At 36.4% G+C, this 144,179-nt stretch overlaps 10 protein-coding genes and 3 long non-coding RNA genes across 27 annotated transcripts; 7 read left to right on the forward strand and 6 right to left on the reverse strand.

Annotated features, from left to right (window-relative positions):
- Positions 1-301: 301 nt before the first annotated feature.
- On the reverse strand, positions 302-1,659 carry LOC122307794. The gene is made up of 5 exons (XR_006241815.1): positions 1,349-1,659; positions 1,179-1,263; positions 1,005-1,082; positions 855-922; positions 302-753 (listed from the first exon to the last, which is right to left on the reverse strand). It is a non-coding gene; the product is annotated as an uncharacterized LOC122307794 (long non-coding RNA).
- A 5,372-nt stretch (positions 1,660-7,031) lies between these two features.
- On the forward strand, positions 7,032-10,689 carry LOC122282038. The gene is made up of 3 exons (XM_043094212.1): positions 7,032-9,598; positions 9,715-9,802; positions 9,892-10,689. Exons 1-3 carry the CDS (start codon positions 7,032-7,034, stop codon positions 10,687-10,689), a joined length of 3,453 nt encoding a protein of 1,150 aa, XP_042950146.1.
- Positions 10,690-22,815: 12,126 nt separating this feature from the next.
- Positions 22,816-34,569, forward strand: LOC122307787 (epoxide hydrolase 3-like). Its single transcript, XM_043120882.1, has 4 exons — positions 22,816-23,753; positions 33,450-33,539; positions 33,838-33,905; positions 34,250-34,569. The coding sequence occupies exons 1-4, from the start codon at positions 23,112-23,114 to the stop codon at positions 34,395-34,397; spliced, it is 948 nt and encodes a 315-aa protein (XP_042976816.1). The 5' UTR covers positions 22,816-23,111; the 3' UTR covers positions 34,398-34,569.
- LOC122307750 (sugar transporter ERD6-like 6) lies at positions 34,109-40,379 on the reverse strand. 2 transcript variants are annotated; one of them, XR_006241810.1, is made up of 19 exons: positions 39,955-40,379; positions 39,748-39,810; positions 39,581-39,670; positions 39,401-39,460; positions 39,236-39,301; positions 39,088-39,153; positions 38,928-39,003; positions 38,501-38,565; positions 38,297-38,389; positions 38,137-38,217; positions 37,945-38,029; positions 37,258-37,304; positions 37,086-37,148; positions 36,926-36,985; positions 36,722-36,787; positions 36,578-36,637; positions 35,201-35,315; positions 34,811-35,108; positions 34,109-34,426 (listed from the first exon to the last, which is right to left on the reverse strand). XR_006241810.1 is itself a non-coding variant. In XM_043120833.1 (18 exons), the coding sequence occupies exons 1-18, from the start codon at positions 40,144-40,146 to the stop codon at positions 34,996-34,998; spliced, it is 1,461 nt and encodes a 486-aa protein (XP_042976767.1). In that variant the 5' UTR covers positions 40,147-40,379; the 3' UTR covers positions 34,627-34,995. The 2 variants fall into 2 exon arrangements, 1 of the variants encoding a protein (XP_042976767.1); XM_043120833.1 differs by lacking the exon at positions 34,109-34,426 and having other exon boundaries at positions 34,627-35,108.
- Positions 40,380-40,736: 357 nt separating this feature from the next.
- On the forward strand, positions 40,737-43,362 carry LOC122307761 (DNA-3-methyladenine glycosylase 1-like). Of its 2 annotated transcripts, none has more exons than XR_006241811.1 (2): positions 40,737-42,379; positions 42,918-43,362. XR_006241811.1 is itself a non-coding variant. In XM_043120847.1 (2 exons), exon 1 carries the CDS (start codon positions 40,913-40,915, stop codon positions 41,966-41,968), a length of 1,056 nt encoding a protein of 351 aa, XP_042976781.1. In that variant the 5' UTR covers positions 40,737-40,912; the 3' UTR covers positions 41,969-42,008; positions 42,918-43,362. The 2 variants fall into 2 exon arrangements, 1 of the variants encoding a protein (XP_042976781.1); XM_043120847.1 differs by having other exon boundaries at positions 40,737-42,008.
- Positions 43,363-59,595: 16,233 nt separating this feature from the next.
- Positions 59,596-61,769, reverse strand: LOC122307800. The gene is made up of 2 exons (XR_006241821.1): positions 60,517-61,769; positions 59,596-59,819 (listed from the first exon to the last, which is right to left on the reverse strand). It is a non-coding gene; the product is annotated as an uncharacterized LOC122307800 (long non-coding RNA).
- A 7,899-nt stretch (positions 61,770-69,668) lies between these two features.
- Positions 69,669-76,233, reverse strand: LOC122307814. Of its 3 annotated transcripts, none has more exons than XR_006241831.1 (4): positions 75,939-76,233; positions 75,080-75,189; positions 74,369-74,988; positions 69,669-72,317 (listed from the first exon to the last, which is right to left on the reverse strand). XR_006241831.1 is itself a non-coding variant. In XM_043120915.1 (3 exons), exons 1-3 carry the CDS (start codon positions 76,172-76,174, stop codon positions 74,432-74,434), a joined length of 903 nt encoding a protein of 300 aa, XP_042976849.1. In that variant the 5' UTR covers positions 76,175-76,233; the 3' UTR covers positions 74,205-74,431. The 3 variants fall into 3 exon arrangements, 1 of the variants encoding a protein (XP_042976849.1); XR_006241830.1 differs by lacking the exon at positions 69,669-72,317 and adding an exon at positions 73,685-73,747; XM_043120915.1 differs by lacking the exon at positions 69,669-72,317 and having other exon boundaries at positions 74,205-74,988.
- Positions 69,761-71,051, forward strand: LOC122307806 (zinc-finger homeodomain protein 6-like). The gene has a single exon (XM_043120904.1). It carries the CDS (start codon positions 69,761-69,763, stop codon positions 70,835-70,837), a length of 1,077 nt encoding a protein of 358 aa, XP_042976838.1. The 3' UTR covers positions 70,838-71,051.
- Positions 75,136-75,641, forward strand: LOC122307826. Its single transcript, XR_006241833.1, has 2 exons — positions 75,136-75,278; positions 75,354-75,641. It is a non-coding gene; the product is annotated as an uncharacterized LOC122307826 (long non-coding RNA).
- A 1,075-nt stretch (positions 76,234-77,308) lies between the features above and the next one.
- LOC122307831 (ATPase family AAA domain-containing protein 3) lies at positions 77,309-83,891 on the reverse strand. Its single transcript, XM_043120941.1, has 8 exons — positions 83,380-83,891; positions 82,829-82,924; positions 82,245-82,355; positions 81,835-82,144; positions 80,116-80,206; positions 78,943-79,276; positions 78,671-78,819; positions 77,309-78,240 (listed from the first exon to the last, which is right to left on the reverse strand). The coding sequence occupies exons 1-8, from the start codon at positions 83,653-83,655 to the stop codon at positions 77,727-77,729; spliced, it is 1,881 nt and encodes a 626-aa protein (XP_042976875.1). The 5' UTR covers positions 83,656-83,891; the 3' UTR covers positions 77,309-77,726.
- Positions 83,892-93,888: 9,997 nt separating this feature from the next.
- On the reverse strand, positions 93,889-94,660 carry LOC122301601 (protein RADIALIS-like 5). The gene has a single exon (XM_043113011.1). The coding sequence runs from the start codon at positions 94,401-94,403 to the stop codon at positions 94,164-94,166; it is 240 nt and encodes a 79-aa protein (XP_042968945.1). The 5' UTR covers positions 94,404-94,660; the 3' UTR covers positions 93,889-94,163.
- Positions 94,661-100,475: 5,815 nt separating this feature from the next.
- Positions 100,476-107,508, forward strand: LOC122307841 (U-box domain-containing protein 5-like). Of its 11 annotated transcripts, none has more exons than XM_043120970.1 (9): positions 100,476-100,928; positions 101,011-101,053; positions 101,543-101,648; positions 101,713-101,828; positions 102,465-102,543; positions 103,525-103,710; positions 104,359-104,466; positions 104,994-106,177; positions 106,553-107,508. In XM_043120970.1, the coding sequence occupies exons 5-9, from the start codon at positions 102,487-102,489 to the stop codon at positions 107,301-107,303; spliced, it is 2,286 nt and encodes a 761-aa protein (XP_042976904.1). In that variant the 5' UTR covers positions 100,476-100,928; positions 101,011-101,053; positions 101,543-101,648; positions 101,713-101,828; positions 102,465-102,486; the 3' UTR covers positions 107,304-107,508. The 11 variants fall into 11 exon arrangements, with proteins under 11 accessions (XP_042976904.1, XP_042976926.1, XP_042976889.1 ...); XM_043120992.1 differs by having other exon boundaries at positions 101,745-101,828; XM_043120955.1 differs by lacking the exon at positions 101,713-101,828 and having other exon boundaries at positions 100,479-100,928.
- Positions 107,509-126,199: 18,691 nt separating this feature from the next.
- On the forward strand, positions 126,200-129,520 carry LOC122307906 (disease resistance protein At4g27190-like). Its single transcript, XM_043121029.1, has 2 exons — positions 126,200-128,262; positions 128,588-129,520. Exons 1-2 carry the CDS (start codon positions 126,471-126,473, stop codon positions 129,226-129,228), a joined length of 2,433 nt encoding a protein of 810 aa, XP_042976963.1. The 5' UTR covers positions 126,200-126,470; the 3' UTR covers positions 129,229-129,520.
- The last annotated feature ends 14,659 nt before the right edge of the window (positions 129,521-144,179 follow it).

Raw genomic sequence — 144,179 nt, forward strand, 5'->3', positions numbered from 1 at the left:
GCGTTTCTCATATATAAAATGGAGCATCAGGCCACCAAGTCATACATGCCCTCATACCCCATTTTTTTACCATATTAGAGAAAAATAAAGTAGAAGTGGAACATTATACCCCATAATAGACCATCATGTATTAGTTTTCTCCCCTCCCTGTAACACGACATTCCATTAATTGCAGTAGAGAGTAAGATTTAACAGACATTTACAAATTTACTCTTGACAATAGCTTTCTCAATATTTGAATACTGTAATAAAAATTTATTCTTTTTTAGTAATACCTACTATTTCACAAAAGACATGCGTGAAATTTAAACTTGTACCTATCATTACTTATTGAAAATAATCCCACGTGAAAAGAAGACATGACATGTAGATATAACAAATTAACAGCACCTAGGAACAAACCTCTCGCAATTAAAAAAAAGTGGAGTTACCAAAAATAAAAATTAAGCAATCCTATAAAACGCATTATATTTAACCTCAGTAGTATTCAAACCCAATTCCTCAAGTGGAAAAATAAACTAGTGGAGCTATAAGGGTACTTTAATAATGGAAGTTCAAAACAGATGATGAATATGCCAACGTGCCACTTCCTGCTGACAATGATCTTCTGAGGACCAGGAAATCTCAAACCGATCACAGCAGCCCCTATCTCAAAGAAACCACCCAAAGCCTTCGGACAACTATATGACTCCAAATCGCAAATGTAACAATTGCTATTTCAAATCCAACATAGACATGAAAAAGATCTACCACCTGTTAGCACCACAACTTCACATAAGCATAACCTTTCTCACAATAATAAAGTCACAGCAATACAATTCAAAGTGGGGAAGAAAATCTAAATCTTATTATACCTAGTTTCGTGCCATGAGTGTCAAAAATAGAGGATGACACAATGCTGCTCAAATGTGGAATTAATTCCCTGTAATCCGACAAAATGTTAATTAGAACCTGCTCATGCAAGGGAGAGGAATCTGAAAATTTAAGGAGAGGAGTGAACCTACCAACGTGAACTTGAAGATGACACCACCCAATTCTCCAAAAGAAAATCACAGCAGTGAAAGATAGAGAGAAATTTAAATCTGTTGGAGGGAAAATTAAACTTGAATGTTAGATGAAGATCAAAGAGATTGAAGAAAAATGACAAAGGTGGAATCGGGATGAGAAGGAACCCCTACCTTCGTACGATGATGTCTCCAATGATGGCTTCAAGTGCCACCCGTTCCCTTGACTTATGAACAAAGCACCCAAAATCACTGAGATCTGGAACGGTGCGAGGGGGAAACTACATGAAATAAGGTACGAAATTGCAAGAGAGAGAAAGAGACAAATAGGGAAAACTTCTTACCAGCATGTGGAGTGGAAGACGAAACCGCAATCTGAAAGCTTTCCAAATTTGCAGCACCTAAAGATCACGGGAAATGAAGGGCGTGAGAGAGGGGAGAGAGTTTGCCAAGAACGGAAAGGATCGGAGAGTTAGAAATCGTTTGGAGAAGAAAAATGAAGGGAGTAGGGATGAAGTGACCAATGTTCGAATATCTCGACAACTTCAACTATTCGAATTCACAATTCAGATACTGGATTTGATCTGAGACAAAGCAGTTGAGACTTGAGAGAGAGAGAGAGAGAGAGAGAGAGAGAGAGAGAGAGAGAGAGAGAGAGAATCAGATTGTTTTTATTTAGTTTACCTAATCATGGCCAAAATCGGCGTCCATGACCGTGTGAAAATGGTGTTGCCTTTACCGTAGATTATAGTGAGGACTCCCGCATCGAATTCTTGTCATCACCGCCATCTTGCACCACTCTCCTTGTCGCCAGCGTTCTCCTTGCCGCGACTTCCTACTCCAATACACCGCTCTTCCACCATCACACAATCTTAGCTAGGACCCGCACTATAGGCCCACTGCCGCTTTCCTCATGCAAAAAGAAAAATCACATTTTGCCCATGGTGTCGCGGTTCACGGGGATGTCACACGGCTTCTACTATGCATGGGCAGAGAGCACAAATGTGCTCTATTTTTGGATAGCAAAACAGCAGTGCAAACGTTGTTCTTACCCGCAGGTGGTTCCCATGCGGTCGCAGTTGCTGTTGTCACCTTGGTCTCCCATACGGGGAAAGAAACAGAAAAGCCCTCAAGATCAGAAATGGCGTGTAGATAGAAACTGCCCAACTCATCGAAATGGAAAAAAGAGAGAAACGAAAAAGATGATTTTTTTTTCAAATGAAAAAAGAAAAGAAATTTTTTTCTGAAAGAATTAGTTGTGTTTGGCCATCAAGATTTCTCTTTTCAAATATAAAATTTTCATCTCATCATTACAATTTTTTCAAATCTTCATATAAAATATAATAAATAATTCAACTTTTTTAAATTTTAAAATAATAATAATATTAAAATATAATATTTTAATATTTAATGTTAAAATTTAAAATTTTTATTTAAAAAATGTTAGCGACTAAGCAGAACTAAATGAAGAAAGGAGAGAGAACCGAAAAAGGACGACATCAAAATGAAGAAAGGAGAAGCAATACGAAAGAGCTACATGTGACGCGCACGGAGGGGGGGCCAACCAATGAACTGCCTTATGCGTGAAGTAGGATTAGGGGTGAGTTCGGTCCGGTCCGGAGAGGTTTTGTGGACCGGACCGGACCTATTCGGTCCAGGGTTTTCCAACCCTGGACCGGACCGAACTCCATCAGAACCGGTCCGGTCCGGTCCTATTCGGTCCGGTCCGGTCCGGTCGGTCCATTCGTTCCAAGGTTGACTTTTTTTTTTTTTTTTTTAATCTAATGACATTTTTTTTAATATTTATGTAATTATATTGTAATATATTTAATATATATACATATAGTATTATATATATATATTAGTAATATGCTAATACTATTAGTCTATTACTAATAATACTATAACTAATAAATATATGTAATAATAACTATACTATAACTAATAACTATATGTAATAATAGTAATAGTGATAACTATATATTTATATAATATGCTAATATTTAATGACATTTTTTTTAATATTTATGTAATTATATTGTAATATATTTAATATATATACATATAGTATACTATTATATATATTAGTAATATGCTAATACTATTATATAAATAATATATATAAATAATATTTATTTTTTTTTTATTTCTATTCGGTCCGGTCCGGTCCGGTCCGGGGTGAAGAACTCCCGGACCGGGACCGGACCGAATCTTTTCGGTCCCTTAAAAATGGGACCGGACCGGACCGGACCCAATTCGGTCCGGTCCGGTCCGGTCCAAACAGTGCCGGTCCGGTCGGTTTTGCCGGTCCGGACCGGCCGATGCTCACCCGTAAGTAGGATACGATGTGGGGCAAATGTTTTCTCGATTAATGCGGTATGGATATATGTCCGCTTTTATATAATTAAATAGATAAGTATTAAACATGTGTATTTATAAAACTCCATAAAATACTCAATAAACACATATCCATTCCTCCCTCAAGTAAATGCCACCAGTGCATATAACATTAAGAAGGATAATCACGAGACGTCCGTCTTCTCCAACTTCTCATAAAGAAAATATTTTTAAAGAGTACCACTACAACAAAACTACCCTTTACCAACTATTTTTTGTTCGATATAAAAGAAATTGACGCAAGTAGTCGTTTTTTACAACGACCCAAAAGTCGCTGCAGACACTTTATTCCCAAACCAACCGAGTTGTTTAAGATGTATGTTGCGTCGGAATATTGTTTTTCTTATGACGACTTTGTGCGTTGCTGATTAACACAAGCTTTGCCACGCAAGAGATTTTCGTCGGGTTATAGCATAAGAGCGCCAAGCAAGAAAAAGTGGTTATTTTCCCCAACTTTGGACGCGCGAGGACCCTCTGCACTTCCACCCCTTTCCCCAACAGACTCCGGCCACAGCAGTTGCATGCAAGCAAATCCGTTCCCAGTAAGGACGCACGGCGCCAACTCCGTCGTCCTTGCAACCGCCCCATTTTCCGAGTCCCAAACATTTGGCCTTCACTCGCGGGAACCCTAGTGGTCAGACGATCTTCTCTCCGATCGAAATCTCCACAATCGGTGCCCTCCATTTCCACCTTCCCGTACAAATTGAAGCAGCGTCCCTCCATTTCGAGAAATTTCTAAGATTTTGGGCAGAATAGCTAATCAAACCGAGGCTCCAGGTAATCTATTGTTGCCTTTGCATTTTTCTTCCCCCCCTTAATGAGTTTGTTGCATAACGCCAGAGTTAGGGGATCCTTTTTTCTTGCTTGTACTTTGATCCCGATTTCCCAGAATTTTTAGTGCCGCTTGTTCCTCTGTTTTGCATTCATTGTTGTTGTTCTGTCTCTGCTGTTTGAGCTACGAGAATCAGAGTGTATTAGATTATTTTTTGCCGTAATGCACCACATGATGCATGCAAAGCTGGCACGCAACTCTAATAAATAAACGAGTCCAAAAGGTTTTCCAGTTTCCCCTCTAGAAAGAGCTCAATATTCATCTCCGGCCTCTTTTGAGTTCTTTTCAGATCATCGATCTCCCTAGCTCTGTCCTAGCTAGCAACCATGACTTTGAGACATTCATCTTTAACTATCTATATAATACAGCATATCATTGATATAATACAGCATATCACTGCATGTATAATACAGGGTTCTTGGGAATGCTTTTACTGATATATGTGGAAGTAGTACGTACCACACGTAATATATTCAATTAATAAGTAGTACGTACATCGATGATCTATACTTTAATAAGCACTAGTCTAGCTAGCTTGTACGAGATCATACATATTGGTAAAAAGTGACATGATTTTTCTAATAGATACACAAAAATTAACGTTGTCATGTCCCGGGCCACTTTATGATCATGATCATACGCTTCATGTACACTCCTGCATGCACATGCATCGAAAGCCAATATTATGTCTTTCCTAGCTAAATATTACTATAAAATATTTTAAGTTCTTTTTATATAAAATACTTGAGCACTATATATATATATATAAACCTATGGCTATATATGAAACAATATATATAATTCAAGTATATAATATATATATATATATATATGTTACTTGAGATTTTTCTCTGCATGAAGAATTTGATCTAGTGCCTAGCTAATTGGGAGCCATATATAAATTATGACTAGTCTCGATCGGTTTCGCAGCTGATCATTGCATTCAAGTATTTAAAGCACATGTCCACCATGAATTTCAGTTGTTAATATATATAGTTTGAAACTTGAGGTACTTAAATTTCTAAGGTTGATTAAGGTCAGTCGATAATCAAAACATGATATTCTATATATACCCTATATATATATATAGGCAGTATGTAGTACTGACCGAATAGTTTTTCAATGACCTACTTATAATTAATTGCAGTATGCGTATACGTTTAATTTAATTACGAATAAATCCAGTTAATTTGACCAAATCGGCCTGTAGGTGCAGAGACTACTGATTAAATTGACCAAAACTTTTGCAATATAAGTGAAGATCATTGAAACACATGCTTCTAGCCAAGCTACCTGGGAGAATTGTTTGATCAATGAACATGACCTTCACTGCATATTGATCAAAAAGTTTGGGCTACCATGGGGAAGTTAAACAACTAAATTGTTCATTAAATCCAAGTCCTGTGGCCACTTTATTGCAGCTTGTGGGCTTCCATAATACCGCTTATATTTATTACTTCAGTTAATTAGGTTGGGAATGCCAGTATAATGAATGTCGAAATCCATACCATTAGAGGGTTGTGCAAATTTACTGCACAATGTCCTTTTGCTTTAGAAGCTTCAAGCAAAAAAAAGCACTAAGAAATAATTATTTTTGCCCTACTGTGATCATTCCTTTTTAAGTGTTTTCTTAAAGATTATATGCAAGGGGCATGTTCATTAGATGTCCCCAACACGAAATTATTTGGAAACCATTGTAAAATTGAGAGAATGAGAGCACAAAATATATCTTTATGTGCTTAAAGTATAACATAAAAAAACTCACACTGCATGTATAAGGAATATCAGTTTTTTAGCATCTATTCATTTGTAATCCATGCTAAATTTAACTTAGACAGATTCACATATTGTCTTGGGTTTTTTAATGTATAGCATTGTCATAGTTTCTTCAATGATATTGCGATCCTTCATCCATGATCAAGAGAAAACCTGTATTTATAGTTCTTAATATTTTCTAACTTTGTGTTGATGAAGAGTTCAATACAATTCTGATATTCCTTATGCAATAGGCGTAATACCAAAAACCTTAGCCTTACTAGCTTTCAAAATACTGAAAGTCGTTGGACAGGTAATATACGTTACAGTATTGAAACTGTATCATTTACTCCAGTTGAAAACTAAATGGGAGACTCATCATGAATATAAAATACACTCTTTTGACTCTTTCTTTGTGAAAATTAACTAAAAATTGGTAGTATTGTCACTCCTTACTGTCGATATTACGGTTCAACCATTAATATTTTCTGTTTTGTTCTTTTATTCTTTGCCCATTTCTTCTAGCTACGATACATGCATGATCCCGATTTTGTTGGCACAAGTTTATTTGCATGATCTAATTGTTTATTGGAAGATATTTCAGGTTCATCAATCGTGATCAATCCTTACCTTATAATATGACGTCCATAGCATGATCAAATATATTATGTGGTAAGTCTGCTGTGAATTGTTCCATCAGCTGTTTACATGCTGTAATGATTTGTCTATTTATTTATAAATATGCCATGTTTCCAACAGTTCAATGTTGTTTAATTATTATGTGAATCAGAATTATATTTAGCATATTTGTTTATTGATAAATGCTTAGAAACACATGGCTGATGGTTTTTACTTTGCAATTACAATTACTGCATGCATGCTTCATTATGACATGATTGGTAACTACCTAGCACACTTGTACAATATATTATTTGCCTTTAATTTTTCAGTCATTTGGTACTCATTGCATGGTGTGATTCTTCTCTCTATTTCGTGCGTTGAAATCTTTAGATAAACTAATTATGTCGTATAACCCGTTTTAGATGGATAGGAGTTGGATGAACTTGCCCGATAGACTTCGAAGTCCTGCATATGCCGAAGGGGTGAACCACTTCCTCACACTAGCACGAAGCCATGCTATGGGAAGTGACCGAATCCGGTGTCCTTGTCGGCTATGCTCTAATAATTTATTCTTGCCTTTCAGAGAGGTGGAGACTCACCTGTTCATTAAAGGGTTCAACCCTACTTACACCCAATGGATATTTCATGGGGAGGAGGAAACTCGCCCTTTGATTGATGTCGATTCCGATCCCGATCTCACTGATGAGGATGAATACATCGATGACATGGACCATATGTTAGATGACGTATGGGCAGGGACATTCCATAATGTCCCTCAAGGTAGCCAAGGTGACGCTATTCCAACAACTTCACACCCTGCCGTACCAGAAACTTCATGTAAACCTTCTTTTGATCAGCTACTAGAGGATGCCCGACGTCCACTTTTTACGGGGTGTACAAAATTTAGCAAACTCTCATTCGTTGTCAAGTTGCTACACATCAAAACCCTTGGTGGTTGGTCAATTAAGTCATTTGACCAGTTGCTTAACTTGTTGCGGGCTGCCTTTCCTGATGCTGCATGCCCATCGTCATATGAAGAAGCACGGTCATTGGAGAGAGGGTTGGGGTTCAAGTACCACAAAATTCACGCATGCCCAAACGACTGTATATTATTCTGGAAGGAAAATGCTGATAAGAATGAATGTCCCGTTTGTAAGGCTTCAAGGTGGATGTCAACTACACATGGGACACGAGTTATTCCTCAAAAGGTGTTGCGTCATTTCCCGTTGGTTCCAAGACTGCAGCGGTTATATATGTCTACAAAGATATCCACTGATATGCGATGGCATAAAGACCAACGAGTCACAACTGATACCATTATGAGGCATCCAGCAGACTCTGAGTCTTGGAAGACATTTGATAAAGACCATAGTTGGTTTGCTGGGGACGCTCGCAATGTGAGGCTCGGTTTGGCCAGTGACGGTTTCAACCCCTTCAACAATTTAGCAAAACCGTATAGCATTTGGCCAGTTATCCTCGTGCTGTATAACTTGCCTCCTTGGTCATGCATGAAAGACCAATTCTTCATGACATCCCTACTTATTCCTGGTCCTAAATCACCAGGTAATGACATTGACGTTTACTTGCAGCCATTGGTTGATGAATTGGTTGAACTTTGGGAGCATGGGGTGCCTACATATGATGCCTCCACTAAAGGGACGTTTACGTTGCATGCTGCTTTGATGTGGACAATCAATGATTTCCCTGCCTACGGTAATCTCTCTGGGTGGTCAACTAAAGGAAAATTGGCATGTCCTTCTTGTAATGCCAATACAGAATCAAATTGGTTGAAGTTTGGGAGGAAACAGTGTTATATGGGACACCGTCGATTCTTACCGCCAGACCACATATGGAGATCGAAGAAAGGGTTGTTTAATGGTAAAGAAGATCACCGTATTCCACCAAGGGTGTTATCTGGATCAGACATTGTCAGTCAACTACATATGGTTGGGGATGTGCAATTTGGTAAATCCCGTAGAAAGAGAAAACGCACTTCGGAAGAGTTGAATTGGACAAAGATTAGCATATTCTTCAAGTTACCTTATTGGTCAACTCTTTTGATTCGGCACAATTTGGATGTTATGCATATTGAAAAGAACATTTGTGATAACATCTTTGGTACTTTATTGAACATTCCTGGCAAAACCAAAGATAACATCAATGCACGACGTGACCTGGAGATTTTGGGTATGCGGAAGGAATTACATTTGAGGCATGCAGGTGAGAAGTTTACGCTGCCACCTGCAATGTACACACTCCACGGAGATGAAAGGAATAAATTTGGTGAATGGTTGGCAGAGGTTAAGTTCCCTGATGGGTTTGCTTCCAATATTGCCCGTTGTGTTTCCGTACGTGATTGCAAAATATCAGGGTTTAAAAGCCATGATTGTCATGTTTTCTTGCAACGCCTACTTCCTATCGCAGTTGGGGGGTTCTTACGACCTGACATTGCCTTGGCTTTGACTGAGCTCAGCAGTTTCTTCAAAAAGTTGTGTTCCCGAACTTTTGATATAACTCACCTATCCCAGCTTCAAAGTGATATTGTCATCATCCTATGTAAGTTGGAGATGATATTCCCTCCATCCTTTTTTGACGTAATGATCCACCTAGCTATTCATTTACCCCGTGAGGCTATACTTGGGGGTCCAGTACAATATAGATGGATGTATCCATTTGAGAGGTATCTCGGCAAATTCAAGCGGTATGTCAAGAATAAAGCACGACCAGAAGGTTCAATAGCTGAAGCATATATTCACCTTGAATGCCTAACTTTTTGCTCAATGTACCTTCAAGACGTTGAGACAAAGTTCACTCGAGTTGATCGCAACATTGATGGCGGAGGAGAGGACACCATAGATGGTTTCTCAATTTTCAATCAACATGTTCGTCCCTTGGGCGTAGCATCTAATGTGAAATTAGATGATAAACTCCTTAGCTCAGCTCGATGGTACATTCTTAACAACTGCGTAGAGATTCAACCCTACATAGAGTATGCATCCTTCATATATTTCAAACAGTTACTTATGTTTTCCAATCACAGATTTGGGTAATTTTGTGTTATGTCCCCATGGTTTTTACATACATGGCCTTGGGTTTTGTGTGCAGTGAGCACTACGAGAAGTGTAAGTTGCATACGCCAAATTCTTGTGATCGCATGCACAAGAATGAGTTTCCAACTTGGTTCAAGAAACGTGTAAGTCCAAAATCCATTAAATACTTAGATATTTCCCCCACTAATACCGAACTCCTAACATGCTGAGGCGGTTCACCTTATCCTGGCAGGTTCAAGACCAACGTATAGTCAACCCGCAAGATGTTTCCGCAGATCTATATGCATTAGCTTGCGGTCCTGACCTTTGGGTTGCAACATATTCTGCTTGCATTATAAATGGGAAAAGGTTCCATTCAAAACAACATGAACCATGGCGATGGACACAAAATTCTGGTGTTGTTGTAAAGGGGGAAAATTTGCCTAATAATCTAGACTTCTATGGTGTTATAAATGAAGTCCTGGAGTTACGCTATATGGGAGGGCGTCACGTTTACTTGTTTAGTTGTGATTGGTTTGACGTTAGTGATCAAAGACGGGGGGTCCGAGTGGACGTCCATATGACTAGTGTCAACATGTCACGCACTTGGTATAAAGACGAGCCATTTGTGTTGGCATGCCAAGCTTCCCAATGTTATTATGTAAAAGATTTATGGTTGAAAGGGAATTGGTATGTTGTTGAGAAGTTCACAAATAGGAATGTTTACGACATTCCACCAATACCGAGGGCATTGGGTGATAATGATGTCGAATCAAGTGACGATGATGCCTATCAAGATGATGTTCCATCATATGAGTATGCTCCTATGCATTGTGATGATGATCCAGTCATAACTCCACTAAGTAGGACTGATATAGAACCTATAAGTATTGATGCCCCAGAAGCTATGCATTTGGGCCGTGACGATCAGAATACCAGAGATCTCATTAACAATGAGGCCTTTGCTTACGCTTCAGAAGATGGTTATGGCGATGGGGAATATTCAGACGAGGAATATTTCTCGACAGATGAAGAGTCAATGTCGAATTAGACCACTAAATGTGCTTTGTATATAAGGTAAACGAATTCATATTATTTGACTACTGGACTTCAATGGCCATAACCTTTACTACTAATATGTCATCATCCTACTTATTAGTGATAGCTATTCCACCAATAAATGCATTATCCTGTACTGTGCGATTTATTGATGGCTGTAGTGTAATGAAAATATTCTTGTGCAGGGCGCTTTAATATCTACTTGGGGCAACTTGGGTAGTAAGTGGCCAAATGGCCGTTATTTATTGCTTGCTTGTGTTGTTGGAGTCTTTGTGTTGATTCTAGCCAAACATCATAACACATGTACTAACCATGGTTATGGATGTGTGCTATTACTGCAGGTGATAAAATGAACTAAGCTGTAACACGACAGCCTGCTGTTGTAGCTAAATGTTAGCTGGTCAAAGTCGACTACTAAGTCTATGCTATAGTGCATGTGATGTACTACTAATAAACTAACCATGTGCAACTTGAATGAGATGCGTCTGAAGAGTAAAAATCGTATTTTTTACTGCATCCATAATTATGTCCAAAATTATGTAATGCATGAAGTTATAAGTAGAGAGAAAATGTGGACATTGTGTAGCAACCATTAGTAATGTGGAGATGCAGTAGGAGCATGGAGAAAATGCAAACTGAAGCTCATTTTTATAACTTATTGCTTGGTATCTTAATATTAGAATAAAATGCAGTCCATATAGACAACATGCACAATTACAATTGCTCATATTAATGATACTTCTAGTGCCATACACATAACTGAACTGCATGAGTATTTTACATGGGCAGTGCATTACAATTGAGTTATCCCAATAGAGCTAGCCTGGGTATTCACCGTCGATATATTGGAAGATTTTCTTGATAAATTAACTTGTAATGAGATGATCACTTAATGCATGGTATAAATATAGTGGAACTTGCCCGTTATTTTTAGCTCCATATAAGGACCAGAATCGAGTTGACAGAGTCTGCAGGTGAAATCTTGTCCAATAATGAAAAAGAATCCAAAGCAAGAATAAACTAATTCGTTGAAATGGCTGTGTTGCACTTTCCAATTGGCAGATGACCATAGACAATTGGAAAGTGAGGTAAGTAATATAGATATAATTACTATATTGTATGCAAGGGGAGACAAGCATAGATTAAAATAATTGGACTCATTTGGGCCAATATAAGGGAGTTCTTAAATAATTACTAAAATGTGCTTCAATTGACGAAAGTTGGTGATAAGGAAAAACCTGGGTATTCAAAGGTAACATGCTGATAACAGGCACCCAGACAGAGAAGCTGCACTAAAGGTTCTGGTTAATTGATATATCCAAATTGCAAGCTTTCTTCCCAGTATTAGATATGCATAATATATTATGGTGTCAGTTGTGGGCAGTATTATAAAACTGTAAACTTTGAAATTCAGATCAACACTAAGAATTAATTAATGCTACTGCAAATTAATACATGATGTATTATAACACAATACATCAGAATCAAGAGACGTTTCTAAGTAAATAATTTGATTTACTTAAAAGCTAATTTCAGGTAAATGGTAACTTAAATTATTTAGTGTAAACTTAATAAAAACCTAATGTGAAAACAGCTGGATTTAATATCAGTGGGGTGGGGGGAAAGTTTTGGCGCTGGATTTTATTGGGCGGGAGACTGTTTACTGAAAGTTGGAAAAGCAGGGGTAAATTTGGAAGTTGCCCCATTTAAACTATTGCATATCAGCTGAATGAAGTACACGGTTGGTGCTGATCATACATATTTCGAAGCTGAAGAACTTGCCACTCTAGTTTTCTCAGTTGAATTCAGCTACTGCTCTTGGCTTCCATATTTTTGAGGAAAGTTTGGGCCTTCTTGCTGCAAAACTGCCAACACCCACTTGGTAAGAGGTGCTAAATTTCAGACTTGCTGTTAAAAGATTCAAGGTAAGTGAGGAAGGTATTTCTTGTTCTGTGTATTCATTTATAGCTTTTCTTGAAGACACAAAGGCTGGTTTGTTCTTCTATAGGCATGCTTCTATCCTTTCATTTTCTGGACAACATGAATAAATGTTGTTCATGATTTCCTTACTGGTTTCCCGTTGTATTTCTTCTTTTTCTTGTTCTTTGCGATTCATGCTGAAATTTTCTAATAGGAGGGAAGTTGGAGATTGAGAGGGTTGTCGTGATTTCTGTTGGGTGGGCTGATTTGACAGTGTGTATATGATGTGGACACTATATATATTCTTCAGAGTTATGTGGTATAACTCTATAGAGAGTTCTCCATTACATGGAGAGTGAAATGCTTGAGTACATAGTCCAACAACAGAAAAAAAAAAAAATGGTGATATAAAAGGTTAAGCTTAACCAAACTTGTTACGATCCAGGTTAGGCATGGCTTGGAAGAATGCAATGCACGGTCATTTAACAACACTTTTGTTCCTATTCTTACCCTTGGTACTAGCATAAAAGGCCAGGCTTTGAACTCCATACATATTAACAGATTTTTTGATTAAATCATAGTCAAGTATGCTTACTAGTGAATTGAAATGCTGATAATTGAAGTATTCTGATATCTTGATCCATATCAGAAGCTAGTGTTGATGCCTGAATCATATTGGGCAGGTCATGCTGCATGCCCAGTAACCATCCGATCACTTCAAGAAGACAGATTCATTTTGGCAACCCTTGGATTACCTACCAGGTAAGTTGCTACCTAACCAACAACAGCATTGGTCCAGTACAAAATATTCAAGGAGGTAATCTACTTTCCTTATGTTAGGTTGAGATTATTCAGCTGCATGGTAAGTGAGGAAGTGCAGATGTAGGACCATATATTGCATGCCTAACTTCAAACTTTGAAATAACATGCTGTAAATTTGCCTATAGAGGGAAGTTGTTAAGACTATAAGGCCAACTTGATAATAGTAACTTATTCTGCTGCATAGGTTGATATGGGTTATTACGGAATAAATGAGCTATCATAAACAGCCGTAAGTTGTTACTTGAGTTGTCTTAAGAAATAGTATTAAGACAGGGAAGCACTGGTTAGGACTTCTTGTAAATGGAACTTAAGAATCTAAACTCTATTGATATTGCTCTACTATTATACCTGTAGGTTGATTGCAAGCTGCATGGTGTTGCTTTGGCAGTGTTTTAGATCTTGTCAAATAGTGGTACATGTTCTGTGTAGAGCAATTTAAATAACATGTTCTGTGTAGAGCAATTTTAATGACATGAGTAGGAAATCTAGCCAAAAATGAGCAAAACATAAGATTTGGGTAAAGTGCAGTTTTTCCCACTTAATATAAATATAGACTTGCATGCAGTTTTCTTGTACTCTGTAATATTATAACACAGTAAACTTTCTGTGTTAGGGAGAATGTTTGACAGAATTTGACCTGGAATTAATTTATATTTATTGCATGATCTATTTTGATACATGAACTGACTCAATCACCTAAAGGGGGAGGTTCAGTAATATAACCCTTTAGGCTGTAGGAGATTTACTTCATTGATTGACAATCAATGATTTTCAGATCAAGTTGGATAAGTAGATGGAACAAAGTGGGAGAGCAAGGGGTAGAGGAGTTCGACAATTTAAAAGACGAGGTAGACCTTTTTCAAGAGGCCGACCACGACCTCCACTTATTTGCCGATGGAGTCAGCGAGAGGGTCAAGGCGAGAGCTCTGATGAGTCAACACAGCCACAATTACATGAAAGAATTCATGCAAACGACAACCCAATACCAACAGCGGACACTAATAGAGGGTGTATTTGATGAGTCAACACAACCACCCTCCAAAGAAGGAAATACTGTCAATGCTGATCCAATATCGACTCATGACACTAATAGGGACAATATATGGCGATGGAGTCAGCGAGAGGGTCAAGGCGAGAGCTATGATGAGTCAACACAGCCACCATCCGTATTCAGAAATACTGTCAATGGCAATCCAATACCAACAGTGGACACTAATAGAGACCCTATTTGGCGATGGATAATGCGAGAGGTTAATGGGGAAATGCATGATGAGTCAACACAGCCACCCTCCATAGAAAGATATCCTGTCTACGCCAATCCAATACCTACAGCAGACACTAATAGAGACAATATTTGGCGATGGAGTCAGCGAGAGGGTCAAGGAGAGGACTATGATGAGTCAACACAGCCACCGATACATGAAATTAATAACCCCAGAACCAATCCGATAACAGGAGCCATTTCTACTAGAGACAATATTGGTAAGGCATTAGTTGTGTTATTCATGTACCTTTAGAATCAAGTGACCTGCAATACAATATATTACAACCTGTTGTTTTGGGTAATTTTATATTGTTGTCAGTAAATAATTGCTGCATTATTTTCACATTTTAATGACAGAGGACGAAGCTGCAGTTCCCGTAACAAACGTTGGACAACAGAAATGTGGACGTGGGCCCGCTAAGTGTACCGAGTTCGATAAATTAAGGAGGCACGGGAAAATACCTTTGAGAATAAATGATGGGGAGACAGCACCTTGCTGTGAGAATGCCTCATTCTTTACAACACGAGTAACGTGGATTTTAAAACATCATGCGGACATGAGCTTTGCAAGATGGACGGACGTACCCAAGTCCGTTAAGGATGAGTTGATTGACAGGGTCAGGGTAAGACAATATACACAGCTGTAGGTGCCTTGGTATAAGGAAGGCCACTTAACTATGGGTTAGATGACCATAGTTTATTTTTTGTGTAGGGTGACTTTGAATTAGATTGGGAACTTAAGAACCATCGGTTGGCAGTTTGGAAGCAGCTGCGTAAGAGATTTAACGCATTCCACCATGAGCTTCACAAGAAGTATTTGGCATATGCGAGCCATGAGGAGGCATTGGCTGGTGGGACAAGCTTGGTCGAGCCCTTGGTATGGGTTAAGCTATGTGGCCGATGGGGAAGTGATCACTTTAAGGTATGTTAAAGCTGTTGCTTATTGGGCTACCATTTTGTATATACAATATAGAAAAGTCTTGACAAAGGTCCATATAGTTGGCAGAAAAATAACCTGTTTACTTGCATGATGGCAGAAAATCTCAAACATAAATAAGGAGAATCGTATGAAGCTGAAGATTAATCACACTGCAGGGCGGAAATCGTTTGTGAGGATCCTAGAGGAAAAGGTATAGGGCTTGGGTTGGTTTGCTTCTAATTTATTCAAGCTGATTATGGTAATCTTAAGCTGCAAATCACAATTTCATGTGGAAAATTTTTAAACACACAGCCTTCTGTTACGATCAGTGATTGGAGGTAGTAATTGTAAGTTGCTGCAGTAATTGTAAACCAACAGATTTTTGCATGTTAAAAAATTCTGTTTTAAAATCTAACTGGATTATGTGGTCAAAGATTTGCCATACTTATGTGCAATTTCCAGAGACAGCCATATAATGATGAGATTAGATTTATCAAAAATAGGACAAATGTGAGATTAGCATATTTGTGTATTACGGTTGCATGCAAAAATATAAGGCCATATACAAGCTAGGTTAGGGGTTATGTACCTCCAGGTATGCGCAATGTGGGGGGGAGAGATCAAAGGGGTTGTTGTCAGATGCATGTACGGTGATAAAATAAAGCACTGTTTTCCACAAGAGTTGATGCTATGTTATATTAGCTGTGCAACCAGTTATGGTATTGTTATGAATTTTCATGGACAAATGGTTGCAGGTGATAGTTAAAAACATCTTCGAAGACGTTAGACTTGCCACTAGATTATTAACTTGCAATGGATATATGCATTACATTTGAATCATAGGGTAAGACAAAGTGTTGTAAAATTGATGAAAAATCCAAAGCACATCTAGTCCTGGGGAAAATGATATTGTAACTGTGGCTGTACACTAATATATTCACTGCAGAATTTGTTATGTACTATATGTCGACTCACCTTTGGGTTTTATGGTTGTTGAACCATGTAACAAAATTGGATGTTTTATTAACAAATAGCGATCCGAAGGAGCAAACTTAGTGGACTTCTACAAAGCAGTCCGTTGGTCAAAGAAGAATGATAGATTTGTCACAGATGCCAGTGAAGATATTTATGTAAGCCATCTCAAATCTTTCAGCCCAGATAGACTAAAAGGCATAGTTAAAATAATGGTGAAAATCTGTACCATGGTTTCATAACAGAAACATGATGAGTAACTGATTTTACACTATGTGCAGAAGGAGATGGCTGGAAAGATGGATGACTTAGCCCCTGAGAATCGCACTGATGAGGCAGCTAAGGCTGTCTTTAGGGAGGTACTTGGGCATAGGCCAGGATATGCACGAGGCCTCGGAGAGATGGTGATACCAGAGTCTACAAGAGAAAAGGACGTGTTACAAGCTAAAGAGTATGCCCTGTTAGTGGAAAAACATAAGAAAGATGCAGAGGACTACAAGAGTCAACTAGACTGTGTGAGGGAAGAAATGCGAGTGGTTGTGGAGCGTCAAACTGAAACTGATGCTCTGTTGAGGAGTTTCATGGCTTCATTTCAGTCGCGCGAGGGAGATACACTTTGGGGGAGGCAGTAACCCCCGAGCTGCATGAAAAAACCTTTTAGCAATTTTTTGACAGATTTTGGGTGCATTTTTTGTGGGTTATTATAGTGCATGCCTACTGCATGCTTTTTGGGAAAGGAGGAGAGGGTGGCTGGGGGAATACATATAAATATATAACTATATATATGTAGCAAACTGCTGTCTATCTATGCCTTGGGTTCGAACTGGAGTATATTTTTGGAAGCCAAAATGTAGTGGGATGGCTGGGGGAGGTTCAAATATTTCTCTAGCTGGCCATATATGACATGGTTAATGAACAGAGCAGATGTCAGTTTTAAGCTAGTAAGTTAGGATATTAGGGGAGAAGTTCAATGGTTTACATACTCAAAGCTGAATTAGTAAAAAATTCAAAATGTAAGTATATATATTTTTCATAGGAACTCGTGAATTCACCCAATCACACTCTCTCTATTATTACACTCACATTGATAGGGATGTTGGTATGCAGGTACAGCATAGAGGGCAGTGATGGAATTGGTTGCCTTTGGGCTGTGGCAACTGGACAGCAATATGGGGGGACGACATCTCCAACAAATCCCAAAACGAAATGTTCAAGTGTTTTGAAAATGGTTGCAGATGTCTGGAAATATGTTACATTTCCTTGAAAGGTGGGGAAAATTACAAAAGTTAATGTTTGTGTTGGGATGACTGTGTTGTAGTGATGATTATGAGTTGGTTTGTTGATTCATGCTATTGAAAAAGTTTCATCAATATATTATGATAAATAAAGAGAGCATAGGATACTCATAAAAAAAAATAGAGAGAGCATAGGTTTTAGATGTGCTTTGATGGGCTTGTGTACAGAATTTTTCTCAAATTTGGAAAAACTTTGGCTGTCATTTTGGTTATGCATTGTAGTTTAAGAAAAAGTTGAGAATGCCAAAGAGATCAACATGTTATATTAATTTAGTCATAACCATGCCATTCCCGTTTAGCAATCCTTTATTGCATTCATATATGCTTAGTCCAATAGTGTAGAAGACTGATGCATGTTGGCTTCTACAGATATGGGGCAGCACTTGAATCATCGACAAATTTTAATACCAAATTAATATACGGGGTGGTCTACACAGATTAGAGATAGAGGTTGGAGGAAGTAATGGGATTATTACTTCAAAAAGTGATAGCAAAATGGCCCTAAACTATGGTGTTCATTCATTTTCTCATCTTGTAGGTTGAAACTGAGTGGTTTATAGTATATGATACCCTTATAAATGATTTGAATTATAAGGCTACTAAAGATCATAAAGACCTCAGATTTCTAGCAACTTATGACTGCAAGTAATAGTTGGATGAGTATTGTCTATTCATGTAAAGGTGTTAAGTTAAAAGGAACACAACATACACCATAGATGCCAATAGAGGAACATTTGTATCATAGCTGGGTTTAGTGAGATCTTGGAATGACAGCTAATTAGGTTGGGGTTTATTATTGCAGTGGCTGGATAGGAAGTCGAAATCCAGGTAATATATTCAGGGTTTGACAAGAAGTTTATTGTGATTTCATGACCAACTTCAGTAACTAGAAATAGGACAGTTAATTAGGTTGATATATAATGCTCAGATTTGATCATTATACAAATAATTGATCTCGAGAGAACTTACACTGGGTTAATTGACATTGCTAGTATTATAAGGGGATCATAATAGCGACGTATAACTGCTGTAGTTATATATGGGAAGTGAGTGACAGAAGCGACTGCAACTAGGCAGGTACATGAATATGTAAGCAATCATGTTAATTATGTCGAAAAAGTGATTTTTGCATACCATTAACAATTAAGTTAACTATATCTTTACACTGCATTTATACCTCCATTGATGTTAAATGGGTTATGGAATGCAGGTGGTTGGAGGTAATGTGAAATAATTACAGTATTAATGGGCGGCCAGCTAGGGAATTTTTGCGGTACTGCTATATATGACCAACTTAAGCAGTTCTTACCACTCCACCCACAAATGTGTAGGGCTATGCTGCAGTGCTCCATGACAGTTCAGAGGGCATGGACCAGAAGGTTAATTGAGTACCATTCAATTACAATATATCTATTGTAAGAAATCAGTCTCTCCTCTCTTTCTATGTGTGAATTATCCGAATGCACCAGTGTATATAAATGGATTTGTGAAAGTGTTTAAATACATGTGGTACTTTGTGGGGATTGGACTAGTTAGTAGGGGCTGGGCAGTTGGAAGGAAGTAAGAAAAATGTTCTGGAAACACAGGCCATTTATGTATTCCACCAAAATGGCACTTTATTTAGAGCTTGATGATCAATGAAGCTGTGGATTTTGGATGGCAATATTTTGTTTGGGTTGCAAGATGTGTTGAATTGAGAAAGTTCATTAGTTTCTTCAATTGCTCAATTGTTATGCAAGGGGTTACAGATTTCATATATGACACTAGACAATTCAAGAAATTCCAGTTTTTAGACTATTTATTGCATGAGCTACAAGACCCACATAGCAATTTCTTAGTGAATGACTTAACAGGGGGGTTTAGGTGGTCTATTGTAGCAATTAGCATGGAATCTATATATCTGCTTGTTTATTAATGAAAAAAACAGATGAATAAATATAATTTTATATATATGGATATATAAAATTATATATATATATATATATGGATATATAAAATATATAAGATTGTTGTGATCTTCATTTGACTAAGCACTTTTTCCAGTAACAGTTATTGACTTCTATTGGCAATGATAAATTTGGTAACCTGTGAATTCTCTCAACCCTTATGGAGAACACACATTTCAGATGTTTATTTTATATTTATGATAATATTGGTATATATATATGATCTACTTAGTATGTTACCAAATTAATGACTAATATTATCTTGTAAAATGCTCTACTGACAATATTATGATCTATGCATTAATTAAAGTAGCAGCTTACAAAAGCGTGTAAATGCCTGTTAATATGCAATATTGTAGTCTGTGGGGAGAAATGTAGTACACAAAAATAGGGGCAAAACAACGTCCAATAGTTTTAAAATATGGTTTCCGTCGTATTCACGTATCTTGTAAAATAAATCGATGCAACAAAAACTAATACCTGCTGGAAAATCCTCTAATATCTAGTAAAATAAATTGATTGCAACAGCTGGGACGAAAAAGATCTTTTAAGTAGGACACATTGCAACTAATTCCGTTAAGGTCGCTGGCACTACAGTCTACTGCTTAATGCAGCGGCAATATATGGACGCTAGCTGGGTAATAGACAGCGGGGCAAAATAGCCAACTTGATGCGTCAGAGCTCTTTCCGTTGAGAAGGAAGGCATGGCAGCGATTTTCCAAGGACGCAAACTGTTGGGTTCTGCCGGCGACTTAAGAACAATATCCCGTTAGTTTTCAACCTTGTTGAGAAAGGACAGCATCAGCGAAAAACAGAGTATTTGTGGTGGATGGGCTGCCGACGTAACGTTAGAAGTTACAGCGATTTAAATTTCAGTCGAGGATGCACCCCATAAATTGCAGCGGCATCGTAGCGGTACTGCAACGTTGTAAATCGACCCAAACACTTAGCTGCAGCGATTACAATCGGAAATCTCCACAGCAGTTGCATCGGCTTTTCTCTGTTTTTTCCATCAGTAAAAAACGATGGAAAACATCTGCTTTGCCAACGATTCATGACATTAGCTGAGTTCCAGCAGTTGCAACGATTATATGGCGTCCAACATGCGACGAAGCCACGATTGTTGGTACAGTCCATCAGCTGCGAAATATGGGGTGATTTCCGAAGGATTCAAGAGCTGCAACAGGGCGTATCCTTTGTAGTGTACCGATTTGGGACGGTCGGGCTGGTGAAGAGGGATTAACAGCCGCGAATCAGATTTTGACACGTTACATTTTTCACACTAAGCAAAATGAAATGCATCACACTAAATTATTGTTCTCCATAGCAACATTCGTACCCGCACGCCTCACATTCGACTCCCTGTGTGCTGGATCACCTCTTCTCTGCTGCCGTCGCCCATCTCCGCTATCGACCAACTCCGTCCCCCATTTTATTTGCCGTCGTTTGCTGGGTTTCTTGATGGTATGTTTTTTATCTCTTCAAACTTGCTCCTTCTGGATCACCCCTCACATTCGTTTGCTCCTGTTGTGATGTTGCCATTACAGTGTCTAAAAGCTTGCTCTGTTTTTTTGAAAGCAATTTGGCAAATAATTTTTTGAATGATAATGTATCTTAAAATCTGAAGATAAAGTTTGGGGTGATTGAGTAAAAATAGAAGGTGTTCGCATAAAACTTCTCAGATCTCACTTGTAATCAAACAAAACTTCCAGGAGTTTCTTTAATAACCCACCGATGGTTAAGGGAAAACCAAGACAACCAATTGTCAGGATTGGATACAGAAAAAATATATAAATAAAAGAGAGGAAAAAATACCTGGGGGCCCACACATTTTGTTTTATTTGAAAGAATCTATTTTTTGTCTTTGTCTCAACAGACCATACTCAGAATTTGAAAGAATTAGTTTTTGGGTGATAGACTTTCAGTATACTTTCATATTTGGGTTTTAGCTTTCCCCCCCACTCTGTTTAAGATAAGACCGAGACATGAGTCATACTCCACTTTCAGTTGTGCTTTGCAATTTCAACTTTTTCAAAAGGACTTTAGAAATCTGTAGGAAAAATAAGAGAATGAATTAGCAGCCTCGTGCGACGACGGAGAGAGGATGCGAAGTGGGCCGCGTGGCTCGTGAGACGACGGAGAGAGGAATCGATTTGGGTGGCAGGGAGGGGGAGTGGCTGATTTCGCAAATCTGGGTTTTGGGGGAGAGGGAGAGAATGAGAGGGGATGGATCCTTTGCGTGCGTGTGGTGGAGGCATAGGATATGAATGATGAGGAGGCTACGTGTAAGTTAACTGTTGGAGGGCTGTTTATTGCAGATTAATAGATGGACCGTTTTGAAAATTTTCTCATTTTTAAAATATGTAAAGAATTTTTATTTTTATTTGTTTTTAGTACTGAAAACTCATTTCTTTTATTTATTGACGTTGCTATGTCCACAAAATTTTTATTGAAAATTTTTACCGATCTGTTCATCTCTCTCTTTTTTTTTTTAGCCATTTTTTAAACTATTTAGATATTTTTTAAAAATAAAAAAATCACATATTAATTTAAAAATATTAATTTCATTATTAAATAAAAATAAATTAAAAAAATTCGATAAAGACTTTCGGTACAAATAATTTGTGGCACTGGCATTTTTGTTTTGTTTATTTATTACATTGTAGATGGAGAGCTTGGAACTTGGCACATACTAGAAAAAGTAAAATGATAGACGGAGACATGTGCTGAATCTACTGACATATATTGATAAGGAAAGTAAAATATATATATATATATATATAAATAATATCCTCCAACTCCAATAATTAATGCCTTTAGGCGGCCAGTTACCATGTGGACGTGCTCACGTCCAGCTCATGTGGTCCATTAATTCCATAATTGATTTTGGTTTGGTATAAATGCTCGTAGAGATCGAATGCATGGGTCGATCTGCTCAGTTTTTGACCTTATAGCATCCCAGAATGAATCCAAGGAAAACAAAATAAATTAATGAAAATGAAAATTATACCTACCAATTAATTTTTTTCATTTTATAAAAAAAATGATTTTTTTTTTTTTACTCGTAGAGATCCAATGCATGGGGTCGATCTGCTCAGTTCCTTACCTTTGTTTTTTCATTTATTTATTTATTTTTTTTCCCTTTTGTGTTTCACTTCCTGTACTCTTCTTACTTAAATGACATCTTTCTTAGATTCGTTGATTGCTCAACCAAATAAGACAGATTGAGAACTGAGGAAGCTGAAAGCAAGACAAGGAAAGAGAAGCTAGACATCAATGGTGAATCTTGTTGAAGCACTGAGGCCACTGGTGCATGGATTAATGAAGATGGCAGGGGTTAAACCCTACACGTTGGAGATTGAGCCAGGAACTGTCATGAACTTCTGGGTTCCATTGGAGACCCTCAAGACTCCCAAAAAATGCCAAAATCCGGCTAAACCTAGCAAGCCCGTGGTGGTGCTGATACACGGTTTCGCCGCCGAGGGCATCGTGACTTGGCTATTCCAGGTGGGAGCTCTCACTAAGAAATACTCCGTTTACGTGCCGGACCTTCTCTTCTTTGGCCGCTCTATCACCGATAAAACCGACCGTTCCCCAGATTTTCAAGCCGAGTGCTTGGCTACAGGGCTGCATAAGCTCGGCGTGGAGAGATGCACCTTGGTTGGGTTCAGTTATGGTGGGATGGTGGCGTTCAAAATGGCTGAACGGCACCCTGACCTGGTTCAGGCCGTGGTGGCGTCCGGCTCGGTCGTGGCAATGACCGATACCATTAATGAAACAATGCTGAAAGGCATAGGGTTTTCTTCTTCGTCGGAGTTCCTGTTGCCTACCTCTGTCAAAGGTACGAAAGCGCTTTTCTCTGTTGGTGCTCACAAAAAGCTGTGGTTTCCGGATCGGCTTCACAAAGACTTCCTTGAGGTTTGCGCCGACATTCATGCTATATCACTTTTCCTTCGTAGCATTGGCAATCGCCAAATCTAAAATTGAGCTAAAATCTCACAATTTAGTTATAATATCAATTTAGGTAAAATAACAATATTATATTATATATTTTAATAATATTTGATTAATTTTTTTTTATATTTTATAAATACACTCATATATTAATTAATAATTTTATTAAAATATAAAATGTGGTAATTTATTTTAATGTGATAAAGAGAAAGAGAGAAGTTGATGAAAAATATAAAATAATTAGATAGAAGTTGAATAGTAACTCTCGAGCACTAGCAATGACTTATTTATCTTCATCTTTATTCTCAAATTTGAATAAACTTCCCTTAAAATCATGTATATTGGCAAATCTATATCTATAATTTTAAATAACTATGAATAGTCATTATTTATCTTTGAAGATATCTTTTTCTTTCTTCAAACATTATTTTTATTATTTTTTCTTGTCTAAATTATAAATTTGTATGAAATTAGACCACACATAAAGTATGTGTGGATTTTTCTATGTTGATGAATATATATATATATATAGTAGATTGAATTTATTGGACTTGGATATTGAATTTAACTTAAATTTATTGGACTATCCAGATTTTAGAAAAAAAAAATATAATAATATTTTTTTATTATTTGATAAAAAAATACATAATTTAATATAGAAATTTTTCTTCATATTCAAAATTAATCTTTAAAAGATGTGATTTTAAAGATAAAGATGCATAAATTATTGCTAGTATCCTAACAATGAAGATCCCTCTTAATTTACTGTAGTTCAAATATTGAATTTTAGACTTTTGACTAGCCTAATGTAAAAGCTTTTAATTCTCACATCTAACTAAAACTTGAACTCACACTGACATTTGGTTGAGCAATTACTAATGCTCTTACAGTTTCCATTGCAGTATCTTCATCGTATGGCAATTAATGACGTGTGGTTTTGTGTGCCTGAATTAATGGAACTTGACGAAACAGTTGGGTTCGATTATTTAAATGTATATATAAAATTGAAGAAAATACTTTTATATAATGTGTTTAATGTATATATAATTGAAAAATAAATAAATTAAAAGCCATGAATATGTTTAGCCTAGAATCTATTTATTTTTATAAAATATGTATTAAAAAATAGGTTTACATTAGGGTATGAGCATTTTTTTTTTAAATTTTTGTTTCTTAATATTTCCAAATGAATTATGATCGTACGAAGTGTTTTTCTTTTGATCGTTACTAAATACAGTACTTGAATTTGACTTGGTTAGTGTTATGCATATACGCAGTACTTTACTTTCTCTTTAACTAACTATGGGTATACTTATTTACGTTTCGAAAAGTTGTAAAAATAATAAAAAATGATAGTCATGCAATATTTTTACAATTTTTCATACAACTATATATATTTTAAATCAAGAGTATTTTGTAAAATAACTTATAAAATAATATCGTTTTATATAAATATCCTTGTTTCAAAATGTAGTTATATAGAGGATTATAAAAATGATTATACGTGTATTATTACTAAAAAAAAAAAAAATTGAGAGAATAATTTCATTAAAAAAGTAAATTGTTTTCATGGAAAAAAGCAGGTCACTATCGCCCGTCTTCTTATTTTTGGATTCCACATGAAATATTGGATTGTATATTATTTTTTTATATAAGATGGTGACGGGTTTCAAATCTAAATTTTTCATTTGAAAAACGGACCATATACCATCAAGCTCTTAGCATTGGATTGCATATTTCAATCTGCATTGGCCGAATCTATTAACGAGAAAGTCCCCCTCCCTTTTTTTGTTTACAGTTTCAGTTATTTTCTTCCAAACCCAAAGGTAAATGGTCTTACAGCTTCTAAATTGATGCGTGAATTCTATTTTAATTTATAACACTTTTTCTTAATCTTCATTTTATTTGAGATGTAAATAGTACGTTCTCTATTAATGATTTTATTTGTGTTAAATTCCAAGGACATATATAGCTAGGCTTAAAAACTAAATTAGTTTGGATAGTTAGATGAGATGAGATAGTTTTAGATAAAAATTGAAATTTGAATTAAATATTATTATAATATTATTTTTTAATATTATTATTATTTTGATATTCGAAAAGGTTGAATTGTTAATTATATTTTATTTAAAAATTTAGAAAAGTTGTAATGATGAGATAAGATGAAACCGTTTCTGTAGTCAAACGAGGCCGGTACCTATGTAGTTTGACTTTGAAAGACAATTAATATATGTTTTTTTATAAGACTGTTTGAGCAGTTTAGATTGATAAACTATTTAATCTCATCTCATCATTACAATTTTCTCAAATTCTCAAACAAAATATAATAAACATTTCAACTTTTTCAAATCCTAAAACAATAATAATATTAAAAATAATATTGTAACAATATTTTATTCAACTTTCATTTATAATTATCTCATCTCATCTCACTACCCAAACAACCATCTCCCCAACAACAATAGTGCTAGGGACAACCGTCCCATATATATAACCATGCCGCGGCCTCGCGATTGATGTGGTCGATAATATTATTAAAAAAAAAAAAACCCAGAAACATAGACTTTTCCTTCTTCAAAAGTATTACTTCAAAGATATGACTTGAATACAAGTGATAAGAACATCATCACCGAACAGCAATTGCCAAAAGGCAGACTGGAAACCAAAAGAAGAAAACAAAGAAACATACCAAATCAAATTAGTCTTTTTTTTTTTTCCTTTTGTGGAAACCAAATCAAACACATCAAAAACTGCAAAGAGGGAGTTTATTTAGAATCAATGTCGACAATTTTGGAGCCGCGGTTAAGAAAAACTAGAGAAAAAAAATTGACAAGTCGACCAAAGAGAATCAAACCCAAAATGGAATAAAAGCCCAACAAAATAGAAGCACCCAAATCAAAAGCTTTAAAAGTCTAAAATGGAGTTAGTCGAAGTCGAAATAGCACATAAACTAAATGCAACAAGCCTTTGACCATACAAGAAATCGAAACATTTCAAATCATAAGGAACCCATAATGGAACTGCAACGTACATACATGCATTTGATTTTAGAACCAGCTTTTCCGAACCCAATCCAAATAGCAATTCATGCAAAACTGATTAAGACAATTTTGAAATACAAAAAGAAAAGGAAGAACACGAGAGAAAACAGAGAAGACAGAGATCGAAGGAGAGGGATGAGAGAAAACAGAGAAAAAATGAAGGAGATGGATGAAAGAATAGGGAGGGATTTTGAACAAAATCATTTTCTTTCTATGCCACGTAGGCCCCGAAGCCGTGATGGGGATATAACGCGGTTACGTATAGACTTTTCTCCCAACAAATACTGTTAAGGACGTGTCTCATTTTCTCTACAACCGTTCACCTGCCTGATATCAAGAGGCTCCGGTGTAATCTGTCTGGAAAAAACTTCGAATGCTTAAGTCAGTAAAGTGAAATCAAACGATTCAGAATTCAAAAGAAAGTTCCATGGATGTGGCAGTTTCTTGCCTTGGCTGTCGTTCAACTGGTATGATCCAAATCTGCTATTAGCTACCACTAGGTAAGGCCCTTCCCATCGGGGTCCCATTTTTCCTTCGCTTTGGATAGTCACTCCACTCTTCTTCAAGACCAGATCCCCTACCTTAAATGTTTTGGGCCTCACTCTCTTGTTGAAGTACTGCTTAGTTTTTACTTTTTCTCGCAACAATCTGGCTTCTGCTATCTCTCTTTCCTTCTCTAGTAAGTCGAGGTATTCCTCAATCTTTTTATCATTTTGGGCGATTGAGAAGTAGCTCATTCTGTAGCTTGGGAGCCCTACTCCGACTGAGGGGACCGCGTCGCACCCATACGCCAGTTTGAGTGGAGATTCCCTTGTTGAAGTTTTGACTGATGTCTTATATGCCCAAATTACCCCTGACGACTCGTTCACCTAATCTTCCTTCTTCTTCGTGACTCTCTTCTTAAGGATTGACCTTGTTTGTTGCTTCCCCTTGTACATTCACTTAGGGGTGGCCCAGTGAGGAGTTTTTTGTCTTGATCTTCAACTCAACACACCACTCTTTGTAATGGTCAGAGTCAAGCTAGTGTCCATTGTCTGTCACTATGCTTTGTGAAATTTTGAATCTACAAATAATGTTTTTCCACAAGAACTTTGTCACGATCTTGCTTGTCACAGTTGCCAACAGTTCTGCCTCTGGCCACTTCGTAAAGTAATCTATGGCAATTGTCATGAATTTTACTCTGCCTTTCCCTTATGGGAAAGGTCCCACCAGATCTACACCCCACTGGGCAAAAGGCCACTATACTGTCATAGATGTTAGCTCCTTTGGAGGGGCATGCGGTACTTGTGCATGCGTTTGGCATTTGACGCACTTCTTGGTAAATTCTCGAACATCCCTTAAAGCGTTGGGCCAATAGTATCCTACCCTGACTGCTTTCCTGGCCAGGGTCCTTCCACCGAAATGATTTCCACATATTCCTTCGAGTATCTCTGCTAAGACATATTGCGTCTCTTGTGTGGAAATGCATCTAGCAATGGGGCCAAGAAACCCCTTTTATAAAGGGCCCTGTCGATGAGTAGGAACCTTGTCGCTTCCTTCTTGCCTCTTCCTTTGCTTTTGATAGCTTTCCTTTGTCTAAGTACTCAACCACCCCACTTGCCCATTCTGGGATGTTGGAGCCCAGGGTGCTTATTTCTGTGCCAATGGCTGGAATCTCAATAACCTTTCTTTCAACTCGCCACGGGAGAGCCGCTTCTTCCATTCTCGATATTGTCCATGCTAATTTGTCCACGACTTCGTTGTTCGCCCTTGGTACCTAAGTTATAGTGAAATACGTGAAAAAGGTCGGGCACCTCCCAAAGTTGTGCTACATATTTTTTCAACTTCTCGTCTTTGGTAGCGTAAAGGCCCAACACTTGATTTACCACTACTTATGAGTTCGACTTGGTCTCTATCTAGGTTGCCCCTATCCTGGCGGCTATAAAAAGTCCTACTATGAGTGCTTCGTACTTAGCTTCGTTGTTTGTCACTTTGAACGCTAGTGTTGCCATGTAGTATCATTCTTGGCCATCAGGACTCAGCAAATGTATTTCCAAGCCTCTGCCTACCTGGCAGGATAAGCCATCTATGAAAAGTTTACACGACTTTTTCAATGAGGCTGTCGTGTCCTCTTGGGGGAAACCTGAGAACTCCGCCACAAAATATGCTAGTGCTTGTCGCTTAACTGCCTTTCTTGGCTCATACTCTAGATCAAACTCGCTCAGTTTGATCAACCATCCTATCAATCTTCCTGTGCTGTCTGGTTTTTTCAGGGTTTTTGCTAACTGAGCTTTCGTGAGCACTCTTGTTGCGTGGGCTTGGAAGTATAGGCGGAGCTTTCTAGCCACTGTTACTAAGGCAAAGGCCAACACCTCAATCTGAGAATATATTGTTTCTGCTCCTCTGAGAGCTCGACTTACGTAGTACACAGGATGTTGGCTCCTCTTTTATTAGGACGGCAGATACAGCATGCGAGGAGACCGCTAAATATGCATAAAGCACATCACCTTTCTCTGGCCACTTTAGAAGGGGCAGACTGGCCAAGTGTTACTTCAATTTCTCGAACACCTCATCACACTCTTCATTCCAGTGATGCATTTTTTGCATGAAAAAAATGGAGACATTTGTCCATTGACCTAGCTATAAATCTTCCCAGGGCGGTTACTTTGCCCACCAACCGCTAAGTTTTGTTTAGATTTCTCGGCGGTTTCATGTTGAGTATGGCGTCTATCTTTTTTGAGGAGGCCTCAATTCCTCTTTCAGACACAATAAAACCTAAAAACTTCCCTGACTAAACTCCGAATGCACACTTTGCAAGGTTCAACCTCATTTTGTAGTGGCGTAAGATCTCAAACGTCGTTCGCAGGTCATCAAGGTGCAGGGCAGGCTCCCTACTTTTTATCAATAGGTCATCCACGTAAACCTCCATAGACTTCACACTCTGTTCTTTAAACATTCAATTGACCAACCTCTGGTAGGTTGTCCCTACAGTCTTCAATCCGAAGGGCATGACCTGATAGCAATATAGTTATCGGTCCGTTATGAATGAATTTTTTTCCTCATCTATTGTGTGCATCTGTATTTGGTTGTAACCTGAGTATGCATCCATGAAGTTCAGCATACGGTATCATGCCATTGCATCCATGATAACATCAATGCGTGGTAATGGAAAGTTGTCATTTAGACAATCTTTATTCAAATATGTGAAGTATACACACATCCTCTACTTTCCATTCGCCTTTTTTATCAAGATCACGTTGGATAGCCATTTTGGATAATGGTTTTCCCTGATGAAACCAGCTGCAAGCAACCTTTCTACCTCATCGTCAATGACAGCGTACTTATTTGTACTGAACGACCTTCTTTTCTGGCGCACTGCCTTGTGCACAGGGTCCACGCTCAAGTAGTGTTCAATGACATCGTTATCTATGCAAAGCATTTCTTCGTGGCTACACGCAAAGACATCCATGTATTCTATCAATAGCTGCTTCAGGGCTTCTCTGTTTGCCGGTGGGACTTGCGTCCCAATGTGTGTAGTAGTTCCAGGGCAGTCTGCATATAATGTCACGAGCTCCAATGGTTCGTTAACTTTGGCATGTTGTTGACTCTTGTCTCCCCTAACCTCCACATCTTTTTCTAAAGTCACCACTAGAGGTGGTGTAAGGGGTGGTGTTGGTGCCTCGTTTTGCTCTCTTACGACACAAACTTCGCTTCGATCATTTCCTAACTCTTACACATAGCATGCCTGTGTTAGAGCCTACTCACCCCATGATTCCCCCACTCTTCTATCGGTTGGAAATTTCATCTTGAGGTGGTATGTGGACGTCACTGCCCTGAGATAGTTGAATGTTGGTCTCCCCAATATGGCATTATAAGAAGAGGGAATTTTCACCATCAAGAAATAGGTCATGATGGTCACAGTTCGTGTTATAGTTTCGGTAATCACCGTTTGTGTTCCAGTTTCAGCAATCACCGGAACGGTGATAGCTTCAATGGGCTGGATCGTGTCCCCAGAGAAACCCTTCAATGGTGTTGGGGAGAGCCTTATCTTACTAGCATCGATGCCCATTTTGGTGGACACTTCCCAAAATAGTATATCTGCTGAGCTTCCATTATTAATTAGTACCCGCCTGGTCGTATAGTTGGCTATCACAAGGGTGATTACCAAAGCATCATCGTGCGGGTACAGCACTCTTTCTTGATCCGCCTAATCGAAAGATATTATCATTTGATCACTGATAAGTTTTTATTGCTTGGGAGTTCTGTCTGCTACATATACCTCTTCATATCTTGCTTTTTGTGCATACACCTTTTGACTAGACGCCGCCCCCAACAAAACCTCCTGCTATGGTCCTTATTTCTCCTATGGTCATCCTGTTCCTGTAGCCTCTTGGGGGCGTTCTATCTTCATCGTTTTGGTGCCACCAACTAGGTGCCTTTGTTCTAGACTACTGCTCCTCTTGGCATCACACCTAGATTCTTGGTGCCTTCTGGGCTTTGACCGTTCCGCCACCATTCATTCCAATTCACCTATTCCTACCAGTTCAGTTGCTCTCTTCTTCATGGTCGTGCAGTCTTCAGTCTAATGTGAATCTGTCTAGTGGTCTTTACAGTAGCGACTGCCTATCTTGAGCGGGCGGCGTTCTTCCCTGTCATTCTCTTCCTCTCACACGTTCAAATTATTATGTATCAGTTTAGGATTGTGATCTGACTGCCTTTCTTGTGCTCTTTCCTGCTGACTTGCTCTGGCCTTTTTGTCAACATGCCTGCTTCTCCGTTTGATCTTTTTATCCTCCTTACCGGAATCTGCCAAAGCTTGCAGCATATCTTCGACGTTAACAAAATCATCCACCCTGTCTATGAACTCCCTGAGAGTGGAATGATTCTTTCGGGTCAATTCCGCCATAAAGGGATTGCATTGCCATATTCCTCTCAGGAGGGCGGCAAGGGTAATCTTTTCATCCTGGTCATCCGTTATTAACCGCTCTTTGTTAAAGCGGATAAGGTAATTTTTCAGGTTCTCATCCTCTTTCTGTTTGACTGTTAGCAGGTAGGCAGTTGGACGTCGACGCCTTCTGCTAGGCATAAACTAGGTTAGTAACTGTTTTGCCAATTCTTCAAAACTGTCTATCAACTTTGGCATGAGGGTTTCGAACCATCCTCTCACTGTCCCCTTTAGGGTCAAAGGGAAGGCCCAACATGCAATCTCGCCCGAAAAACCGTGGAGAGTGATGTGGGCCTTGAAATTCTCCAAATGATATATTGGGTCTTTGGATCTATCATACATGTCTATCTAGGGGATCTTAAATTTTGGTGGGAGCTGCATGGCCATAATTCATTCACTATACGGCAAATCTATTTGGTGTAACAGGCATTCCACCAAGGAAGATCCCCCCATCTTCTTCGTCATCTCCTCGTACTTTCTTGCCAATTCTTTTAATTCATCATGCATCGTTTCCTTCTCTGTTCGCCCCATGTTTGCCTCGGTATTGCAGTGTGCCTTTCCCTTACCTTTCTCATTGTGAGCGGGTACAATAGTATAATCAGATTCAGCATTCTTCAGCCGTAGGTTGTCATTTTCCTTCTACAGCCTCTCCTCAATTGCTGCTAATTGTGCCTCCATGGATGTTGGCAATGTATCTACCGCTCGGCTTGCTATGGAATGTATTATAGTTGGCATGTGAGAACCACGCTGGATGATGTGAAAATCTCACAGACAGCACCAATGTTAAGGATGTGTCCCACTTTCCCTCTGTAACTGTTCACCTGCATGATGTCAAGAGGCTCTGGCATGATCTGTTTGGGAAAAACTCATATACTTAAATCAGTAAAGTGTAATCAAACGATTCAGAATTCAAAAGAGTATTTCATCCCTTACTATCAAGGGTTATCTGGTATATATAGACTCATACGTAATGCTTATCTTGTTCAAAGTTTGTTGATGTGGATCGTCACCTGGTAACCGAATTGATCATGTATTTACATAAAATCTCTATCTTTCAATAAAGGGTGGCGTGATGTTTGTGTAATTTTGCTGAACCTTAGACTCTTTAATTCCTTTTGATCAGCAAAGAGCCTCTCTTAATAGACTTCTTTTATATTGAATTTTTAAAATGGAATGAGTCATCGGTTAAAATAGGCCCTCCAAATACCTAACTAATGTAGTAAGACGGGCAACTATCGGCCCAAGCAGGGTGACGCCCGGAGTGTTTTTTCGTACCTAACCATGATGCGTGTCCATGCAGCGCAAGTCAGTAACCAACCCATTGGAAGATCAAACTCAATTATCAATGTACGTTAAAAAATAATTAAAATAACCCTTAATTAAACTTTTAGGCAACCCAAAAGTAATAATTTTGATGTGACCTTTGAGTTTGAAAACAAGGATCGATTGAAGGTTAGAGGACTAGATATTCACTACTAATATCTTTTAAAATTTTTATGACATTAAATTAATGTGTATAATTATTATTCAATCTTAATTAATTTGATTTTTTAATTAATTTTAGTTCGATTACTGATCTAAGGCAGGCACTCATGATCTTTTGTCTCCAAGCAAAATAAATAGAAATAACATTTTTGTATGGAAGTTATTAGCATTTTTCATAATTATTGTGGATGGTTCCTGGAGAAATTATAGGTGATGTTCAACAACAGAAAGGAGAGAGGTGAACTGCTTGAAGCTTTACTCATCGGCAACAAGGATGCCACGGTTCCCCATTTCCCGCAGGTACATATTATTCTTTTATTACTCACTCCAGATGTTTATTATTCTTAATACTACGTACGTACAGTCATGAATTATGTAAGTATCTTATAATAATTTTAAAAAAATAAAATTTAAAATTTAAAATTTAATTTTCTTCTCAAATAGGTTTTAGATTTATTTACTTTTTTAAAATAATTGTGCAACACTTGCACACTCACACCTGAAGTATCATTTCTCTTATTCTATTCTCTTCTTAATTATTTCCAGAAAGGATAAGCTTGCTTTTGTTTTACCACTTATTTTATTTATGTTTTTGCAGATGATACATCTCTTATGGGGTGAAAATGATCGGATTTTCAATGTGGAGATTGCCCAAAACATGAAAGAGTATGTCTGATCTATGAATGATATATTCAGATGAATTGAAACTCATCATCCTTTCAACATTTTTTGACATGACATTCAATGATTGAAAAATTATCTGCCAATCATTTGATGCCACAATTGAGGATAATGGTTAAAAAAATATTAATTAATAGCATCATGTATACATACTAAATTACCATTAGTTCTAAAAGCTTAAACTAATAAAAAGAAATGTAAATTTAAGTATTTATATGATTTTTTAAAGTAGACTTAATTATTTATATGATTTCTTAACAATACAGAAGTTTAGTAGTACATATGTTAAAAGAAGTAATTTTAACGTCCTTTGGACAATGTGATCACAGGCAACTGGGAGAAAATGCATCATTTCAGGTCATAAAGAAGGCAGGTCACTTGGTTCACCTGGAGAGACCTTGTGTTTACAATAGGTATCTGAATCGGTTCCTTGCTTCCTTCCATGCAGACAAAACAAGAGAGAATCCCCAGAAATGATTCTGTCTGGCATTATGGGCTCATAATATCTGTACTACTCATGATGAGGCACTATTCAATGTTATGTAGAATGAAGAACTATAGTCTATCCTCTAATAGGTGTGTCTAAGACTGTTTCATGGAATTGAAGTCCACTCTATTTATATCAACTTATCTTTTCTTTTTTATATCATTTAAAATTTAAATATATTTTTATTGTAATTGCAAGAAATATAACTAAAGAGAAACAAACAATAAAAAATTATTGCATACATGTATATCCAGATGTAGACAACCAATATAGCATGAATGTATTTTGCACATAAGTTTAGAGAGCATTTTTCAAACCATTGCTGGCCATTTTACAAACAAATGCAAAATGAATAAACCATTGTGATTGCTCCAACACAAAGCAAATATGATGGAAGACTCACCGCCTAAGTTATACACAGGGAGGTTATGGAGCTGCTAGGGAGGCATCCGAGCAACTCAAATTCTTGCAGTTTTCCAAAAGAATAAAATAAGGAATATCCATGCAACCCAACCTACTTGCAAGGACTCCGGCGTTATATTCACTTCAAAGCCAGATTACGATGAATATATGCATGACGAAGTAAATTCATCTAAATGACTGCTGAATCTCTTCCAGAGCTCTGCCTTTAGTTTCTGGAACCCAAAGTGACACAAAGATAACAGTAAAAGCAGCAACCACGGTATAAATTGTGAAGGTAGCTGTTGGAATAAAGGAACTATGTCAGTTAGACCACGACAGATGCGTGCAAATGCAGCAAATACACCCACACACAGAGAGCCAGACGGTATACCTCCACTGTTCCAACTCAACAGTAAGTTTGCAGTCATTGTAATCACAAATGATGTCAGCCAATTTCCCAACGTTGCTATGCTGCCAGCAAGGCCTTTGATATTCACAGGAAGTATCTGAAATGTGCAATTTGCATATGCCAAAGAAAAATCAAAATAAAGCTTTATACTATTGAAGATTCATGAATAGAGAAACCAGCTTCCTCGTTTGGATTCAGAGGGGAGATGAGATGGTTTTAGATAAAAGATAAAATTTAAACAAAATATTATTATTATTGTTTTAAGATTTGAAAAAGTTGAATTGGGATTTGAAAAAGTTGAATTGTTTATTATATTTTGATTGGAAATTTGAGAAAGTTGTAATGATGAGATGAGATCACTTCCCAATCCAAACATTAATCAAGAAACTTTTTCAATGTATGTCTCAACCACTAACTCTTCGACACGTATTTGAATCTTTTTAGTTCCTTCTCATACGAAAGCGCAGAAAAATTGAAATATTGTAGGGGAATAATCCATACATTAATTAGGGAGAATCTAACCAGGCCTAAAATACAAGGATCTCCCTCGTACTTCTGAAACTACATGGATGTCCAAGATAGATTGGTAATTAAAAAGGGACATGACTTCATTCACAGTTGTCCACCCTCTCTATATCACTGACTACAAAAATTCTTCAAATAGACAAACATCATCTAGACTCACCATCCCTAAAACCTAGTACAAACATGAAGCTTTTGCAATTGCAGAATTATAACCCATCCTGGAATTACATTATTCCAGGTACCTGACTCTGACAAGAAAGGTAAATGAAATTTCTGAGAACTCTAGGGAGATTTTGAATCATCGACCTTTAAGAGGGTGCTGTAATGTTCTTTTTCGGTATCTTACCTAACCAAACAAAGCCAAACCCATACCCTTAATTTATTAGCCAATGAATAATGATCAAAAAACATAAAATCTACATCAAACTTGCATCCATGGTTAAGTATCTGACTGCCAACACATACAGAACATTCCTAATCAAGCTAAAGCTAAAACGATGGTCCCAGTATGATCCCCAAGGCTCATTGTCCCCCTCCATTTCCAGCTTTCTTTACCTCTATATAAAGCAATAATCATGGGTTAAGAAAAATTTTGAGCTCTACACTGAGTAGGTGGTATTCCTTAACAATTTAATGGTGTTGTGAAGTGCTACACTTCAAAATTTTTAACCACACTGTTGAACTGTACTTATTCATTTTTTTTTTTTCCCCTTGAGTAGATCAGACATGACTATTAGGTATCACCAGCTCAAGTGAAAATGTAACCAACTGAAAGAGACCAGACATGAAAAGAAAATTTTCTCGACATAATATAATAGAGTTGCTGAGGCATACCTCAGACATTATCAGCCAAGGAATAGGTCCAAGTCCCAGAGAGAATGATATCACAAAAGCCTGGATGGAAAAAAGTTCGTCAGACGATATCCTTCAAAACAATATGGTACAAACCATGCATAAAATGTACATTATATACCATACCACAAGGCCAACGAGTGACAGTATAGCAAACATGCTATAGAATTTAGAATCTTCTGGTACAACATCCTGGTATTAATTGAGAACGAGAGGGAAAAGACAGCATTAAGGCACTATTTGAACATGATGGGAATTAACATGCTTGATTCATAAGCTCTGGATTGGAATGTAAAGATTTTACTTATATCAGTTGGAAAGATTATCTACCTCCAGATAAAATGCAATTGCAACGACGAGGAGGCTAAGGGTCATTCCAGACGATGACACCTGTGCAATTGATTTCAAATTTAGTTCAATGTGTCTTCGAGGTGTATACACAATAAAATATATATATATACACACACATATATACGTGGTTCCTACATACAATAAGCAGAAGCCTGCGGCCAGCTCTGTCCACTAACCAAGTAGTAACCCCAGTAGCCATAACCTATTGAAAATAACAGTCCATTTTAAAAACTCCGTTCATATCGTTTTTTGTGATGTTTGGAAATCTGCAGGAAGCAGAGTAAATTCGTCTATATTGGGTCATGATTTACCTGAATAACTCCAACTCCAAAAGTTGCAACATTACTCGCCGAGATCCCTGTTTATATTCATGGCAGCTAATTAAGCCATGAATATATAGAATGTATTTCTTTCCTTATTGTACTAGATGGAAACAATGTGCATGACTTTCTTTCCTTAATCTAGAATGTATTTAGGTGTTCTTTTGTATACTTTCTGTGCACACGGGCTATGCCTATTTCATTCATATGAATAAAATTTAATTCTTATAAAAAAAAATTAAGCCATCACAATGAAATAAAAGAATGCAGACCACATACAATATTCTAACCATGACTATAATAAGGAAAACCCCCAGAAAAAATTCCCACCATTGATCTACTAAGAATGCATCCAGTTTGGTTGAGTGTGCAGCGTGGAAAGAAATTTCGTTATGTAAACTTGAGACCTTAACACAGGTAACTAAATGTCCATGTCACAGAAGGAAGTATGAAGAAAATTATAACCACCCTCTAATAAATGAGAAATTTATTTTCGTTCCTCACATAGAAAATGCTTATTGGAGAGTACAACATTAGATCTATCTCAGAAATATATCATACCAAAAGAAATGTCCTATGATGTAAAAGAAAAAACATCCTTCTCATGAAGATAGGAATCAATCAGATTAATTAATCATACAGAAACAGCTGAAATCCCAAAATAGATGTTGGCCTAACCGGCTTTTTCAAAGATGTTACTTGAATAGAATAAAACACCATTGATACCACTGAGTTGCTGGAGCACAAGTAATCCGATTCCTATCTGCAGCATATGGTAGAAACCTATCAGAAGAGCATTCTAAAGTTTCAAGGGTATAGAAAACCACATTAAAAAAATTGAATTAAAAATTTCAGATCCAACCAGTCTACCGTTAGAGGAAACCAGTATCTCTTTCTCTTGAGATCTGCAAACCGGATCGTAGCTCTTTTGCCTGTTGATGCTACAGATCTCTGTTGAAATTACACAATCAATAAATGACGAATATGTTAAGAAGAGAGTCAAGAACTTGACTGGTGTAAAAATTAATACCTTGATTTCGTTCACTTCAACTGAAATGTCGGTATCAAAACCTCGTAAAACTTGCAATGAGGTTTCAAAATCTTCTGTCATCCCCATTTTGGCCTAATATCCCCACCCCAAAGGAAAAAGGGAAAGAAGATGTACAGGAGAAAATCAGCAAAGCTAAGAAGATATCAAAATCCAAATGCTACAAAAATTTCACATGATTCTTACCAACCATCGGGGAGATTCTGGCACGAAAAACAAGCCAGGTATCAATATTGTACATGGCAAAATTCCTGCAATGATTTGTATATAATCCCTTACATAAATCCATGCATTGATCAAGGTAGTATAACAAAGGTAATTTCTGATAGGTAGTATAACATTAGTAATTCATGTCAGAGATGATAGAGGCTGTAAAATTTGAGCCAGAAACTTTGTCATGTATGAGCTTCTGATGAGACACTAGTGCTTTAAGAGTTTGATAGTGATTTGCCTATTTAAAAGGTAACCTTTTTGCACATGATAATAATAAACTTTCACAGCATTTTTAGTTTCTCAAAAGGTTAGAAAGAATTTCATTGGACAAAATCAAATAACATTCAATATTTCTATGAAACCGAGGAAAAGCCAAATATAAGGTATCCCAAGGGCTTACCTAAAATTGCAAGCACTCTCCAGTTGACAAACAGTCCAAAAAGATAAGACAGCATTAGTCCAATTGTCACTGAGAGCTATAAAGAGCGGAGTCAATTTACTTATTTATAGAGAAAAGTGCTAACAATTACCAAGTGAAGAAGCAAGAATATACAACCAACCTGATTAACAGACCCAAGGGATCCCCTCATATTTTGAGGTGCAATCTCAGCTATATATACCGGTACCTAAACTTAAAGCATAAAAAATTAACGCCCATTGATGGCTCAAGGCTTTGGAGAAACGAGATACTTTATGATTCGATTTTACCGTGTAAGATATAATCCCGACACCAAATCCTTCCAACAACCTTCCCATGTACAAAAACGAGGCATCCTACAAAAGCAAGAAAAAGAAAACAACTAAGGACACTTTGAAAAGCTTGCAAAGAAAGCCATAACAAAGAAAAGCAGCCAATTAACAGGGGCCCCTCACTCTGGCAAATGATATTGCAAGCCATCCAATTATATTAGGAATCGCAGCAATCATAAGTGACTGCAATTAAGCACAAAAAAAGCAGCACTCAGGTTTTCATATTTGGTACAATTTCGAATCAGTTAAACAAGTGCTGAAAATAGTTAAAAGAAAGATAAAAGTCAATGAAACCCAGAATACCCCTTTACGCCCAATGTATTCTGCGATTTGACCACTAGCAATTGCCCCAACCATGGCACCGACATTTGCTAAAGAACCAAATATAGAGTACTGTTTCCAAAAAACAAATTATGTTACTCATCAGCACAAAATAAATTAAACTAGAAAAGTTATATGGCAAGTCACACCTCCGAGACTGAAAGTCCCAGGTCCTCGATTATTTCAGCTTGCGTTGGGGAAGAATACCCACACTGTATTGTTACAATATTTTCACAAAAAAACGAAAATTGCAAAAAAAAAAAAAAAAAAAAAAAAAAAACAGATGTGAATGAGCAATTAGTCATGTAAAGGGAAACGATGATTGAGATCAATTTAACAAGGAATGGTGAAGTTACGGTGAAGCCGAATTGGATGGGGCCGAGGGCAACGATGAGGACGCAGAGCATGACGGAGATGGAACCGTCGCGAATGATCTGGGCCGAGGAGCCCATGATGCTGGACTGCCTCGACCCCATTCTGTACCAGCTCCCTGTTTGGAGGAATGGCTTCCTGAGGTCCTCGGGCTCGGATTCTTCTCTGAAACTCATTGCTTCGTCCTCTACACTTTCGGCGAGTGCCCGACAAAGACCTGAACTCTATAGCCTCGTTGAAATGCCCCCAAAGAAACGACAAAACAGATCAGTGAGATCACAAATGCCGAAAACCTCGTGTTCTGGAATTATTGTGTTTTGTTGGGAACGTGTGTATAGTTGACGATGATGGAATGATGAACGGTGGATTACGAGAGGAAGGGCCGTGTGCCAGAAAGTGAAGACAAAGAGTGTAGACGTGTCCCTCTTGGACATACTGTTACACAGATTAAAAATGGTAGGTTTGGTGCGAGACTTGTCCACATTTCTCTCCGTTTACTGCTGCAGCCATGGCAACGGGGAGGGATTTTACCATGCCAGCGACACAGGAATTAATCCCCATGAATTTCCAACAACCTAACTTTCTTCTCAACTCTCTTACCATTAACCTCCATTAAAACAATTCATGTCAATAAACTTAGCTTGCTCTTTGTTCAAGTTAAATTGGCTCGCCTTTATAATAGTGGAAAGTCTCCCAACTTGCTTGCACCTTTTTGGTTTATTATATGCCTTTTAAGTACCTGCTTGTCGCGCACTCCACACATGCAGTCCAAGACTAGGCGGATTCGTTCTCTTCTCCTATTCGGCTATTCCAGTAAACGTTCATTGTTTAAACAATAGAAAAATGGTATGGTTCGACGGCGTCAAAACTGGCTGCTGTTGATGGGGCTATTGCTATATATATTTTATCTGAATCATCTGCTTGTGATCTCGCCACACAGCTATGAAACTTCGGGGGAGAGAACTTAGAAACCTCACCGCCGCAGGGAGTCGGACCCAGATTCGGCTTGCTATAACCCGAACTAGCGATCAGCCTCTCTCTGTCGCAATGGGTAAGCAAAAGCGAAGCAAAATCCTTTCAAGTTCTTTTCAGCTTCACCAATCTCAAACTTCCCCTGAACCCACCTCCGTTGACATTTCCGAAAGCATTTCATCCTCCTCTAAAATCCCATTTCGACCCAGAAAAGTGAGAAAACTATCGTCCAATGCCAGAAAACCCCCGCAGCCTCCGGTCCTCGATTCGGACTCCTCCAAACCCAGCAAAACAAACCCATCTCAGCTCCCTATCCTCTTGCCCAAAACCGTAAAGACCGTGAAGCCATTGTCGTTTGAAGGCGAAATTGATGCTGCTCTTAACCATTTGCGCAAAGCCGATCCACTCCTTATGATCCCAATCGATTCGTATCAGCCTCCGGCTTTTGATTCTCCCGGACCTCCATTCTTGACCCTGGCCAAAAGCATTCTATACCAGCAACTCGCGACCAACGCCGCCAAATCAATCTACAACCGCTTCGTCTCGCTTTGTGGTGGCGAGGCTGAGGTTGTCCCCGAAACCATCCTCAGTCTCAACCCTAATCAGCTCCGAGAAGTCGGAATCTCCGGGCGGAAAGCGAGCTACCTTCACGACTTAGCGGACAAGTTCAAGAGTGGGATTTTATCGGACTCCTCGATTCTCGAAATGGACGACGAGTCCCTGCTAACGAAGCTCACCTTGGTTAAGGGAATAGGGGCTTGGTCAGTGCACATGTTCATGATATTCTCGCTGCAGAGGCCGGATGTTCTACCGGTCGGCGATCTCGGCGTGAGGAAAGGTGTGCAACTTTTGTATGGGCTAAAGGAATTGCCCCGGCCTCTGGACATGGAGCAGATTTGTGAGAAGTGGAAGCCTTATAGGTCTGTTGGCTCGTGGTATATGTGGAGGTGTATGGAAGCCAAAGGAGCAAAAGCTACGTCTAAGGTGGCAGCAACGGCAGTGGTAGATGCTACTCCACCGGAGTAGCAGCAATAAATCCAAAAGACCGCATTTGCTGTGGCCATAGGTTAGGATTTTGAGAGCTCAAGAAAATTAAAGGATCTTATCAGTAGCTCTTGTGCATTGCAATAATTGATTTCATACACTTCTTGTCTGTTATGTTCTATTAATGAATGGAAGTTAGTGAAAAAAATAATGTGCAAGTTTGTGAGGTGAGGCTTCCTAGTGCTGTTAGGTTCCAATTGTATCCTTAAACTAGGCTTTTTTGTTGTTAATTCTAGAGGGGTTGGCGTCATGTGAATTACCCCATGGATTCACCTCTTGCTATCTCTGATGACATGGCTGTGTGTGGTGAAGTCTGCATTTTTCAGTGTTTGGGTTTTGACCTTTCTGCAGGAATAGAACTCAGCGAAGGGCATCATAAACCTGCGTAACTAGGTATTGTTCTGGTACACTAAGCTCAGTGTAGAGTCAGTTCTGGATTACTCGCTCAGTAATGCACGTACATCAAACTCTTTGCTCTGCTTCCTCTAAATCGTATTGGATCTAATGCAAATTTTATTTGGTCTGCCAAAATTTTAGTTAGTCATTAATTTATATTCATCTATTACTATAAACCTCCAACCCAATATCACACAACTTAGTGCTGTATATATTGGGAACGGAACCAATCCTGTAAATGCATGAGCTATGTAAGCATTTGCTGAGTTATTGTGAAGCGATGAACCTTTGTACTAGACAGTTAGTCAAAGATGTATAGCTCAGCTAATTAGCTGGCAGTTAGTCAGCAGGCTGAGTTAGAGTGAGTTGGACTTTCCTGCCTTTTCTCTCTTTCAGTTTCTTTGTATATAAACAGAGCATGTATTTTGAAGTGTGTGTGTACCTTCTTTTTCTTTCAATTTGTTACCAGTTAGTAAATTCAATTCTTCGATGCAATGCTGTTTCATATTCTTATCTGATTACTGTTTCATTGAAGAATTCATCTAAGGGAAGTCAAGTAGAGTGGGTAAAGCACAGGAGGGGACTCGTATGAGCTGCAAAACCAGATACACATTCTCGAGTTGCAGTATCTCTTTCATCTGTCAAACTTGCCGTTTCTTCCTTTGTAACCAATTCTAGTTTCACACTTGGGCATTATATAGACTTGGTCATCCTTCTAATTGTAGATAGCATCTTTCATGAATTTCTACCTGGTATGACAGGATCTAAAACTACTCATCCTTGTACTGAATGTTCTTTTGCTTTTGCTAAGCAAAAGAGATTGTCTTTTTTTTTTTTTTTTTTTTTTGCCCTAATAATAATGATTCTCAATACCTCTCCCTCTGGTGGAAGTGGGATTAGTGTTAGATTGCTCATGTACTTTATATATTGAATTGGGCTTTATAGATAAAGAGAAATGATTGTTGGCCCTTTAGAAAGTATTAAATTTGGTCAGAAATTGTGGTGGCTCAAAGTTCAAACTTCAGGGAATCTGGGGACAGTGTGCGTCAAAGTGGTCGTGGCCAGTGGCCACCCACATTAACATAAACTTGTTTCGGCCCAAATCGGCCCAAGATAACCAACTTGCTTTCTTTTTTCTATTTCTTCCATTTTTTTTCCCCTGAGCAATTATTCACACGCACAACTCGTATATTATATGCTGTTAAACATCAAGCATGTAGGTTGAGATGAAATAAAAAAGAAACACAGAGAGAGAGAGAGAAGATATTGCAAACTAACCCCACAAAATGCGTAGATAATTGATTAGTTGCCTGACAAAATGGGTTGATTAGAAAGAAAGAAAGGAAAACAAAATGCAAGGCTGGTTGGATGCAAGTTGGTGGTGTTAAGGAGAGAGTGAACGAACATATTGAACCTGGCCCATCTCTCGATCATATGAACCACTAAAAAATTTTATAGTCTAATAACAATATAAGCGATGCATGAGGTTTACTGAATGTGTTAATGGGTTGTATTCGTGTCGTATCAAAATATATATATTACGATATATAGATCATTTTTAATCTGACCTGTTAAGTTTATTGTGTCAAAATTTCAAATTCTAATACGACCAATTAACGTAACAGGTCACGTTGTATCAATCCGTTTTGACCCATTAGTGAATATTACGAACAAGATAAAATATGACCCATTTTAAACTGTTTATATAAATGGTTTGAATGAATCTAAAATTAACCCGTTTGATCTAATTAAATTTAGTATAATTTTATATAAATATTAAAATTATAATATCTATAAAAAATTATAAAATTAATTACAAATCTAAAATTACAATCCAAACAATAAAAATATCAAAATTGAAATTCAAACAATTTTATTTTTAAGTATAAAGGTATAATTGTAATTTTAACTTTTTTAACGTGTTATAACAAGTTGATTCGTTATCAATTTATTAAATAATAGTGGCTTAATAAGTTAATCCGTTTTGACCTAAACTAGACTAAACTTTAATTTACTATTATTATATCGTATTCGTATTTAATTAATAAATTGTATAACATATTGTCATTTTTAAATATACACATAGATCGTTTGCGACCCTTATTGGTGAGAGACAGAGTAAAAGATTAGCAGTTGAGGAGTCGTATGGATGACACTTAAAATTCTTTATTTGAGACGTAAGCATTTATACAAAATAAAGCCATAAAATCAATTATTTTATAAAAATGAACTTAAAATCCTTTATTTAAAAAGACATTTTGTATCATTATTTTTAGGAGGAGAGAGAGGAGAGGGACAAGGACAAACGTTTAAAGCCCAGTGGGCAACGTACACATTTGACATATTTATGGCCATTTCAACTTTTCACTCAACAATGAATGTCCTTCCTTTTTTTTTTTTTTTTTTTTTGATGGAGAATGTCCTTCCTATTGATTACAGAGGAAAAGGGTGATTTGATAATCTTTATACAGCATCTTACCTAAAATATTCATGAGAGAATTAGCACCCGCACAACACATTTAGCCACACAGAAAACGTGCTATGAATATGATTTAGTTTCAACGTAATTAAGGACGACATGACATGATATGACATGAGGAACTACTCGACAAACTGTTTTTCCATAAGAGTAATAAATCTATTATCTCGTTACGTAAAGAATCCAATTTCATTCTTAGGCTATAATTAATGATATAAACGTGATGCTAGCTGCCTTGCAACCCATACAATAATATTGACTGATCGACGCTCTTCCAAAGGTTCTATTTTTATTTATAATTATGATAACTAGTTTCGCATGATATTTTATTTTTGTTTATTTGGGAAAAAAAATTATAATAATAATAATATTAAAAATTAATATTTTAATAATATTTTATTTAATTTTTAACTTTTACCACTTCTCATTTTACTATACAAACCTCTAATGATCAACGTGAATAAGAAATGCCGCCATTGTAAAGAGTTCGAAAGCCACAATTGGGAAGAGACGACCAAAAAAACTGGAAAGTGATGCTGGGAGTCTAAATTCAAAATTGGGTGGCCTTTTTGCGTCCTCTCTAGATTCGTAGTTGAGTTGCATACAGCATCCACATATAGTGCAGACTCCACCAATGCCATGAAACGCACACGCGTGCACTTTCTGATGTGACCGACAACTCTCGATCAGCCCTTTATCAAGTTTTAGATTTCCTTTGTCTTTATTCTGGTGGAAAGAGAAAAGCCCATGGAATCCTTACATATGTTATTCCCCACCACTAATGTTCTTAATTGGTTGTCTTTGTAGGGTAGGGAGTAGGGAACCTCCAACCCTTCGTGTTTCCTCTTTATACGATACAAAATGACTAATCTTGTCACCTTCTAAACATCTTCAAATAGGATGATATTCATGGACGTTGATCTTCAAATATATATATATAATTCTCCCATCATTCCTATTGGCAGGTGAATCTCATGTGTCAATTCAGCGTCGACATTGCATATCTGCAAGTCTCCAAATGTCACACACGTTGCTTTATTAGCTTCTTTTATGATCTTAGATCTTCAAGATTATCTGAGCGCCCATTATATATATAACACTGTTGTTTATGAGCGAGCTTCAGATGTTGGTATCATCTTTCATATATAGTTCTTGGACACGATAGACACTTTTATCAGTTTTGACCATCTAATTTTTCTATCTTACGACTGTTTTTTTAGAACCGGAGTCAATTTACTCTTTTATTCACTTTTATCCATTCCAAAGAAAATGAGGTTCTCACGTGATCATCTTATTAATTAGATAATCTGCAACAATGTAACCACTCTTGACACTACAAGAATAAAGCCTTTTTCCAGCAATTAAAAGTTTGATGGAAATAAAATTGCTGCAAAAAATCTTTATTTGCAGCAATTTAAAGATTGATGCAAAGTTTTTTACATCAAAATTCGAAATTAGTCTTTTACAGCAATGTTTCACTTTTTACGACAGTTGTAGTTTGCTGCAATATTCAAAATATTTTTTTCGGCTCATTTTTTACTTGTAGCAACAAAATAATCGCTGCAATAAAAAGAAATACTTTTGCAGCTATGTAAATTTCGATGTAAAAAAAAAACGTTTTCTTATACAGCCTTTTTCCCACTTTTTTCTCTCCCCTCTCTCTTCCCCCCCCCCCCCCCCCCCCCCCCCCGCGGTGAGTCCATGACTTTCTTCTTCGTCGATCTGCAGAAATTTCCCTCTCTCGCTTCTCGATCTCCCTCATCTTCTGCTGATCGATCTCGCAAGCATCTCCTCTCTGTATTAAACGCCGCCGTCGACCCACCGATGCCGTCCACCTCCTCAGTCGCTGGTCCCTCTCACGCGGCTTCTCTCTGTCCCAGGTAATCTCCCTCTCTCTTCACTCACAAACCCACAAATCTTTGCCTTCCTCCACGGCGCAGCTCCACCGCCACCCCCATGCTCCACCTCCACACCTCCAGCTACGACAGTTGCAGAGCCTCGATCCAAGCTCTCTGTCTCTATCCCCGTCGATCTACTCTCCCAACGACGGATCTTGCTCAAGTCGTGTGTACATGGCCCTGCGCTGCCTTCCTCCACGGCGCTGCTCCACCGCCTCCCCTTCAATGCCGCCCACAAACCCAGAAACCCATTTTTGCCCACAAACCCAGAAATTCATTTATTCTTAGTCGTTGAGAAAGGACAGAGTTCGCCGAACGAAATATAACTTGTGGTTGACGGGCTACCGATGTGCAGTAGACCTTATAGCGAAATAAATTTAAAAAGTCATTGAGAAACCTGATATATTGCAGCGGCTTCCCATCAGTATTGCAACATTACTAATCGACCCAAGAATGGAACTGCAGCGATTACAAATGGTACTCCTCCACGGCAGTTGCAGCGGACATGCTCTATTTTTCGCATCAGTAGAAAACGATGGAAAATCTCTATTTTTCCAACGATTCACGTCCATAGCTGAGTTCCCTTAGTTGCAACGAAACTAAGGCGTCCAACGTGCGACCAACCCAAAATAGTTGGTACAGTCCAACTGCTGCGTTTTATAGGATGAATTCCGAAGGATGCTATTGCTGAAACAGGGCAGTTTTGTTGTAGTGTGACATTGCTGTGCAGCCAACTGCTACAGGAAAAATAAGTTGGTCTATAACCTTCTAAACCACTAAATCAATCATCTTAGTAACTACCATTTTCTTTACATTTTAGTGAAGAAAGTGAGACTAAAATATTTTATGAAAGTCCTCAGTCACCGTGAGAGTACTAAGAGTTCTCTTATTAGTATTTATAGAGTAGGGTACAATATTACAAGGTGCATATTGTCGTTGGAGAAAATAATATATACAAGGAAATTCCTATAGCTAAGATATACATATCGAGTCATAAAGGAAAGTGCTAGGCCTTGCATGTGATGGAGTTTCCATTTGGATGTTTGAGTTGATCTTCTGCCGGTGATTTTGTCATTGCCATTGGGTGTATAGCAGGGGAGGATTCATTTGGTAAGTGCTATGATTTTGTAAATTTATCTATTGGTGTTTGAATACTGTTAATATGTCCCCGCAAACTAGGCCAAGGTATGAGGCTAGAGATCAGGAAGTGCAAGCGACCAAATGGTTTTGTAAGAAGATCGACAAGTTGCAAAGATGCTGGGACATGTCGGGTATGAAATAGTTCAAGACCTCTACGTTCACGTACATAGTGTTAGTCAATCTTGATATGTTTGCTGCAAGCATAAAAAACAAGGTTAATTGTCATGTAAAAGGCACTAAGATTATTGCAAAGTAGTAGCGGGGAGTTTGGTAGCTTGATGCCCAAGTCACGAAGAAGAAAAGAGATCCAAGTGAGCTCAACAATAGTTTGAGCCAAGGTTCTGCGCTTAGCATCAAAGCTCGAGCGAGAGACAACATCTTGCTTTTTTTGGATCAGGAAATGTAGCTGCTATCAAGAAATAAATAGTATCCTATGGTGGATCATCAAGTAAGAGAGCATCTTGCCCAATTTGAACCTAAAAAGACATAAAGATCAAGTATAGAATTGAAATTGAAATGAAGACCAAATTCAACAGTACCTTTCACATATCTAAGAATAAGTTTGACCATTTTAAAGTGAGCATACATAGGAGAGTGCATAAATTGGAAAACAAAGTTAACACTATAGGATAGGTCGGGTTAGGTGAGAGTAAGGTATTGAAGAGTACCAACTAGACCGCAATAATGAGAGGTGTCTTAGAGGTAAGGCCTTTAGTTTTGGTCATCAGGGGAGTGCCCATGGGCTTATAGTCGGTCAGTTGGGAAAATTTTAAAATGTCAAGAGCATATGTGGTTTGAAACAAGCTAAGGCCATCAGGGTCAAGGTGATTGAATTCCTAGAAAATAATGAAGGAAGCCAAGACCTTTTATGGCATATTAACTTTGAAGAGTCAAAATAAACTCATGAAGAAAATCAATAGAGGAACCAGTGAGTAAAATATCATCAATGCACAATAGTAACATGAGACAACTACAAGATAAATGATAAATAAATATGAATCAACAGTACTACAAATAAAGCCATAAGTAAGAAGAAATATGTTGAACTTATCAAGATACGCATATGGCACTTATTTTAAACCATAAAGAGCTTTATTTAACTTACAAACATGAGAAGAGTGAGTGAGGTGGATAAAACTTAGAGGCTATTCCATGTAGACGAATTTGTGGAGATCACCATAGAGGAAAGTATTTTTTACATCCAAGTAGCGAATGTCCCATCAGTTGATCAAGTCAAGAATGATAACAATCAAGATGGTGCTCACTTTGATAACCATGAAAAAATTTTCATCATATAGTTAATACCATCTATTTGGCGAAAGCCTTTAGCAACTAAATGAGCCTTCAAATGATCAAAGCTATCACTTGTGTATACCTAAAATTTCCCTTTCTCTATTTCTATGCCTCTAGTTTTCATATTGGTGTCAAGGTCTTCAACTTTGGATGCCCTCCATTAACAAGGTCGTGAAGCTCTTCAGCGGGCTTGATAAGAACAGGGATGAGAAGATATTGTACGATGAGCTCAAAGATTCTCAATGTCTAAGGTCAACAACAATGGTGACGGCTTCATTGACCTCGACGAGTTCGTGGAGTTCCACTTCAGGTGATCATAGTCAGGCTACATGCAAGATTTTGGTCTAAAGCACCTATTCAAGTTGAAATGCTAAAATCCGATCAGAATGGACAAATACAAATCAAAATGACTAGAATTTTATTTAGAACGGAACATGCAACTAACCCCTGTTAGTTACTATTCCAACACAGCAAATACTAGTCATTCTAGTTGAAACGGAGTGGAGGTGAAAACATTGTTGGGGGAGGAAAAATGGTGAATAATACCTTTTTGTTTTACATGGGAAGTAAAGTTAGTGTTGGCAAATTCACCATCCCCATTAGTTTGAAAATTTTTTATTTTTTTTATTGAATTGACATTCAACATATTTTTCAAAAAGTAAAAAAGCTGAGGAAAAATAAGATTTTTTATCGAAGCAGAATAAACCACATGTATTTAGAAAAGCATAAACTAAACATGCATAATAATGAAAATTTCCAATAGAGATAAAGAGGAAAGACCCCATAAGTCACAATAAACCTTATCAAAGATAGCATGAGGTAAACTAGAAGAGGGTAAAAACGAAAGTTTGCTAATTTTCCCTAACTGATAACTTTCACAAACAGAATAAGTTTTATTAGAATCAGTAACCTGAATAAATCCTTTGGATTTGAGGACTTCGAGAGCAAAGGCTTGAGGATGTCCCAAACGACAAATGATAGTGCCACACTTCTTCAGAGACAATCCGAAAATAAGTGGAGAAGTGAGCTTCATAAGGAGGGGATAAGGTATAAAGATTGGTCTCCCATTTCTTAACAAAAAAATCAACACCATAAAATTCACAGTTATAGAAATAATCACTAATACATTGCCCAATAGATAAAATATTTTTTGCCAGGGCAGGTACTAAAAGCTCATCACATAATTTAACTCTAGTGGTGCCATTATCAATATATGTGTCACCAACATATGTAATAGCATGAGAACTACCATAGCCTATAATGATAGCATCATGTCCAAAATATTGATGAAGATTTTTTAGCATACTTAGGTTACTTGTCACATGGGCAGATGCTCTAGTGTCTGTGGTCCATTCATATCATGAGTAAAATTCTCAAGCATTAGAGCAACTCGTGCTTGACGAATATCATCAAGTTGATACGCATGATTAAATCTATTCTAATGCTTAAGTGCCACATGACCTCTCTTGCCACAAATCTGACAAGTATCAGCATGTGATGGATCATTGGCCTTCGTTGTGGAATTAGGCCGATCAGTAGGCTCACAGGTATTAAAGGTCCTTGGTTGTTTAGTCCTAGCTGAATGGCCAGTAGGGTGAAACCTGTGCCCTCTTGAGACTGTGGCTGGGAGCGATTGTTGCCACAGTCGTCCTTAGACTCCAAAGCCGAATTTCTGTGTCCATAAATAGAAAAAGATGAGTTAGAAGAGGAATCATAAAGGGAGGTTTGAATTTCAAACCCTTAGAGGAGAGGGATGAGCTCGGCATAGGACAATATGGGTGGCTTGAGCATCAACGTGGTGAAGGGGTTGTATTTGGCATTGAGGTTGTTCATCAACGAAAACACCTTCATCTTGTCTTGCACAGGGCGTCCGATGGAAGCCAAACTATCACAAAGCCCCTTAAACGTTCATAAATGATTAGCTAGTGGTGTGGTGAGTTGCTTTCTCAAGTATGTCAGCTACTGGGTGAGATGAAACTCCCACTCTTGAGAGTCGAGGGCGTATGCTGCCTTGAGTGCAGCCCAAACTTGGTGGGCTGAATCTAATCCTACGACAAGCCCATGGGCTTCTTTTGAAAGAGTCCCAATGATCAATCCTCATGGCAATCGATCCGATTTACGCCACTGGAGAAAGGTTGTGGAGGGTTTAGATTTACCAAAACCAAAGGCACCATAGATGGTGGTGTCAAATTCTAAAGGTGCCAAGGATTCACTCAAGAGGTGTCCCACAAGATCTTGGCTCTCCGCTAAGGCCAATATTTGCTCGCGATAAAGTGGGTAATTGTTGTTATTGAGATGCAAGGTAACGTACCAATGTTTAGGGCTATGGTGTTTATGAAAGGAAGACTCTATTATCTCACACGGGCTTGGTAACATGAGAAAGTGAGACTAAAATATTTGATGAAAGTCCTCCATGATCGTGAGAGTACTTAGAGTCCTCTTATTAGTATTTATAGATGGGGGTATAATATTACAAGGTGTAGATTGCCGTTGGAGAACATAGTCTATACAAGGAAATTCCCATAGCTAAACTATACACATCGGGTCATAAAGGAAAGTGCTAGCCGTTGCATGCGATGGAGTTTCCATTTGTATGCTTTGAGTGGATCTTCTACGGTGATTTTGTTATAGCCGTTGGGTGTAGAGCAAGGGATGCTTTCAGTTTGTGCTTGATTTTGTGAATTTATCCGTTGGTGTTTGAACACTGTTAGTATTTTGAAGTATTCATTTATTTTTGTTTATCGTTTTTTTGACCGAGGTTTCCGTAGTGATGGTATGATATTTTGGTTGAGACCATCCGCCCACCGATTTTCATTATACACGCATATGAATAGCTTATTAAATGGTAAAAAGAAAAACTTTGGTTCAGTTTAGTAGTAAGATAAAAATTTTAAATTTTAAGATAAAATATTAAATTATTATATTTTAATATTATTATTATTTTAAAAATTAAAAACATTAAAAAAATAAATTATTTATTATATTTTATATAAAAATTTAAAAAAAATTATAAAAATAAAATAAAAATTTTCAATTTAAGATAAAAATTTTTGTCAAACCGAACCTAAAACTTCCAAACTCCTCCAAGAATCCCATACCATCTTCCAATCGTTCCCCACGTAGAAATGAGTCATCATGTCCTATGTTTTATCCTGATCAGCCCAATCGCTAGCTAGCTACAAGCTAGAATGAGTCTAGATCATGTCATTCGCTTTTGGACTCAAACACCATTGGATATGACGCGACAGACGCGTCCTGGAAATTCGAATCCCTAGACACTTGGTCTACAAAATCTTCGTGCCTATCCGAAGGTCGAATCCCAAGACACTTCACTAACGAAGACACCTGTGAGAGCATTTTCATTATCTTGTTCAAATTTACCTTTAAAATTTAGTTAATATTACGCTTCTTTATATTTATTTATTTTATCTAAATTTAATCACATATTAAATTAACTATTTATTCTTTTTATAATAATAAAATATTATTAAATTAATATTTTTTTAAAAAATAATTCTACCAACTTAATATTATTAATAATTATATTATAATTAAATTAATATTAAAAAAATCATATTTTCAAAAATCAATTAATTCTCAAAATTATATCAAAATCATTTTTATATTATAAATAAATTAATAAATTATATTATAATAATGATAAAGTAATATTTTAATCTTTAGTGAATGAATAGAATCTTCTATATTTAGTTAATTACTGTAACATAAATATAAAATATTTTAAATTTATCTAATTCAATATAGGTATTTTTTATACAAACAATTTAAATTTTGGCTAATATTTTCATTTGGGCAAGCCAATGAAATGCTCTAAGCACATCGGCCTCTCAGCAGCTCACACGCTTGGACTACAAATCATCTTTGACCTGGCCATTTACACACTAAGACGTTGCAATTGCTCTGATCTTCTATCGAAACTACCCGGGCAATTAATATCTTTCACGCTTGACATCCTATCTTAGATGGGTTAGATCTCTACCACTAGGGGGCTCCACAAACCTCAGCTTTCAGTTCTCACAGGTGATCTTAAAGACATCTAAATTCTAAGGTACTGTTGGATGATTTTGATTTTTGAGGGATATTAGCAATTATTGTTCATCAATAGTAGCCATCCATGCATCATTCCTCTTGATCTCATGCAGGAGATCCTGACAAAGAATCCAAACATCATCTAACTAGCTATCCTCTCATTTGCACAGAGGAAAAAGAAAAGAAAAGAACTCGTCCAATGATTAAAATTTCTTAAACTTGGTAGATGCCTTACTTTGGGGGTAACAACGACAAGCTATAAAAACCTTACCCTGGCCAAATCTCTCAACCATTGCGTAGATCTTTAGTAAGCATTGCAATAGGCTGAGGCCTTGATCAGATTAGTACTTTTTTCTCTCTTTTCTAACTTGATCAGGACTGCTATTCTTACAGTACTAGACCGCGCTCCCTTATATTTTATTTTTCCTACTTAAATATATACATAAAAAAATTTAAAGATGTGACACTCGACGTGCTGCCTCTTAACTTTTTTTTCTTAACTCTCTCTAGGGTTGATTATAAGAGATCCTCTTTGTTATAGAATATTTGATTTCAGCTATAGATATTGTTCTAAAAGTGAGCCCGGACTTTGAAGTCATAAAATATCAACTTATACCAAATGAGCTATTATCTTGATGGTACCTGTTATGATCCAAAATCATTATATAGTTCAAAAGTCAGATTTTACTATTATAAATAATTTTAATTTATATCATGATTCGAATTTTTAATCTTGAAGTCATAAAATACTAACTTATAGCAAATGAGTTATTAGCTTGGTGGTGCCTCTTAACTTCTTGGACCATGTTATACATTCCTTTCGAATTTTTTTTTAAAAAAATTAAGATTCCTTGTGATAGAAAACGAACGGCGCAAAATAATCAAGAAGAAATATCAAGCGCTAGCTTTATGTTCTACAGCAGTGAAAACATGCACCAGACGGGCATCTATCTTTTAACTTGTGCTGGTTGTTACCAAAAAAGTGGGGAAAAAAATGCCTTGTAGATGAAGACATAAATATAGGGTCCCAGTCACATGAGAGCACCAGTTCGATTTGTCCTTATGCTGATCAGCATTTTATTTTTTATTTTTTATTCAACAGTCATTGTCTATATAATTTTGAAACCTACTCCATTGTTCTGGCTTTGGGGGTAGAAAACTTGCTCAAAATGCCACAACTCTCCCTGTTCAAACTGGACAAAGCCTTTTTCATTATAGCTATATTAACAGTAGAATATTTATTAATGGACTTGCATTTAACGAAAAAATCATTCAATATAAATGGTAAAAAGTAAACAAATTAATGAGATTTGTTCCTTTATTTAAATTTTACACCCATCTAATTAATTATTTTAAATTGAATATTTATAAGCCAAACTCTCAATTATTTAGAAGTCTTAGGTCAAAATGAAAGATAGCTATGCTAGAGAAAGCTAGGCACGCTCTCACACCAGGACCAGTGAAGGAGTACACAACTACTCCATATATGAAAGGTCCCTAGCTTGACTTCTTATGCGCATGCACTACAGAAGGATCACCAGTCATAGTCAGTAATGGCTGCAAAGGACTGTGGATCAGGAGGAAGGAAAAAGAAATATATGAAAAGAAGCTGATGATATTCATGAAGATCAAAGCCGCATGCAGTGTTCTTTGGCTGGGCTTTCGCCACGTCTCAAAGAATCCCTGGTGCATGCATTGGTTGAGAAAGTTGTCAATCTCATATATGTTAGTTTAATTTAACATTGATCTTTGTTCCTATAATTTAATGGTTTAATTAATTACTCGGAAATTGTTGCCTAAAACACACAAATTAAAGATAGCATAGGGTACTGTTTACTTAAGATAATATATATTAATAATTCATTTGGAAAGATCAGTTCAGGAGATTTGTATAATATTTATATACTTAGAACTGATCAGTCGATGATCGATCGTAGTTATTCTTTTAATAAACAAGTAATAATTAATGCATGCATGCCTTTGTAGACATCTTGTTTCCTTATTTGCTATATATACAATTAAATTAATAAACTCTTCAATGTCAGAAGAGAGAGAGGCAAAACGTGCATGCAACTACTGCAACACATGCTTAATTATTTATATTCTTAGATACATGCTTGAGTAGTCTAATTTTTTGGTAAGATGTTAGTTATTTTAATTATGCAAAATTAACTTGTGATGGGTGTTGTACCACATAGTCATGAAATGATCAACATTACTCCTCCTTTTTAGATTAGAGCAAACAGAAGAAGAATTTTACTTGATTCCTGCTAAGAACTTAATAAATTAAGAAGATCAGATACCTTTTAGTACAATTCTTGACGTTTCTTTACACAGATGAGTTGAGATGAGATGAGATGAGATAGCTTGTGAAAACAATTAAACTGTTTCCCAACTTCTTAGAATTTTTCGTGCACTGTTTAATATTATGTTTTTATTTTGGTTAACCACGAATATCATTAAATTATTAAAGGGTTCAATATTGTTATGCACAATGGTATGACCTATTACTAAACATAGCTTCAACGTATTGTTCATAAAAAGGACACCACCGTTAAAACCAACGTTTTGATGCCAAACAGAATTAGAATTATTATTCATTTTTTAAGACGAATTTTTTTCATCTGAAAAATGTTATTTCTACTTTTGAGAATTCTTTACTACGAAAATTACTTTTTTAGGATGATACCTCTTTTTCTTAACAAAATTATTTTTGCTGCAATTTGGTAATAGAAGTGGGAAAGAAAAGTTCTTAACTGTTATCAAGATTGAAACAATACCTCAGTTCAAATAATTAATTATTTGAAGTATAAAGTCCACAAACCTCAATAATTTTAATTTGAGTAATGTTAAAAAGACTTTTTCCACATTTTTATATTAAGGAATATATAGCATTTTTTTATTTTTATTTTTGTAAAATAGTCATAGTACTCTTCAATTTTTTCTTTTCAAATATTTTTCATTTTATCTATCAACTTATTGAATCAGCATGTGAAATCATTATATTTTTAATTATTTATATTTTGTAATACATCACATGTGGCCAAACTCCTAGCAAACCTCTTCAATAAATAAGCCAAACATGTAAATATTTATTCAAATAAGATAGAGCACAGAATCAGAATTTAAACACATGAACACTTAGTTCTGATATTAGATAAAATACTATTTTTTGTAAAATTTAAAGGCGGCGATTTAGGGTTGTTTGGGAACACAATTGTTCTAATACATTTTTAAACTTATTCGCTACTATTTATAAAATATTTCACTATTATTAATTATATTTTGAGATATTGCTTGAGCCCTTAATCATTTAAGTTGCCTTTAGATGTTAAGTTGAGCTGAGTTGAGTTCTTTATGAATAGTATTGAATTGAGTAGGTAAAGTGAGTTATGTGGGGCTATCTAAAGTGAGTTTAGAAGTTTTTGGATGTTAAGATGAGTTTAGTACTATTTATAAAAAATTAAAAAATATTGTAAATTTCACGTATAAGGAAGTTTTGATTTGAAATGAGTTTAATAATTTAAGAGTTGGATATTTAAATGTTAGATTCAGTTTAAAATTAGATTATATTAATTTGATCTCAATTAAATCTTATAATCAAGGAAAAGTCTTGTTACAAGCAGATTGCGTACCCTCCTGCGCACCAATGCTGACATGTCAAATAAAGCGGTGCGTTTCATTTCATTTTTCGAGTTGCTGCTGAGCGTCGTCCGAAGGGAAGCGAATATCATCTTGCGTCTGGAGCGGGAAATAAAAAGTCAGACGTGCATTCTCTCCAACTCAAAATCATCGCCATCGACAGCTCCTCCCCCATCTATAATCAGTAACCCCTCCCCCCATCTGAGGCAGAAAGCCCAGTAGATAAAGATTTGGCAAGGAGCGAGCGTGCATCTCAAGTCAGCTTCCTGAAGGTAAATTTCTTGACTTGTGATTTTCTTTTTCATTTTTTGGTTCTTTGGTTTTGATAATCTCCAATGGGTTTTTCTTATTTTGAAAATTTTACCGTGTTTCTCTGGGTCGATCATTTTCTTCTGATAGGATTTATCCTGGATTTCAATGCTATGTATTTTTCCACAAGTCGGTCTCTTCTGATAGGATGTGGTGTCATTCCTAGCAACGAAAGGAAGAATTTTTGGTTAAATTGAAGGGAAAGTCGAAAAAAGTTGAAATTTGGACGGCAAAAAGTTCTCGTATTTTTCCTTTTGATCTATAAATTTTGCACCGATTGTTGGTTTGTAGAAAGAGGGAAATAAGAAGACATTGGTGCAGGCAGATCCATTTGGATACCGAATTTTGGATGAGACCGGCCTCCGTTTGGCGACGCTCCAGTCTTACATTTGTTGATTGGATTTAACCTTACAAAACAAGGAACTGATTCATACAAAAAATGGAATCGTCATATTCATAAATAGAAAAGAGAGATAATAAAAGAAAAGAAATTTTTTTCTATTCATTTTATTTGTACATTTGATATATTTTTATGTTTCCAAAAAAGGATAGTTGTTTTTTGAAATAAGAATTTTGGAGGCATGGGGATGACCACTCTTTTATCCATCTGATATATTCCATTCTGAAATTATCAAAATATCAAGTGTATCACTTCGTATGGACTCTGACATATACTTAACTTGTACTCCTGAATATAGTTTTAAGTAGCTACAACCTCGTTTGCATACCTCTTGTGCACATTTTTGTTTGTGCCAAAACTTTACATCTCTTTCCACTTCCTCAAATTTTTGTTTGATTTTTTTTTTTTTTTCCATATAATGTTTATCTAGCATGGATTTGGACTGAGATATGATCTGAAATAGGTGTGATACATTTTTCCAATAAATTTGGTGTGGATTATTGCTTGAAATGGGTGGACTGAGATAGATGTTTGTTGGTGGTTCTGGGTGGATTATGTATTGTTTGTGATAAGGGAATTAATGAACAGTGAGGGAAGTATTCGGTAAAGAAATAACATGTTATGCAAGGAAGGTGTTTGACAAATTTCCTTAAAGACTATACCTGTCACCATAAATTCACTCAAAGCTCCCTCTATCCCTACCCAAATTGTATGTTGTTGAGAGCTTCCTCTCTTTGCCTAATTCCCTATATTAGCCAATGTTAATTTTCTTGTTGAGAGAATTAATAATTCAAATTAATAATGCACAAAAAGAGTAGTTCTTAAAATTTTTGGAGATGACTGATTACAAAAGTTTGCTGCTTATCCATTAATTTCCTCAAATAAATGAAACCAATCACCAATCAAGTCTCCCTTACAACCCCATTTACCAACTTTTGACGCACTGCAGCTTGAAACTGGAAACTTGAGCCAACAGAAAGGCATTTTAGGATGAAAGTTCATGGAAAATGCTTAAGAATGCATGATATCTTCTATGTTTCTTGAGATCTATCTTCCAAACATTTTATTTGCAGTTCTTGACCCGAAACTTGTGTTTGCTGCTTCTTTATGTTATGATGTTATGAAAGGCGAAGGTCACCCATTTCAGCTCTCATTTATATGCAATAAAATAATAACATTGCCGTTTGCAAACTGATTTTAGAGAAGTCTTTTGAATAGACCTCAGAAATATGAGCATTGATGGGTGTGAAGAGACCAGGCGGCAGGCATATGCACAAAGGAAGAGTACATCTCCAAGCTGTGCAAGTGCCAAGGTAGAAATGAACTCTAAATTCCTTGAAAGCGTCCAAGCTGTGCAAGTGCATCTCCAAGCTGTCCAAGCTGTGCAAGTGCCAAAGGATACATTATAAACATGTAAAGAAAGAACAAGCTGTAATCATTAAGTCATTTTTTATAATGTTTAGAGCACTTTTTGTAAGTTTTATGTAAACTTTGTGGTGGCAACAATCTAGTTTTATACAACCTGACTTTTTTTGTATCTTTTGTATCTCATGTAAACTTTTGAACAAACATCTTTCCTAGGTGAAGGAGACCTTAATGCAGGTTGTTGCTTCGTCTTCATTACCTGATGTAATTTTCTTATGAATGTACTTATCAAATAATGTCATTCAATATTGATGATTAAAATCTCATTAACTACACAACATAAAAAATATAAAATTGATTTCCTCATCATAAATAATGAGTTAAGCACTTGAGATAGATCCGATAAAAAAAATAAGGCTTGATCCACATCAGAACTTTATCTGCCTGCAAAAAACCAGCACTTGAACAAGTCCTAACTCTTTAATAGTAAATCCCAGTACGACGTTTTGGACATGGATTGATATAGATCACTAATGCAACAAGTCAATGAAGTTTCTAGCAGCTAAAGAAGTTAATTAGGACGCAAGTGAAGTTACAACAGCTTTCAAGTGACCGAATAATCAACAAGCTATGAAAATTAAACAAAGGTAAAGAAGGATCTTATAGGGCTGTAAAATTTGAGCAAATACAAAATAAAAAACTTAATTTTTTTCTCTTATCCACAATAATTACAAGTCCCACAATAAGTTACATAAACTCCACAATATACATCCTTCTTCATTGTAACAAACTTCACCATCTAACTCCACAAAACTCATCCATAATGCAAAAGCTTCACCATCTAACTCCAATGATCATTCACTGTAACATAAAAAAAAAAAAAAAATCAATTAATACATATATCATTGTAACATAAAAATGTAATCAATACAAAATTATATTCATGTCTCATACTACACTGATCATATCATTTAGGTGCTGATCACCCATCATTGACTGAAAAATTAAGGATATATAATTACTGCATATCTTCTTCTATATAGAAATATCTACTAAAGAATCAAGTGGCCTCATTTACTTTAATTTTGTATTCATGCTGCATACTCTTTTTTTTATTATTAAAAAAAATAAAAGAAAAACCCGAAACAAAGCCCTTTTTTTTCCTTATCTTCATTAACCAAAAACTACCACAAATAAACAAAGCCAAAGCCTATATATTAATAAATGGCCTTGTATAAGATGTGCATATTTCAGTCATCATGCATGGATGGCTGGAAAATAGAATGGAAAATAAATTTATGTAGTCGCATCAAAACAGTATAGATCTAGATGGTGAGTTCACCGCTAGCTAGCATACAATTCCACCACAGGACAACCATCAATTAGATTTTGGATTATTTGATCATTTACAGGAATTGTGTCAAATACCAACTTTTTCAAATTGGGTAAGTTGATATCTCCAGAATTAAATAACTTCAAGTTGCATCCATATAACCACAACTCGGTTATGGATTTTGAAACTAGAACACTTTGATGCAAGCTATAGTGAGGAAAATACCCTGATTCAATGTAAAGGTTCAACTCTTTGACATTAAGCTCGATCACATAGCCAATGCAACTGTTCACAAGAGCCAAGAGTTCTTGTTGATGTAAGGTTTGTAAAGTTCAAACTTTTGTATATATAGCTCTTGCCTATGGCGGCTGAGTAAAATTCTCTCAACAAAATAATATAATTCCTTGATTTTTTGTTGCTTGGGTTCTACGATATGAAACAATTCTCTGTCAAATTTCAGAAATGGGAATGAAATCCAGGCCATGTTCCATGTCTTGGACACTAGACTACATTGAGCTATTTGCTTAAAAGGAATGAATGAGAGAATGTGCTGCAGAATAGGTTTGGGCAATGTGGATATTCTGTCAAGTTCCTGCTCCATTATGATAATTTATAACAACATTTGCATTCCTGCACAAGCACTTGGAGAACAGGACCATGAACAAGCAGCAAGAACAGTACACAGTTTTGTGAAATTCTCAAAATGGTGGCGCCACAAAACCCAAAAGAAATTTGCTTCTATGTGAAGGATAACCTAACAAACATTTCTTATTGGTTCTAGTTTTATTAATTTCTAAACACTTTTAACTGTATGTCATCTTGCAGATCATTGCACCTACTGATCTTCTGGATCCTCTTCGAGAATGTCATGTCACTTAGTTTACATCCTTAAGCTAATTTTGTATCGATCTAAACATTGCCTAGTGTAACTCCACCACATGAAAATCAAACCACCGTAGAATAGAAGTTAAATAGGCAATATCAGTTAAAATAAATCAATTACTGAGTAAAAGAGCGATTTACATTCACACTATTTAATTACCAAAAAACATGGACCAAATTCGATGAAAGAAAACTCAGTCGTTTATTCCAAACACAACTCTGGTTATATTATACTTTACTCGCCTCAAAGTTGAAAAGGAAAAAATTACTGATTTTAACCTAGGCAACCTAATCTCTGATCAACAATATATGCTTTTTAAGTAAAAAGCGGATAAAGCAGCAGCAGCTGGACCTTACCTGTTTGAAGATTAAGTTGGAGCTAAGAGGGCTCTTCTTTATTCTCTGATGAGCAGGAGCAGATGGCCGATACGAGAGTTTCGCCGCACTGACGCCCGTTCCCCGATCATGACCGTTTGCAATCTTCTCACCTCCGTCGTTTATGTTAGTCGTAGCGAAGTGGTTGTATGGAGGAAGTGGTCACATAGAGGAGGTGTCGCGCGGATGAGCTAGACGCCATGGATGGGAGAGAAAATGGCAGAAGCTTGGGCAAATTTTTGCTTCTTATTTCGTTTCCCTCGTTGTTTATTTTTTTAAAATAATTTAGCTCGCCATGTCAGCAATGGTGCGCAAATTCATCCGCCGTCTGCTTGCATGTAGAAGAACTCTATAATCAAATAGGATTGCAAAAGGCTAATGGAAGTCAGTCTCTCGTTTTAAAATGGTAGCTAGATAGCGTGTTCTAGGGTTCTCATTTAAGAAGAGTACGGCAGACTCTCGATCGTGAGAACCCTCATCAAACGACAAAAGACAAATTAACGTACGACAAGAGAGATATTTCCACCATACTTTTAACTTTTACTTTACTGATAATGATCTAAAACATACGGTACTTTATACCTCACTTGTTGTTTGAGCTACGTATGTTTTCACAATTTAAGTTTTTTTTTTTTTTTTTTTTTTTTGGGTGGAGCTATATGCCAAAATACATATGCATATTATAAAGAAATTAAGCTTTGGTTAATTACTTTGGATTTTAGGAATGGTAATGTTCATTTCTATTCCTAATTTTGTTTGGTGGCATCACCTAAGATTTTCACGTGAACTAATTCAACAAATACCCAATCCCTAGAAAGTAGAAACTTAAAAAAAAAAAAAAAAAACTATAAATTTTTTTGGTGGACGGGTGTCAATAATTTTATAAAAATAAACTTATAAATTGATGTCTGCCGTGTGACTTCTTGTGTTCAGTTATATCTATTTTACAATGAAAGTAACTTTATAATTTGATACACTATATCAAACCACATCGATAAATAAGTTTACTTTGGTGAAAGTCATTTGTGACCACTACATACAAAAGATTGGGTTTTTTGAGACAAATCATTTTATCTCAACAAACTCAAATTTCGTCCCAAAATGTTTGTGGAGACGATAAAATTTCATCTCCAATTTGTCTCGGAAAGCCTATCTCATAAGGTTTTTGGAATTTCATCTCAAAAAATCTTTTTTAGAGATGAAATCTGACTAAATTAGTCGAAACCGTTCAAATGATTTTTTTTTAATTTTTTTTTTATTGGAGACTAATCATTTTCATCTTAAAATATAGTTTGAATGGAACCTAATTCATTTGAACTGACACGTACCATTTGAACTATAAGAAATTTTGATTCGAACTAATGACCATATTTGATCTTGTTTAAACAGACTAAATGTTCGAACAAATTTTATGAATTTGAACAAATCAATTTTTCTAATGACTTGTGTTCGAACATAAATTCTGTTAGTTTGAACGGATTTTATATTTTGAAAAATTATGTTTGTTTGAATGAGGTTTTTTATATTAATATTGTTCGAACAAAAATTTTATAGTTTGAATGGATTTACGGACTGTATTTCTCGAATGTCGTTCGAATGGGTATTTTTTGTTCAAATGGGTATTTTTTTTATTCGAATGGGTATTTTTTGTTCGGATAAATTTATAAATGGTAATTTACAATTCGAACAAGTTATTTACAGTTTGAATGATAGTAATCATACATAACTATATTCAATTAAAAATATCATACTAATATTATATAAATTGTAATCCAAACATCACAATTGTTCAAATGTGTTGGAACATCGTAATAGAAATAAAATATTTAAAGCAAAAATAAATGTTAAGGTTGTGGCGGTGGCATAGAATTTTGGAACAACATTGATTGCCACGGTACAAATAATTTTTGGTTATTTAACTCTAGTCTCTTCTGCATGTTCTCTTGTAATCTCGCTTCTAAATTCATTTATTGATCTAATCGGGTCAGCAACAATTTTTCCTTGGACCTCAATCTTTTAAATTTGTTTTTTTTTTTTTAAATAGAAATTCAATTTAAGGAATGAGTAGTACTATATATATATATATACCGATTCCTAATCATAAAAATCTAACCAAATTACTATGGAATATTTCAGGTACCCATTTTTCGTATCAATTATACCAAATAAATTATTTATTTATTTATTTATTTTTAATAGGTCAGTATAAATATTGAAATGAAGAGCTATAAACCCCAAAATTGGCTACCACTTCCACAATTAGCTAGAGTGACCTATATATCACTACAACAAAAAGCATTTTTTGGGACGAAAATTTTTATCCCAAAATATATAGATTTCGTTCCGAAAGATTTTTTGGGATGAAAAAATTTCGTCCCAAGGTCGTCCCAACATCACTGTCCCAGAAGATATATTGGGACGAAAATCACAATTTCGTCCCAAAATATATCTTTTGGAACGATTTTGAAATTGACCGTTCGATACCGTTCGAACGATGACCTTTTTTGTCACGGTTAAAATTCGTTCCAGAATAGCGTTCGAATGCTTCTCAGTTACCGTTCGAACGTTAATGTATCTTTTGAACGGTTATCAAGATACGTTCAAACGATCAATAGAATTACGTTCGAACGTTAAAGGAACAGATTGAACGGTGCTGATCAACGTTCGAACGCTATGGTAATGACCTGCGTTTGAACGTTTTTTTGAGCATCTGGTATCGTTCGAACGGTTTGGTCATTAATGTTTGAACGGTACATTATCGTTTGAACGACCTACCCATTAATGTTCGAACGTGACACGGTCGTTCGAACGGATATGATTTTTATTAAAATCAATAATTATAAAAAAAATTAAATAGACATCCATAATATTTGAAAAACATAAATTAGGAACTGTTTAATTACTCACAAAAGTTTTATAATAAGTGCGAAGAAATAAATAACCATGATACTAGCATTATTCATACATAATTAGATAATGTCATAAGCTAGACTTAAAAAACCATCAGTTGGTTGGAGGCCTGTACTGTTGCATTTGGAGTTGCATATCTCTCCTGAACTCTGCTTGTTCTTCTTCATGTTGTTTGAGGCGCATTTCCATGTCTCCTTGTCTCGCCAATTGAGCCTCTAACTCTTGTTGTTTTGCAACCAATTCTTCAATATAACATGTATCAAACAAACAATGCAACATATGTTAATTAAGTATTTATATTATTAAATAATTAGATAGTTGTTTTATATCTTTCAAAATATTTTATTAATTATAACTATTTGTATTTTAATTAACATTTTAGTTAATAATTATAACTATTTGTATTGTAATTAACATTCTAGTTAATAATTATAACTATTTGTATTGTAATTAACATTCATTTTATTAATTATAATTCGGAATTTATATTTTAATTCAAATTCATTTGATTACTTTTAACTTTTAAGTATGTAAGTATTATTAAATCTAGATTATTTGTATTTTATTTAAAATTCATTTTATTAATTCAAAGATTAAGTATTTTTGTGTTATTAAAACAAAACTATTTGTATTAACCTATAGTTGAATAATTCAACTATTAAATATTTAAGTATTATTAAATCTTAGATGATTTGTAATTGAATTCATTCTCATTTGATTACTTTAATCTTTTAAGTATTTAAGTATTATTAAATGTAGATTATAAATAATTAATTTTTAATTCAATTCCTGCATTTAAAGTATTAATTATTTTAACACTGACCAACATAACGTTCAAACGGTGCTAATCACCGTTCGATCTAAGGACATACGTTCGAACGGCATACGAATACCGTTCGAACGGATTAATTCCAGATTACAGTCGTCTTCAACCTCCGAAAACCTCAACATTTACAATCCAAATTACATCAAAAGACAGCAAACTATATGATGAACTCATTATAGCAAACGAAAACACTTATATAAAATCTAAAATGAGAATATATTTAAGGAGAATACCTGATTTGGAGAGATAAACCGGAAAATCTACCCGTACCCAATGCCCAAAACTTAAATACTTTTCACCAAACGGTAAAAACAACCTCTTAATCCAAAAATATAAAAGATTGATAGAAGTTAGTAATATTTGAGGGCTGGATTGAAGAATAATGGCGTTGGTTGGAAGAAAATGAGCGTGAGTGAGATTGGAAGTCGACTGGAACGAGTGCGAGATTGTGAGGTTCTGTCGTGTAAATGTAGAACATTGACGTTCGAATGGTTATTTAATGAACGTTCAAACGTCAAATAGATTAGCGGGAAAATTCCCCCCCCCCTAATTAAACGTTCGAACGTGAAAATTACCGTTCGAACGTTTTCTTATACGTTTGAACGGTTATTTTAAACCGTTCAAACGTCAAATTAAAATGTTGCTTATTGTATTTTTTTTACACTATACTTTTAAATATAATAACTTGTAAATATACTATAGTTTATAGACAGAGTAATATAACTATATAATATATAATCAAACATATATTATATAATTTAGTAACATATATAGTATAAAATATCATATTACATCTAGTATTATAGTCAAGTACATATATTAACCTATTATATATAACATATATATGGTATCATAGCATAGGGTTATATGTATCACATGCATATATATATAGTGTTTATTATATTATATTATTATTATAATATTATTTAATAAGAGGATATCTACTATTATATATAGTGTCATCTATACTACTAGCAATTAGAGTGTATTATAATGATACAAAAATTAAAATTGAGTATATATAGTGTCATTTATAGTGCTAGAATAGAGAGTGTCATCTAATTAGCCTATAACTGCAATATAATATGAAAAATATACTAAACAAGTCATGTAATACATATACTTTTATATATATATATATATATTAGTTAATATCACATATAATATATATGTTATATAAATACATGAACATAATTTCATGTATATAGTAGTCTATATTATATTAATTATACTATATAATATAACTTATACTATATACTATACAATATTCAATAGTATAATATATTTTAATTAAATATAATATAATATATACTATATATATAAAAAATTATAAATATAATATATAGTGTTTAATAATATATAAGCGCATTAAATATATTACATTTAATATATTTAACAGTTAAAATATATTATAATTGAATTAATTATTATATTTAATATAATTAATACCGAATATTGCATTTAAATAACATTTATTATCATGAAATTTGGATTAATTAGGGAGGGGTATTAATTTTCAGTTAATACGTTCGAACGGTATTAACTTACCGTTCGAACGGTACCATGTTCGAACGCTTCAAATAATGTTTGAACGGTGAATATGCATCATTCGAACGTTTATAATTTACCGTTCGAACGGTTTGTCAATTTTCCTCCAAAATAATTTTGCCTATCGCGCCAATATTACGTTCAAACGGTAATAATTAAACGTTCGAATGGTTAATCATTAACGGTCGAACGGTTAACTTATTTGGGACAAAAAATTTCGTCTCTAAGAATAGCGTTCGAACGCGTTCGAACGGTCTGGCATTCCGTCGTTATTTTGGAACGAAATTCAAATTTCATTCCAAAATCTCACTTTTTGGGACGATTTCCAATTCGTCCCAAAGCAATTTCGTCCCAAAAAATGATTTTTGTTGTAGCGTATATGGGTTTCCTCTCTTTCCACATAAAATATATGGATGCTGAAACAGTAGGAACCATCTTTTGCAGAGGAGTCATAGGCAACACATGCATTTTATGTGTAATATTATGTGAGTGGAGATAATTATAAAGGAAATGAAAATGAAAGAGTAACATTTTTTTCTTAGCGGGAGGCTATAGCCAGTCAAATCTTTTTTGTCTCTGCCTTCCAAAATGTAGTGGGAAATGAAAAATCGACCTCTCTTCGATCGCTTTAATAATAGATACCTTTCAACTCTCCTTGAACAATCGATGGAATGAGTTTCATTCGTGAACCTGGTTGGATATGAATTATGCCATAACGATTGAATGATTTGAGTTCCATCACGTATATAATTGTCCAAAAAATCGAAAAAAAAAAAAAAAAATTGTTAGAAGTATATATAAATGATATGATATTTTTAATTATTAATAAAAAAATTTAAAATAAATTCTGTATGTGATGAATGAGGATGATAAGTAAAATTATTTAAAAAAAAATATGTTATATATATTGCATGAAGATGAAAATATTATATGTTATTATAAAAATATCTAATTGCATGCATAGAAAAAATCTACACAACCTTTTACTATTTACACAATCTTTACATACTACACTTTTTTTAATTTTTATTAATTTTTTTTATCAAATATTTAATATATGAATAATGAATAGAAGAATTGAATTAATTTAAGAAGAATAAACTCAAAAAAAATTTAAAAAAATATTAAAAATTTGAAAAAAAAATGGTATGTGGAGATTGAGAAGTTGTGTAGCATTGCTTGCATGCATATACTATACAATAAGAACCAAAAATACTTTTCCCTTTAAATTTTATTGTTTTTAAACATGCATATTAATATTACACATTGAATAATTTATACATAATATCATTAAAAATAATAAAATTTATGATGGAGTGTAAAATAGTAATTTTATATATAATTATGAAGGTAATCACTTTATTATAGAGTTAGATTTATTATAAAAAAATTAATTTTTTTTATATAAATATTATATTTTATTATTATTTTTTAAATAATTATATGATAATTACACACGATTATAAATTTCTTTTTATCAGCGTAAAATAAAGCGTACACGATACGACGAAAAGTGGGAAAAGAGAAATTGTTGGCAGAAGTCATCTGGTAGCTGGTGAAATAGTGGAGTTGCAGAAAATGCAGTAGCTGCAGGCGCATAATACACCCAAGAAAAATACCTCGAGGAGAGAGGGAGAGAGAGAGAGAGAATCTGACACACACTAACTGGACAAGTGCTGTGGAGTGGACCATGCATTCTCTCACTTTAGTATGTCTCAGGCCCTCGGTCATCAAAGATTTCAAGAAAAGAACAAAAAAGTCTACCTCTCACTGTATCACTCAGACACGCACACGTATATACACAAACACGCACTCTCTCTCTCTGATTACTTTTCCTAAACCCCTTCTTTGAGAGCCTCTCTAATTGGGTTTTGCGTCTGAAGAAACCATTAATCTTGGAATTTGAGGTTGCAGGAAGATTCCAGGCAAAGCAAGCAGGGCTACATCGAGTCAGACGAATCCCCCTCTATCTCTCTCTCTCTCTCTCTCTTACACATAAAACAACGTTCATTTTGTGGTGGATTTTTAGGGTTTCAGAAAGAGTCCCACAGAAGGGCAAGGGCAATTATTGAGAACTGGAAGAGGGTGCAGGCTGTGGGAGAGGACTAACATGACCTTGTCGGTTGTTTTGCAAGACTCCTCTCTGAGTGTAGTCGTAACTCAGTTTGAGTGCAAAGTTACCTACATCTTCCTTTATTAGATTGGACGGGTGTTGGGAAACACACGATCTTCCTCTCCACCTCCTTTTGTATTTTTTTTCTCGATGCACAAACGTCTCACATTTACATTTTCTTCATAATTTAAGATTAGGATCCAAGATCTCTTCCTTAATCAACTTTCAGGCTCAGGCTCAGGTCCATGCCCAGTTTTCTTATATTTGCTTCTAAGCTGAGGCAATCACATCTCTCTCTCTCTCTCTCTCTCTCTTCATGCCACGGTCTGATTTTCAGGGTAAGTTCTATTTTAATTAGCTATTGTAGGGCCCCCTCCCCATCTGAGTTACATCTCTAGAGATTGTCTTCCTCCATTTTTACTTCTTACTTCGTTTCTTGGTTAGTCAGAGATTCTCTTTTCATTAAATCCGTCTAATCCATCGGTCAATTTACTGCTCATTCACTTGCTTACGTCTTTGGAAATATGGTTGAAATTAGTGTTATGGTAGTGGGTTTAGCACCCAAAATGTCAAGATCAGAATGAGAAAGAAAGAATAATTTTGGGTTTTGGTAGTGATTATATATTTGATTAAGTATTGTTGTATTGATTAGATGGGATGAATTAGGGTTGAGAGGAATACAGCAACTTCCATAACAAATCGAAATAAAAAAGGAAACGAGGATGTTTTGAGAGTCATTTTTATTATTTTCAAAACAAAAAGGGAGACTGAGATCAAGGCTTAGATCAAGGATTCACATCAGAATCAGATTTAAAATGGAACTGAGAGGCCAAGATAAAGAGATGGGGATGCCGAGCACCTTGAGCTATGATCCATCCCACAGAGAGTCAACCACCAACAAGCTGTCTTCTCCACTTGTAGCTTCAGCTGTGGGAGAAAGACGAAGGGATCAAACTGTTCATGGTAACACGATCGTTAACCCAGCTCAAGCCCTAGATCATCATCCTGTTTATCATCATCATCCTCCTCCTCCTCCTCCTCATCAGTCAGATCCACATCCACACCAAGATGCACACAAACCCAGAAGAGATCCAGACCCAAATCCAGATCCAGTCCCAGCTCAGCTTGCAGCCACAGGTGCAATAAGCACACCAACCAGAACTGGTGCATCAACATTAAAATCACCACTCCCACAACCACCACGAAGCATCTCTACCATTAGGGCTGCACCAAAGGTGAGATATAGAGAATGTATGAAGAACCACGTGGCCAGCACGGGCGGGCACGTTGTGGATGGCTGCGGAGAATTCATGTCAAGCGGGGAGGAAGGCACCCCGGAGGCCTTACAGTGTGCAGCTTGTGAATGCCACCGGAATTTCCATCGGAAAGAAGTCGAGGGTGATTCAAAATATGTTTCCAATTGTTACTACCCGAACCCCAGCATAAACAATGGCCAAAGAGAAATGATACCTTCTCAACATCATCCTCCACTCCCTCCTCCCTCGGCTCATGTATATCACCATCACCAGAAATTCCCGCATGTTCTATCCACAGCTCCTTTGACGGGAGCCACCGCACCGGTGATGATGGCCTTTGGAGGCGGCTTTGGAGCGGCAGCCGAGTCTTCGAGCGAAGATCTCAATATGTTTCGGTCTAATGTTGGTATGCAAACTTCAGTACAAGCGCCGCAATCCAAAAGGAGGTTTCGGACAAAATTTACTCAGGAACAGAAGGATAAGATGATGGAATTTGCTGAGAAGTTGGGGTGGAAGATCCAGAAACATGACGACCAAGAAGTCCAGCAGTTCTGTTCAGAAGTGGGTGTAAAGAGGAAAGTTTTCAAGGTATGGATGCACAACAATAAACAAGCCCTGAAGAAGAAGCAAATGTAAGGCAAATCAAATTTTTCAAACCCTTGAGATTACTTTTACTGATCAGCAAATGCATATATTCGGTGAATGATTAGATTAGATATGCACAGAGGTACAGATCAAATGGAGGAGTTAGATTACCCACCCACTACTGTATCAGCAATAACCTTTTTTTTGGTGCAATTCGCAGTGATGCTATAAATTAACCTCAATCAATCTATAAATCTTCTTCTAATTCGGTGACTCTTGGTAGTCATAAATATTCTCTCAATAATTGGTACGCCCATGTTTATTATCTTTCTACTGAAAATATTCTGTCTCTCATCTTCTTTATTCCAAAAATAGCTAGCTAGATCAAGTTTTCACGGATCAAGGCAAATCAGGGAAAAAGGGTAAAGATAGAAAAATGAAACAGCTTTTGGTTTTGTTGGATGAATGAACATGTGAATATGAACTAACATGTTCATTCATCAAAAGAGGAAAAAAAAAAAAAAACAAGTTTATGTTTAATCTGTAATAAAAATTCTCTCTTTAACATTCGTAAGTAGTTCTTAATTACTATCTCATGATTTCCTTCTTTAACTCTTTAGTAAAGTAATTGCTTTGGTTCCATGAAACCCTATATATGCTACTTCTATTTTTCTCAGAAATCAGACGGGACTGAATGTGTCACATGTTCACTGAACTGTACTTCAATAAACACCGACACTCGATATAGTTCTCTTTTACCATGTTTGAGAATTTGTGTTAATTAATTACCATCCGACTCCTATTGTGGGTTGTGGTTCAGTATCAAAACTAGATGAGTTTTATCTGTCATGTATTTACTGTTGCACGTGGAGAGGCAAAGATCACGTCTGCCAATCTGAACAAAGGTTCGTACGGCAAACGCCTTTATTACCCATGGCCAGGCCGTATAAAACATCAATGGAGGAGTCATATAGGGAATTTTGCTGGAAGATATTCCGAATTAAAAATAGGGTTATAATTTAGGTTGATTCTAAATATATATAATTCATGACCTGGATGAAGAGGCCGGTTTTCACATAAATTTAGAAATCCTTTTCGGAGGAAAAAAAGAAAAGGAAAAAGATGCCATGAGTCCTAATGCAAGTTCAAGTGTCTAATCTGCAGATCTTTAACTTTCCAAATTTTGATGTAAAAAAATGTTGGCATTCTCACAAGAAATCACAATGGAATTGGAAAACTGAGAGAAAGACTTGCAACATTACTAGCATGCAGTAGTACTATATATGGGATTGGAAAGGATCTAAACAGTCCTAGTCTTTAGCGTGCAAAATATATATATATAGCAGCTGGACCCTTTGTGAAACATCGATATTGAGGCGAGGATTCATGGTAGCAGAAAAAAGTGGCCGGAATTTGCTAGACGCAATCTTGTACGAAAGATACCAATACCACGTAAAAAGAGTTCTCAGAAGATGGAAGCGTCCCTTCTTAATGGACTAGAGCTGGCATTAATGGCTCAATATTGCTATATCTGAATGAAGGGTCATCATCAAAGATACAGCACTTTCAACAGTAGAATACCAACACCAACAAGAATATATATATTTAAGAGCAGCCAGAGAGAGAAGGGCGAAAAAAAAAATAAAAAAGGATTAATGCAGTGAATGCAGAGACTCGCGGGATAATGACAGAATAGAACACAAGATCAGTAGTTCAGCTACTTAAAAATCAAACAGGACTCAATAGGACAATTGTTTATGCACATTACACGAATGTGTAAGCTGGGAAAGCTATAATTTCAATTAAAAAAAATCCAAACAAGTTAATTACTTTGGATTTATATCTAGGGATTGTATCTGACAATAAATAATTTGGATTCATGGGTCTAGATCATTACTTCTTGTGGAAGTCTAGAGGATAAACAATAAATTCATGGGATTTTGAAAAGGACCTTACCTCCATCTTGTTGATAACCTACCTCGATCTGATATCTTTAATATGTTGCACGCCTAATGATAAAACTCACATCATGCATGTTATTGTCCCTTCGGTTCTTTTCTCGATAAGAACAATCGCATGCCCTAATTAAGAGGATGAAGCTTAATTTAACTTAAAATTAGCTATAAAGTCATAAACTTATGACATAATTAATTATATATAGTACCCATTTGTATATATGGATATATACACAGTTCATGTGATATGTTTTGTTGAAAGTTGAATAAAATATTATTATAATATAATTTTTTAATTTTAGTTTTGTTTTGAGATTTAAAAAAAATTGAATTATTTATTATATTTTGTATAGAAATTTATGAAAATTGTAATGATTATATGAGATGAGATAGTTTAATTTCTCGATAATAATTTCGACATCTTCAGTGCTAAATATATAGATTCTAGTCTAAAGTACTATCTTTAATGTTTAGGTTTCCTTCTACTTTCTCCTTTTTTGTGACACTGCCTGTTTACTCATTTCTAAAATTCTGTCTATTAATGATCATATGTCATTCCTAGAATGATAATGTCCTCTACTAGCTTTCATTAAGATCCCTTAATTGTCTTTTTACTCAAAGTCCTCTCAAGTCAAGTTCGAGTACAACATATATAAGGGTACAGAAATTCGATAGAATTTAAAAGTCTCAAACAACATATTTAATATTGCTTGACAAATTCACACAAACAACAATAAAATACTATGGAATAAAAAAAACAATAAAATACTATAAGGCTTTATACTTTATCATACATCTCTCTTTTTCACTGGATTTTTCTGAATTCCATTGACATTTTATCAACATCATGGTCAAGCCAGTCGAGTTTCTCCACTGGATCATTGGCAATATTTCCCTACAGTACTAGAATCTACTTACTACGTTTTGTTTCATATTTCCGGTCGGCAAGCATGCATAGTGTGCTGGGGCGCGCAGAGCACTGATACGTATAAGATGGTCGACAGGCCTGTTTGGACACTTGACTATCTCAAAATTTGGTGAATAATAATACAAATAATTTGAATAAAAATGTTTTATTGGGTTTTAAGAAATGAAAGATAAAAAATTGAAAAAATTATAATTAATTTAAAAAATTGTTTGAATATTAATTTTATTTTAAAATTTATAAACCTTGTATTAATAATTCTTTAGCTACAAAAAAATTATAAACAAATAAACTCACAAATTGATGTGGCTTGATGTGATGCGTCAATTATAAAGTTATTTTTATTACAAAGCAGATTTAATAGATTTTATAAAATCATATCAGTTTGTAGGTTTATTTCGTGTAATTTCTTTGTGCCTGTATCATTTATATTTAAATGATATTTAAGAATAAAATTGCGATAAAGTTGAAAATTATCTGTCCAAAATGCCTTCTAACTATATCTCCCATCTCCCCAGAAATAAGAAGAAAAAAAATCTACTAGAGACTTTTGGATTAAATCACATTTTTAAAATGGAAAAAAAAGTTATTCCTCGGATACAAATTTCATTATCTTAAATTAATACCCTATTAAAGATAAACATATTAACAATCATGTAGAATGACAGAAATATACCAATAAACAGAAATGATAAAACTCACAGATGGCTTGATCAAGAAGATTATAACTTGGTAAAAGTGGTACATCATGATCATTCCCTCCCTTCATAGCTCTCCCTTAACGTTCCTCATCTTAGCCCCGACATCGCCTGCAGCCTGCGAAGCCTTCTCCTTTGCAGCCTTGTAATTAGTCTTGGCATGTTCTGTCATTGTCTCCTTCGCTGTCATGTACAAGTCCTCCACACGATGCTTTGCTTTGTCATACGCATAGGCTGCATTCTCCTTTTCGTATCCCATTGCTTCTTCCATCATCTCTCCCCCATCCTGGGCCTTATCCCAGGCCATGTTTGAAGCTACATTCATTTTCTGCTTAGCTCCATCATAGCCATCTGCTGCTTTATCTTTTGCATACCCCATTGCTTCTGAAATCTTCTCTTGAGCATCCCCAGCTCTATTGGAAGCCGTTTCTGTAGCCATGTTCAGTGTCGCGCTAGCGTCCTCGTAAGCATCAGCTCCTTTGTTTTTCCCATATTCCATCGCTCCTGCTATTGTCTCGCCCGCCTCACCAACCTTGTCTGTAGCCATTCTTATAGTTTGATCGGCTTCCTCAGAGACGAAGTGTTTTGCATCACCCGCCATCTTGGAAGCATACTTTGGTGCATCTGGGAGAGGACAAATTAAAAAAAGACAGAAAAGATTAGTTTCTTCTTTTGATTGCCACCGGGTGCCCGATAACAAAGTCCGGACTAATACCAGATCCTGCAGAACTCATTGTCTCCGTGGCTCTCCATGCAGCATACCCAGCTTTATCCATCGTATTTTGAACATCCTCTTTTGCATTGTTCTGTCCAAGTCCAAATCCCCTAGCATATATACCATTCCATCATATTAGTCAATAACCTTTCAAAGCATGCAGAAAAGAAAATCGAAGTTTCCGAAAAAAAATATTCGGGTAAGTAAGATCTTATTCTTGTTCAAAGATGTGTTAATCACACATCATTCTTATCTTAATTTACCTTTTGTGCAGAATATGATTTTCCCCCCAAAAAAACAACCCCTTCAGGCTGGTGATCACCCCTAGAACTATTCCAATTTCCAAGTCACCAGTTAATGTGTCTGGTGTGAGTACTCGAACCCTGATCTCTTCTTTGTGAAAGAGTAATAAGGTGCAGGACACGACATGGATGTATTGTTGTAGTCTTCACTGAAAAACATATTGGAAACTTCCAAAGTTCCTATACGGCTTTATTTTGTGGCATAAAAAGATTAAATACTGATCTTATCACGGATCGAGTGAGAAATTCTCAGGAGAAGAGAAAAAAAAAAAAAAAAAAATTACATCTTTAAGCTCTCTTTATTTTCCGGTTCCCCCCAAACGTCGTTGATTGAACGTTAATTAATGCAGCCTATTAGGTGACCTAACGACACATAAATGACTACAGAACTTTTGCCTTTTCGTTTTCTGTCCTTCTAGTTCTTCCAAACTCATGATTTTTATTTTTTATTTTTATAACAAATAACAATAAATGTACACGCTTCTTACATACAGGAAAAATGCATGAAATGGATTAATACAAGGAAAATGAGAAGGGAGAAGAATATATATATATACTCATTGAACTTGTCATAAGCCCAATCGACCCAGGAATCCATCTTGTCTTTGGAATCGTGCATGGCCTCGGCAGCGCCTTGTTTGGCCTCCTCCGCTTTCACGCTGGAACTCTCTGCCGCCGCCTTCATCCTCTCCTTCGCATCATCCATGGCGTTCTGTCCCCAGCACCAACACATCCCCGGCCACAGCACCGCCAAGCAAAACAACAAAGCCACCCATGCCCTTGTCTTCGCCATCTCTCTCAACGAACAGTAGTAAGTGTAAGAACTGAAGAGCCAAATAAAAAGCTTCGGAATTGAAAGTTCCAACATCCTGAATAAAAATCGAAGAGACCGTTGGTGTTCGGCCCCGTCTCTACGTGGCGCATTGGGGTAACGTGGCGGTTATTTGGGACGGTTAAGTAAGAGCGATTGCTATCTTTGCGCCACGTGTGGTTGAGTTTGGGTCTCTGTCGCCTTTTACCGGTTCTTCGCAAAAAGAAAACTAAAAAGCTAAGCATATTCTCTGATTCAAAATTAAACCGTTAAAATTGTGACTTATCTTTGATTATTGTGTGTGTATATATATATATATATGTGTGTGTGCGCATTTAGTGAATGACCATATAAATTATATTTTATTATATTTGTTATATATGTGACTTAGTTATTGTAGATGTTATAGTTTAATGTACATGTGACCTGGTTATTATGGATGTGATAGTTTATTATGTATGTGAATTGATTTGGCACAACAAATTACTATAAAGTTGTTTATAAAAAAATATCTTGAGAATCATTTGTAACACATAAAAAAAGAAAAAGAAGTGAATGATATTGAGATATTCAAGAGCCAAGTATAAAAAATTTTATGTGCAGTCATTTTTGCGTATTTTTTTTATGCACTTCAGTGATATGATTGATTGTGTATTAAAAAAAATTAATCCAGTCAATCATATCAGTAGAGTGCGCAGAGAGTACGTAAAAATGACTGTATGTAACATTATTCACCAAATATATACGCACTCTTTCAATCTTCCTACTTCTATTTTACAATATTTCAATCATTTGCTACTTCATTTTAGTTTTATAGCATCCATACTTTTTAGAGTGCACATATTTTGTATATTTTATTTAAAAATAAAATAAAATAAAGTTTATTATTAAAATTTAGGTTTTTATTTTTTTAATATATAAATCTCATATTTTTCTAAAATCATGCTATAGTATACATCATCTAGCTTTCATCCACCTAACAGTCTCATATCAATTAAAAACAATCACAATGTATGTTTCAAAGTTCAACTTCATTACATGTTCTTTGATGATTTTAGACAAAGGCATCTCAATTAAAAAGGAATAAAAAAAAAAAAAAAACAGAGAACATGCATATTTTATGGGAAATAAAAACAAAAGAGAGTCTAGTTTCGAATTATTACAAGAAGTTTCCACCATCTCATATTGTCGTCCAACAAGCTCTGTAGATCCTTAGGTAGTCTGTGTCACCAGGTACTAAGGGAGAAGTATTATGTGGGCCAACACAATTGCAACTCATTCCCTCACACACTAACATTCCTCACAGATACCACACGACTTCAACAAAAATGTCAGGAAATGAAAATGCGAGGGAAGAGGGAGATCGACTTATCGACCCCTACAACAAAGAGAACCACAATATTCCAATATACAAAGAATGTTAAATAATCATCAAAACACTGCAAAAAACTCTCCAATTTTTGGGCTTTCAAAAATAAGCCGTCTTCCCTACTCTTGCATCTGACGTCTTGAGATGCACGTCCCTAGCTAGTAGCTAAGCTGGTACACCACCTTCAGCTGCTAGTTTTATTCGCTGATGATGCTCTGTAACCTTGTAATCAACAATTTCCATAAACAGCTGGGTATCCAACACGCAGTCCGGGCGCCCATAAACAGCTGCTTGGATGCTAGCCATTAGTTTTGCTATCTCTCGGCCAGAGAACCCTTCTGTCTTCCTGGCAGCTTCTCGGATCACATCATCTGATACATCTTTTATGGTTATCTTTTGTGACTTTTTCTTGGTAAAAAGACCCCACTTAGCTGCGTTCTGATCACTTTCACCAGAAAGGTACTTGTGCAAGTAGAGCTTCAGTAGTTTATGACGTTCCTCCTCTCCCGGAAGTGGAAACTCAATGACCTCATCAATTCGGTCGGTAACAGCACTGTCGAGATCACCTGGTCTGTTTGTTGCAAGAACGAGAACTATGTCTCTAGACTGATCTCCAGTTCGGAAGAGCAATGCATTCAGAGCACTTCTTTGAGCTTCACTCATATGTGTACTGTTGCGCCTGCATTGGATCGATAACCTTGATTACTAAATGGGTTTCCAGAAGAAATTATATTCTTGCAGAGAACAAAATCATTATTTGAATAAATACCATGAAAATAGAAGCCAATAAAAGGTACTTTGTGGTTAGAATAACCAGGATGAACTTGAGTTTTAAATTAATTGCTTATAAGAAAGATACAGTAATCACAGAGCTTAGCATTTTTCACACATGAGGTCACATAAAAGACAGAGGATATATATTCAGGTGCTGCCATTTATACTCACAATCAAACTGACCATTTATGACACAAACATAGTAACATAACAATGGGAATCTCGGAATACAACTACTATTATGCAGTGATAACTTCATGAAACATAACAGTTATTTATTTGATAACTTCATGAATCTCGGAATAACAAGCAGTGTTAACTGCATAAAAACTTACTCGCATAAGAAAGCATCTGCCTCGTCAATAAAAAGCAATAAACCTTTATTTGATTTCTTAGCCCAATCAAATATCTGATGAATTTTGGTAACAGCCTGCGCACCCAGTGGCACAACATCTCCTCCAGTCATCATGGCATAATCCAAACCCTGTATGAGAAGATTCAAGTGTCAATGGGAGCACCAATAAAATAAATGTCGAACAAGGCACATATAAATCAGGCAGCAGTGATAAAAAGGAAGGGAGATGATGTCAAGATTTTAAAATCATACTGATTTCTGAGCTATCTCCCTTGCAACCAAAGTTTTTCCAGTGCCAGGGGGCCCATAAAACATCATATTGCGAAAAGGTGCCTGATGAGTCTTGGTGTTTGATGTAGCTCGAGAAAGTTGCTGTATTCTCCTTTCCAACGAAGGATGGAGAACAATATTTCCAAGACCATTTTTAGTTCCTGCAGCCCCAGCTGACGTACTGTATTTAAAAACTTTATTTTTAGCCTTAGAAATCAATTCCGACCCAGGAAATTTTGCAATGGAGGATTCTCGAATAAGTGATGGCTGCCCCAGAATCCGATTAACATATCCCCACATTACTCTAGCTCCTTCTCTGTAAACATATCAAAGATCGTGAAAGAGGATCAAATGGCTCATCCAATTAAAAGAATAACTTATCCAATTAAAAGGATAACTCATCATGACTCATGAATCTACAACATCAATTGAGTTTTCCCATGGACAAGAATACTCTGCTGGTCATTGAATGAGGCCTTGATAAGAAAGATCTCCATGATAGTCATCTCAGACTGAATCGATCAGTCTATCAAATTGCCGGCTAGGGTACACTTTATTATTCCAATAACACAATGGTAGAGGGGAAACAAATGTTACAGAATGTCATAGTGAAGTAGTGGTGTTGTAGTGTTGGGGTGGGAAGTGATGGATGCCTGACGGAGGGGTGGGGCAGAGGGAGTGGCATGAGAGATTGTGGACATGACAGATATACAATACTTTCCTTGTTTCGTACATGCCTTGTCATAAACATAGGTTGTTTAGGGAAGTCATAGTTGTATCCACATTCAACATCTCTTCAGGACAAATTATGCCACTTGGACGTACACATCCAACAGGCTAGATAAGCAGATACAAATTTCTAACCAACAAGATTGTCAATCATGGATGGACCAAGCAATATCCAACTCTCTCTCTCTCTCTCTCTCTCTCTCTCTCTCTCTCTCTCTCCAATTGATAGGTAAAAACAACTCAAGATAAACATATTGGATTGAACCAAGCAACAGGCACATAAATCCCATTTTACATCTTTCTAAAGCTAACAACTGCCAAGAAAAAGATAGAAATGACAGAGAAATACCACCCACATAAAAAAGAGAAATATACGTTAAAACTGAAGTGACTAAAAAAGATGCAAGAAGAAAACAACATACAAACCTGGTTGTATAAACTCCTGCAGCTAATGCAGTGGCTCCTCCAACCGTCATAAGCAACTTATTCCTATCAGTCAGTAGGATCCTAAAACCCCCTGCAGGTGAGAGTGGAGGAATGTTCATGTCATTAAGATATCCTCCTGCATGCCACCTAAATGGCAATTATAAAATCGACAATAATTTAAAAGTCCACGCCCCAATTAGATCCCAAACAAATGCTGAAGCATATGCATCTAAGATCAATAATATTTTATGAAAAGGAAATAGCAGATGCCAAGGTTATCAATTCATGAAACATAAGAACTAATTAGTGAAGCAGAAACATACATCAATAAGTTCAAAAGGGCTAAACAGAGCAAAATGGGTTTTCTATGAGACAGAAAATGAAATATAATAGTCCCACATGACCTTTGTAAATAGGTCGTCGTCTGATAATAAGCTAGGAATACCATATTTCCTCTATACAGGAGGTATTAAATTCATATACTATTTACACCATGAGTCAAACTCAATACAATTCGATGAGTCCTTTTTTTTCCTCTCATTAAGGTCACTATAGGCTTGACAAACAAAGAAAAGACATGCACAACAAAAATACCTAGTAACAAGAACAAAAAGAATTACATATGTAGGAAATCCTGAATATTTGGCAAGCTACTATACATTGATATCCATATTGACTAAACAATAAATGTAAAATAATCACAATGAAAGTTGCACTTTAAGACCATTAAGGGTTGCACAAAACACATTAATTTATAAAGTTCAAGGTAAGATGCTTTAAGTATAACACTTCAGGGCATTGACTGTTTAATCTCAGAAAGCTATGAAGTTATCATACTTTTATCGCATACAAGACAGAAATATAGGTTCCAGGCCTTATTTGGATAGTGAGATGAGATTATATGTGAATGGTAATGAAATGATTATATGTGAATGGTAATGAAATCGTTTGTGAATATTAGTGAAATGTTTGAGTTTATATGTTTTATGGGGTTTTGGGAAAGTGTTTTCTAAGTCCATTTGGATCTATTAGAATATAATTTTTTAATATTATTTTTGTTTTGGGATATGAAAAAAGTTGAATTGTTTTTTGTATTCTGTTTGGAAGTTTGGAAAAGTTCTAATGATTAGGTAATGATTAGATGAAAAAGTTGAATATTTGAAATTGAAAATTGTTTGTGTTTGTAACGTTTGGATATTGCGATGAGATGGGATGAGATGAGATTGATGACTTGGGAGGACTTTGCTATCCAAACCAGGCCTTAAGTGCCCACTTGAGTATATTGAACTTTCCCTTATGCCGAAAATTATTCAAGAATTTAATATATGTTTTTATATGGGTATGAAACACTTAATAATTTTGAACCCTTATATCTTAAGAAGCAAAAGTAACTGTGAAGATAGAAAGTTTGCATCAAGATAAAGCATAACACTGAATTATTTTGCATAACATAGCTGCCTTTTCAACAATAAAATTCTGGAGATTTACAAAAAAAATAAAATAAAATTATGGAAAGAATTAATGATGTTAGAACATAGAAGTGACAAAATGGCCATGAGCCCCAATTCATAGAGAAGTATGAAACACACAAAAGCAGCTAACCAGTCAGAGCACATGGCATAAGTCTTCATCCAAAAAACCATTTATATGTGGACCAAATTAATCATCCTTGTGATTGAACAACATAAATACCAATACATGCTTCTCAGTCGTGTATACCTTCAATGTGACTAAAAGTTGTATTGATTGCAGCAAGCCATTTCTCTCTTTCGCCATTAATGCGTTCTATAAGCATTTTCCTGTTATGTTCCTCCGTCAGTTTTGCTTCATGGGCTCGGCCTTCAGCCTCTGCCATGGCCTTAACTCTTATTGTTTCCCTCTCTATTTCAGCCCTCTCTTTCTCAGTTTGGCGCTGCTGAGCTTGGATCTGTTCCTCGGTAGCTCGTCTGGCTTGTTCTTTCCGTGTAGAGGAATCCTCTTGCATCCTAACCAGTTCAACATTATGTTTCCTCTGAACTTCATGATCTGTCTGCAAACAATGAGAAAATAAAACATAACTGGCTGTTTGGCAGCAAAAATTTTATTAATTGTAATTTGAAAAAAGAATATAATTATTTCACTATCTGCACCTGCATTCTTTTCCTAGCCAGCTCATCTTCATATCGCAGCATTTGTGCCTTTGCCTGTGCTTGTTGCTGTATCAAATCTCTTTGCTCTTCATGTAATTTACGCTGCTTTTCCTGCAAATTAAAAAAAAAAAATGTATAAGTAATAATTCACAATGGAAGGGTCATAACAAACTGACACTCAACAAGATTGATCAGACATGCTGCTTTTTACAATTAAATGAGCATTTTGTATAACCAAAAAGTTCAATCCTAAAGTGTAAGGTTGAGCCATGATGAAAAGTGTAAGGTGCTACAAAAATAACAACCATTCCTATCACCGCAAGGAACCACTCTATAATATGCAAAGCAATAGGCAGGGACTGTTAGAGGTTGAGCCATCGCATAACGTGGGCAGAGTTTGACACAGCAGTTTAAGAAAAATTAAATTAACAGTCATTTGGCCTACTTCCAACATACATACTCAAATGAGATTGGTTGAAAATATTTCTTTTTTTTATTTCAAAGTGAGATTGGTTGAACATATGCAGTGAAACCACATCATGCGACTAAAATAAGTGGTGTGAGTGGAAGGCATAATCACTCACGATATCGGCATTAGCTTGAATTGCTTCAAAATGAGCCTTCTCGGCAGCCGTCTCTGCAAGGCGAGTATCTTCTTGCTTTCTCATTACTTGGAAAACCTGGCACAACAGAACAAAGCCATGCAAGAAAACCTCTGGTTCACATTTTGGGTTGTTTATCAAACTGAGAAAGCAAATATAAAGGGAGAGAAAATTCTGCAATGTTATTTTGGTTTTCAAACTCTGAATCGCTATTTTGCTAATTGTTAAAAAAACGCAGTTCCATACCAGTATACCAGAAAAGAGCCGTACTTCGAGAATGAAAATTGGCTGATTGAAAATTTCATTTCATTGACTATTAGACTGTATAAAGCAGCTTCTTTTTCTCTCGGGTCACAAATTATGAGATGTTTTACAGACAAAAAGAGCAGTCTTTCTTAGCATCATTTCCTCGGCACATACACGTAGTCCTAGGACTCAAAATCTTTATTAGTTAAAATTTCTCTTCTTCTCTTTTCCCATCATTTCTCAGCTACCTAACAATTCACAAAGAGTAACGGAATGCAAAACAAAACCTGTTTAGCGTGCGGGGAGCTGTTGATTTCACGAAGAGCTTTGGCGCCTCGTTCTAGCGACTCGGGATCGAAACCCGAGCCTTTGGACTCTTCGGCATCGGCCTTCGCCTCCGACTTTGAGTTAGAGTTCTGCTCACCCTGAGGAGAAGAAGACGAGGAAGAATAGAATGGAAAGAAACGAAAGGGACCGTCGGCGTACGCGCGGTCGGAGAGTGTGGACAAGGAAGCGACCGCCGCAGCCATTGCTACGCAGGAGGATAATCTGGAGGCGGCCATAGGTATGTGAGAATTCGAGCTCTGATCAGATTTTCCTTACTGGTTTCTCGAAATCGAAAAATAAATAAAATTTTAGGACGGGTTTAGTTCAGTCGCCGGTCTAGCCTTAAACCCTCTGTCGGTTCCACATAGCTAGGGTTTAAACGGGAAAATATTGAAAGCGGGAGTCGCTAGAACTCGGAAGGAGGACCGAGGGCGAGGGCCTGCTTGGAGATCAATCCAAGTGGGGCCCAGCTTTATGGATTGTTTGGCCTCTTATGGATTCGTATTCCTTGCTTTTCACTTCTTTTTATTTTTTAAAGAAAATTCATAAATTCATTAAAAAACACTTTTTAAAATTTAAAAAAAAAATTACAATTCCGTTGAAATTATCGAAAAATATCCCCGATGACTTTATCATTTTCCTAAATCTATATGTGTGGGTGTAGCAATTGCTCCTTTTAATTTTTAATTTTTATTTTCTTTTATTCATTTTTTATATCTTTAAATATATATATATTTTTTAAAATTCATAACATTATTAAATAATACTTTTTTAATCATTAAATTAAAAAATAAAAAGAAATTTATCGGGATCCTCAGTGAGTATCATTTATCACATGTGATAATGCTCTGTGAAGAAAGAATTTTGATCCAAAAAGTGTAGATCACTTCATTTGTTTTTTTTAAGTACTTTTGCATTTTTTTTTTTAAATCTTTCTATGTCAAAATCCTTGTTCTCCCTAGCAGATCCCATATATATATATTGTTGAACCCAAAATTTTAAGTTTTGTGTAATTATATATTTACACATAGATTTGGATGATAACAAATGAATTTAAAGAATAAAGAAGTCTCAAGTTCAAGTTGTCTACACAATGGAGTCAAGCACATCAAGGAAATAAGCATGAGCAAGAAGGGAACAAGTTCACATTAAAATTATAGAGTAATGTTGTAAATCTCTTCAAAATTCGAAATTAGGATTAATGCTCAAAATTAATATTTTATCATAAAGCATTAAAATATATTTTCCACATGTGCATGAATATTTTTGAAAATTAAATTTGAAAATTTTGAAAGATGATTGATTGTCATCTTTTGCATGTGCATGCCTTGATTAAATGGTTGAACTTTGAAAATATTAAAAATGATTGATTATCATCTTTTGCATGTGCATGCCTTGATTAAAGGGTTGAACTTTGAAAATATTAAAGATGATTGATTATCATCTTTCACATGTGTATGTTTTATTTGAATATTTTCAAAAGTGATTGATGCTTTTTTAGACTTATACAAAAAGTAAAAGATTAGGTTTGAATTTTTTGAAAATGAAAGTGTGCTCATTTTGTCATATGTCAAAAGTAAATGATTAGGTTTGATTTTTTTGAAAAAGTGAATGATGTTGTCTTTGACAATTGAAAAAGAAGAACCTTTTATTTGAATTTTTTGAAAAAATGAATGATGTTGTCTTTGACATGTGAATCTTTTTAAATTTGAATATGAAGTCTCATATGCCTATAAATAGATCATTTGAGAGCTTCACATTTACAACACCAAGAGCATACAACATTCATTCAAAGATTTCATTCTCTCTTCTCTAAGTATTGAGCCTTAATCTTTGTTCATTTTGAGAGATATAGTTTGCGCTGTATTGTTCTTATTTCACTCATTGAGAAGTGTTTTCTGATAACCTACCCACTATCAGCTCTTGTATCAGAAAAAGGGTGTGTATAACCCTTGTGTGTGTAGAAAGTATTCTACACGGGGAATAGTTGAATCACCACGTGTAAGGTGATTGCAAGTGTAGAGGGTGTTCTACACGGATCCTTTGTAGCGGTATTGTTCAAAGGTGTAATAGGTTTCTATCTCCACCAGAAGGAGGTTGAATAGTGAATTTGAGAATCTTCAAGGGGTAGCTTGAGGCGAGGACGTAGGCAGTGGGGCCGAACCTTGTTAACATACTGAGTTTGCTTCTCTCTTACCCTTACTCTTTATATTTATTGTTATTTCATATTTTGTTTATATTTTATATTATATATTTGATTTATAATTGTTATTTTTTTTAATACAACTCAATTCACCCTCCCTCTTGTGTTAGTCATCTGGGCAACAATTGGTATCAGAGCTAAGAGCTTTATTATAAGATTAACTATCTTTTGAGTTAAGATCTTATGGCTAACATTGCAGCTTCATTTGGTGAAGGTCAATCTAGCAGTCGGCCTCCACTCTATTGTGGAGATAATTACTTATTCTGGAAAGTTAGAATGAGAATATTTCTTCAAGCTCAAGGTAGAGAAATATGGAAATGTATTGTAAATGGACCTTATATTCCAACAAAAGTGGTTGATGGAGTAAAGGTCAAAAAGGAAGAAGAAGAGTTTGATCGTGAAGACGATAGACTTTATACTTTAAATTTAACTGCTATGAATTTATTATATAATGCTCTTAATGGAAATGAGTTTAATAGAATAATGAATTGCGCTACGGCAAAGGAAATTTGGGATAACTTGGAAGTAACTTATGAAGGAACTTCGCAAGTAAAGGAATAAAAAAATTTTATTCTTACTCATGAATATGAAATGTTTAAGATGAATGATGATGAATCTATTTCTAGTATGCACACTCGTTTTACTAACATCATAAACAGCTTGACAGCTCTTGGCAAAGTTTATTCCAAGGTGGAGATAGTAAGAAAAATTCTCAACTCTTTACCAAAACGTTGGGAATCAAAAGTTACAGCGATTCTTGAAGCTAGAGACCTCAAGAAGCTCGAAGTCAATGAACTCATCGGGTCACTTATCACCCATGAGTACACATTGAAAAGAGGAGAAGAAGAAGGAAAGCCAAAGAAGAGCTTATCACTTAAAGCTGTTCCTCATGAAAGTGATGAAAATGGAGAAAATGACGATAAAGATGAAGAAGTTACGATGATAACAAGAAGAATTCAGAGGTTCTTAAAGAAAAATAGAACTCCTCCGAGGAAATCTTTCAAAAAGTTTTCCCAGAAAGATTCAGGTAAAAACGACACTTTAATTTGTTATAAATGCAATAAACCTGGTCATATCAAGCCAGATTGTCCTCTGCTAAAGAAAGATCGAAACAAGGGCAAGAAAGCAATGAAAGCTACATGGGATGATGATTCAAGTAGGTCAGATAGTGAAGCAAGTAATGAAGAATCAGCAAATCTTTGTTTTATGGCTAAAGATGACATTGAGGTAACAAATCTTGATAATATTGAAAATCATTCATACGAAGAATTGCAAAATATTTTAGAAGAGATTTATGAGGAATTTAAAAAATTGGGTATCAAGTATACTGCTTTGAAAAAGAAAAATTCTTCTTTAACAAACGAAATTGAAATTTTAAGAAAAGAAAGTATCATTTTGAAAGATGAAAATCTTGAATTGAATAAGAAGAAAACCGATTTAGAAAATATTGTTGAAAATTTTACGAATGGAAAAAGAAATTTTGAAAAACTTCTTGGTAGTCAAAGATGTGTTTTTGACAAGGCAAGTTTAGGATATATGCCAAAACAAAAATACAAACCTTATAAAAATTTCTTTAATAATCATTCTACCTCAAAGACTAAGATTCAAAATTCTTTTCATAAAAATAATTTTGTCAAAAAAGGATATTATTATAATCTTTCAAGTTTTTCATATATGTCACATGCTATTTGTAATTTTTGTAATAGAAATGGTTATAATTATCATACTTGTCCTATTAGAAGAAATCATACAATGACTATTAGGGCCATATGGGTACCTAAAAGTCTTGTTTCTTCTAATACTAATAAATAAAGGACCCAAAGAACTTGGGTACCAAGCAAAATCATTTTAATTGTTTTTATAGGTATGCATGAAGTCATCCACAAGCAAAAATAAGTGATTTTTAGATAGTGGATGTTCAAGATACATGACGGGAGACAAGACTAAGTTCTTTGATCTTAGATCTAAAGAAGAAGGACACGTGACATTTGGAGACAACTCGAAAGGAAAGATCGTGGGAATAGGTAAAATTGGTAATGAATCTTCACTCATAATTGAAGATGTTCTACTTGTTGAAGGTTTAAAACATAATCTTTTGAGCATAAGTCAATTATGTGATAAAGGATTTACAGTTACTTTTAAAATGGATAAATGCATTATTTTGAATGATCATGATTGTAATATTTGTTTTATTGCTTTTAGAAACAATAATGTTTATACAATTGATTTTAAAGAAATTACCTCACAAGATGCTATTTGCTTGTCAGCTCAAAATGAAACTAGTTGGTTATGGCATAGAAGATTAGGTCATGCCAACATGGAACTTATTTCCAAACTTTCAAAAAATGATCTTGTGAGAGGTTTACCAAAAACATATTTTCTTAAAGACAAAATTTGTGATGCATGTCAATTTGGTAAACAAACAAAAACTTCTTTTAAAACTAAGAAACATATTTCCACTACTAGACCATTGCAACTGATACACATGGATCTTTTTGGACCAAATAGAGTTGCAAGTCTAGGAGGAAAATATTATGAATTTGTTATTGTTGATGATTTCTCTAGATATACTTGGGTCATCTTTCTTGCTCATAAAGATGAGGCACATAATGCCTTTACCAAGTTATGCAAGATAATTCAAAATGAAAATGGCTATACTATTTCAAGTATCCGAAGTGATAGGGGAAAAGAGTTTGTTAATAAAAATATTGAAACATTTTGTGATGAAAACGGTTTTGTACATAATTTTTCTGCTCCTCGAACTCCTCAACAAAATGGGGTAGTAGAGAGGAAAAATAGATCTCTTCAAGAAATGGCAAGAACAATGCTCAATGAGAATAACTTGTCTAGTTATTTTTGGGCCGAAGCGGTAAGTACTGCATGTTATGTTATAAATAGAGTTATGCTAAGGTCTAAGTTAGATAAAACCCCTTATGAGCTTTGGAATGAGAAAAAGCCCAACATTGATTACTTTCATATATTTGGATGCAAATGTTTTATTTTGAATGACAGGGATAATTTAGGCAAGTTTGATACAAAATCTGATAAATGTATCTTTCTCGGGTATTCTACTAATAGTAAAGCTTATAGAGTATTCAACAAAAAGATTTTGACTGTACAAGAATCTATGCATGTAGTATTTGATGAATCTAATTCTCCACTCTCCAAGAAATCTATTGATGAAGAAACAGAAGGTATAAATAACACAGAAAATCTCAATCTCAACAAAGAGAAAATAATAGAGGAAGTTCAACATGGCGCCATCAGGAAAGATCATCAAAATTTAATACAAGATGCAACCAAACAGTGGAAATTTGTGAAAGATCATCCAGTGGAACAAATTTTGGGAGAACCTTCACAAGGTGTAAGTACTCAATCATCTCTTAGAAATATTTGCAATCATACTGCTTTTCTATCTCAAATTGAACCCAAAAATATTGATGACGCACTTCTTGATGAATCTTGGATTCTAGTTATGCAAGAAGAGTTGAATCAATTTGAAAGAAATGATGTTTGGACACTTGTTCCTAGACCTAAAAATCATATTATTATTGGAACAAAATGGGTTTTTAGAAACAAGAAAGATGAGTCCGGAGTCATTACTAGAAATAAGGCTCGACTTGTAGCCCAAGGTTTTAATCAAGAAGAAGGAATCGATTATGATGAGACATGCACCTGTCGCAAGATTAGAAGCTATTCGAATGCTACTTGCATATGCTTGTTATAAAGATTTCAAACTTTTTCAAATGGATGTTAAAAGTGCTTTCTTAAATGGTTTTATAAATGAAGAGGTATATGTTGAGCAACCTCCAGGTTTTGAAAATCATATTTCCCCAAATCATGTTTTCAAACTCACAAAAGCACTATATGGACTTAAACAAGCTTCTAGAGCTTGGTACGAGAGACTCAGTGGTTTCTTGATTGAAAAAGGTTTTTCAAGAGGAAAAATCGATACAACTCTTTTTATTAAATATGAAAATGATGATATTCTTTTGATTCAGATTTATGTTGATGATATAATATTCGGTGCTACTAATGAAAATATGTGTCAAGTTTTTGCTAAGACTAGGCAGGAAGAATTTGAGATGAGCATGATGGGAGAACTTACATTCTTTCTCGGATTGCAAATTAATCAAGCAAAAAGTGGGACATTCATCAATCAATCAAAATATATTAAGGAATTACTGAAGAAGTTTGGGATGGAAAATGCTAAGGAAATTGGAACACCAATGAGCCCATCAACTAAACTTGATAAAGATGAATCCGGTAAGACAGTTGACTCGAAGATATATCGAGGTATGATTGGTAACTTATTATATTTAACAGCCAGTAGACCAGATATTATGTTTAGTGTGTGCTTATGTGCACGTTTTCAATCATCTTCAAAAGAATCACATTTAATTGCAGTTAAGCGCATTCTTAGATATCTTAGTGGTACAATTAACTTAGAGTTATGGTACCCTAAGCACACATCTTTCGATCTAATCAGCTACACAGATGCAGATTATGCTGGCTGTAAAATAGATCGAAAAAGCACTAGTGGAGCATGCCATTTCTTAGGTCATGCATTAGTTTCCTGGTTTAGTAAAAAATAAAATTCTGTTGCACTATCTACTGCTGAGGCAGAATATGTTGCTGCGGGTAGTTGTTGTGCTCAAGTTCTCTACATGAAGCAACAACTTGAAGATTTTAAACTCAAGTATAATCACATTCCAATCAAATGTGATAATACAAGTGCTATAAATCTTTCAAAGAACCTAATACAACATTCTAGAACTAAGCATATTGAAATAAGGTATCATTTTCTTCGAGATCATGTGCAAAAAGGCGATATAATATTAGAGTTCACAAACACACACGATCAGTTAGCAGATATTTTCACAAAACCTTTACCAGAAGATAGATTATGTATGATCAGAAGAGAAATAGGTATATGCATGTTATGAATATCTCTTAAAAGATAGACAGAGTCAATAAAAATAGAGATAGATTTTTTAAATACTTTTACATAAACTTGAGATTCTTAGCCTCATGTTTGAGACGCTCATTCTCTTCATACAATATCATGTCATTCTTATTCATGGGAACCGGCAAGCGGAATGAAGAATCTAATAAAGATTTTAACTGTTTATTCTTCTGCAGAATGATTCCTTCCCTTGTATGAGACTCTTGAACAATTCGTTGAAGTACAACAATTTGTTCTTTGAGCCTTTCAACTTCATGATTTTTGGCTTGTAGCCGCTGAGAAAAAGCAACAATAGAGGAAGAGTAGCGAGTCCCAAGACTCACCAAGTCATAAATAGCATCAGAATCTGACTTATTAGTCAGATTATTATTTTCTTGCTGCAACATGGCACCAATGACAGCTGCAGAAAGGACAGGAGGTTGAGATGCAGAATGCTTCATGGATGGATCTAGAGAAATATTAGAAAAATGAGCCATTGAGAAAAGAATAGAAGGCTTAAAACGAGAATGCTGAAGGAATGCAGATGAGTTATAGAGATGAGATGAAAACTTGATGCGGATTGTATAAACTTCAGGACTGATTTTATAGAGATAGCATAAAGAATAAGACAAACTATTTTCTCTTCAAATCTTATTTAGTCAAAAGAAATACAAGATATGCTGGACACACGTTGTCAAAAGTTTTCTTACTAACTCAGCGAGATTAACAGTAGATTGTCCCTATTTTTCTAGTAAACGGTGAACCTCTGCTGTTATCTGCCAATGTTGACCTTGTATCTGAACCCTTTCTCGTTCCAGCTCCTCTATTCGTGGTTGCAGATCATGAGCATACCAATCTGTAAATTTTTTCAACTCTTGGTTTTCTTGCTTTAGCCTTTTATTCTCACTATCCTTATTAGCAAGCTTCTGTCGTAACTCAGATATTTGCATGTTAAGATGATCAATCTCACTCACCCTCGCCATTAACCTTCGAGACAAGATCGTAACAGAGGCAGCATATTGACTACTGAGCATTCTTGATTCTGCAATAATCTCAGAATCAGCCTTACTAGAAAAACGGTTCACTGCTCCTATCATGGTATTGACGGCCTCAGGAGAGAAGATTGATGATTGATGCGTCAAGGGTTCCTGATTCAAGTCTGGAACATTAGTGGAAGAGAATTGCTCAGCCATTCTATCGTTGTGGAAAAACAGAACTCAGGTTAAGAAGCGATTATTTTTTTGGCATCCGATAGATGAAAATGATCATTTTTTTATAGAAACTCGGAGCCTTCAATCCCGTTTGTCAACAACATCAGGCGATTGTTTAAATCTTCAGCCGTATTAAATTCATAGAGTTAGGCCTCGAGGCTTTGCAGCACTTGTCGGGTCACGGACGGCTCCATTTTTCAACTATCTATAGTGTCTACTTACACACCGTTTTCTTCAGTCTATTTACTTGTTGCGGATCCTTTTTAATGATGCCAAAAGGGGGAGAAGTGTTAGACTAGAACATTAACACTGTTTAAATTGTTAAACTTGTTATATATGCTTGGAATTATATTTATATTTTTGCTTGAAAAACTAACGCACATTCTCAGGGGGAGTTTAAGTATTAATACAGGTTTCAGGTTCTATCAAGTATTTGTCATCATAAAAAAGGGGGAGATTGTTGAACCCAAGATTTCAAGTTTTGTGTAATTATATATTTACACATAGATTTTGATGATAACAAATGAATTCAAAGAATAAAGAAGTCTCAAGCTCAAGTTGTCTACACAATGGAGTCAAGCACATCAAGGAAACAAGCATGAGCAAGAAGGGAACAAGTTCACATTAAAATTATAGAGTAATGTTGTAAATCTTTTCAAAATTCGAAATTAGGATTAATGCTCAAAATTAATATTTTATCATAAAGCATTAAAATACATTTTCCACATGTGCATGAATATTTTTGAAAATTAAATTTGAAAATTTTGAAAAATGATTGATTGTCATCTTTTGCATGTGCATGCCTTGATTAAAGGGTTGAACTTTGAAAATATTAAAGATGATTGATTGTCATCTTTTCCATGTGCATGCCTTGATTAAAGGGTTGAACTTTGAAAATATTAAAGATGATTGATTGTCATCTTTCACATGTGTATGTTTTATTTGAATATTTTCAAAAGTGATTGATGCTTTTTTAGACTTATACAAAAAGTAAAAGATTAGGTTTGAATTTTTTGAAAATGAAAGTGTGCTCATTTTGTCATATGTCAAAAGTAAATGATTAGGTTTGATTTTTTTGAAAAAGTGAATGATGTTGTCTTTGACAATTGAAAAAGAAGAACCTTTTATTTGAATTTTTTGAAAAAGTGAATGATGTTGTCTTTGACATGTGAATCTTTTTAAATTTGAATATGAAGTCTCATATGCCTATAAATAGATCATTTGAGAGCTTCACATTTACAACACCAAGAGCATACAACATTCATTCAAAGCTTTCATTCTCTCTTCTCTAAGTATTAAGCCTTAATCCTTGTTCATTTTGAGAGATATAGTTTGCGCTGTATTGTTCTTATTTCACTCATTGAGAAGTGTTTTCTGATAACCTACCCACTATCAGCTCTTGTATCAGAAAAAGGGTGTGTATAACCCTTGTGTGTGTAGAAAGTATTCTACACGGGGAATAGTTGAATCACCACGTGTAAGGTGATTGCAAGTGTAGAGGGTGTTCTACACGGATCCTTTGTAGCGGTATTGTTCAAAGGTGTAATAGGTTTCTATCTCCACCTGAAGGAGGTTGAATAGTGAATTTGGGAATCCTCAAGGGGTAGCTTGAGGCGAGGACGTAGGCAGTGGGGCCGAACCTCGTTAACATACTGAATTTGCTTCTCTCTTACCCTTACTCTTTATATTTATTGTTATTTCATATTTTGTTTATATTTTATATTATATATTTGATTTATAATTGTTATTTTTTTTAATACAACTCAATTCACCCTCCCTCTTGTGTTAGTCATCTGGACAAGTTTTGCCGCCGACATCTCAGTTTTAAAAACGATGGCTCTATTGAATGAGTAGCATCCTTCCATGCTTCATAGACTAGTTTTTTGAGGTAATTGCATGTGTTTTTCTTTAAACTGATATTAATTTTTTGTTTCTTATACATTATACATGTTTTTAATCAGTATAATTTTATGTTTAGATTTTTTCGAACCTTGGTTTTGGGATTTTCTTGTAACCCCAAACTTTTCACTCGTAAAAAGTATTCCCCGACAAAAGCGAAGGTTGATCAATAAAATCAGAAAAAAGAAAGCGTAAGTGACATGCTTGATGCTACCGTTGAAGTTGTTGTCATTGATCATGATTTAGAAAAAGTGGGACTCAAGAGCAATAGCATTATTCTTTATTCCCAAGCTACGAAGGGATGTGTAACTGGATTACTTAGAGCTGAAATGTAAAAGTGAAAGAGATACAAGTGGCAGGCAGTTTTGAAAACTGAAGTGCAAAGCGATTATTTGGCTCTGGTATTAGGTAGAAGGTAAGTAGTTACTAGTGTATTTATCTCTACTCTTCATACTCAAAGCAATAGCCTTACTTAAACATTTCCTTTCACCTGTATTTGGGAATTGGGACTCTATCAGATTCAATGTCCCTGACATCCTCAATGAGAATCTCATATTGCCTCTTCACCTCCTCTACAGATTTTCCGCCCACAGCTCTGGCAACCTTCTGCCAGCGATCAGGGGTGTCCTTATCATAAACAGCCAGGGCCCTTTCAAACTTTTTGTTCTCCTGGGGGGTCCAAGTGGAGCTAGAGGTACGTGAAGAAGCAAGAGAGTTGGATGCCATTGGAGGATATATGTTTTAATACACTGCCTGAAAATGGTGAAACTGCAGAAGGTAAAAGGGGTATTATTTTGACAGGCTCTGGAGGATAACAAAGTCAGGAAATAGGTTGGAAGTTGGAACCTTCAAATGTGAATGGTAAAGTTCCGGCTGGCTGGCTAGAGTGAATCCCACAAAAGGGAAGGAGAGAATAGAATGGTTTGTTTCAGTCGAGGAAGGTGACTGAATTGAACGTTAAGTGTGGTATGGGAAAGAGATGACCAAGGGAGCTCCATATAAGCAGGATGAAAAGGGGTGGTGGGGTTCAGCCAGTTGGGCGAATATATCTCGGGAAAGGTAGAAAATAAAAAGTGACCACGCCCCCTTAGGAACCACAAGATGTAGCAGGACAAGGAACAGCTGGTGAAAGAGGAGAGAATCAGTGATAAAGGATGGGCCCTTTATAAAATTTAACTAGACAATATTCCTTCATCACACTAGCAAGTTGAACTTTCTTTATTAGTTTATACGTCAGTGGATAAAAGGATCCCAAACTAATGGTTTCTTTATCTTCATATGTAAAATTACATGTTTTGAAGATTGATTTTGAATATGAAGAAAAATTCCTACATTGGATTATGTATTTTTTGATCAAATAATAATAAAATAATAAAGAGAGAGAAGAGAAAAAAGAAAAGAGAGAAAAGAGAGAGTTGGGAGGAGAGAGGAAAAACAATAAAATAATGTTTGAAGAAGGAAAAGGACATCTTCAAACATAAATAACTACTGTTCATAGGTATTTAAAATTATGAAGATAAATAAACTAATGTAGATGAAATTGTGGCAAGTTTATTCAAATTTGACTTTGAAAATAAAGATGAATAAACCATTGCTAGTGCTCCCCAATCTACTTTTATTAGGGTTTAAAGGGTCATTCATCTAAGGCCAGCTCAAATCAAAATGAAGTTTTATCTGGTAACAGAGTGTGCTCAAATTGTCTCACCTGTCAATTTGAGAGATTTTCCCTTCTACATATTAACTGCTGTAAATTCTTTACACTTGCATATCCAATTTCTCAACCTTTATGGTATCAATTTCCTGTAAGCTTAAGTTTTTTGGGGCATTTGATAATTTAACTTTGTGTATAACTTTGATAATTAAATTCACATATTCGTATCATTTTGGGAAGTATTGAGTTTACAATCTGCATGGCATCATGGACCATGGTTCCAGCTGGGCTAGTGGAATGTTGCGGCTTACAAAACATTGTCTGGTTGCACAATCAACAAAGTACATTGTCTGGCTGTGACTACTTGGGAAGATATCAGTAATTCCTCCAGTAGCAGGGCACAAAGCCTATTGTGGTATTTCTGAGGGTTAAACTTGTTTGTGGACGGATTTCCTTCATTATTACAACCAAAAAGAAAAAACGGATCAGAACGTCAACAATGAAAAACGATCACGATGATAAAGAACAATAAGTGATAGCCCTTTTGTATAACATGTGGGACTTAATACCTTAGTCAACAAGTTGGTTAATCTTTGAAAACCTTAGTGGAGGGATCACTCCAGGCTGTGAGAAACATGTTCAAAAGTGATTTATTTGATTCATGGTTAATAACATTATGGATCATCTCTCACTACATCATCTGCTTTTCTGGTCTTATATTTTGTTTGAACCATGACCATCATAAAAATTGGAAAGATCGTGATGCTGAGATAATATGGTGGCTGTCCTTCATAGTTAAAACCAGCGGAAGGTTCCAGTAAAAGAGTCCTGGAGGAGCCAGTAATGGTGAGTTGGGGGAAATTACTCCCAAATGAAGCTAGAAAAAAAAAAAAAAAAAAAAATGGTTTGGTACACACATTGTGCATCTTGATTCTTCCACTTGCTATTATTCCAACGAAGATATGGACCATAATTTCTTGCTAAAAAGTATGCAGCTGCTTGGAATATGAGGTATATTTCTCAACTTGAGATGATATCTCAGAAGATACCCAAATCCTCATTCGCCTACCAAGCAATTAGTCGGTTCCAAGGGCTGACCTTTTGAAAGCGGGATTCTTCATATCAGTCTTAAGACTGCTAGAATCCAGAAATTGCTTTCTGCAGTATAGAAACAAAGTAGGTACGGAAAAAGGAACTTCCCCACTGCATAAGCCCGGCTGTAATACATGATTAAGTGCTATGGGTTTGGGCTGTACACAGGTGTAGCCTAAGCTGAAATCATTCATAAACAGCATTCAAACTGCAAGGTATTAGTTAACTACATGTTACATTTCTTCATTATATTGCTTATAGCTGTTGCCATAACAATCCAGTCATACGATAAAACTGCATCAAGTAATAACTTTTTTATCATATCCCAGTTTCAAACAATTTGATGGGAGTTTTGGATGCTGTTGGTTCTATTAGTTCTGGATTGAGTGGTTTAGTTTGTGTAATCGGAAGAATATAGGTGTTGGGGTTGGGGGCTCATATCATTGGTTGAGAGGGACTCTTGAAAAAGAGAGAGGAATCTGTACCGGCAGTGGAATACAATCTTCGTGATATATGGAATCCTTATCACCTCATATGGCCCATCCACCTCATACGGTACTTTTTAATTCCTGTTTTAACTGCACATAATTTAATGGGAGTGCTAAATGTGTCGGTCAATGGAAGATGCCTACTTAGATCCTATACAGAAACTCGAACTAGATGCCAAAAATTGTACAACAGTTCGAAAAGAAAAAAAGAGTCCTTCTCGACTCGTTATAACTATTTGGACCTCAATTAGTGTAGTCTGAAACTCTCGGTATGGTCTAGTGTTGTTGTGAGTAAGTCTATAGTAATGAATGGAAAATAAATATTAAAAATGTAAAAAAAATAAGATACAGATTTATCTGGTTCGACATAAAACTTACATTCACAAATTTTTTTAGAAGAGAATATTCACTATAATAAGTTTATTTTATAATCTCCTATAGTTTCTCATTTCTTATTATACAATGAAAATCTCGAATATATTTATTGAAAAATATTTTCTAGTTGGAACCCAGAGATTGAAGAAGTTGAAGAAGAAGTTGAAGTCCCAAAAATCCCCTCTGAAATCATTTGGTCGTTTCCTCTTATCTGCACCTACTTTTCGAGTGCCCTTATGAAATAGTGAGGATTGGCTGCCTTTCACTTGCATGTTAGACATTCTTTCTCCTCTCAACTTTCTCATTTTTTCTCTGGTCTCTTTATTTTGACAACCTTCTATCTCTTGTTCCCTCCTTATCTCACATTCATCTCTTTTTTTTTTTGTTTTCTAGTGGTGAGATCTCTCTTTAGACTGGGCCTAATAGGCTCACTTTGGGCCGGGTATATTTTATCCCTTCCACGTACGTACACACGTATTTATGTATCCCTCCACAACTTTACCTGGTCCACATCTGCTAGCGTAAGCACGAGAATCACTTTTCGAGGGAACCTCTGAAAACAAGAACAATTGAATACAGATTTTTTTTCCCAAGACCTGAATCCTGAATCTGCATCTCCAAGTGGTTTGTTTCATAAACATCATGAGCAGGTAGCTAAAAACACATATGAAGTTCATGTAACAGCAATCAATTGGTCTCAACAACTTGATCAGTTGAAACATGGGATTGCTGATTGACTCGAGTTGGTCTTGTTTTTCCCTGTACCCTGTCGTCTCAATTGGAGATAATAACCACTGATTTTTGCTAAACTTAAGAGCATCATTAAAGCCTCATTTGAAAGAACTGATCCTCTTGAGTTTTGAAAATAGATATCTACAAGCACCATTCTGTCAAGAAAGTTACTGGAAATGGACTAAACAATTTGTACACATACCATGTAGTGTTGAGTCCAAAAAATGGATCAATAAAAAAGGATTACAGTAGTTAATGGTGGTGAGTGGTTAAAGGCTCGATGATGACGACTATGAGGGTGGAGAAGAAGACAGACAGTCAGTGACTCGGTACAAGAGAGAGAATTAAGAAAGAGCGATGCGAGGCAGAGGAGATAGTATGAGAAAGTGCAAAGGGAATGAAAGAAAAATCCTAATATAATTCGATTTCCATTTAAGTTTGGAAAATTATGTTAAGATATAAAATAAATCTCCTCAAAAGTTTGAGCGGATTAAAATAGATAAATTTTATTATTTATTTTATATCTTAATATTTTTCTTTATGTGTAGGTTAGATTTTTTTTAATAGATGGCCCAACATTTGTTTTAAAAGTTAAAACTGATGGAAAGAAATAGATTTTATTATTTATTTTATATTTTAATAAATTATAGCTAGCAAAATAATAAATAAATAAATATTTTTTTTTTTTTAAATTTTTTGGTTATTGTTTTGGTCCAAGTTGTCAAATGGTATGCGCTAGCAGCACCCTGCACACTCTCATAAATCTATCAATCTATTTATCACTTTTAAGTTTTTAACCGAAATAATTAGTTTATATAAAAATAGGAAATCAATGTTTATATATTACAGATCTTTTTTTTAAACCCTACCTAATATATATGAAAATTATCTAAAATTTGGAATCCAATTTAAGAATATTCAAATTTAAAGTTTTATTTTATTATTTATTAAAAAATATGATGTTTTTAATAAAAAATAACCTTTATCAAATTGCTTAATTATAAAATAACGAACAATATTAGATATAATTTTTTTTTTAATATATTTAGAAAATGGAGTTTCGAATCCAAGACCTCTATTTACGTGCAAGTCTAGTATTCATTTTAAAAAATGTAGGGTTTATTTTAAAGAAGTTAGCTGTTTTTATTTTTTATTTTATGTCGATTCTTTCTATTTTTATTTAAATGGAGTGCAAAAAATTTATAGGCTTTAAAGGTTATAAAAATATTTTCTTTAGACTAATTACATTAATATCCCTCTTTTCTAATAAATTCGTTTCCCTCTTTAAATTTTAGCTTCACGAATGGACAGATTTAAATAGATAGGCCTAAATTCGTTGCTGGGTTGGAGAGGTTTTTTTTTTGGAAAAAAATATAATTGTAAGTATAATTATGTACTAATCTGTGTATCAATGTGATGTGATTGATTAAAAAATAGATTTTATCGAAAATAATGTTAATTTAAATTTTAAGTATGAATGAATCAATATTGATACACAGATTAGTACGTGACTGTGTTTATATATAGCAAAACTCTTTTTTTTTGCGGGCAAATGTCATTTGACATGAAAAAATAAAAACGCACCGTTTCATATATACAACCCGATTTTCACATATCTTCGGCTCTCCCTCTTTGCTCTCTTGTTTCTCTCCCTCGAAGCGCTTCCATTTCCCGTCGAGTGCTCACCTCCCTCGAAAACCTTCCCGAGTTCTCACCATCAGAAAAAAAATATTATTCGTTGTTCTTCGTTTTGGGGTCCTGCACATTTTCTATCGTCTCGAGTGCGAGCCTTCCTTGCACATTTCATTATTTTTAGCTATGAAGGAAAAAACATTATTTTTTGGTGCAAGGATCACAAAAGCCATCAACAACAAGTCTACACCGTCCGCATACATGAATATAGAGCGTATGGAGCCCTTCCCCTTCTTCATGACGACCCTCAGCAGCGAACATATTGATAGCAGGACCTGCAAAAAAATTTCCCCCCAGAGCCGTCGTCTTTGTTGCACGAGGAAAAAAAATCCAAACAGAGAGGACTGAAGAGAGTAGAATCTTCTTCTTGAACTTAGATCTAGATTAACAGCTCCAAGAACAACAAATCGTAGATTTTTACGAAATCAAATAAAAACACAAACCGAACAGCCAACTGTAATTATGCAAATTTGCAATAGACTATTAAAACATTATATAAAGAGAAATTTTTTTAAAAATTCCAAGTAATAAATCGCATACGAGTTCTTCACAGTTAGATACAACTAGAAATTAATAAAAAGATTTATTTCAAAAAGGGTAATATCGAATAATATATTCAGAAGATATTCAAAAAGGCTAACAAGTTCTTCAAATCTGAGATCCGTGTTCTTCACGGTTAAATCGAATAATGTATTTGTAAGAATTTTTCTTTTTCAAAAATAATGGGTAAAAAATCGTAGATCTAAAAAATAAAGTGAAAACTAACGGATATAAAGGAATAGATATAGATCTGAGAATACACAACAAAAAATAGATGTTCGAATTTCTCGGATCTAGACTAGATCTGTTGGTGCTTGCGAAGAACAAAAAATAATGTTTTTTTCTTCATATCTGTTGGTCCGGGGTCCTGCACATTTCGATCGTCCCTAGTGCGAGGCTTCCTTGCACCTTTTATTTGTTTTGGGATGCGAGCACTCTTCCACGGGTGTTTTAAAAATATCAATTTTTTTGGCCTTGTACCAGTATATTTTACAGAAAGTCCAGACAAGCTGGAAGATGAAGATCCAGACATGCCGAGTTCTCTGTCAGTGTCTTTTTTTCTTTCTTTCTTATTTCTCCCCAGATCAGATGAGCAGGAAGATGAAGACTAACACGAATACGATACCGAAAACCTAGACAAGTGGGAAGACGAGGATCCAGACGATGTCGAGCTCTGTTTCAGTGGGGTTTCAGTGTCTTTTTTGCTATTTTTTTTGCTTTCGTATTTCGGTTTCTGACGGGTTCTTCTATCTCTTCTTTTAAGCTGATGTGGCGTCAACGACTCTTACTGTTTGCGTCACTCGACTGTACGTAAAAGAATTGTTTTTTCCTTTTTTTTTTTAAATTAATTAATTTTAAAGGGTTTAAGGAGAGCTATTTTTTCCATTGAGAGAGACTTCAAAAACATTTGGTGTTACCCCTCACCAATCATTCGCTAAACTTTTCGAGCTGTCCCTCTCTCTCCTTGTTGTTCGATGTGACAGCACTGTTATCCCGAGAATAGGAAAGTTCTACCACCTTTATCAGCATGTTTTGCAGCCAATAACAATTATTGGACTAGTTTTTCTGGTAATCTAATGCTTGGAAGCCAAAATACTTGGACTGGTGCCTTTTTTTTTTTTTGTGGGTTTTGCGAAACTATACTTTGGTTTGATTATGTGATATGGTTTTCTCTCTGCTCTTATCGACGAAGGATTTTTGGTGTGTCATGAGCAAGAAGCTTGGGTCTTTCTACTGTTCTTTGACAGAGTTTTTGAGGATACTCTGAAAACTTAGCTTTTTTAAATATGGAACAGTTTGAAGGAACTCCTATGGTTTAAGGGCTGGATCGTGACTAATTTCCAGAGTCAGCAGCTATTGTGGCTTGAGACACTGGGAAAGTTCTGACTTTCTCTCTCTAAGGTGTGTATATTTGTGTGAAATCTTGTAATTTAAGAATTGGGTTGCACTAATTTGGATCGTCTAGGGGCTCTGGTACTTCACCCGCTACCTGTGTAGATGGACACAAGTCTCAGAGTCTGATTGCTTTCTAGTAAACAGGCATAGAGCTTTTGTTCGTTGTTCTGGTTTCCACTGCACTTGGCAAGGCTTTTGTTATTTTTGTTCTTATTCAAGGCCCAACTCAACTTATAAATTGGAGGGTTATTTATTTATTTGTTTATTTCAAATATATATATATATTTTTTCTAACGATATCTTAAATTCCACTTCTGGAGATTGTAACTGAAGGGCTGGCTCCCTTTGTCATGTTTCATAGCCTGCAATTTTCCTCAATTTCATGAACAACTCTATTAAACCGTTGATATAGTCGGATATATGAAACTCGTTATATCCTGTATTGAAGTTATACATACACTTTGCACCCTTGAATTGGTAGAATGCACTCCCAAAAACTATTTTCATGCTTTTTAGTGGTCAAAATGATCAAAGTGCAAAGTGCAAAATTCATGATAGTTTCAGTTGCAAAGTGTACTTTCTCTGTAGTTAATATTCGACAGAAGCATTGTATCTTGTATTTGCAAATCCGATGTGTTATGGTCAAGTGTGATTTTTTTTTTTTTTCACTTTTCCCGGAAGTTATTATATTACTCGAATTATGCGTGGGGAATAGTCATATATGTCCTCATGTGATGCACTATGTTAGATACAATGGATAATTTTTTTTTTTTGGTAAGAAACACTTAAAGGTGATTCTTTTCATTGTTATTGAACATGCAGATCTAACTCTACCCTGATTTTAATGGGATCTGATATTGCTGAAGTAGTGGACAAACTGCCAGACCCTTATGCTTTTAAGGTACCTTTTTCAATTTATCATGAAGGTCTTTTATTCCTCATTTGGAATTTGTTTGTTTGAATCTGCAGTCTTATTAAATTGGCAGCATACATTTGTCTTATTGAGTTCACTCATGATACAAGGTGTTTACATAATTATCATAAATTGGTTGTAGATCTGCACGATGTGCAAAAATGGCTAATTTATTAAATAAAAAATATGATCTGTAACTAAGTTAGCATATCTTGAGCCATTATACAATAAACTAATTGAACTTTTGAAAAATTGTCAAGATTTACATATATTGATCTTCAACATCTGATTTGTTACCTTTATCTTTTTTCCTCTTACTCTCCTTTATTTCAATGTTTGCAGTGAGAAACCTCACAAAATTTAATTGAGTGAAGAGTGACCAGAAGCTCTTACAAAATGTGTCAAAATGGCTTGCTTATCTAAAGTCATAACTTATTGAATCTCTAACTTTTAGTAGCTTCACGCTTCAAAATTACATATTGGCATAGATAATTGGATTACTCTCTGATTCTTGAGTGTATATCTCGGTAAATTTATTGGTAAGACCCTATTCTTTATCACATCGATAAATTTATATGTACAGGGTAAATATAATTTCTACTTCTTTTCAAAGAAGAATATTTTGTTTCCTTGATAGTGTCACAGAGATTCTTGTCACGGAAGTGAAACAAGGAACTGGAAAACCAACTTTCAGTATTCTTTGTTCAATTTGTTAACTCACCCCAAAATGCTGATTCTTCGAAGGTCTACGACTCTATGTTCGATCAAGTTGAGAAATAGATTATATCTTGTTTTTTTCCTGTTGGAGAGGATGCTTTTTCTTGAGAAAATGACAAGCACTGTTTTCCATATGAAATCTTCTTTAATTGAGCTCATTTTGTGTCTTCAAAATTTTTCTTTGCTTGCACTCAACCGTTCTTTCATATGAGATCAAATTTCCACATTCTGTATATTATTTCATGATTGCAGCTGCCACTATTAAAGTACAAAGAACTGAAGAAATTGCTTGATAGAATATCAACAGTACTTCCACTTATAGAAGCGGCTCAGCCTCCAGGCTCTTCAGGAATAGAGGCACTAGGCTCGTTAAACGATTCAATTGAGAGAGCCATGCAATTTTCCATGTCCTGCTCACGATCCAGTAAACTTTACCTGGTTCGTAATTTTCTGTCAATAAATAAGAATGGAGGATATGAATTAACGTGAACTACTTGCTGTATTTCATAAAGTACTAGTCGTTAAAACAAATTAAAACGAAGATGATAGAAACAAACTCTTGCCATTTGATCTTGAGGATAGCAATTTCTGATCAGTCTGTGTGGTCTAGCAAAAGTTTTTAAATACATTATAAGGACAAATGACTCAAGGAGTTTGTCTATGCTGGTAGACTGGAGATGAGAAGGAAAATTGCTGCTGTTAAAGAACAAAACTTATATATATCTCTCTTTATTGGAGAAATAGAATAATAAGATTTGGATAATCTGCTTATGCTAACTGATTGTGTAGAGAGGGTTTGCAAATAGAAATCCTTTGTAAAACCATGTCTCCATTGTTTCCAACGGGAATTTTGCTGTGCTAAAGCATGTTAATATTGTTGTTCCTGATGACCACTTCAATTAGCTTGCTCTCTCTCTCTCTCTCTCTCTCTCTCTCTCTCTCTCTCTCTCTCTCTCTATATATATATATATATATATTATGCTTCTTTGCATATCCATATGTTTGACTGCTTGCTTCTCTTCCATCACATCTAGTTGATGTGTCAAATCTGGTGGAAGTAACTAATCTTTCTTCATCTACATTCAGGCAGTAAGAGGGAATAAAATAGCCTCAAAATGTCAAAGATCAAAGAATTTGTTGGAGGAAAGTTTAAGTCAAATTCAAACTATGGTTCCACATGAGTTGGCTGAAGAGGTTCGTCAATTACACACCTTTTGCTTTATATTTTTTCCTTCCTTTTCAAGCCCCCTAACAAAGAAAGAAAGAATGAAGATGGGGGGTAGTGGATGCACTTATATAACTTCAAGAGAGCTATAGTTAATTGATAAAGCTATCAGAGCTGTTCCTCAGTTATATAAAGTTTTAAAATATATAAATCTATTTTCCTGGATTATAGAACATGCTAGTTATATGGCTGTAACGGATCCAATAAGCAATTCTCTGGTTTCTGACACTTATATCCCAATTTGGAAGAATTTGAAGAGGATGTAGTCCCATTCTCGGTTTGCTAGCCTTTGGTCTGCTTGTTAATTAATTATTCTCCCCTCTGCCCACTTCATACAAATCCTTCTTTGCCCTACATTTTAATTTGCAGCAACATTCTGATTGGAGTTTTCATGACCCCAAACACCATGTTGGTATCAACTTGTCTATATCTACTCCGTAATTTCTTCTGAGTTCAGTTACTTGGTGATGCTAATGATTAACTCTCTCATTTACAGATCTCTCACATCATGGATGATCTTACGGGTGCAAAATTTACCCTGAACTCATCTGAAGAGGAGGCTATCAAGGCCGTCAGAAGATTTCTCCTGCAGTGTGCTTCTGCATCAGACTTAATGGAAACCTCTGAGATTAAAGCTCTTCAATTGGCAGCTTCAATGCTTGATATCACATCCCCAGATGCTATCCGAAGAGAGAAAAATTCCATCAAGAAGAAGCTTCTTGAAGTTAAGTACAGTAACCTAAAAGAAAAAGATACTTTAAATTCACTTTTGCATCTACTAAAGAAGTATGGACACTTAATCCTGCAAGAGCCATCGGCAAATGGCTGTGTTCAGCATGAAGAAGCGATTGCATTTGAGAAGTGTGGATGTAGTTCAACCTATAGCCAATCTGTGGAAGTGGAATCCCAGATCGGATGCCAGCATCATGAAGTTCAGATTGACTTGTCAAGTAGAGCTATACCTCCTGAGGAATTTAAGTGTCCTATATCTTCAAGATTGATGCATGATCCTGTTGTAATTGCTTCTGGACAAACATTTGAGAGGATGAACATACAGAAGTGGTTTGATGGCGGTAATGAAATATGCCCAAAGACTAAAATCAAACTGGCCCATTTGTCATTGACTCCAAACATGGCCATGAAGGATTTAATATCGAAGTGGTGCATGGCGAATGCAGTCACCATTCCTGACCCAACTATGATATCAGAAGTTCACGCTTGGGAAACTTCTTCCACTTCCATTGTTAGCTTTGGCAGTTCTATGAATAATCTTCATCTTCCAGTGGATCTCAGCAATGTGTCAGTTGGATCTTTAGATTCTAGTTATGCTTTGGATTCATCTCAAAGTTATGCTTTGGATTCATCACAAAGTTATGCTTTGGATTCATCACACACTATGTCGAAAAAAGAGGAGCAAAAAAGCAACTCTTATGCAAAGATACATGAGATAGATACGGAATATCTATCTAAACTGGCTGAACTTCAGTGGGAAAGCCAGTGCAAAGTTGTTGAAGATGTCAAAAACCAACTGAATGAAAGTGACCAAGCATGTCATTCTATGTCATCCGACAATTTTGTTAGACCCCTTGCTAGATTTTTGAGGGATGCACTTCATCTGCATGATGTAAAAGCTCAGCGAACTGGATCTCAGTTGTTGTCAGCATTTGTGCGCAAAAACAGGTATCTAGTCATTGTTGATGGGTATTCCTTACGATGCATCATGTTCAAATGCAACTTGCATCTCTTGATTTAAGGTTGTTACTATCATGTTAAACTGGTTGTGGCAAGTTAAATACATCACTCGATTCGACGTGAATTTCTTTCAATTCTTTAGCCAGTTGACGAGGTGATTTGCTGTAAGAATCTTTGTTGGTTTAGGTCCCAACCTACTTCCCTGCATAAGGGGCTTTTTTTTTTTTTTTTTTGCACCCTGTAATTTTAGTTTTCTTCTGTAATTCCTTGTCCTGAATTCACATTGGATTATAAATGCAGCTATGTTTCCTTTATTCATGAGCTCACATGCATACTATGATCACTTTGTGTTGCTTGATGCAGAACTGGGATCTCATACTTATGCGAAGAAGCATTTAGTCTCTTGGTTACTTTTCTTATTTCAGAAGTAACAGAAGAAGCTCTAGGCGTACTAGAATTTTTGTCAAGTGACCCGCATTGCAAGGCCAAAATTGCAGCATCTGGTGCTTTAACTTCCATCCTAAAGATGCTCGACTCTGACAATAGAGATTGCCAGGAACGTGCTATCAAAATTCTGTGCAATTTGTCCTCAAATTGTGATATCTGCTCTCGCATTGCGTCTTTGGAATGCATCCCAAAATTGGTTCCTTTCTTAGTTGACAGCACTCTTGCAGGAAATTGTGTGATTATATTGAAGAATTTATGCCGTACAGATGAAGGTAGGGTTTCTATTGTTGAAACTAATGGTTGTGTTGCTTCTGTTGCTGCACTAGTTGCAGCTGGCAGTCTTGAGGAACAAGAAAATGCAGTATCTGTTCTCCTTTCACTGTGCTCTCATCGTGTTCAGTATTGTCAGTTAGTCCTGCGCACTCAGGAGGATGTCATTTCCGCTCTTTTTGATATATCCGTCAATGGTACTGACAATGGCAAGGTGAGTGCAAGGGAATTGCTACGGTACTTAAGAGATGTCAAGCATAATGATGATCGAGAGTGCTCTGGAGATGATATGGGTGCCTTCAGAGACACTACGAATCTCTCTAAAGAAAGAAATTCATCAAAGGCATCCGGATTTCTTGGAAGGATATCAATCTTCTCAAAACCCAAAAAGAAATGAAAGTTGTCTTCAACTCCTTGTAAACTTAAAGATTCCTGGAAATATTATGTGATTAGATGCTATGGCAAATGTAATGAAGTCTACTTGTAAGTTGTAACTTTCTGTTTTTCATTCTTTTTTTCCCCCTCTCCTAAACTGTAGAGGTTGTCTGTTGATTGGAATGAAGCAATGAGTTTATTAATTACGAATAATAGCTTGGCAAGAAGATACAGTTTTATTTTCTTTTTCATGGGCAAAAAAGAATTAACTAAATTAAAATTACAAATGGTGGGAGAAGTAAATACCAACAAACATCCAATGTAGTTAATCTAGAGCAAAGAAATAAAAATACATATATAACTCGAGACTGGTACCATTTTGAGACCGACCACAGACGGATTGTGACAAGTTACACCATATAGAAGATGGAATTGAAACAAATGCTGTGGAATTCCAGTCTGGTACCTGATTAGTGAAGGTAGGTCGTCGGATCTATTTTACATTACCTTAAATTAATGTATTTTGTCAGATCTATTTTACAATAATGAGAGTTTTGCGATATGACGAAAGTATTAAAAGTTTATAGAATGGTGAAAGTGGTGGCTGAGAGTTTTTCCAAGGCAAAATTTCCGGTATGGAAGTGGTGGCTTCGATTGTCAGTAGAGCATTCGTAGAAACTGGTCAGTTTCTGATCCGTGTGGCTCTATCTATTCTACGATCAAGAACATTGTCAAAGGCCAACAACAGCTTGATCTTTTGGAAAAGGACCTTGAATGTAATTATGTCACGTCAATGAAGATAGCTCTTTATTTTTTGGATGAGAGCATTTTTTTTTACAACTTTGGGACCCTGTTTTCGCACTCATCGTGGAGTCTTAACTAATATTATTTCATGCTTAAGCAACATGCCCCCATATTTGTAACAGTTTGGTTCCATGGTTAATGTGGACCAAAAACCCTGCCAACTTGTTCAAATCCCTCTCCAGCCCATTGCTACATTTTATAAATGAAATTCCATTTTGCCATCATTTTGGGCAAGAGTGTTCCAGGAATTGGAAAAACTCTCCTCCAATTACCCACGACATATTTAACTTCTATGTTCTATTTTGATAACCGTATTGGCAATTATTTATCATATTTATTCTTACTTTTCCTAGGTGCATTTGGGTAGTCAGGTCGACCAGCACTGGTGATGAAGGTGTTGTGCCTCCAAATGCTACCCTCCAGATAACTATTGAGATGGTCTCTTGGAAGATTGTTTCTGAAATAACCAAAGACAAGAAGGTTTTGAAAAAGATTTTTGTTGTCCAGATGACTAACACAAGAGGGGGAATAAATTGTGTTGTATTTAAAAATTAACAATTTTAAATCAAATACATAATATAAAATATAAACAAAATACGAAACAACAATAAATATAAAAAGTAAGGGTAAGATAGAAACAAACTCAGTATGTTAACGAGGTTCGGCCCCACTGCCTACTTCCTCGCCTCAAGCTACCCCTTGAGGATCCTCAAATTCACCATTCAACCCCCTTCAGATGGAGATAGAAACCTATTACACATTTGAACAACACCGCTACAAAGGATCTATGTAAAACACCCTTTACACTCGCAATCATCTTACACGTGGTGATTCAACTATTCCATGTGTAGAACACTTTCTACACACACAAGGGTTATGCACACCCTTTTACTGATACAATAGCTAATAGTGGGTAGGTTATTAGAGAATACTCCTCAATGAGTGAAATAAGAACAATCCAGCGCAAACTATATCTCTCTCAAAATGAATAAGGATTAAGGCTCAATGCTTAGAGAAAAGAGAATGAAAATTTTGAATGAATATTGTATGCTCTTGGTGTTATAAATTTAAAACTCTCAAATAATCTATTTATAGGCATATGAACTTCATACTCAAATTTAAAAAGATTCACATGTCAAAGACAACATCATTCACTTTTTCAAAAAATTCAAATAAAAGTTTCTTCTTTTTTATTTGTCAAATACATCATCCACTTTTCAAAAATTTCAAACCTAATCTTTTTACTTTTCGCATATAACAAAAGGAGTACTATTTACTTTTCAAAATTTTCAAAAAAAATCATCTACTATTTGCATAAGTCAAAAAGAGTATCAATCACTTATGAAAATATTCAAATAAAATATGCATATGTGAAAGATGACAATCAATCATCTTTAATATTTTCAAAATTCAGCCATTTAATCATGTCATGCACATGTGAAAGATGACAATTATCATCTTTCAAAATTTTTCAAATTTAATTTTTAAAATAATCATGCACATGTGAAAAATGTATTTTAATGCTTTAAAAATATTAATTTTGAGCCTTAATCATAATTTCAAATTTTTCAAGAGATGTACAAAATTACTCTATGAGTTTTAATGTGAACTTGTTCCATTCTTACTCATGCTTGGTTCCTTGATATACTTGACTCTATTGTGTAGACAAATTGAGCTTGAGACTCCTTTATTCTTTAAATTCGTTTGTTATCATCAAAATCCATGTATAGATATATAATTATACGAACCTTAAAACTTTGGGTTCAACAATCTTGAAGGAGGGAGAGGGATATGAACGACTAAATGATGGAACAGTTGTCCAAGGTATTATGGCTGGAAGCAATAAGTAGATCTATGGCATTTAAGTTCCTCAATTTCTTTGTGCAACTATGCCAACTTTTCAATTGGATGATGGGGCTTTGCTGTACTCGAGATGTTGAAGCAACAAGTTGAAGACTGAAGTGTGGCATTCAGGCACACGACCTTGGGTGTACTAGGGCTTTGCTGTACTTGTTTTATGTTATTTAATAGGATTGTTGTGAACGTAATATTTTCTTGTGTTTGTACAAAAAAATGCATTGTGATGTATTGTAATATGGGAACCCACTTTTGTAACTTCTTATAAGATCCTTGTGATGTTATTTTAACAATTGTCTACCCATGGTGATTTTAGCAATTGCGCGACTCTATTTTATTAGCAATTGAGCGACTCTGTTCAAGATTCAATGTATTGCACAACTTTAGTACCAAAATACATAGCTTACATTGTCAATGTCATACACAATTTGCATTTTGTCTACAGAGTTCTCATTGCACATTGGGATGATCATAATTTACATTATTTGATTACATTGCCAACTAATAAAAAACTACCCAATAAATATAAATTGTCTCCAAGAATTACAATAGACCCAATACAGGTTCAATACATGGATTACTTTTCAAGAACTTCTTTCTCGATTAGGTTGTCCCGTACATACTCTTAGGCTGTGTTCCTTCCAACTCAAGTTGTATCTATAATGAATAATATACAAATATTAGATGTGATACTTATGTTGGTGAGTATATATATTGTTTAAATATGTAAATAATGAACAAGGCAGTTTCTTAATGGTCCAAATAATATGCAATCTGTTTTAAACTTTGTAGTACACTTTATTGAGTCCCAAATACTGGTGGTCCAAGCTGGGTTCTGCTAGTGTCCAAGTTTGAGCCATTTGGCACACTCTGGGCATACTAAATAAATTTTATTAGTACAATAATAATATGCTCGAGAAACATCAAATATGACCTCTTACTCCACACAAGTTGTGGTTAGCATCAAGTAGCACCACATTTAATTTTATCACTACATGTATTCATTCTACTAATCAACACAATGGACAAGACATTTTTTTAACAGAGCCCTCACATCATTCTCTCTACTATTGGAAGAAGTTGCATATGATCTGCTACTGTTGCTTTGCTTGTGAAGAACAACAATTAGCAGCCCACTAATTTTTTTATTTTTTTATTAATTATTATTTTTTTCCAATTCAACAAGCAGCACTTTATCTCTTACTCCCATTTAATATGCAGCCCTTTATCCTCTTACTCCTATAACCGAACAAAAAAGAAAAAAAAAAACTTGTTCAATATCATGACACTCTAAAGACGAAAGAGCCATATATGATATGCATGAATTAAAAAATAATTGATCGGGAAATATATTGCTATGGTCGGTCCAAAGTGAGAAATATATTAAGACCTCTATTTTTTTTTTCAAACTTTCATGAGCTTTGTTTTATTCTTGTATTTTATTGAAATTTGAACATGATTAAAAACAATCGATGTTTATTCTGCGCAACCACCACCCCCACCACCAGCATTCAGAATCCTTTCATCTTCCAACTTGTTCAAATCCCTCTCTAGCCCATTGCTAATTGCTACTTTTTATAAATTACATTCCATTTTTCCATCATTTTGGGCAAGGGTGTTCTAACAATTATAAAAACTCTCCTCCAAAATTACTAAGGGCATATATAGATCTATGTATAAAAATATATAATGCGTAACTGTTGGCATTTTTGCAGGATTTATTGGGTTTGGGAGAACAAAAATTCAAATGCTTTGCAGTGAGATGGTACCTCGCATTCTTCAATCAAAATGCTACACCTGTTTCAGTTGTTCCTTCTTCCTTCAGTCGTAGTCCTTCCTTCTAAATTTCAGTCTAGTCCTTCGACTTTCTTCAGCCATTCTTCTTCAATCATTGGCTCATATGGTAGTTCTTCTTCCATCAAAAGCTTTTTGTTTTCATTTTTTTCTTTTTAAATTACTAACAAAAGTTACCATGTCAGCCGGTTACACGCTGGTTCCATAAGGCCAATAATGTGTAGAAGAACTATTTTGGATTTGAAAGAGTTAAATTATTTATTATACTTTGTGTGAGAATTTGAAAAAGTTGTAAGGAAAAAATGAGATGGTTTCTCAATCCAAACAGCCCCCAAGCTTGAGTTGTGGAACCATGCTTTGAATCAATTGCGAAGATTAGTGTCTTGTGCAGCAGGTAGGAGTGTAACCGATCCGGTTTGGTCCGGTTGTAGACAAAATTTAGGACCGAACCGGTATGTACCGGTTTTTCATTTTTTAAAACCGATTACGCACCGGTTACCCTCCTAAACCGGTACTCCGGTTTTACCGGTTTCCGGTCCGGTTTTAATGTACTATATACTATATTATATAATATATATAATATAGTATATTATAGTATATAATACTATAGTGATAATATATTGTGGCATATTATAATATATATTATAATTGTATTATAGACTATAATGATATATTATAATATATAATATAATGATATATTATAGTATATTATAATATATAGTGATATAGTATTAGTATAACTATTAATATGCACTATATACTATTAGTATAACTATTAATACAATAAGCAAAATGATATAAGATTTTAAAATTTAATATTATATTAATTAGTAATTTATGATATAATACAAAACTATTTTATATATAGTTATATATTATATATACAATATTATATACAATATAAAAAATTAAAATATATATATAAATCGGTCCGGTTCGGTCCGGTCCGGTTTTAGAAAAAGAAAAATTGGAACCAGACCGATTTTGACCGGTTTTTAGAAACTAAAACCGGTACCGGACTGAACCAACCTTGGGACCGGACCAATGCCACCGGTTTGGTTCGGTCCGGTCCGGTTTACCGGTTTATCAGTTTTTTTTTACACCCCTAGCAGCAGGCGTTGAGGAGAAGCTCTAGAGCATTGGCAATGGCCTAGCCAAATGTCAATGCAAATCTAAACTTTAGCTAGATGTGAGAAAAGCCTCCACATTAGACTAGCCAAAAGTCTAAAACTCAACACTTGAATTTCAGTAAATTAAGGGGGCTCTCCATTGTTGGAGAGTTACTGTTCACCATCAATCCAATTATTTTATTCCTTTTATCAATCTCACCCTCTCTCTTTACCACATTGAAATAAATCATATAAGGACAATATTGAAATAAATTACCACATTTTATTTTTTAATAAAATTATTAATTAATATATGGAGTGTATTTGTAAAATATATAAAAAAAATTAATCAAATATTATTAAAATATATAATATTATATTATTATTTTACATTTAAGATGGCTAGTCCAATGTAGACTCATCTAGCTAAAAGTTGACGTTATGGCCTAAAGGTGAAATTCTAGCTAAACTTTGGACTTGGCAATTGCACCTTTGAAGTGGAGCAACGACTCATTAGATGGTAATGAAATGAAAACTTGTTTCCTTTATTGCTCTTTGTTTCCAGAGGACTTCTCAATTAAAATAGGTGAACTAGTATGGTACTGGCTGGAGGAAGCTTAGATAGATGGACAAGAAAACTATGAGGATTTTACGGTAGAGGAATTAGTTTGGTTGAAAATCTAAAGGACTCCTGTTTGTTGGAAGATGATTCCTTTGAGGACACCGTGAAGATGCATGACTTTGTTCTTGATGTGAGCATATGGATTGCATCAACCTGCAATGATGGAATTAAATCCCTTGTTTGTTCAGGGAATGGGTTGAAACTTGAAAGAGATTTTGGCTACTAAGCTATCAAATTCTCTCAAAAGTGTTTCTTTCATGAAAGACTACATGATTATGTGATTCAATGTTTAGAGGCATCAACTTTGCTACTACAAGGTAATCGTGGCCTTGACCGAGTTCCTGTGAGATTTTTGGAAGGATTTGAAGTACTAAGAGTCTTGAATATCAGTCAGACCCGCATCAAGTCATTGCCCGTTTCTCTACTTCAACTGGATGACCTCGTGCTCTTCTTTTGAGTAATTGCAAGGATCTCGAAGAATTGCCCCCGCTGGAATTTGGAAAGGATCAGAAGACTTCAAGTGCTTGATCTCTTTGGCACTCTTATCAGAGAATTGCCAAGAGGGTTGGAGCAACTTAGCAACTTAAGGCATCTATCTAAATTTTGGTGGGACTTGACTGAAAGTGGTTCAAGCTGAAGTCTTATCCAAGTTGTCTAGATTAGAAGTTCTGGACCAATCACATAGTTGCTACATTTGGAATTTGAAGGGGGCGGTAAAGGAGGAGCAAGCATGTTTTGAAGAGCTCCAATGCCTTGTGCGGTTACGAGTCTTATACATTACTTTGAAGAGGATGTCGTGTCATAATTCTGAAGATATAATTATTTCTTAGATAAAAATATTAAATGAAATGAAAGCAGCAAACAACTGCCCCAATGTTGCCATTTTGGTGGTTTCTTCTTAGCAAAATTCAAAATTTGATTAAAAGTTGACATTTTGGCTAAAACCAAAATTATTGAAGATATTAATCTAAATTAGACTATCCATCCCCAAGTCAAAATAATAATATAATATTATGTATTTTAATAATATATTTTTTTTATATTTTGCAAACACACTCCATATATTAACTAATAATTTAATTTTTACTTAAAGTTATTGTTTTCCAACTATTTTTTATATCAATATAATTATCTAAAATAACATAGCCTTGTTTACAATAAATATTTCTTAAAAAATATGGACATAATATAGCCTTGTTTACTAATGAAAGTTTTAAAAAAAATTTAATAAAGTATTGTTCATTATTTGTGAATAAAATATGGATTTGATGGGTGAATAGTGACTTCAACTTTGGAAATTCCTTTAGAGTTACTATAACCCAAAGTCAGTTAAAGGTTTTTAGTTAATCCAATGCAAGTAATTTATACAAAACTTAGCAATATTTTAGATTTCACTGACATTTAGTTAGTCCAATGCTAGTGCTAGAGCATTGACATTGGTGTCTCTATATGCATATGCAAAATCACATAGTTTGGAGATTGTCTCTGTCATTCAAGAAAAACTCTCACATTGGATTATGTATCTTTGAGTCAAAATAATAATAAATTATTATTTTATTATTATTAATCTTTTTCCAAAAATTAATTTTTTATATTTTTTGTAATTAAAATTCACTACATAAAATCTACAAATATACACCAATTGTGTTATTTATAGATGAAGGGTGAGAGAGAGAGCAAGTGGGAGGAAAGAGAAAAAAGTAGTAAAATAAAGGATGGATGGTGAATAGTAGATCTCTAAAAATGTAGTGATACAGTTTATAGTAACCCAAATATTTACATATGCATAATTCAATGTAGTAAATTTAGTGGTCGAGTTAGCTAAATATATGTTTGCATTTATGTGTAAATACACCGATACCAATGCTCTTAGAACAGGTGAAAGCAATAATTGTCATCAATTGATTAATGAGAGGCTTTTAAAACTTCTCTTCTTTGCATCACTGGTTTTTTTGAAGACTTTTTCCCTTTTAAGTATCTGCGTGTTCCTATTGTGGTGGGGAGACTTAAAGCTAGTGATTTTGATGAGCTGATTAGTAAAATTAATAAGAGAATTGTGGGTTGGAAGATGAAAATGCTTTATGTTGGTCGTCGGATAATTCTTCTTCGCCATATTCTTTCGAGTATGGCTCTTCATCTTATGGTTGTTTTACATGTCCCTCATATTGTGATTAGGACAGGACTTTGAAGCTTATGAGTTCTTTCTTTTAGGGTGAGTCTGAAGGTAAAGGCAAGAGAAAATGGATTTCTTGGAAAAATATATGTATGCCTATTGAGGAAGGTGGTTTGGGTATTTGAGATTTTGAGGATATCCATGGGGCTCTTCATATGAAATTCATTTGGCATCTTCTTAAGGGTCAATCTTTATGGGCTGATTTTTTTAGAGTTAAAAATGTTCGAGACAATCATTTATCTCTTCTGGTGCCTACAAAGGACACTCGATTTTGGAAATCCAGTATCCGATGTATCCTGGAGGTCTTAAATAATTCTAAGTGGATTGTGCGCGAGGGGAACATTTCTTTTTGGTTTGACAATTGGGATGGGGGGGGGGGGGGGTCTTCTTAGTTCCCAGTATCATGTTCTTAAGCAGCCTTTGTTAAAGATTAAAGATTGTCGCATTGATAATGGTTGGGATATCTCTTTATTGGAAAGGCTTGTGGGTTATCAAAAAGCTTCTGATTTGTGTCAATTCTTGGCTAGGAGGAAGGATGGGTATGATGTCTTAATTTGGTTGAAGGATAGTGATGGTAATTTCTCTATCAAAAGTGCTTGGGATTGTATCCGGGTTAGGGCTCCTTCTTTACCTTGGGCTCATTGGATTTGGCACAATTCTCTTCCTAAGAAAATATCTATTATAATATGGAAGGCTTATAACAATTGTCTAAGTGTTAATGAGAAAATCAGATCTGTTGGTATCCCTATGGTTTCTAAGTGTAATTGTTGCACTTTGGGTCGTGTTGAGGTTTTGAACCATGTGCTTTGTACTGGAGATGTCGCTAGGCATATGGCAACTATTTAGTTAGGTGTGCACATGGGCATTTTCCAAACTTGGACTGAACAAGTTAATTTTTGGTTTCGATGTGTGGGTAAGTCTTCTCAAGTTCGTATTATTTTTGGACTTCTCCCTTCTATTATATCTTGGCAAATTTGAAATAGGCGTTGCAAAGCTCTGTATGAAGATAAGGTGGATTCAGTTGCTTCAGTTTGGCATGTTATTAAATTTTGGATTCGTAAGATTATGAATTTGAATATGAAAGTTTCTCGTGTTTCTAATCAAGACGTTGCTCTTTTGAATAGACTGGATATTCTTGTTGTTTTTCCTAAGTCTAAGATGGTCCGTGTGGTGAGGTGGTCTAGACCCTTATAGGGTTGGGTGAAGCTGAACACTGATGGTAGTAGTTTGGGTAATCCTGGGCCGGCGGGTGCTAGGGGAGTTATTTGTGATAGTTTTGGTAGGCTTCGGGTGGCTCTCTCTATTTCTATGGGTCAGGGCTCTAATAATTTTGTAGAACTGAGAAGTTTGTGAGGGGGTTAGAAGGTGTTTTCAATTAGGTTTTTCCTAGGTTCAGATTGAGACGGATTATTAGCTTCTTATTAATTGGCTTACTAAAGGTGATTGTAGTACATGGTACCTTGAGGATTTTTGGAACGAATTATTTGCTTATTTAGCTTGCAGGGAGTTCGATCCCTGGACTCGTTGCTGGATAAGACCAAGTTCCAGGACTTGCTGAGGCCAAGACTCTTGACTTGTCGACGGACATGGCGACCCCCTGTCCAACAAAGCCAGGTCCCTAGACTTGTATTGAAGTCGAGTCCCTAAACTCGCTGCAGGGTAAGACCGTGTTGCCCTCTCTATCCAACAAAGCCAAGTTCCTAGACTCGCATTAAAGTCGAGTCCCTAGACTCGCTGTGGGGTGAGGCCAAGTCTAGGGACTTGCAGAGGATGCGGGGCTCATCGACCTCCCAACTACTCATCGGGGTCAGGCCAGGGCCCCCACAATTTCCTAAAGTGAAAAAAAAAAGAAAAAGCAAAGAGAGTAAAAGGTAAAATGCAAATAGCAAGGGAAAAAGGCTATCATTAGGTATGCGCACAACGCGTGTTCTTTACAAAATACATTAAGTGAAGAAATTAACATAAAAAGGCTATACAAGAGGATAGAGGGGGCTGGGGAGGCCCCGAGCTAGTCACGTGGGAGGTAGAGCACAACCACCTGGTGGAAATGGGGGATACCCCCGCCTCCAGAAATTCTTGACATAAGCCCAAGCCTAGGAATCCAGCTTAAGCGAGCGCAAGTAAAGGGTGCGCAGATCCAACTTGGGATGCTTCAACATATGTTCTTGTAGCCGTTCGAGGCCCTCCCGATAGCCATACGACCAAGTCTTGTCCTAGATGGCATTGGAATTCGCAATCTGGGCTTTGATCTCCGAGCGTTATAGGCAACGATCTATAGGTTCACCCTCAGACCCGTGATTTCAAGGTCCTTGGCTAGGAGGCCCTCGATTTTCTCAGATGAATCTTGCGATAGACTGCTAACTTGCTCCTCGACCTGCTATAGCTGCCCCCTTAGGTGTTACGCCTCCATAATAGTTTTGAAGCTCAAGGAAAGTAGCCTTGAGCGCTATTTGCAAGCTTTGGTGTGGTCTCGCCGGAGCTTCTTCAATTTCGCTTGGGCCCGATCCAGCTCCACTTCTCGAGTGACCAGATCTCACTTGGCCGCGGCATGGGTCTCCTCGAGGCTTTTACAGTGCGAAATCAAATCACTGTTGTCTTTCTCGGCATTGTGGAGAAGCTCCTTCAGCTCTTTCTTCTTTTGTTTGCGCCTTACAGCATCTGCCTCTGAGCGTCAGATATGCTTCTGCAAGTCTGCCATCTCCTCGACCATCCCCTGGCGCTCGGAGTTGAGATGTTCATTCCATTGAACTGCTTGCTTTAACTTGTAATGCCCGTAATGGACCAACGTTGTGAGCTATCGGTTGTTCTCTGATAGCTCCTCAAGTTCCTCACCCATATTCGCCACCGACTAATCTGCAGCTTGCAAGGAAAAAGGGAAAAGGAGGAGGGGTAAAACACTTAGAAATTAAAAGACCAATAAGGGAAATCGGGGCATGATGGGGCGAGCAGCGAGGGGCAGGAGACATACCTGAGCAAAGCCGGTTGGCAACATCTAGGCCACCCACTTGGTAATTGCAACATGGGCCTTGTCGAGGTTTGAAGCAGTGTCTTGGCTCCTCTCGGCCCTAGCGGATGAAGAGGGGTTAACAATGCCCAAAGGCAGGAAGGGATCCGACCCCCAATGGCTCTGACTTCCTTCTCCCTGGAAACCCCTCCTGATGGGCTAGGAAAACTCTCCGAAAGAATGTCCCCATAGGAACTGTAGCTAGGTCCCTACTTCGACCCCCAGGACCCATTCTCGTCACTCAGCACCACAAAGTACTGGGGGCTTCGGGAATCCCTTGCAAGACCGGCCAATTCTGGTTCGGTGAATAAAGACAGGGTGGGGATGGTCCCGGCCACTTTCTCTTGGCCCGTGGCTTCGCCGACAAACGGAGCAGTGTGGGGAGGAACCTTCGGCACTACCTTGTGGTCGCCTACCTCGAGAGCAGTTGGGGGAGTGACAGAGATGGTCTCATGTTCTCCTTCTTGCCTCGTTCTTTATGACCTTGCAAGCGGCTTCCTCCCTTAGAGTGTCCTCGAAGGACACAAACGTCTCAACCCTATCGGCCATGCAAGGAGGAAAGTGATCGAAGGAGCTGTAGAAGGCGGCCTCGAAGATAGTGTCATCCCCTTCTTCTAAAAGAGTGAGGGGCCGCTCAACGAAAGCGGTTCGGGGGCCCATCGAAGAGGAAGGCCCGGCAGTAGATCTCGGCTTGCTCTGATACAAAGTTGTGCTTCCCCAAGTAGAGGAAGAGTAGTTCGGGGCGTGCAGGTTCTTGTGGCCCTAACCAACGGATGGCCCGGTCCTGAGACCTTCACCACCATAAAAGGACGAATCGGGGAGTGCAGGCTCGTGTGGGCCTTACCCTTGGACAGCCTGGTCCCGAGACCTATCACCGCCAAAGGTACTACAGGGTGAGTCATGGTGCACCTTTGGTCGCTTCCTGTCGCCCTCGAAGGAACCTGTAGAGCGCTTCCGGCCTTGAGGTGATTGTACCTCACCTAGGAGGGTCTTGCTAGTAGGAGGGAAATTATTAGGTGCAGAAAAAAAGTCAAAAAGGGCCAGGTTGGTGTGCGACTAGTCAGAGTGGGCCTCTACCCAGGCCATCATTGTTGCTAATCGGGCCTCCTTCCTCCAGTTTAGTCTGATGCCCAAGCTCTGAGAGGAGGGGGGGAATCCTTAGGTTGCCCGGACCAAAAACTCTTGGAAGTCAGACTCCCTTGAGGGGGAATTCCTAGCCCGAGCCCGATGTGAAAAAGAACTTCCAAGAGTAGTCCTTGATGCTCGAGTGGCACGACTCGAGCGTGGCGATCTTCTTACTGGCCACCCATGCCTAGACGCTGCATATACTCCCTGGTTGTCGATTGATGCGGTACATCGACAGATGCTCCCAAGCTATCAAGTCAGGGTACTCCTCATCCATCCCCATAAGGGCCCTCCAAAAGATGACATGGCTGGATGCCAAGAGCCGCCAGGTATTAGGGTTGACCTGAGCTCGGCCAATCCAAGGTAGTGGAGAACCTCATGGATGGGCGGCAGAACGAGAGGCATAATTTACAAACATCAAGGGATAGAGAGCCACCCGAGATGCCATGCCTTCGAAAGACACTGCATTTTCCCCTGAGCGGGGGACCTTCAGAATGATGGAGCGGGGAATGCCATATCTAGTTCGGAAAGCTTGAAGATCTGCACGAGTTCCAGTGCTTCCCGTACAAGTAGGGAGGAAGGGACTTGAAGGAGGTTTTGGGGGCCATGGGAGTCGCTGAAAGGTGTAGAAGGGATTCAGGGAGCAGAGAATGACGACGGTGAGAACTGCAGGGGGAAACAGAGGGACAAACGAAAGAGCAGAAACACAATGAGGAAGGGAAGCATGCAGAAATAGGGAGAACGAGGACGAATGGGTGACCTTATATAGTTAAAGGAAGAGGAAGAGGCACGAGAAACGAAGCGACACTGACAGTGTAAGGGGCAGAAGATGAATCCTATAGATAGTAACCATCGAACCAGGCGCATGGAGGGCACAGGCCAACGAGCTTCCCTGGACATGGGAAGAAGAACAATTGGTCTGTCCAATCGACCATCAAAGACAAAAAGGCTACAGAAGTCGAGGCGGTGCGTAATAATGAGAGAAACAGGTGGCCTTGGGAACATAACAAACGGGTGACGATGTAGATGTGGGAAGGGGGAAGTAAGGAGTGCGTGGAAGGCACGGACCAACCAGCAGCGGAGAATAGGGAAAGGCGCCTAGTCGACCCCAACAGCCAGGAACCAAAGGGGTTTTGAAGGTCCAGAGGTCCAACCTCGAAACACTAATTAGCTATGGGGCATGTGCTTAGAGGAGATGGGCCTAGGTACATTGAATTCTCACTATGCTTCTATGATAAGAATTTGCGGGATATTGTGAGGGGGAAAGGACCAGGGCCCAACGGTGTTGGGCCGCCAAACACAAGAAGGCCCCAAGCCCATCAAGCAAGGATCTAAGTCAGGCTAGGGAACCCGAAGTGAAGGCCACAGGCCACACCCCTGGCGCACCCTCTCATCCAAAGCGGGGCCCCTGCATTGGGCCCTACCCTGTAAGGAAGCTCGCTAGTGCGACGGTCACCTAGGGTCTCGGTAGGGAACCGAGCCCTGCAAGAAGATGCACAATAGACAACCATCGTAGAGCACCGACAGCTAGGCATGCCCGACAGTGGGCGCATCATAGAGGTGTACAAGAAATCGTGGAACCGGCCGTGAACGACTCAGACCTGCCGCCGGAGGTCGAAACCGGCCGAAACTGCCAAGGAACCGGTCGGCGGGCGGCAACGTTTTAGCAAAACCGCCGATCGTCGATTCGGTCTAAACCGGCCGATGTAATAATACTTTTTTTTTTTTAATTTTATCAATATGAAACGACGCCGTTCCACTTAAGTTTAAGTGGAACGACGTCGTTTTACTTCTACGTTTGTGTCTTACACACAGATTAAACAACGCCGTTTGTTATTAAACCAAACAGTGTCGTTTTGTCTATAAGGTGAGGAAAAAAACTAGAATGGCTTCATCTGGTATTAAACCAAATGGTGTCATTTAGATATTACATATCGTCTTCTTCCTTTCTCCTTTCCGTTTCTGCGTTTCTAACCCTCTCTCTCTCCTTTGCAACTCTCTCTCTCTCTCTCTACTCTCTCAGACGAACGACGCCGCCGGAGGGGAACCGAGAACCGACCGTAAACCGCGAGAGAACCGCCGGAGTTGATACGGCCAGTTGTTCTCCTCCCCGTCGACCGGTTACGGTCGGTCCGTCCACCGTTTTCCCTCTCATCGGTCAGCGGCGGTTCTGCCCAAAAACCGCACCGAAGGGGTTGGTTTTCACCCCTAGCGCATTAGGCCAAGGACACGCCACATTTAATGCATGTCAAGGGATCCAAACACGCAACGGAGTGTAGCTTGAGCTTATTTGGGATGGCATGACCTCGGTTTGACACTTTGTCGTAGCGATAGGCAGGTGGTAGGTCTGACCTAAGTATGGCCTGACACCCCACGATCTCCCTTGGTGACAGGGTCAGAGCCAGGTATAAATACCTCAACCCCCTCCCCCCGAGGGAAAAATGTCTGATCTTTCTTCTTCCTGCTTAGATATTCTCAAATGACTTTGACATCGGAGATTCCGCTGACATCCCCGAAGCCCACTCTTTTCCAATCATACAAGTCTCGCACCTAGGCCGCGAAACATGACATCAACAGGTCTTGTTTTGGTTTGGTTTAGTATTGGTAGATTTTATGAGCATTTTGAAGCTTTTGTATTTTGTTGGAGTATTAGGTTTGTTTTTTGATGCCTGTGATTTGTTTCTTTTTGTTTATTGATAATTTTCAGACATTTGAGATGAGATATTTTAAATAGTAATGAATAAAATATTATTATAATATAATTTTTTAATATTAATTTTGTATTAAGATTTGAAAAAGTTAAATTGTTTATTATATTTTGTATGAAAATTTTAAAAAATTATAATAATAAAATAAAATTAAATGAGATGAAATTTTTAAGTTTAAGTTACGTTTGGTACTGAGTGTTTCCAAAATGAAACTTCTCGGATGGTGTCATGTCATTCCCGTGTTTTCTCCACTAGAAAAAGTGAAATCAACAATTGTCATAGGCAAGGAGAGGCAGTGAAAAAGTGTGTTTTTTGGCAAGTCTTTGGTTGTAAGTTTTTTCAAAGCATGTGGCCGACAACAAGTCAGGGGTGGCCTACAACAAGCCAGTGGCCATTCTTTGGGAGGCCCGATCTGTACTGATGGAGGGCAACCCGTGAATGGGATCTATTTGAAAATTTAAAAATGTTTAGTCGATCGATAAAGTGTACTCATTAGTATTTGTTTTATATTTAAACAAACACAAATGACTTTAAAATAATACTAATTGATACACTTTTCGATATCGATAATTGGTGCAAGAAACCCCATTTTTTAAAAAGAAAAATAATATTTATAATCGTAATTATATAAATAATGTATAATCTTTTTAAAAAAATAAATTAATTTTTTAATTAAAGACTTTATTTTTTTTTAAATAATCGTGCAATGTTTACACATTTTATGATTATATGTAGTATTACATCTTAAAAAATATGTTACCAATCAATCTGTGATGGACCAATAGGAAGGACTCCAATCATGCTTCTTAGTACATCGTGGCCGCTTCGAATCGCATCAAGTTCATATAGACGTCCACCCTTATTTCCCTCGTTAGCCCACCCACGAGGGCTACCCTATATTGGTTTAATTGGTCTCGTTTGGTATGTTTTTAGATCAATTTTATAACTAAATATGGATATATTAATTTTAAAATTTTAAGAACTAATATGCATCGGTTCATTACCGACATAAGATCTTTTATTTTTTTCAATTTATCGTTTACATGTATGGCAACACTAAAAATGATAAGTTTAGTATTATAATTTTTTAAATAAATATTGATATTTGTAGTCATGAGTATAATTTTTGTATAATTATTTTTTTTAAAATAAATAAATATAAACTGACATAAAATTTTAATTTTTAAATATTAAATTTTATCTTTTTTTAAAATCAATTATATGACTTACATAAAATTTCTCAATATTTTCAAAATTTAAAGGTGACAGTGACATATGTTAAGTCCACATTGTTTTATCTTTAAAATTAGAATTTTTTTACGTACAAGCAAATTTACGTACCAATAATCTTCATATTTAAAATTTAAATTGATATTTTTTTTAATAAAATTTATTTTCTGATCAATCAAATGATATAGATGCACCTATTGATATATAAAATTATTTACAGCTAAATTTTTTCCTAAAATTAAATAAAGAGAAAGCAGCAAATAATTGCCCCGATGGGGCCACGGTGGTTTCTCCCTCACAAAAGATACCATTTTTATAAGATGAATGCTACACATCATTTTACATCATACACTTTATATATTAAAATATTATTTTTTATTATTTTTATTTTATTTTATTCTTATTAAACTAATTGAATTATTCTATTTATCATCCACACACTATATATTTATTATAAAAAATAAAAAAATTAAAATAAATGTAGTGTATAAAATGTGATGATAACAAGAAGAATTTTTCTTTTTATAATCCATTTTTCCTTTTCGTATATCTATTTAAAAATTTTATTGTTTTAAACGTTCAATATATTGTTAACGTAAAAACTTACCATTTCGACTATATTAAAAAATAATTTATTTTTATTATTTATATAACTATTCTTCAACCCTCATTGATTTCAAGAAAAAACAAAAAAAGAGGACGCGTTTGATTGGATTCTTCGTAAAAGAAAAACAAACTTTTAAAACGCGTTTCATTGGATTCCACATTCCACTGCGTAAAACGACCAAATAAATACAAAAACTTTTATTAAAACACGCTTTCTGCTGCAGTTCTTTGAATTTCACGTTCCACTGGTTTCTCCACTAGAAAAAGTGAAAGCAATAATAATTGTCATTTTTAACAAGAAGCTGCGGAAACTAGTGGATATACTAATGTAATTAACATACATTAATATATTAATTATATCAGTCATGGGTAGGCCAATTCATCCAATTCCAACTCGAAAATCTAGATAGATCCAAACTCGAACTTGGATTTCAAATCCGGGTCAGAACCTGGATGAATCGGGCTAAAATTCGGATGAATTTAAATTTTTCAAAATCTGGATTTCGGGTTCCGGATTGAACCCAGTTATTTTTTTATTTTATTTTTAATTTATAAAAAAACCTATATAAAAGTTTAAATGTGTATCTAATATTTTCACATGTAGCTTTATTTTTTTTATAAAAAATAAAAGAATAAATTTGATTGTGCATTTTGGAGGTTGAAAAATGTCATAAACTCATATATCAAAGTTCCACTTAATTTGCCTCACAATAAAAATGCATGTAAAATAAAAAAAAAAATTTCAATATTCATCTATGCAAGTATGCATGCATTACAATACAATCCACTTCATATTATATTATTTGTTATTTATATATTACATTACGAAATATTAAATTACAATATATGAATTACAAAATCAGTGATTCAATTTCCATATCAAATAGAAACTTCAAAGTGATTGACCTGACGGAAGACATGGATAACTATTTGCCGAAGAAGAAGCTGTTGTTAGACTATAAGGGCATTAGAAACTCATAACCAGATGTTATTGCCATTATAACCATATAACTATAACTATATTTGATGATAAAATTACTCTTAATAAAGTGGTTGTCAAAATTCATCAATGTGACAAAAGACAAGGATGAGCCAAATTACCAAAGGGAGAATAGCTAGATAGGACAACAATATGTGCAGAGGCCCTTCGAACAGTCCTAGTAATTGGGTGGCCGACAACAAGCAAGTGGCCATCCTTTGGAAGGCCCGATCTGGATTGATGGCCGTCCAGGGCACCCGTGAATGGGATCTATCTGAAAATTAAAAAATGTTTAATAGATTGATAAAGTGTATTTATTAGTAATTTTTTTATATTTATTTAAAATAATACAAACACAAATGATTTAAAAATAATACTTATTAGTATCTCTAACTTTTCATAGTGATATGACAGGCGGTACATTTCTTAAATGAATAAAAATATTTACAATTGTGAGTGCTTATGTAATTATTTAAAAGAAATAAAAATAAATATAAATTAACATAAAAAAATTAATTTTTTAAAAATAAATCTTTGTTTTGTCAAAAGCTATAATACATTTTCTACCCACTCAACAACTGCATATAAACGTAACTAATACTTGATGGCTAACTACTGTTTTCAAAATAAAATTTCGCAATATTTTCGAATCTAAAAGGTGGCAGTGACAGACGTTAATTCCACTTCAATACTTTGTCTGGAAAAATAAATAAAGAGAAAGCAGCAAATAATTGCCCGGATGGGGGCCATGGTGGAATTCTTCCCAACCCTCATTGATTTCAGAAAAAAAAAAAAAGAAAGAAAAGAAGACGCGTTCAATTGGAGTCTTCGTAAAAGAAAAACGAATTTTTAAAACGCGTTTCATTGGATTCCACTGCGTAAGAGGACTAAAAAGAAAAAAAAAAAAGAAAAAAACTTTTAACGCGTTTTGTTATGCAGTTCTTTGGACTGAGTTTTTCCAAAGTGAAATTTCCAGGATGCTGTCATTCCCGTACTAGTTTCTCCACTAGAAAAAGTGCAAGCAATAGTTGTCATTTTTAACGAGAAGCTGCGGAAACGAGTGTTCTTCACATTCCACTAGAAAAATTGAAAGCAATAATTGTCTTTTTTAATCAGAAGCTGCGAAAACGAGTGGTCTTGATCAACAGTTCTTTGGCTGTGAGTTTTTCCAAAGCAAAATGTCCGGCATGGATGTGGTGGTGGAGCATATTCCTGGACCTTCAATTCAAGATCAAACAGCATCAGTATCAGAAGATTTAGCCAAAACTATGGATCTATTGTTTGACAATAGATTCCAGAGGATTGGTATATGGGGGATGGGAGGCGTCGGCAAAACTAATCTGGTGAGAAATTTGAACAATAAGCTGCTTGAAATGAATTCAAATGATATGCCTTTTAGCTGTGTACTATGGGTTACAGTGTCCAAAAATTTGGACATACAAAAGCTCCAGATGGGAATAGCTTCCAGACTGGGTTTTCATCTGGAACAAAGTTCGGGAGCTGATGGAATGGCTACTCAACTTCATCGAAGACTAAAGGAGGAACGTTTTCTTCTCATTCTCGACGATGCTTGGCAAAAAATTGATTTGGACATTTTGGGTGTCCCGCGGCCTGATGTTCAAAGCGGAAGTAAGATCATATTGACATGTAGATCTTTGGATGTATGTAGGCACATGGAGACTGATGTTGATGTTAAAATGAGCGTTTTGAGGGATGAAGACGCTTGGCAACTATTTAGTCGGCATGCGGCGGATGTGGTTAGTTTGGAACATATCAGACCACTTGCAGAGGCAATTTGTAGAGAGTGTCAAGGATTGCCTTTGGCCATCATCACCACGGGAGCAGCTATGAGACGAAAGACGAATCCTGTGGTATGGAAGCATGCTTTGAATCAGTTGCGAAGATCAGTGCCTTGGGCAGCGCAAGTTGAGGTGACGGTTTATAAGCATTTGAAGTTGAGTTACGACTCATTAGAAGGTGAAGACTTGAAAAATTGTTTCCTTTATTGCTCTTTGTTTCCAGAGGACTTCTCAATTAATATAGATGAACTAGTATGGTACTGGCTGGCGGAAGGTTTGATAGATGAACGAGAAAACTACGAGGATTTCTACAGTAGAGGAATTTATTTGATTGAAAATCTGAAGGACGCCTGTTTGTTGGAAGATGGTTCCCATAAGGGCACCGTGAAGATGCATGACGTTGTTCGTGATGTTAGCATATGGATTGCATCAACCTGCAGCGAGGATGGAAGTGAATTCCTCGTTCGTGCAGGGAATGGTTTGAAAGAGATTTCAGCTACTGAGCTATCAAATTCTCTTATAAGAGTTTCTTTCATGGATAACGATTTAAAAAGACTACCTGATGACTCTGTGATACAGTGTTCAGAGGCATCAACTTTGCTACTACAAAATAATCGTCACCTTGACGAAGTTCCTGAGAGATTTTTGGAACGATTTAAAGCACTGAGAGTCTTGAATTTCAGTGGGACACGCATCAAGTCATTGCCTGATTCTCTTTTTCAACTGGATGATCTCCGTGCTCTTCTTTTGAGTCTTTGCGATATCAAAGAATTGCCCCCACTGGAAAGGCTCAGTAGACTTCAAGTGCTTGATCTCTCTTTGACTCGTATCAGAGAATTGCCAAGAGGGTTAGAGCAACTCAGCAACTTAAGGCGTCTAAACTTAGCCGGGACTTCCGAACTGGAAGTGGTTAAAGCTGGAGTCATATCCAAGTTGTCCAGATTAGAAGTTCTGGACCTGTCAAATAGTGGCTACTTTTGGAAAGAGAAAGGAGCGGTGCAAGAGGAGGAAGCATGTTTTGAAGAGTTGCAATGCCTGGAGCGGTTACAAGTTTTATCCATCATATTGGATTGGAACCCGTGTTACAGTCCCCAAGATACAATTACTTCCTGGATAAATGGATTAACAGCATTCGAAATTTCGATTGGAGAATCGGATGTTTGTCTTTCAGGTATTTTCTAAGATCTTTTAATTTTAAATATCATTCATATAAAATTAATTTTTAATTTTTAAGTTTTTTAATCTAATTATTATTTTTTAAAAATTTTTAAATAATATCTTAATAATCGTAATTTTTTTAAAAAATTTTAAAATAAAAATTATATTTAAATAAATTTTAATTTTATAATAATTGTATTCAACAATTTCTTTCTACTCTTTCAAAATTAAATAAAAAATATTTATTTAAAATATTTTTTTTAATATTTACAAACTATTTTGTGACGCATTTATGCTCCATATGGACTATTCTAATCGATATTTTGAATATCTACCAGTGCGAGAGCTATGTCGACTCTCGGATGCCCAAAAACGCGTGAGTATAGATGAGATTGATCTCTCGGGAGGACGGATCGGGTGGTTGTTGGGCAAGGCAAGTTATCTATCCTTAAATAATTGTGGAGGACTGAATGAGATGGTACAAGACTTGGTCATTAACAGTGTTGGCAGAAGCTTTATATATTTAAAAAAGCTTGAGATTATTGGGTCTGACAATAGTTTTGGAGGACGTGCAGCACAGTATGACCTACTACCCAATTTGGAGAAACTTTATCTGATCGAAATGACAGGCATTGAAAGCATTTTAGAATTAACCAATCTTCTCGGGCTAAGATTTCAGAGACTAAAAGAATTAGTTGTGCATGCCTGTTCGAGGATTAAATATCTTATCTCCCTGGGGAACTCCAATATTCGCACAATGCCAAACCTAGAAACAATACGGGTAGACTATTGTGAGAATTTAGAAGAGCTCTTCAATTATCTTCCATTGCAGATCAATATGGCTCCAGATCCTATTACCCCAGAACTAAAGAAATTGGAATTGAACAGGCTTCCCAAATTAAGGAATCTTTGTAGTGCCGAAACGACCTGGCCGGGTAATCAAGTGAAGGTTGAGGTGAGATCATGGGCGATGCCCTAAGCACTGATCAGCAATGATAAGATGGAAACTAGTTGGGGGGAAACGAATTGGGGGCGCATGCATCCACAGGCGAAACTAAATAATATTTTACGTGTTTTTGTTGGAGTGAGGTGTGCAATATATATATATATATATATATATGTATAATTTTCTGGAAGTTTATATATATTACGTGTGCATGTCTATATATATAAAAGATAAATTAGATGTATTTTGATGTATTAATTCTGTGAGTGACATTTGATGTAATGTTCAGCTTCCTTATGTATAAAAATAAATAGCATTTTTTTTTTTTGGTTGGAGAAAAATATATACTTAAATATATAATTAGCTGGATGCATGCTGTATAAAATAACTAACAAGTAAAAAACTTTCCAAGGGCCAAATATATTTTATGACACATTCTTATTTGTTTTGTTTGTAACCATGCATGGCCCATCGATAACTTCTGTTGGGCTTGAAATAGGACCGTACATGAGTGTAGAACAATAGTAATGCTGCTAAATCTCTCAAACTTCTATATATCACATTTTTTTAATTTTAAATTTTTAATATATTTTATTTATTTAAAAAAATTTATGAGTTTATTTTTTTTAAATTAATTGAATTCTTCTATTCATTATCTATATATTAAATATTTGATAAAATAAAAAAAATTAAAAAAAATGTGGTGCATGTGTCAATAGTAAGTGGTTGTGTAACTTTTTTCGTAATAAATTTTTAACAACTATTTTTTTTAGTCTCAATGTTATTTTTGTAAAATAATATTATTTTTATGACAATATTTTATAAAAAAATATCCTCATAAATTCATAATTGTAAAATAGCTTTACAAAATAGTTGTTTTTATCATTATTTTACACCAATTAGACTCATGACTAATGCACCTGGCAATTCAGAATCTCAACAACCGACATCCAACCTTAACTCCCTGTTGGCTACCTAGAAGTTTCACCTTGACGCTACGGCCATTTGTTAAACTTCTAAGATAATTGTGAATCAATATTGTTTCAGGTTTTAACTTGAATAATTTGAGAGTTAAAAGTTAAAAAGACATGAAATTACTTCCTTCTATAATATTTATTATATATTTAATATTGTTCAAAAAATCTATAGGATAGATGTTGTAATGCCTCCTTCATCTTTCTATATATATATATATATATATTTTAAAAAAGAGGACGGTATCACAATTTTATTGATAGCCCTCACTTATGACGGAGAAAAACCGTTGTTACATCTCTGATTCCTGGGATTTACAAATAAAAGCAAAAAACAGATCCCAGTCATCAAAAAAATCCAAAAGCTATAAAAGCCAATAAATTACAAAGGGTCCAAAAGGAATAAAAAACTCAAAAAAAATAAACCCATAAAACCAAACCAACCTGCAAAACAGAACACCTACAATTAAAGACACAAATTATAATATATGAGAATAGCAAACGAACCTGGGACAAAATCTATGAAATGCGATAAGGAAGACCAATTCTGTCTATTCGCAGAAGACCTCGTAACTGATTCGGCATGTGATCATTATCCGTATACCAATCCGACTCAACACCCCTGGAGCCTCTCTTGGCTAAAAAATCCGCCACAGCATTACCCTCACGATAAACATGCTTCACACGGTACTCCATGCAAGATAAATAAGCAAATAATTCATCCCAAAAATCCTCAAGATACCAAATATTACACTCACATTTAGTAATCCAATTAACTAGAAGCTGAGAATCTGTCTCAATCTGGACCCGAGAAAAGCCTAACTGAGCACACCTCCTAACTCCCTCCAACAAACTTCTCATTTCAGCAAAATTATTAGAACCCTGTCCTAGAAAAACAGAGAACGCTGCTCGAAGCCTACCAGAGCTATCACGAATAATACCCCCAGCACCCGCTGGCCCAGGATTTCCCAAACTATTGCCATCAGTGTTAAGTTTCACCCAACCCTGCGAGGGTTTTGACCATCTCACCGCACGAACAATCTTAGGCTTAGGATAAACTGCAGGAATATCCAATCTATTCAAAATATCAACATCTTTATTAGATACATAAGAAACTTTCATATTCCAGTTCATGAGCTTACGGATCCAGTGTTTAATAGCCTGCCAAACTGAAGCAACTGATTCCGCCTTATTATCATACCGAGCTTTGCATCGCCTATTCCAGAGTTGCCAAGAAATAATAGAAAGAAGAATACAAAAAATAATGCAAAGTTGAGAGGACTTACCTGCCCGACGAAACCAAAAGTTAATCTGTTCCTTCCAAGTCCGGAAAACACCCATATGCACACCAACCTGATTGGCAGCCATACACCAGATACGTCGAGCGAAATCACCAGTGCAAAGCACGTGATTCAACCCCTCAATATGACCCACATGGCAACAATCACACTTAGACACCAAAGGAATGCCAACTGACTTGATTTTTTCATCAACACTCAGACAATTATTGTAAGCCTTCCACATCAGAATGGATATTTTCTTAGGAAGAGAGTTGTGCCAAATCCATTGAGCCCAAGGTAAAGGAGAAACTCTCACCCGAATACAGTCCCAAGCACTACTAGTCGAAAACTGGCCATCAATATCCTTCAACCAAATTAAAACATCTTGTCCATCCTTCCTTCTAGCCAGGAACTGACACAATTCAGAAGCTTTTTGATAACCCACAAGCCTCTCCAATAAAGGGATATCCCATCCATTATTAATACGATAATCTTTAATTTTAAGAAGAGGCTGCTCAATAACTGGATACAGGGTATTAAGAGGACCCCCATCATCCCAATTGTCAAACCAGAAGGAGATGTTCCCTTCACGCACTAACCATTTAGAATTAGATAATACATCTGAAATACAACGAACAATGGATTTCCAAAACCGAGTGCCCTTTGTAGGCGTCAGAAGAGATAAATGACTGTTTCGTATATATTTAGCTTTAAAGAAATCAGCCCATAAAGACTTACCTGAAAAAAGACGCCAAACAAATTTCATATGAAGAGCCTTTTGCATATCCTCAAAGTCACGAATACCCAAACCACCTTCCTCAATCGGCATACAGATATTTTTCCAAGAAACCCATTTTCTTTTGCCTTTAGCTTCAGATTCACCCCAAAAGAAAGAACTCATAATCCTATTCAAAGTCCTGATCACAATATTGGGGACATTTAAAACCGCCATAAGATGAATAGCCATGCTCGAGAGGACATGTCTAAGAAGAATAATCCGACCACCAACAGATAGCATTTTCATTTTCCAACCTACAAGTTTCTTATTAAATTTACCGATCAACTCACCAAAATCACAAATTTTGAGTCTCCCCACCACAATAGGAACGCCCAAATACTTAAAAGGGAAAAGACCCTCAGAAAAACCAGTGATGTGAAGAATAGAAGATTTCTGGTGATTAGAGATATTTTTTGAGAAAAAAATAGCACTCTTATCTTTACTAAGCATTTGACCAGACCAAGATTCATAAAGAGTTAAGACTTTCATCAAATTTCTCATGGATCTATTACCACCATTAGCAAAAATGACAATATCGTCAGCATACATAAGATGAGATATAGGGGGGTACCACGGGCTTGAGAAAATTGACCAATCTTGCCACTCTCAAAAGACTTCCTAAGTAAGCGAGAGAGCACCTCCTGCATAATAATGAATAAATAGGGCGAGAGAGGATCGCCTTGCCTCAACCCGCATTCACTTTTAAAAAAGTCCAAGGAAGTACCATTCATCATAATCGAAAACCAAGTCGTAGATATGCATCCACACTTTTGCTCATTTTCCATGTGGTAATCCTGTATTTCCCAATAAAACCAGTTCAGTAGTCAATGAGTCACTCACGAATCTTCAAGGGTCCTGGGTAGTTGGCCATTAATGCCCACCCGTTGCATCTTCCTCACATTGATGGTTCCAGATGGTGCTCGCGGCTTGTGTCGTGAGATTCGTGTTGCGCCATTTGCAGGATTTGTGCCTAATTTAGGAGAGGCTGTGGGATATGCACGCTACCAAAATCTCGGGGTGTGAGCCATCGTGCCTCACCTATATAATTCCTTCCTATCTTGTGATTTGCTATCAAACCTCCCTTCCTGCCCTTCAAGCGTCTAAGGTCTTCTCCCTTTTTCGTGGTGGGTTTCTCTTGGTTAATCCTGGCTCTAGTGAGCCTTCTAGCTCTAGGCGAGGCTTCTTGCTTAGAGGTCCACCGCAGGCTTGTGTCGAAATGGGTGTTCAGTGGCTCCTTATGGCTTTACGAGGAAACTTTTCCAAAGGCCATGTTGCCTCTGGTCACTATGAGATATTTTTCGATGGTTTTCCCTATCTCAGGACACGTTGTACAATTCATGTTTTGTTACAACATTCCAACTCGTTCCTATGCTCGAGATGGATCGGGGTTTCTCACTCAAGCTTGGTGGGTGAAGGCAATTTCTCCCAACTTGAGCATGTTCTAGTTTAGGCGCCTCCTATCCAGCCAAGAAGGGGGAAAGAGGTGACCTTGTCTGGGCATCGAGGTCCTTGTCGAGTTCAACTCAAGCTCTTTACATTACTGCTACCTTTGGCTTAGGTGGTGATCATGGGGGAGAAGCCTCCATTTGCCACTTCCATATGGAGATCTCTGTCCGTGGAGATGTGATTTTAACTGAGGCTGGTTTCCCCAATGGTCGTCCGTGAGTCAAGGGTTCCAATGTGCCCCAGCTTGCCCTACTATCTTCACCTCCTTCATACTTCTAGGATGGTGCCTTTTTGGCGACCCCGTCGTTATTGTCATTTTTGCTAATGGTACCTTTGTGCACCCAACTAAGTCTGACCCTACCGACGGATTACTTATGTTTCTTTTTCCTTGTATGGTTTCTTACGAACGTGCTGTAATCTTCCTCTTTGTAAAGCTTCTGACAGTTGATGAATAAAATGTTCTTTGCTTATGCTTTTTGCGTTATGTTGTCTTTACTATTATTACTCTTTATTTTATCGTTCATACATGTTCTGCGTGAGCCCCCCAGGGTGGTTGAGTGTTGATCGCTCATTGGGGGTTTGGCTCTACTTCTTCCTGACGAGTGGGTAACTTCTGTGCCGTGAGAGCGGGCCGGTGTGTTTCAAGGCACCCCTCCTAGCCAAATGGCCTGCGACATTGGATTCACCTGTAAACTTTCACGAGGATTGAGCAGCACTTGGGCTGAACTTGCCTTGTTGACATTTATGCTTAGCGAGAGGGGCCGAATGGTGTTGAAGTTGGGGTCACCCAAAACTCCTTGTGGAGGTCAAGCAACACTTAGGCTGCACTCGCCTCGTTGACCCTTGCGCTTAACGAGAGGTGCGGAACGGCATTGTGGAGTTGGGCTCGTCCAGAAGTCTTTGCAGAGGTCAAGTAGCACTTAGGCTGAACTCGTTTCGTTGACCCTCGTGCTTGGCAAGAAGGGCTGAGTGGCATTGTGAAGCTAAGCTCGCCCAGAAGTCCTTGCAGAGGTCAAGCAGCGCTTAGGTTGAACTTGCCTGATTGACCCTCGCGCTTGGCGAGAGGGGCCAAGCAGCGTTGTGAAGCCGGGCGCACCCAAAACTCTTTACTAAGGTCAAGCAGCGCTTAAACTGAACTCTTCTCGTTGACCCTTGCGCTTGGCGATAGGGGCCTAGTGGCGTTGTGAAGCTAGGCTTGCCCAGAAGTCTTTGTGGAGGTCGAGCAACATTTAGGCTGAACTCGCCTTGTTGACTCTCATGCTTGGCGAAAAGGTGCCGAGTGGTGTTGTGAAGTTGGGCTAGCCTAGAAGTCCTTGCGGAGGTTAAGCATCACTTAGGCTAACTCGCATTGTTGACCTTTGTGCTTGGCGAGAGGGCCGAGCGGCATTGTGAAGCCAAGTGTGCCCAGAAGTATTTGCATTGGTTTAGCAGTGTTTAAGCTGAACTCGTCTTGTTGACCCTTGTGCTTGGCGAGAGGGGCCAAGTGGCGTTGTGAAGCCAAGCATGCCCAAAAATCTTTGTGGAGGTTGAGCAGCACTTAGGCTGAACTCATCTCATTGACCCTCACGCTTGGCGAGAAGGGCCGAGTGGCATTGTGAAGCTGGACTCGCCCATAAGTCCTTATGAAGGTCGAGCAGTGCTTAGATTGAACTCTCCTCGTTGACCCTTGCACTTGGCAAAAAGGGCCGATTTCTTGTGCATGCTGTAGAGGTCAAACCATGATATGGACAATTATCGACGTTGGGTTGTCGGGCCACTTTGTGGGGAAGCTTTAAACCATTATCAATTGGAGGAGGTAATCTCTTTGAAGTTGTGTCAGGTAGTCTTGTAACTATCCCCCACTCCGCTAAGGGAGGGTTAGAGGTGCCTCAAACCACGCTCTCTCCATTTGTCCCCCCATTGGAGGTAATTAGTCGACGACCTCAGAGCCAGATTACTGTTCGTCGTGGCAAGACAGGGTAATCTATTCATGCAACCATAGGATCCTGTTCTCCTCCTCGGGAGAGGTCGGGTTAGTCCGGGGCTAGTCCTAGTTGTTGACCCTCGCATGGAGGTAATCCATTCGGGTAGTGTGTCTGACTGGACCCATTCCCATCCGTTAATACCACATGGAAGGTAGGTGAGGGTCCTGCCGACGCTATGCCCACTCGTCATCGTGGTAGAGGTCGGGCGGCCTCAAGGCCTACTCTCACTCCTTTATGCGATGGCCGAGATGGCCTCTGACTCATTCCACCCTTTGGTGTCCCATGGGGAGGTAATGATTGGGTAGTGTGTGTGATTAGTCCCACCTGTTGACCCTCATGTAGAGGTAGTCTGTTTAGGTAGTTTGTGATTGGACCTGTTCCTGCCCGTTGATGTCACAGGGAAGGTAGGTAAGAGATGGGCTGGTGCTGTGTCCACTCTTCCACTCTTCATCATGGTGGGACGTGGTAATCCGTTCGAGCAACCTCAGGGCTAGTCTTGCTCTTTTCCTCGGGGGAGGTCGGGTTAGCTCGGGGCTAGTTCTGCCTGTTGACCCTCCCGTGGAGGGAATTTGTTCGAGCAATGTGTCATATTGGACCTGCTCTCGTTTGTTGACGCTAATGAGAAAGGCAAATTGTTGAGCAGCCAAGAGCTAACCCGCACTCCGCAACAGGAGGGATAAAGTAGCTTTCAAGATTATGCCCATCCCTTTATTAACCCGCGGGGAGGTAATTAATTGGTGGAGATTCGATGTTAAATGAGGTATTTGTTGATGGAGATTAGCTCATTGAATTCCAGAAAAAGACTAGTGTTTTTCATTAAATAGAGTTTATACACCAAAGAATGAAGTTTACAAAATTGCATGTGGGATTGGGTTGCCTTTTTGTCTTTCTTCATTTTTTATAAGAGCTTCTTGCGGCTTCATGAGAGGAGCATATTCGTGCTGTGTGTCATCCCACCAGGCTTCAATTTCAACTCCTACATGTAACATTTGCGCTCCAAGCTTGTTCTCCGCAGATCTCCCCTGTCCCCTGGGTAGTTGAAAATTTTACCTTCAAATGGTACGCAGAGGTGATTGCCTTTAGCTTATTGAGAGTCAATCGGCCGATGATAGCCTTCTAAGAGGAGGGGGCCCTCACTATCAAGAAGTTAACCATCATAGGGGTTGTGCACGGAGTGTTGCCCATTAAGATAGATAGAGTAATCATTTTGGCTGGTTGGATAGTCTCTCCGGAGAAGCCTTTGAGTGGCATTAGGGCTGGTTGGAGTCCGGCCGTGTCTGTCCTCATAAGAGTGAACGCTTCCAAAAATAAGATTACTACTGAGTTGCCATTGTCGATAAGAATCCTTATTGTGGTGAAGTTAGCAATCTGCGTACTAACCACCAGTGCGTCATCATCTGGGTAGAGGACTCATTCCTCATCATCTTCCCCGAAAGAGATCAAGGGCAAGTTCACCCCTTCTGTACTTGGTGGGACGACATGTGGCCTAGTAGACTTCTCGGTAGTGGGCCTCCGGAGGTCACTCCTCCGCTAGCAAAACCCTTGTTATCGTTTTGATTTTCCCCATTAGGGGCATATCCAAGTGTGACTGATGCGGGGGACTGCCCGGAGGTTCTCGCTCAACCGTCCTCCTTCTTAGGCTTTCTACTCTCCTTTGTTGGCAGCCCCTATCGAGGCTCCTTTCTCGGGACTACCTCCTCCATACCTGCTCTTCTCGTATGAATGGGGGTGCCTTGGCGCCATTCGGTCCACCTGGTGCGAACGGCATTCTCCTGTATTGTGGGTGATTGACTGGTGGTAGGTGCAGTAGCAACGTGTCATCAGGTGGTCGTCCTGAGTGGGTTGGTGCTCATCCCACTGGATGGTGAATGTTGAGCGGTCGCGCCAGTATGCCGCGTTCCTTGATGATGGCTCCTCCTTTTTTGCCTCGCATGGATTTTGTTCAGCTTTTTCGCAGGAGGGGCCTTTAGCTGAGGCCTTCCCCTTTCGATCTACTCGCTCTAGTTCCTTTTCCTTAGTTCGGCTAGGGCACAGAATGTGTCTTTGAAATTGATGAAGTTGTCTACTTAGTCCATGAATTCTCGTAGGGTTGTAGGGGTTCTCTTTGCCAACTCCGCCATGAACGTGTACCAGGGCCATACTCTCCCCAAAGGCACTGCTAGGGTAATCTTTTCATCTTGGTCATCCCCCATCATGTGCTCTTTGTTAAAAGCTTTCGCCTTCTCTCTGCTTGATGGTGAGAAGGAACGGTGCAGGGCGCCTCTTCCTCCTACTAGCCATGAAGTGGGTAAGGAACAGGCGGGCCAATTTTTCGAAGTTTTCTATGGAGCCAAGCGTCAAGAAGCCAATCCAACTCCTTTTTAAGTTAATGGGAAGGTCCTGCAAGCCACCTTCCTGGGAAACCCATGCAGGGTCATATGTGCCTTAAAAGTTTCAAAATGCTCCACCGGGTCTTGGGTCCCGTCATACACCTCCATGGGGGGGAACCCGGAACATTGGTGGTAGTGGGACCGCCATCACCTTCACGCTATATGGTAGGCCCATGTTGATGAGTAATTGGTCTACTGATTATGAGCAGCCCATCTTCTTCATCATCTCCTCATATTTCCCTTTAAGGTTGTGCAGTTCGTCCTGCATGTTGTTCCTCTCCTCTTGCTCATTGTCGTCTTCCTCTTTCTGCCTAGATCCTTAGTGTTCGCTAGCGCTAGGATATCTGTCATGCACTGAATCTTGATTGTTGTCCTTTAGGGTCCTGTTCTCTTCGTGGAGAACATTCATCTCGTTAGTCAGCTTTTCTATGAGTTGCTCCATTGAGGCTATTCTGGCCTCCATGTTTGTTGATGTTGCTTCTTCTTGTTCCTGAACTAGTTGAGAAGGGTCCTCGTAGGCATATGAAGGATAGGTTTAAGTTTCTTAGGATTCTATAGATGGCGCCACTGTTGACGTCGTGTTTCGTATACCTAGGGGCCTGGCTCTCAACAGTCCAGGTCTTCATTCTAGAAGGCCTGTAATCACATAAAAGAGATCGACTTAAGGTAGCCTTAGGGTGGTCGAGAAAGCCTCTGATGCCTAAATTAGCGACAAATCTTAAGTTAGTGTCGAAAAAATGGAATTTAAGCATGAGAGTTCTTAGTAGTGCCAGATCGGTCCCTCTATCTGATACCTGAGGGTTCCATTTATAACCTACCTCGAGGGCTAGATGGCCATGCCTTCGGCTGGGTGGAGGGGTGTCCTCCTGGAGTCCCCTCTACCATGTTTTATTTAATGCAATATGGTCTTCTGAGTGATGTAATTAATGCGATGTGATCTCCTGGTGTTGCCATAGAGTTCAGTCTTGTCGAGATGGCGTGTTCTCTTCCTCTTTCGTTGGGGTAGCCTCCTGCACCCTCCTAAGTAGCGACCCATCCCTCGATCCAGATCTCGTATCTTGCCTATACGGGTCGAGAGTCCCTAGTCGGGTCGTCGAGGGGCTCGATGGATTCAGGCCTTTAGGTACTGGCCCTTTGGGGTTTGGGAAAGATCTCCCTAATGCCTGGTTTGGGCATGCAATCTTGGGCATGATACCTTGGAGAAAAATCTCCCCAACAATATGAGTAATGTTTTATACAGTTTTAAAATGTACAAACTTCACACACTTTTTTTTGAAAAAAGTGGGATCCAATACAATTAAAAAAAATGATTATTTTTTCCATGTGGGTCGGATTAGATTTATCTATTATTGTAAATATTATTTCTCTTTTAATATATAATTCAAATTAATAAGATATTTGGATTTTAAATCTCTAATCCAATAATTCTCCTTCCGTGTTGATTCATCCAAACGCACCATAGGCGAGGTGTAAAATATTTGTGTAAACATTGTGCATGTATCGTTGTTAACTAATAATAATAGTGCAATTTACTAAGTCAGCTGCGACTAGTTCATGAGTGGTTAAATGCATCATAAGCTCAGTGAGCTGTTCCACGTACGTTTGCTGTCAAAACTGGTTTAGTGCGTGGGATAGATATATCAAGCAGTGCACGTTTGAGAGCCGGCTCTCCCAATAGGCAACTTAGACAATTGTCTAAGACCCTAGTGGAAGAACGTAAAAAAAAAAAAGTTATAAATAAAGTTAATTAAAAAGAAAAAAAGACCTAATTATAAAAAATAAAATAACTCAATGAAAAAAAATAAAAAGTATCAAATATATATTATCTCATTATTAATTTTAAAAGTATCTCCACGTAATAATTATCTCATATACTATCCTTGTAAAAATACGCTTCTCCTTTGTCATTATTAATTTAATATATAATGCAAAAAATTATAAATAGCAAAATCCAATTTTCGAGTGTTCATAAAATGTTTTTGTATTATCCTTTGAAGAGACAAGGGTCAAAATTTTTCCAAATGTGTAGATTGTTTATAGATTTTTATTGAAAATAATAATTATAATTGCTTCTAAGGCACCTTTTAGATTTAAAAAGCATTTAATATCACCTTATCTCATCATTACAATTTTTCTAAATTTTGGCATAAAATATAATAAATAATTTCAAATATCAAAACAATAATAATATTAAAAAATAATATTCGAATAATATTTTATTCAACTTTCACTTTAAATTTGAAACCATCTTATCTCATCTCTGAATCCAAACTAACCCTAAGAGTCTAAAGCACGTCTTGTGAAATTAAATTAGATCAAATTATCTCTAAATCGATAATTTTCTAACAAAAATTAAATTGATTATTAGTTGAAAATGTGATATATATATAAAATTTTAATCAATAATTTACTTTGTAAAAGGGTATGAATTATTTTTAAATAAAAAAGTAATGTAAAAATTAAATTTAAAATTATTTTATTTTATTTATTTAAAAAAAAAAAAAAACTTGGCTCAAAATTTCCGCCTTACCCCGACGACATAACATATTGAGCCGGCCCTGGGCCTCTAGCTCCATTGGCCTGAAGGAAAAGTAGTACCGGCCTCCATCAACCTTTAGTATAATTTCTCTTGCATTTATTATTACTGGATCTCATCATTCGTAGCATTTTAATCCAATCTATGACTACGATCGAACATGCAATATTCATATATAGGCTAGCTTCGATTAATATGCATTGAATGCTGGCCTGCCCATTTTCTTCCAAGAGATAAATACAAAAAGTACATGAAGAGATAGAAATCAAACCCACTTGATGAACTTTTTACCTGCCAGCTAGTTGCATGCGTGCATGCATTTAACTTTCCTAGATCCAACTTGCGGTTGCAGGGACACATTCTCCCCGGCCCCTTAACATAATAAATATATGAATGCATGTCATGTCTTCTGCAGCTTACGGGATGTAGGGTCCATTAATTGCTCTTGATGCCCTTTTAGGTGGTTGACTAGCTGTCTAGCTCAATATGGCTCTGCATGCGGCGGCTAAGCTATGGCTTTGAATTTTTATTACTTATATGTATTTTGACCGAGGGAAGGATATCAAAAGTTACAAGTCAGCATAATGGGAGTCAAAGAGACAACCAAAGGGGCTGGCTTTTGAAACTTCTTTTGGCAAAAAAAAAGGAAGAAGAAGAGTAGGTAGTGTATTTAATATATTTTGTTTTCGATATTTCGTCCTTTAGTAGTTAAGTTTTTAAGTCTTCATTAACGCGTTTGATGAGATATTAGAGGTTAGACTAAATTAAAAGCTTGATGATGTGAAAAAGGAAAAAATAACAAAACAAAGACTTGAAAGTCTCTCATGTTCTTTCACCTTCCTCTCATGGCACCACCAACATGGTGATGATTCATGAGGTCCATGCAACTAGCTAGCGAGCCCCACTGATCCTGCTTTCTCAGACATCATCTTCAAGAATGATTGGCTACCTAGTTATTACGATCCATCATCTTGCACCTACCTTTTAATGGGAAACTTAATTCGATCAATGATCTTATCTTACATTTAACACCATCATCGAACTGTTAGCTGCATGAGAAATTGGCAATACTTATAAAGCAAATTATTGGCGAGACAAACATTTTGATTCAGTGCTAAATTAATTACCTTTAAAATGAAGTTTATACGTTAATGTTTTCTTAATAATGCAACATATATACATATATATACACATGATGTCACACTAATGACGATGATCACCAAGAAAGTACTCTCACGTACATGATCAATCTTCTGAATATATAGCATAGCCCCTTGATCATTGTGACTCGGATTTTGAGTCATGTTTTGACTTGGTTTTTAACTTAATATATTTATAATGTTAAATGGGAATAGAAACCGATATTAGAAATATTTTTGCTATGTACAAGTAAATTTTCATATTGATCTGCGTATTAATTAATACCGCTGTCTTCATATTCAAAATTCAAATTGACATCATTTTCATTAAAATCTGATTTTCTAACCAATCACTTTGAATATATGTACGTATTGATACACAAAATCCATTGGGTGTATTATTTTCACTATCATCTCTATAACAGCTGCCGATGCAAAGTTCAGTGCTGCCTGCACAACTACATCACCACTACTAATGCTTCCAAACTTCCCATCACCACCATTAACATAACCATGGTACCCTGAACTGTTTGATCATTTCTTCACTCACCTCCACCCTCTCTTCCACTGTACTCTCTACTTACTCATTTTAGGCTTTCGTTTGATTATTAGAAATTATAATGAAAGGGGCTCTAATGAAACTAGAAATTTCTTCGTTAATTGCTTATTTTGAAGTATTCTGCTTTTCTGTTACCAACATACATGTGTGTGTGTGTCTGTGCCTGTGTGAAATTGGGCATAATTTAATCTTTTAGTTAAAGAGAATTTAATATTGGATTATCTGTGGCTTTATGTATTCACATTATTGATCATGGTCGGGGTGGTCGAAAGCTTCACTTTTGATGATGATTCTATTTTTCCTTTTCCTTCTCCTTAGACACTTCGTCTGGGTGTGGTAATGTGAGTGGCAGTAGCAGACTGGTTAGCTTCATTTATGTTGTTGAGATGGATTTTCAATTTCAATTTCTGTGAAAAACATAACCTGACTGTGCTGTCTGGTGGCACACTTTTGATGTGCATCTCAATTGATCTGAACCGAAGAGGCTTTTAGGTCTTGATGGGGAATGATATGAAAGCTCTAGAGCCAATTAGTTTTCTATTTTTTGTTTGGTGGTTCGTTGCTGCTGTAGCAAAAGACTGGGGAACTCGCTGTAGTTGCCTATCTGTGCAGGCTTGGATTAGGTACAGTTAGCATTAGTTCTTTAAATTTTGTTGAAGGTGTTGCCGCTTTTGTTGGAAAGCGCAGATGTATTCCAAGGTTTTTTGTCCTTTACTTTTTGGGTTGTCTAAGTGGGCATTGTTAGGAGTTAAATTTCAAACCAACTTTATAGCCTTGTAAATAGGATAGGTTCGAGTGGGTGAATGTTGAGCTTGTTTATTTTATCTCTCACTGAAGTGCAGCTTTCGGATAGTTATAACCTTCCTTCCAGGTTTAGGGCTTAAACCTTTTTTTTTTTTTTGGCAAGGTTGGACATGGGTCTGGCTGTGCTGGACCCTGGTGAATCTGTATAGATATAAATTCTTTGTTTTAAGGGGCGCAAATGAAATTCAGCTGTATGAGCATTTGCATCCGGCTTCCTATATTTACCTTTTTAGCTAAATTTTGAAGAAAAACTAGCAAAACTATCTTGCATCTGGCTTCTCCTTTTAGAGGCCAAACCGTAGCAAAGTTATTTTATTATTTTTTATTACTTTTTTTTCTTCATTTATTTAGACATTTTATTCTCACAAAGAAAGTTATTTTCTTTTTCATTTTATACTCAATTAAATCAATGAATTAGTTGCTTTTTATTTTATATTGTTTTTTATTTTGTTTGGTTATGCTTTTGTTATTGTAAATGACTCTTTTATTCCTATTTCAATCCTCTTTTAACCATCAAACATTAATTACTTATACTATATTAAAGTTTTTTTCAACGTTATTTATCATATTTTTTTTATTACTGCTAAATTTCTTTGAGCGAAGTAATTTCTATCGTAAACGCTAGGTAAAGTGCAATATCCAAGCAAGACAAGTCTAGATAAGGTAGTATGTCGCTTCTTTCTGTTCCTCATCTGCCATCCATGACAGTGACCCTTAATAATCCTGAAGTGTCCCGGCAATTTGGTTTGTCAATTAAAAACTAAAAAGGTCTATTTTAATCCCTTGAAAGTCATATTTGCCAACTGTCTCAACTACCATGCAAGAAAAACTATGCATATTATTAAATTTAGAAGTGCCCTAGCTAGCTACTTTCAAAAAAAAAAAAAAAGAAGTGCCCTAGCTAAAAGGTCATGTATTAGAGAAGTAGATAAAAATATAAAATAGGAATTTGAGTGTGATTCAGATAAAATGAGATGTTTTGAATAATAATAAATAAAATATTATTATAATATAATTTTTTTAATATTAATTTTATATTAAGATTTGAAAATGTTGAATTGTTTATTATATTTTGTATATAAATTTAACAATATTGTAATGATTAAATAAGATGAGATTTTTTATTTTTTAGTTT

Source organism: Carya illinoinensis, chromosome 1 (assembly GCF_018687715.1).
Source record: "Carya illinoinensis cultivar Pawnee chromosome 1, C.illinoinensisPawnee_v1, whole genome shotgun sequence".
Taxonomy (NCBI): domain Eukaryota; kingdom Viridiplantae; phylum Streptophyta; class Magnoliopsida; order Fagales; family Juglandaceae; genus Carya; species Carya illinoinensis.

Excerpts from the sequence above, each read along its gene's own strand:
- LOC122282038 (XM_043094212.1), top strand. The coding sequence starts at position 7,032 with ATGGATAGGAGTTGGATGAACTTGCCCGATAGACTTCGAAGTCCTGCA. Across the intron at positions 9,599-9,714 it reads GAGATTCAACCCTACATAGA|TGAGCACTACGAGAAGTGTA; the intron begins GTATGCATCCTT and ends TTTTGTGTGCAG. Across the intron at positions 9,803-9,891 it reads CAACTTGGTTCAAGAAACGT|GTTCAAGACCAACGTATAGT; the intron begins GTAAGTCCAAAA and ends TTATCCTGGCAG.
- LOC122307787 (XM_043120882.1), top strand. The coding sequence starts at position 23,112 with ATGGTGAATCTTGTTGAAGCACTGAGGCCACTGGTGCATGGATTAATG. Across the intron at positions 23,754-33,449 it reads TTCACAAAGACTTCCTTGAG|GTGATGTTCAACAACAGAAA; the intron begins GTTTGCGCCGAC and ends GAGAAATTATAG. Across the intron at positions 33,540-33,837 it reads CGGTTCCCCATTTCCCGCAG|ATGATACATCTCTTATGGGG; the intron begins GTACATATTATT and ends ATGTTTTTGCAG.
- LOC122307750 (XM_043120833.1), bottom strand. The coding sequence starts at position 40,146 with ATGAGTTTCAGAGAAGAATCCGAGCCCGAGGACCTCAGGAAGCCATTC. Across the intron at positions 39,302-39,400 it reads TTGCAATATCATTTGCCAGA|GATGCCTCGTTTTTGTACAT; the intron begins GTGAGGGGCCCC and ends TTGCTTTTGTAG. Across the intron at positions 36,986-37,085 it reads GCCGCAGGCTTCTGCTTATT|GTGTCATCGTCTGGAATGAC; the intron begins GTATGTAGGAAC and ends TCAATTGCACAG.
- LOC122307761 (XM_043120847.1), top strand. The coding sequence starts at position 40,913 with ATGAAACTTCGGGGGAGAGAACTTAGAAACCTCACCGCCGCAGGGAGT.
- LOC122307806 (XM_043120904.1), top strand. The coding sequence starts at position 69,761 with ATGGAACTGAGAGGCCAAGATAAAGAGATGGGGATGCCGAGCACCTTG.
- LOC122307814 (XM_043120915.1), bottom strand. The coding sequence starts at position 76,174 with ATGGCGAAGACAAGGGCATGGGTGGCTTTGTTGTTTTGCTTGGCGGTG. Across the intron at positions 75,190-75,938 it reads GCTTATGACAAGTTCAATGA|GGGATTTGGACTTGGACAGA; the intron begins GTATATATATAT and ends TATATATGCTAG. Across the intron at positions 74,989-75,079 it reads AATGAGTTCTGCAGGATCTG|ATGCACCAAAGTATGCTTCC; the intron begins GTATTAGTCCGG and ends GTCCTCTCCCAG.
- LOC122307831 (XM_043120941.1), bottom strand. The coding sequence starts at position 83,655 with ATGGCCGCCTCCAGATTATCCTCCTGCGTAGCAATGGCTGCGGCGGTC. Across the intron at positions 82,356-82,828 it reads TTCAAGCTAATGCCGATATC|GAAAAGCAGCGTAAATTACA; the intron begins GTGAGTGATTAT and ends TTTAATTTGCAG. Across the intron at positions 79,277-80,115 it reads GCAGGAGTTTATACAACCAG|AGAAGGAGCTAGAGTAATGT; the intron begins GTTTGTATGTTG and ends ATATGTTTACAG.
- LOC122301601 (XM_043113011.1), bottom strand. The coding sequence starts at position 94,403 with ATGGCATCCAACTCTCTTGCTTCTTCACGTACCTCTAGCTCCACTTGG.
- LOC122307841 (XM_043120970.1), top strand. The coding sequence starts at position 102,487 with ATGGGATCTGATATTGCTGAAGTAGTGGACAAACTGCCAGACCCTTAT. Across the intron at positions 103,711-104,358 it reads GATCCAGTAAACTTTACCTG|GCAGTAAGAGGGAATAAAAT; the intron begins GTTCGTAATTTT and ends ATCTACATTCAG. Across the intron at positions 106,178-106,552 it reads GCATTTGTGCGCAAAAACAG|AACTGGGATCTCATACTTAT; the intron begins GTATCTAGTCAT and ends TGCTTGATGCAG.
- LOC122307906 (XM_043121029.1), top strand. The coding sequence starts at position 126,471 with ATGTCCGGCATGGATGTGGTGGTGGAGCATATTCCTGGACCTTCAATT. Across the intron at positions 128,263-128,587 it reads ATCGGATGTTTGTCTTTCAG|TGCGAGAGCTATGTCGACTC; the intron begins GTATTTTCTAAG and ends AATATCTACCAG.